Raw genomic sequence first — 144,179 nt, forward strand, 5'->3', positions numbered from 1 at the left:
AGGAGGATCAATGTTTGCTATAGGAGAGATAGGGTTTGCTACAGAGGGGGCAGAGTTTGCTACAAGAAGAACAAGGGTAGCTACAAGAGCACAAGAAATACTTACAAAAGGAAGCCACCACTTCAAAAGTTAGTTGGAAAATACCTACAAGAGCTCCAAGAGCATGGCCCACAACCTAACCTAGGGTCCTACCAAAAATTTATTGAATGAGGAAGGATTATCCCTGAAAACTTTGCAATCCCAATCCTCTATGAGCTGGAGATAGAAAGAGGAAGAACCCACAGGTGGATGAAAATTGCTAAATCTAAGAATGTAGAAGATGTGGGCCTCATGGAATAAGTCATTAAAATGGACAAAGAGTTAAGTTATTTGAGAATGAGGGAGTCTATGATGAAGGAGTAGCTACAGGCATAAAACACAAGGTTGAGAGAGAGGATAATGGAGAAAGAAACACAACTTTGCACCATGGTAAGTCTCTCGATTGAAGCCATACAATGAAGGAAACCATCGAAGTATTATGATCTCTTTCTCAAAGAATAGTAGATGAAATTCCAAATCAAAACTCTAGCACAATATGCATCTATGCCTTTTTAGGACTACAGGAAATTTATTGAGTTTTGCAACCAAAATAACATGGAAGACAGGGAAAAATTAACTAAATTTTATATGCAAAATATCACTTTGAAAAATATAAATTTTTGGGATCCCATTTCAAGATTGGGGGATATGAAGATGATGAATTTAGAATTCTGGATGAATCATCAGGAGACACAAGTTGAGAAGGTGAAGAAGGTAATGAAAAAGGAGGAGAAGGAACCATTGTATATCAGAGCAAAGCTAGTGAGCCCTAAGGATTTCATTAGTAATCATAACCTGATCTCCAATGATGCATCTTTAGCACCCAAATACATTGCTACCCAAGAGAAATCCATTCTACACTTTGAAGATGCATTTAGGATGTCAGGAATAGAAAGTCTGCAAGCTTTCCAGAGAATATGGCATGCCTTACCCCACAACCTACAAATCATAAAATATCAGTCTCCTAAAAGGCTAAGGAATGCCTTGGAGAGAACACCCTTGTATAAGAGGATCATGCAGAGGATAAAAATTAGGTGGATAGAACTCAAACTCAGTCCACCCTTACTACTAGGCTTACAAGAAGGAAGAGATGAACCAGAAGAGCAGAGGGAGTGGACATAGATAGAAAGGAATGCATGTTTTTACCCACAAGAGGGCACAACATTTGAAGAGCCTTGGTATGTCAGGGTTGCTACCGAGGCCATGAAAGAACTTCACATGGATGAATAAGTTTCTCAGAGGATGAGCAACAACTTCAATAGGGGGGTGATGATGAGTCCCATCAATATGTACATTTTGAAGATCATTATGTCATCCTCCAGCCTTAAAACTATCCTTCTCTCACATTAATTCACAATTTTTGTTATATTATGGTTAGTAAGAGGAGTAAAAGGTGTTTTTCATAGTATGTATCATAATGTGGTTTAATTGTAAGAAAAATAATCATTTTTGAGGCTATTACTATGTAGGGGCTTGATGGAGACAACTAGGAGAGAATCTAGGGGGTTTTTCCACCTCCTTAACTTGCTGAACTCGGTTTGGGATAAAAATATCCTCTCTCACTAGTTTGAATTCATTGGCAGCCGAGTAACTCCTAGTCCGAGAGAAGCTCAAGAGGGACACGATCCCCCATTTTCGAGATCAAGGAGGAAATCACTCCTACTTTCAAGGGAGCTGCTTTAGCTACCCTTTTGTATAAATAAACAAGAAGAAAATATCATTACAATTCAAAGTTTTTGTTGAGCTCGAAGCTTGACATTGTTACTTTAAAATTTTATGTGATGTATGAGACCTGTACCTTTTGATAATGAGAAGTTTGATTTTAAGTTGCATTTGATTTAGTTTCAGAGGGTTGAGAACCTTGGGTTTGAGCCCAAACCAAAGGATTTGGTCCCTCTTTTTGTAATTATGTTTCTTCTTGATTCCAAGCAGTTCTAGTTTCTTTCATTTTAGTATAGATTAATCTATAAAAAATTGTGGTTGCAACCTCCACATCACCTCTCTTATGGGAGAATGAGTGGAATGATTTGTTGGAAATACTGAGAGGGGGGGTGAATCAATATTTCTTTTTCAACTATTATTTTACCAGTTAAAACATTTACATTCAGAACACAATATGAACAACAAGAATAAATGCTTTTATTAATATCATATTTGCAGTAAAATAGATACATATATATATATATATATATATATATATATATATATATATATAGTTCCAATCTGTTGCCAAGCACCAACTTGGACTTTTGTGAGGCTCCAACCTCCAGAGCACCAACTCTGTTTTGTCAAGGCACCAACCTTGGACTTAGGAGCACCAATGCCCAGGACACGAATCCCAAGGACTTAAGAGCACCAACTCCCAAGGGCTTCGACCCAATCTTGTCAAGGCATGTTTGATAGTAATGTTCTTCTCTCAAAACTCTTCTTTACTGAGTTCTGTCTGTTTACAGCTTCACTGTAGTCTCCATGCTACAACATCAATGGCAACCAATATTCTTATGAAGGAGTCTTTACAACTCTTCATACTGTCCACACAGAGTCTGCAATAGCCTTCATGATCTCTGATAATGTCTCTACACAGATTTAGTGAGTCTACTATTAGCTGCACTAAGCTCTGCACAAGAACCAACTTTCTATTCAAGCATCTGTTCTAACTGTCATAGTAAATGCTTCAGCATGACTGCTTCTCTGCTGGCTACTTCTCCATTCAAACAATCAGATAAAACTTTATTTATTACATCACAGAATAGTTCTTCAGACTGCATTGTGTACCTCATTAATTCATCACAAGTCCGAGTCTTTCACAGGGTAACATGATCAATGGAGATGCTCGTCCTTCGAATGCCTCCTCTCGTGTTGGATCTTCGGCCCTATTTTGTTCTGCTGGACCTACGGTTGCCTCTATTTCTTCCAGTTTTTTCAACAACCTTAAACTTTCCTTGTTCTCTGTTTTTATATGCCTGATGCGCCTGACCTTTTGGCTTCCTCCTTGCTCGCTTGAGTTTCCGTTTCCTCAACGCTCGTTCGACCTTTTGGCTTCCCTCCTCGGTCGCTGTAGTTTCCTCTACACTCGCTTGCTTCTTCGACTTCCCGATCCTTTGGTCGCTTTAGCTTCCTCTGCCTATTCGAATTAACCAATGCTTCACAGGACACGTTCAAGAGGAAGAGGGGCCGAATTACAATAGAAATGATGCTTATTAAAAAATATCAGAGAGGTCCCTTTTTTCAATAATAATATGTATACACTAGACTTTATTATTTAGGGAGAGATTGTACCAACATGGAGGCCCCACATGCCATGTCACAATCGCAATCGCAATCGTTCAGACCCAATGAACTATCGGATTATGCATTTGGCCTTAAGAACCCCGACCAATACATTTATTGGAATACACAGGAATACATGGAAAAACTCGACCGAACGCTTAAGGCTGGACTTCAAATGCATTATGCCTGCATCTATCACTTCATCGGGTCCGCTCCTCCACAACATTATCGCAAGCGGCAAATTGTAGCGCCATCCCTTTAAGACTTGTGATTGCTACGGATGCGATATGATATTAAGCTGTAGTTGATAAACCCTTCAGGTTCGTGTGTAATCGCAATCGCAGTTTATAGCGCCATCCCTTTATAACTTGCAATGGATAACTTCCGACATGGTGGATGCGATATAGCATTAGGGTGTGTTACAATAGGCCCATTGGGTCCGCAACATATATCGCAATCGACGCTTTTGGGGGTGACAGCCCTTTATAACTTGCGATTACTGCGGATGCGATATATCAATAAGGAATTTTTTAATGTTGCAGCGGGTCCGCATATGTATCGCAATATATATATATATATATATATATATATATATATATATATATATATATATATATACATATGTCAATCGTATATTTTAATGTGGCAAGTCTTAGAGCCGGAATACAAGGATACATGTGAAATACACTGAAAATCTCGCTTCAAAACACTTAGCCGGACTTCAACTGTTTATACACTTGAACATATATATCATTGGGTCTGCACATGTATATCGCAGTCGGGGGTTTCTGGTAGTGGCACATAATAGAACCCGCCGATATGATGTCTCCGATATATATATATATATATATATATATATATATATATATATATATATATATATATATATATATATATATATAAATGCTCTGCCTCCAATAGTATATATTTCTCCGCTCCTTTAACTTTGTTTATATTATATACTGCTCTGCCTCTACCTCTATGTCATCCTCTCTTTGTACTCTTCTGCTCTTCCTCTATGCTCCTTTGATCGATCTTCCTTTGGATTCCGATAGTTCTTTTGGCATATATTACTCCTCATACTCCTGATATGGCTCCTCCAATGTTACTCCTCCTCAATCTTCCGCTCTGATAGCTCTGTTTATGCTCCTCCGATAGCTCTGTTCTACTTTGATATTTTGCAATACTCCTCTGATGCGTTAACTCCTCTTTTGATGAATTCATCCACCTCTGATAGTCTCTCTAACGGTTTGACTGTCATGGTTTTCCTCTGGTTTCTCCTCTGGTTTCTTTGCTCCTAGAATATTTCCATATTGACATACTCATGTTGCTTCATGGATTTGCTCTACTTGGCTTCATATCATCATTTACTTGTCCAGAATATTGCCATATTGACATCAATGAAAACTTAGGTTAACACTCTCCCCCTTTGTTATTGATGGCAATATTATTCTTCTCTCCCCCTTTGACATCAATGGCAAAGGAGTGCACAAGCACTCCCCCTGTCGAATTGTTACTCTTCTTCATGAATAGTAGATCTTCATGGGTCTATTACTCCCCTAGTCATAGTGCTCTTCTTTTTACTCAAGATAGAAGGATTGATGATTTATCATCAATTAGCACATTATCCCCTCTTCATGTCTCAGAACTACTTTATCATGGCTTCAACCATGCTTAAAGATGCTCTACTTCAATGCTTTCAAACAAATTGCAAATAGCCACACACCAAGTGTCCAAGTCTAGGTTTTTATGCTACAATCCATATTTTGTTGTCTCTACAGTCAGAATTGAGAGGCCTTCATAGTCCGAATCAAGAGAAAATGCCACTGAAATTGTCTTTCTTGTTATCTTTCTTCAGATCCGAGTTCCTTTGTGTCTCTGTGCTTCTCCTTAAGTCACTGCCATCCAGTATTCAACATCATTACATTTGGATGAAATGGTGAGAGGTTGTGCCTCATTGTTGCTATATTTTCTAAGTGACCAGTATCAACTTAAGTTATATTTGATTGCACAACATTCTCCTTTCTATAGTCTTTTTGACGAGCCATCTTTTCCTTGTGTTCTTGTAAATATTTTCGCAAGTTATCACCACTAGTTGATTTTTATATCCAATCTCTGATAGTCTTCCAAATTCTTTTTGTTGATTTGCATCTTTTTGCAATGCTTCAGTTTTGTTTAGATGCTGCCAACTGCTCTTGCTTCATGCTTGATTTCAGATGTATCTATTTGTTTGAAGGTTGCCTCTATTTGTGTCCATAATCTTCTTGTTCTCACATCAAATCCCTGAGTCGAGACATTTAACATCTATAATATCAACACCATAGTTTTTTTTTTTTTTTTTTTTTCTAAATCAGACTATTCTATTATATTACAAAAAAGTCAAAAATTACGGCATCAGTGTTACAACAGGGCCGTAGCCCTGTGATTCCTGTCGAGAGATTGACAGTTTGCCCAAGTTTAAACATGTCCAAAATTACACAGGTACAAAAATTGGAAGCGATGACAAACTAGCATAACGACACAGGACAATGCATAAGACCGACACCTAAAACATATGGATAGCCGACACTTAGATTTTGAGATCTGGACTGAGTCCGAACACATACAAGATGACAATGAGTGAAAACAGAGAAAACTTTCCCTTCCCAGCGACTAAGAGCGAACAACAGGTCGAGTTATTCATCGTCGGTGGTATGCGGTTCGTCCTCCTCCTTGCCCCTGGAGTGCTTGGGGATGTCCGGGTCGGAGAGATGGATCCTCTGCGCTGGTTCACTGGGGCCTGCCTGAGAGTCTGGGGAAGAGCTTTCCTTGATGGGGCATAACAGATAAATAGTAGGCACTTGCATATCGATTCTGGGAACAATCCCTGGAACCCGAGGAGGGTTTGCCTACGGTGCTTCCTCTTGACCTCTTGGATTTCCACAGTGCTCAACAGAAACCGAAACGATGAATGTGGAATTTGCCAGAGAGCAGGGAATTTGATACCTGACCATGGGATGCGCAGAGTGTCCGCAGTCCATGATTTCTCCATGCTCCGTTGCCATACCGCGGCCAGCTGCTCGTCCCCGGGAGCGATGGTGGTCTGAAGTAACTTCAATTGAGGAAGAGGGAGAAATTGCATGCCTCTGAGCCGAAGCACGACCCCTGGAGCTTCCGCGCCTGCTACTCATTCTCAAGCGCTCACGCTGCATCTCCAAGTTAGCCAGAGAGCAGGAATATCCCTGTGCAATCTTCCACAGAACCAGAGAATAATCCGACGCTACCACCGAGTGCTCATACCTTATGCAAGAGTGCTGGAAAGTGACAGAGGTGCCAGGCCTTTGTAGCGCCATTTTTCCACTTCTCAGGAGAACAATTTAGACAGAAATGACTGGTATTAATTCCCGCAGAGGAACAACCGCCGCCAGTCTTAAATAACCACCGGCCCTGTATTGCGTGGCTCGTCCGGGCTGACACATGCCCATGTGACGAGCCATTGGCCTGCTACGCGTTGGAGCCACCCGCATTCGGGAAATATCAACACCATAGTTATTTGCCCTATTTCTCTAGTATTAGATGACCTTCTCTGTTGCTCCAAATACTACTTAGTGATTAAGTGGAAAGCATCTTCAACAACAGTCCAAAGAATGGTTACAAGGTCATGTTCTTCAATGGAGTACTCCTGAGAAATGATCTTTATCAAAGAATGATTGTTAATATAGCTCAACAAGGATTTCATAAGGACCCTTTCACTAATAACTTTTGCAATAATGATCAAGAATCATAGGCTTCCCCTAACTGTATGCATCATCTCTTTTGGTAGAGTCTTCCCATCAAATGCTCAGATTGTCGAAGGTCAGGTCAACAACATGTGTTGTTGGCTAGAGAGTTCAAGGGACTTTCGAATTGTATTTGCTTCCTTCTCCATACTTGTGTAACTTTCTTCTTTTGCATGGTTCTAGATTGTGTAAGAGCCCAAGTTAAGTTACAATCACGTGCCATATGACTAATGTTATGACACTTGAAGCATTCTACATTATTTGAAAAATTGTTCCTTGGATATTGTTGGGGACCATAATATCTATATTTATGATATGCTTTACAATCTTTTGCCATGTGACCAAAGTTTGTACAAGAATAACAATAACCAAGAAATAAACTTTGGTACTTGGGAGATGGAGATTTCCTTGATGTACTTCTGAAGTCTTTCTGTCTTGAGTTCCTTTGATGATAACCATTGCTTCTAGCATCCTTGACATTATCTACATTTCTTCTTGGAGCAGGATTTCTTCCATTGTTGCCTTGATTTTTCTCCTTGCCTTTGCTGGAACTGGGAGCATCACCATTTCTTTCTGGCTTCTTCACATCCCTTTTGTTTGAAGCATTATCATTCTTCTTTGAGGATTCAACTGCATACCAAAGACTTGATTTATCAAATGGACATCTTTGATGGCTGAGCATGTTATCAAAGGCTTGAGAGCTCTTCAAGATTTTGTTCATCCCTTCAACCTTTTTTCTGAGGAAGACAATCTCTTCTTCCAATCTTTCACACTCATTATTCTTCTTAGAAAGTTGTTTCTCAGTTTCTTCCTTGATACGAGTAGCTTCATTTGCTTCTATTTTAAGGGAGATGATATCTAACCTCATTTTGAAGATTTCTTCATTTTCCTTTGCTAGTCTGCTCTCCATTTCTTCCTTGATCCTTGTAGCTTTACATGTTTTGGCCTTGAGAAGTTTGATGTTAGATTTTAATTTGAAGATTTCTTCATCCTTTGCTTTTCGCTGACAGATCATGGTGTTTCTTTCCTTTTCTGCTTCATCAACCTATCCTTCTATGATTTCCAATGCTTCCATTGTCTTCTCAGCTCCTTGTGCTTAATTCCTTGCTTCTTGTAGTTGAGATTTGAGAAAGGAGACCTCTACCTTGTACTGACCAATATCTTCTTCAAGTTTGTTCAAGCTCTTGTGCCTTTGTTCAAGTTGACTTGAAAAGGTATCTTCCTGTTTCTTTGCTTTATTCAATTGATTTGTCATGGATATGACTTCTTCATGATGCTTTCTTTTGCTTTGATGAAATTCCTTCTTAAGCTTGGCAAGCTCTTCATCCCTTTCTTGTACTTGAAGCTTGACAAGGTCAACTTTCTCCCTTGTTTGATCTTGGTCACCAGCTAGTGCTATCTTCTTAAGTTCCTCATTTTCCTTTTTCAAATTGTTAATCTCTTCCATGGCAGCCATAAGTTGAGTGAGGAGATATTCTACAAAATATTTTTCATTCTCTTCATCTTCTAGGTCTGCTTTAGCCTTGATGTCATCATTCTCATTTTTAGCTCCAATGATGGGTTTTGGATTTCCTTCTTGATTTCCATCATCTTCTTGACTGATGGTCATGGTCAATGCTCCTTTTGAGTGAAGGTCATGAAGTTTGTCCCATATACCCTTTGCTGATGAATATTTTCCTAGATTGTTCTTTATAGAATTAGGTAGCTCATTCAAGATTGCCTTCATTGCTTTTTCATTTTACTCCTTGGATTCTCCATCCATCCTGCTATCAACAATAACTGATTTCCAGATTTCAATGCCTTGAGTCTATAAGAAATTCCTCATTCTTGCTTCCCATATATTAAAGTTCCCATTGAACCATGGAGCCTCCTCAAATTGATTGTCTTCTATTTTAGTGGTAGAGGGAGACACATCTTTAGGAGGATTGGAGACTTTCTTCCTTTACTTCGCCATTTGTGTTCTAAAGATCAACCTTCAAGCTGTTAGGCTTTGAATGAAGATACTAGCTCTGATACCAATTGTTGGAAATACTGAGAGGGGGGGTGAAACAATATTTCTTTTTCAACTATTAATTTACCAGCTAAAACATTTACCTTCAGAACACAAGATGAACAACAATAATAAATGCTTTTATTAATATCATCTTTGCAGTAAAATAGATACAATATATATATAGTTCCAATCTGTTGCCAAGCACCAACTTGGACTTTTGTGAGGCTCCAACCTCCAGAGCACCAACTCTATTTTGTCAAGGCACCAACCTTGGACTTAGGAGCACCAACTCCCAGGACACCAATCCTTCCAGTTCCTAAGGCACCAATCCCAAGGACTTAGGAGCACCAACTCCCAAGGACTCCAATCCTTCCAACTTCTAAGGCACCAACCCCAAGGGCTCCGACCCAATCTTGTCAAGGCATGTTTGATAGTAATGTTCTGCTCTCAGAACTCTTCTTTACTGAGTTCTGTCTATTTACAGCTTCACTGTAGTCTCCATGCTACAACATCAGTGGCAACCAGTCTTCTTATGAAGGAGTCTTTACAACTCTTCATACTATTCACACAGAGTTTGCAATAGCCTTCATGATCTTTGATAATGTCTCCACATAGCTTTAGTAAGTCTACTATTAGCTGCACTAAGCTCTGCACAAGAACCAACTTTCTGTTCAAGCATCTGTTCTAACTATCACAGTAAATGCTTCAACATGACTGCTTCTCTTTTGGCTACTTCTCCCTTCAAACAATGTCAGATAAAACTTTGTTTATTACATCACAGAATAGTTCTTCATACTGCATTATGTACCTAATTAATTCATCACAGGTCTGAGTCTTTCACAGGGTAACATGATCAACAGAGATGCTCGTCCTTCGAATGCCTTCTGTCCCGTTGGACCTACGGCTGCCTCTGTTTATTCCAGTTTTTTCAACAACCTTAAACTTTCCTTGTTCTTTGTTTTTATATACCTGATGCACCTAACCTTTTGGCTTCCTCCTTGCTTGCTTGAGTTTCCGTTTCCTCAACGCTTGTTCGAACTTTTGGCTTCCCTCCTCGGTCGCCGTAGTTTCCTCTGCGCTCACTTGCTTCTTCGGCTTCTCGATCCTTTTGTCGCTTTAGCTTCCTCTTCCTATTCGAATTAACCAGTGCTTCACAGGAAACATTCAAGAGGAAGAGGGGTCAAATTACAATAGAAATGATGCTTATTAAAAAATATCATAGAGGTCCCTTTTTCAATAATAATATGTATACAATGGACTTTATTATTTACAGAGAGACTGTACCAATAGGAAGGCCCCACATGCCACGTCAAAATCACAATCTCAATCGCAATCGTTCAGGCCCACTGAACTATCAAAAGCGTTTATTTATGCATTTGGCCTTAAGAACCCTGGCCAATACATTTATTGGAATACATGGAAAAACCTGGCCGCACGCTTAAGGCTGGAATTCAAATGCATTACGCACGCATCTATAACTTCATCGGGTCCGCTCTTCCGCAACGTTATTGCAATCGACAGATTGTAGCACCATCCCTTTAAGGCTTGCGATTGCTGCTGATGCAATATGATATTAAGCTGTAGTTGATAAACCCTTCGGGTCCTTGTGTAATTGCAATCATAATTTATAGCGCCATCCATCTATAACTTGCAATGGATAACTTCTGACATAGCGGACACTATATATCATTAGAGTGTGTTACAATAGGACCATTGGGTCCGCAACATATATTGCAATCGACGCTTTTGGTGGTGACAACTCTTTATAACTTGCGATTACCGCGGATGCGGTATATCAATAGGGCATTTTATAATTTTGTAGGGCCTGCATACGTATCGCAATTAATATATATATATATACATATTGCAATCGTATATTTTAATGTGGAAAGGCTTAGATCCGGAATACAAGGATACATATGAAATGCACTGAAAATCCCGCTTCGAAACACTTAGCCGGACTTCAACTATTTATACACCCAGACATATATATCGTCGGGTCCGCACATGTATATCGTAATCGGGGGTTTCGAGTAGTGGCACATAATAGAACCCGCTGATATGATTTCTATATATATATATATATATATATATATACTCTACCTCTGATAGTATATATTGCTCCTCTCCTTTAACTCTGTTTATATTATATACTGCGCTGCGTCTGCCTCTATGTCCTCTGCTCTTTGTACTCTTCCGCTCTTCCCCTATGCTCCTCTGATCGGTCTTCCTTTGGATTTGGATAGTTCTTCTTTGGCATATATTACTCCCGATACTCCTGATATGGCTCCTCCAACGTTACTCCTCCTCAATCTTCTACTCCGATAGCTCTGTTTATGCTCCTCTGATAGCTCTATTCTACTTTGATATTTTGCAATACTCCTTTGATGCGTTAACTCCTCTTTTGATGAATTCCTCCGACTTCGATAGCCTCTCCAATGGCTTGACTGTCTTGGATTTCCTCTGGTTTATCCTCTGGTTTCTTTGCTCCTAGAATATTGACATACTCCTGTTGCTTCATGGATCTACTCTACTTGGCTTCATATCATCATTTACTTGTTCAGAATATTACCATATTGACATCAATGATAACCTAGGTTAACATGATTCACAACCACAGTCAAAAAATGTTGTGTTTATCATTTCTTGGAAATTGATTAGTGTTAGTTGTCATATTTTACATTTTATTTATGTAGCTTAGAAGTTAGTTTAGTGATTAGATCAATGTTATGGCATAAACTACATGTTATTTAAATTCAAAGCATATTTTCCATCATAAATTATCTCATTTTGTTAATGATAAATGGATGGATGCATGTGATTGATTGTAGGGATATGTTGATCTGAAGGGAAGGGCACATTTACCACTTCCATCTTGATCTCCTTCATCTTCGCTTTCCACCTTCAAATTCTCTCCCAAAACTCTGTTTCATAATTAATTTTGCATAGTATACCATGAGCACTCATCCTAGTGCAAGACAAACCTTTGAGAGGTCCTGATCTTGGCTAGGGGCTCAATCAAACCTTCCTTCATTTGATTCAACTTCCATCCACCTTTCCATACCATAAAGACATCATTTTCACCTTCAAAATCCACTCAGAAGCCCCCCTGTAGCATTACAGGCCCTCTTGTAACAATACAAGACCTCATGTAGCAACCACCTATAGCACCACTTTCCTTTATTAGTTTTTATCCCCACTACAACTTTGACTTGTTCTAGATGAATAATGACCCCCATATATGATTTGATAATCAGGGGAAGCTCCTAGACCACTCCAACCCTTCCTTTTCTTCACTCCAAAAACAAAGTAGAGTTAGTTTTTTTTACAAGTATGATGCAAGTAGGCTAATGATTTGCAAGCAAGTGTGAACTAGGTAGATTGTACATGCAATTCTGATTGGTAGTTGATGAATTATGCAAGATAAAATAGTTTCCTTTTTGCAAGTAGATTTGGTAGTTTGATGGATTTTGCAAGATAAAATAGGTTTCTTTCTATAAGTAGATTAGTCTTTGTCATTTCATGAATTGATTCGTTAGAATTTACAAGTTGAGTCAATGGAATTTCCACTTCCATAGCTATAAGTAATTTCCAATTGTACCTTCATCAACAAGATTTAATTTTAATTCAGTAGGAGGAATGGTCTCTGAGCACTTATGATCTAATATCATGACTGAGGGTGGCATGAGTGGAATCCCATCTAATATGAATATAGAAATGTTACCTCTAAGTTTGTGCGAACCCCAAGTTGATAATTTGAGTTTAGGATCCCTTGGGAGTTTCAACATTCTTGGTGGAATACTAGGGCTCACCAACAAACCCAATCCTACTCCTGTAGAAATGTATTGTAACACAACTTGATCTCATTGTTGTTGTTGCTACTGAAACAACTACAACTGAGAAGCATCCAAAATAATGAATCAACTGTCTTTCAACTATAATTGTCTCCTGAGTCTTTGACTGCTACTAGCCTACAATTGTCACTTAAGATCTGTTTGCATCAACTGACATTGATCCTTCTGCTACTGAATACTGTGGGCCCCTGTAGAAAGAGTAACAATACATGAGAAGAGTATACTGCAACTTCTACTGATCTCCTATGGACCTTGTCCAAATCTTTGCAACTCTGGGACTAAGGCTCTACATCACCCCACCTCAATCCCTGATGCATAGGTACATGCATGGAAAAATCTACCTCTAGATTGTAGATATTTTTAAATTGAACGCTAATTTATTTTACTTGTTTAGTAGCAACATTCTTTAAATAAGCTTTACCTTTATTGAACAACACATCATATCCACGGTCTTCAAGTACAACTACAGAAACTAGATTCTTCTTCAGACCATGCACACACATTACACCCTTTAGGTGAATATGGGAGCCTGAATCCTTCTTAAAGGTGATAGTGCCAATCCCTTTGGTACTATACCTTCCATCATCTCCAATATCTATATGTAATTATAAGTCCTTCTCCTTTAGGCTACTGAAGAACTCCTTACTTCCCGTCATATAATATGAGGCACCAAAATCTAGGTACCACTCACTCCCTCTTACTATGCTTGACATGCAAGAAATGAGGGTGAAATTCAAATCTAATTTTGATGCAAGAGCATCTGCTGCTGCTGCTCCTACAAGCTCCTTACTGAATTTCCTTTGCGGAAACTTGGTTGCATAGTGTCCATACTCATGGCAGTAAATGCATTTGATTTTACTGAGGTATTTCTTCTTGCCATGGTTCTGGCTAGATTTTGCCTTGCCTTGGGCGTTCTTTCCTTTTCCAACTAGAACACAATATTATTCCTTATCGATAATGGATGTGACACCATCTCTAGTATTTCTTTTGATCTTCTCCTGCACCAAATCAGACCAAAATCTGTCCTGATATGGTAGCTTGTCTCTTCCATTAACTAAATCCTGATATCCGTGCCAAAATTTTAGAAGGCTAAAGAGTGATAAACTCACAAGTTTATATGATGACACATTTTCGCCTACTCCTGAGTGAATGTGGATAGGTAATGAAAAATGGCTTCATTTTTCTGCATTCAAATGGTCCTAAGTTTATCTCTCAATGCCAATTTCTGGACATCACTGCTGCTCTGGAATAGATATGTGAGAGTTTTCCACATTGCAAAAGGATTTTCCTTTCCATGCAAATTCAAAACCACATGATCTTTGACACTCTACAAAATAATCCTCCTAGGTCTTGGTGTGTATTTCTTCCACTGAGCAAGTGCTTGTGCATATGATGTTGCTATTTTTGGAATGTCAATTTGTGTATATTCTCATACTCCATTGTCATCCAAGACAACTTCCATCCTGTCTTTCCAAGCACAAAAATTTGATGTGCCATCCAATGCATACTCAAGACTCAATCCATTGAAAGACATTTTTCCTACACTGAAGAGAATCTGCATTGAAAACTATGCAAATCTAAATTTCTCTAAGAGAAGATATGGAACACGGTTTTTATGTAGTCTTCGGTAGCTCTGATACCATGTAGAAATTGCAAGAAATTTTCTATTGCTAATGAATTCAAACTGAAAACAAGAGACACACATTTCTTCTACTATTCTGCAAAAAGGAAAACACAATAGAAACACATTCAATAACATGCAACCGTTGAAACACAAGGCACACAAAGATTTTACAGGGGAACCCCGCTAGTAAAAACTCCTCCTTTGTTTGTATTAAATTAGATTAAAAAAAGTTGATCAATTACAATGACTGCTTCACACATGAAGCACACCCTGCACTGCAATTCTAATCTCCTCCTCTTGAGACTGCTATGCAAAAGACTTAGCCAAATCTTGGCCTTCTACTCCTACTATTTCCTTGCACAATTACTGAGGAAATTGGCTCCTAAAGAATAAGAGAAGCACCTATTTTCTTGCACAATTCCCAAGAGAAGAGTCTGACCTGCTGCATGAAAACTGTATACACTCTCTATTATACAATAATAAATACATTGATGCCTTTTTCATCCACTTAACTAGGAAATTCGAATTCCATGCATGACTGGGTCTATCTTTAGTAAATTGGTCAATTAACTAAGACATCCATGAGTTAACAATTGTTATAACTACTCAACTGAACTCTTACCAACTCTAACTGAGTTTAACTAACAATATCTCCACTAGATTGCTAAATTTTAGTAATCATTGCATCCAAAAATCTACTTCTAGCCTACAACTCGAATTTACCGATTTAACTAGGAGATAAAGCCATGCCACTAGAACTAACTGCAATACAAGTCATCCTACTGATGTGGAAAATTGAATTTCTCCATTTCAGTAAGGCATAAGTCAAATGAAGCCATTTCTTGCTACAATTATAACATAGAGAAACTAAAAAAATAACATTCTCAAATGTATTATATTCATTATAAGTTCAACATGTCATTTACAACAATTCCTCCCAACCACTCGAGATAATCCCATTTAACACAATAAAACTAGTTTTTACCGACATTACTCATCCAAACTCCAATTCTTAGAAATATAAGAAACACATATGCCTGCATACAAATATCGATGCAAGAAACAATGCATCTGCCTTCATACAAATATAAAAAGCCATACAACCATATGATGCATGTATCCTACTTACATACAAACAAAAAAAACATATGTGTTGCTACTGGCTGCATAGAGATAAAAAAACCATAAAAAAAGACACTGTGGTGCTGGCTACATAAAAATATAAAAAATCCATAAAACCATATGATGCACGCATGCCTGCATATAAATATAAAAAATCACGAGTACTGGTACGAGTTAGATGGTACAACAATAGTAAGAAATAAAAATTAATGTAAGGAGTGGGGATGGTGATATGGCTTTGAAAAAAAAAATTATTTTGGCTTGATGATACCTTCCATTATATCCACCAAAGGTAACAAAAATACCTTCACCATTGTTTTCAAATAAACCACTAGACTGCATATAGGATACAAATGTGTTAGCAAATCCAATGATATACAACTATATAAATCCATACAATTGTAGAAAACTAGTGTCAAAGAGCATGGTTCCAACTAATTGGTTGCTTAAAATAAATACCTAGTACAATTCAAATGGAATGGAACTCAACATGTCGAAATTCCTTGACCTTAAAGCTATGCTTCTTAGAATATGATTTTTTATTATTAAACTTGGAAATAATCAAAATAGGTCAATGACACTTTGTTGGTATGGCTAGAACCAGAAAGAGATTGTTACAATTGGGATATCTATTCACTCTCCAATAACATGTTGAAACCTCTCTCTTTTCTTATTTTCAGAATGTGTTTAACTAAGTGTACTATGAAATGTTCTCTGATTTCTATTCTACAATAGGCCTGACTTGGCTATGTTTCAGTTCTACTTACAAAACCTCATTTGTTGGCTTTGCAAGGCCAACACAAATTCACTTCAAGAAGCAAGCCTAATGCCTCTATATGGGGCCAACCAAGTAACCACTATGCAATCAAATTTCCATGCCTGCATACAACATGGGAGCATTCTTCCCCTTCAAAATTCCATATTATTAGATGTCTACAACTTAAATTAGCCACAAGTTCTGCCTCTTCATAGATGGTATAATATTCGCTCATTCATTAAACAAGAATCAAGCAAATTGAAAATCTAACCACAATTGATGGAATATATAAAGATATTTGGTCAATCAAACTACTTAGACATACTCATGCATGGATATAGGTTCCCAAAGGAGTCTTTCCACCAAGTCACCACACTAGTACAAATGGGGCGAAAATTCGACATACATTCGTTAGATATTCAACTCATTATCATCAGTTATCTGACGCACTCGAGTCGTAATTTTCGTCGGATATCCAACACTGTACTACTCATTGTATGTTCTATGGGATTAACATCGAACATCCAATGCCCGTATGGCCAATCGCCGAGCATTTTCTTATGACTTGCGGTCGAATATTTGACGTCAACCTCGTCGGTTTACATCATATATACGACAAGATGTTGCATATAATCATAGAGAATTTTCTGATGACATGCGGTCATATATCTGACATCAACGTCAGATATCTGACGCAAATTTGCGTCAGATATTCAACATCATAATATCTGGTGCGATTAGGATGTCATGACTCTGATAGTTTGTTTCATCAATCGGGAGTCATATATCTGATGATAGCTTATTATTCATGTTTATTTGATGTTCGATTTTGACTAATGAAAGTCGAATATTAGACGGTTCTATGAGCATTAAAAAAAAAATTCAATCCCCATTCTCGTGGCCAATGAAGCAACCCATAATTAGAATGGTCAAGATGATGAAATCATAAATCTATAAATTATGGTTATTTTGATTAGAAATCAATCTCATTGACAATACAAACCCTAGATTTGAAGTGAAAAGATATACCTAAAATAAATATTTACCCATACAAGAGTAGATAATAAGAGACAAAAGGAGAGGGAAATGTCTTGAAGCACAATTTCTTGATTTATTAGGAGGGATAAAGAGAATTTATATAGTTTTACATATGGGACCACTTTAAAATGCACTTATTCCATGTTTAACAAGAGCCACGTGGTGGTAATTTCACTGTGTTTGTTGTTTTTCACATTGCCACCCCATGGATCTTGGTAACTTTAAAGATTTATGGCTTACATAATTATAATTTCAATACACCACAACTCAAAATTATAAATAGAACTACTGTCCATATGAGCCTACTTGTCGATATCTTCTAACCTGTGGTTTTGCATAACCATAGTTTCCACTTTTCAGAGCTACACTTGTGCGGCCTTGTTGTCCATAGTAATGATAACCTCCACTTTGCTGAGGTTGTTGAGCCAATGCAGGCGATCTTTGATCCCACCTAGTAACATAACCACATGAGCCTTATTGAGTATATCCACCATATGGCTGTGACATACAATGCTGAGGTGGAGTTGGGTAAGGTCCAGGTTGTTGATACCCATAACCTGCTTGCTGCATTGGAGGTGGACCAGGAGGGCCCCACTATGGTGGAGGTCAAGGTGCTCGATAGCCTTGCTGGCCATAAAATTTTCAATGAATGTTCAAACCACTTGTGTAAGAAACTTTAGGATTATGGCAAACATCATGTCATCATCAACTTTTTGTATATGTTATTAACAAAGCATTTGCTCAACATAGAAGATATTAAAATCTAAAGGAAACTCTATCATGTACTTAAAAGACACAACAATACTACTACATTTAGAAACAAGTTCAAGTTGCATATGATGCTTAGTTTATCCAGTTCACGATAAACCAAAAGATTAAAGTTGTGGCTACACTCACCTCATTGGCGAAACTGTGAGATTTCAAATTACTAGCATATCAACCAAGCCCCATCCTTCCTCAAATATGATTTGATTTGTTTTGAGGATGATCTCTCAGAAATAGGAAAAATGATACAAAATAGAAAAATTCCAAGAAGGGAATTTTAAGAACTGGACAAACATTCACCACACAAAAACAATTTTCCAAGAGTACAACCTATCAGGCCAGGAGTAACAACGAATGGAATTGTTGTTGCATTAAGATAGAACATGGATATATACAAGGAGAGGGAGACTATTGAATCTCCCAATGTATCTTTGTCTTCTAACTTCCTTTATTTCTTCTATTTAAATTATTTACATAATTTTTCCTAATCCAAAAGTTTAGGTGTCAACATTCCCCCCCTTAATCTGAAGGGATGTTGGTGAGTCCAAGCATCATTTTGAATCTTTCAAAAGTTTCCCTTCCAAGTACTTTGGTGAATATGTCTGTAATCTGCTCATTTGTGGGAGGTGGATTATTTTGGCCTCAACATGATGTCGAATTAGATGGTATTTTGTATTTATGTGCTTTGCTCGATCATGGACCTTTAATTTCTTGGCCAACTTTCTTGTAGAAGTGTTGCCAATAAAAATAGGAGTTGAATGTACTTGTTTGTCCTGTAAATCTTCTAGAATTTTCTTGAGCCACACTGTTTCTTTTGCTGCTGCCACATATTTTGACTCAGTTGTGGAGTCTGTTGGAACTGATTGTTTGCATGATCTCCAGGATACAACTCCTAATCCAAGACTCATAACATAACCTAAGTAGATACCCTTGTTTCTTTATCTCCATTGAAATCTGAATCGGAGTGTCCAATCAAGTTGAAGTCACCCACCTGTGTATACTTGAGTCCAAAATAATAAGTTCCCTTCAAGTACATTAGAACTCTTTTTGTAGCAGACCAAGGACCCTCACAAGGATTTTGCATAAACCTAGAGAGGATTCCAACAACAAATGAAATTTCTGGTCTGATAGTAGTGAGGTGGCTGAGACTTCCTACGAGTTGTCTATACTTTTTTACATCCTCAAATTCTTTTCCTTCAGTGGAAGTGAGCTTTAAATTCTGTTCCATTGGAGTAGTCAAAGGATTGTACTCAGCCATGCCAAACCTATTCAAAAAATATCCAATGTACTTCTTCTAAGAGAGGAATATAAACTTCGGATGTTGGGTTACTTCAATACCAAGATAGTAGCGAACATGGCCCAAATCTTCCATTTCAAAACCTTTCCTCAGTTCCTTCTTTATGGATGCAATGTAGTTCTCATTGTTCCCTGTCATTAGAAGATCATCTACATACACAAAAATATATATAATTTTTTTTCTAACTTTATTGACAAACAAAGTTGCATCATCAAGATCATAATGTTTGAAATTGAGTTTCAAAAGATGCTCAATCAATTTCTCGTACCAAACTCGCGGTGCTTGCTTGAGGCCATACATGGATTTTAAAAGCTTGCATACTTTATGTTCCTGACCCTTCACCACAAATCCTTCTAGTTGGGACACAAAAACTTTCTCTTTCAGATCTCCATTCAAAAAATCAATTTTTACATCCATTTGATGGACCTTCTAATTGTTTTGAGCTGCCAAGGAAAAGAGTGTTAAGATGGTAGCCCATTTTGCTATGGGGGAAAAAGTCTCCTCATAATCGACCCCTTCCTTATGTGAAAAACCTTTTGCAACAATCTTGACTTTATGCTGTAAGCCATCTGCTTTATACTGGTTCTTGAAGACCCACTTGTAGCCTATATGTTTGGTTCCTAATGGAGGATCAACCAACTTCTAGGTTCCATTCTTTATCAAAGATTCATATTCTTTCTACATCACTTCATAACATTCATCATGAGAAGAAACTTCTTTGAAGGAAGTTGGTTCAAAATTTGTAGACAAATTCAGTTCAAAATCATAAGAAACATCCATATCAATAGGTGAATTAGGATCATCTATATCACCTCCATTTTGTCTGGTTGAGCTTCTTGTTCCTGTCTTTCCAACCTCATCAAGAAAAACACTTCAAGTGTCTTTGTCAGCCATTTTGGAGGACCTTCCTAAGATAGCCCAGGTTGCTCAGTTGACTGATATGGGGATGAATCAATATTTAGACTCCCAATTATGTTAATCACATAACTCAACGTGTCATCTTGATCAGTGAGTGGAGCTTCATGCGAAGGAGAGAGTGATTCAGAAGGAGATTCCATAGATTGATCCAATATAGGGATCCTCCCTTCAATATGTGGAATCTCATTACCAAACTCTTGAAAATACTTTGCATGTTCAAATATATCGAGGCAATCAAGCTACCGCTCAACAACATTGCTAGTCTTGGAAGATTCAAGAAAAATCACATCTCTAGATATTATAAAATTCTTATTCGCTTCATCATAGAGACAATATGCTTTGGAGGTATCTAGGTATCCCAAGAAGATACATTTGTGACTCCTTGCACCGAGTTTGTTTCTATGTTCCTTAGGGATCAAGGCATAATAGGTGGAACCAAAAACCATGAGATGGCTCACCGAAGGAATGTGGCCATACCACATTTCATAGGGAGTCTTGTTTTTTATAGCATGAGATGGACACCTATTATTTATATACACAACACATAGAACAGCATAAAACCAAGACATCAACTTAACATTCTTGATAAACGTCATTGAACGTACCATATTTAAGATTGTCCTGTTCTTTATTTTAGCTACTCTGTTTTGTTGGGGATTATAGGGCACAATTATTTGATTTTTGATCCCATGTTGGAAAAATTAGTTTTCAAATTCATTAGAAGTGTATTATTTTCCATTATCAATACAAATAGATCCAATATGAGATTGTGCATCATTTTCAATCCATGCATGAAATTTCTTGAAAGTTTCAAAAGCTTCAGATTTGTTCTTCAATAAATAAACCCAACACACTGTTGGTGTAGTCATCAATAAATGTCATCATATATTTATTACCATTTGTAGAAGGAACATGCATTGGGCCACATAAATCATAATGAATGATTTCATGTTTTCTATGTGCTCTAGAATGAGAATCATGAAAAGACTATTTGCTATGACTTCCTAAGATACAAGCATAAAATTGCTTAAGTTTCCTAGGAATTGTAAGAAAACCAATAACACCATTTTTGTTCAACAAACAAAGGCTGTCATAGTTCAAGTGTCCAAATATAGCATGCCATAAAAGACTTGATGGAAGTGTACTTTCATCAGAGGAAGAGCTGTATGAAAAGTTATGTGCACGAGAAAAGGTTCCTTGCAGCTTTAGAAGTCTTTCTTCTTCTACCCTAGTCATGACAAGTGAGTGATCTGATGCTTTTCTAACCTCAACCTTGCATCAAATATGTGAATGGAGTGTCCTCACTGGCGGATGTGGACCAAAGACAACAAGTTTCTCCTCAACTCTGGGATGTATAAAACATCATGTAGAAGAATGTCTAGAAGACAAGGTAGTTTGAGAAACTAGCCTAGATGATGCAGTGTCAGGCAGAAACTTTGGGGAATGAAAGATGCATGCTTAGGGCTTTGTGCAAGATGATGAAAAGTGGAATATGATGTTGATTGATCCCATTAGGAGGCTTATTGATCGAATGTGACAAAATGGTCTATAACACACTTGGTAAAGGGAAAGGAAAAACACCTGAGTCTGCTCATTATGTTGTGGCACATGGAAATATTGGAGTAACTAAAGACTTATTTAATGCTTCACTTGCTTCATGGAAATATTCTTGGTTTCTTGATTTAGGAGAAACTTGCCACATGATTTTCAGAAGATGTTTTTTGAAGAATTCACTGACAATGTTGATGGAGAAGTATACTTTGTAGATAAGTCAAAACTCAAGCCATCTGGGCTTGGCCTCTTGTTGGAGAACGTTCATCTACAGGTTGCTCCACTGTGGCTTGCATTGATCACCTATAGGTTGCTCCCCTTTGCACCTGTATTGGTTCTAAAAATTCAAGAAAAAGAGATAAAATACAAAAACCTCCTCTTCCAGAAGATTCCAAAATTTGTTACAACCATTTACCTAAGATAAAACATCCAGACCCTATCCTACCCTACTTTGGAGTTTCCATCCCTTATCTTTTGATCCCATCCTCCCATCAAAGGTGGATCTAAAACTTTAGATTGGTAATGGGATAAGAACTCCCAACTTACCCCACTCCTCTATATATTTACAACCTTCCATATGCAAGAGATTTGACTTTGGAGAGTGATTTTACCCTTATGGCGCTGTGGTGAGAGGTTCCTTTTCATGCATTTAGGGTGATTGGAGGTGCACATTGTGATAAGGAAAGAACAAGTCATCCTTGGAGGAGCCGGGGGGTTGGGCGGGGGGGGGGGCACAGCCCCCCCTTCGTTGTGCCTATTGCGTAGTGAGGGGAGTTACATGGGGTTTGAGGGGTACAGGTAACCCCACTCAATGGGGTCCGGGGCAGCGCCTCAGAAAATTTTGGTTTTGGACCCTATGTTAGGTTGGGCGGACCTACCCATGGTTTTGTGCATGTTTTTCGCACATGGTTTTGGATGCAATGGTTTTCGGTCCATGGTTTTAGACGTGATGGTTTTCGGTCCATGGTATTGGATGCTTCGGCATGTATAAATATGTATTGTAACATTGAAAGGAACATAATGAAAAATCAAGCTGGTAGTCCCGGTTTTGGGATCCAGGGGAAAATCTCTGTGTATATGTGTTTTATGTGTTATTCTCTCGCATTGTTTATTTTCTGTGTTTTAGAATTCATATGCAGGTAATTTCTATACGAGGTTAACACCTACATTTGGTATCGGAGTTGTTTTGGCTTCAAGGGGACGCCTTTGTTGCTAAGGGGTGTCGCTCGGGCCTATGGTAGACCCTGTTCAGTGGGAGATCTATGAGATCGATTCTGGTAGTGAAAGAACATGGCGAGCAGTGGAAAGATAGAGATCGAGAAATTTAATGGTCAGAGTTTTGAGTTGTGGAAACTCAAGATGGAGGATTTGTTGGTGGATAAAGATCAATGGATCGCGGTAGATCTAGGTACTAAACCAATGGGAGTGTTCGATGAAGAATGGAAGAAGTTGGATTAGAAGGCAAAGAGCATAATACGATTGTGTGTCTCAGATTCAGTATTGCTGAATGTACCAAGGGAAGCTACGACAAAGGCTTTGTGGGACAAGTTAGGGACTTTGTACCAATCTAAGTCTCGGGTGAATAAATTGTTCCTGTAGAAAAAGTTGTATAACTTGAGGATGAAAGATTGAGACTCGGTGACAAAGAATCTGAACGCATTTAATACTATGGTAAGTTAGTTAGCATCTGCTGATATTAAAATTTCAGATGAAGATAAGTGCATCAGTTTGTTGTGTTCTCTACCAGATTCATGGGATAGTCTGGTTATTGAAATAGGTAGCAATGCAACTGCCTTGCAGTTTGATGAAATAGTCTCATCCTTGATGACAGAGGAGATGAGACGGAAAAATATGGAGAGCCAGAATGGTGATGCCTTGTCTATACGAGGACAGTCCCAGAACAGAAAGAATAAGTCATCGAGTGGGAGATCTAAATCTAGAGGGAGATCTAAATCTCCAGGAAAACCTGTAAAGGTGGTGTGCTGGAAATGCGGAAAGGAAGGGAACTACAAAAGGGACTGTAAATCTAAATCTCCTGATAAAGGAAAGGGATCTAATGATGCTCCTTCTGCAGAGGTGAAAACCACCTCAGATGAAGGTGGGGATGTGTAATTGGCTTCTTCAAGTACACATGTAGATCATGAGGCATGGTTGATTGACTCAGGTGAATCCTTTCACTTCACTCCCGATAGAGAGTGGTTCTGCGAGTATGAGAAATATGATGGCAGTGATGTCTTCTTGGGGGATCACGGGAAGGCTAGAATCATTGGTCATGGAAAAGTGAAGTTGAAGTTGCAAGGTGGAAGGGTTAGAACACTTCTGGGTGTTCTGCATATTCCTGCATTAGCCAGAAATCTGATTTCTGTAAGCAAGCTGGATGATGCAGATGTAAAAGCAGTGTTCGATAAGGATACCTGCAAGATGGTTCGAGGGGCACTGGTATTGATGCGGGGAGTTCGAATTGGAAATCTGTACAAGTTGCAAGGTAGTATTGTTGTTGATGCGTGCAACAGTTCCGTGGTTCCTAAAAGTGGAGCAGAAAATCTAGTGGTCTCTGGAGAGAAGACCATGCTGTGGCATCAAAGGCTTGGACATATTGGAGAGAAGGGCCTTCGAATACTTCATGGTAAAGGTATGGTAGAAGGTATGAGTAATAGCTCTCTGGATGATTTCTGTGAAAATTGTGTATATGGGAATAATCGGGTGAGTTTCCCCTCTAGTGGTAAGTGGGCGAAACAGATATTAGAACTTGTGCACAGTGATGTGTTTGGACCTGTGAAGGTTCCATCACCAGGTAAGTCTATGTAATATGTATCATTTATAGATGACTTCTCAAAGAATACATGGATATATTTCCTGAAGAAGAAATCTGAAGTCTTTGATAGGTTTAAATAATTTAAGGCTCTAGTGGAAAACGAGACAGAGAAGAAGATAAAGGTGTTGAGGACAGATAACGGTGGAGATTTTTGCAATAAGGAATTTGAAGAATTTTATAAGAAGTCTGGTATAGCACGGCAGGAGACTACTCCATATACACCTCAACAAAATGGAGTTGCGGAAAGAATGAACAAGAAGTTGATGGAAAGGGCAAGAAGCATGCTCAGTGGTGTCGGGTTAGGATAGGAATTCTAGGCAGAGGCAGTGGAGACAACATGTTACCTAGTCAATAGATCACCTTCATCAACATTGGAGGATAAGACTCCACAAGAGATATGGACTGGTAAGAAACCCTCTCTTTCACATCTGAGAGTATTTGGATGTGATGCATATGTACATGTTCCAAAGGAGAAAAGAACCAAGTTGGATAGTAAATCTGAAAAGTGCATCTTTATTGGGTATAAGGGTGGTTTAAAGAGTTATAAGCTTTGGAACCCAGTAACAAGGAAGGTTGTGTATAGCCGAGATGTGGTGTTTAGAGAGGTGAAATATGTTATTAAACATGAAGTCCAACCAAAGGAACCTGAGAAGATAGAGTTTGAGCTAAAGGAGGAAGAATCAGACTCTACAACAGAGGAGGAATTAGAAGATGAAGAGCCACAAACTCCGGGTGTGAGAAGATCAGTTCGAGAAACAAGGTAGCCAAAAAGGTATAGCCCATCTGCTTTCTGTTCAAATTTTTCTTTATCTATTACTGATGATGATCCTAGAACTGTGAAGGAAGCAATAGATGCAGAGGATGGAAAACTCTGGAAAGAGGCCATGGTTGATGAAATGGCATCTTTGCACAAAAGTGAGGCTTGGGATCTAGTGGAGTTTCCGGCTGGAAGGAAACCCATTGGCAGCAAATGGGTGTTCAAGAAGAAGACAAATGCAAAAGGAAAGGTGGAGAAATACAAAGCTCGGTTGGTAGCAAAAGGTTATTCCCAAGTGTCGGGAATTTATTTTGGTGATATTTTTTCTCCTGTTGCCAAGGTAACTTCTATTAGATTACTTTTATCTATTGCTACTGCTTTTGATTTTGAGGTAGAACAGATGGATGTGAAGACAAAATTTCTTCACAAGGATATGGAAGAGGAGATCTACATGAAGTAACCTGAAGGCTTTGTGGTGAAGGGTAAGAAATAACTGGTATGCAAGTTAAAGAAGTCTCTATATGGGTTAAAACAGTCACCAAGGATGTGGTATCAGAAATTTGATACATTTATACGGGGACTTGACTTCACCAGAAGTAAAGCAGATCATTGTGTGTATTTTAAATCAATTGGTGACCGTGTTATTTATCTGGTCTTGTATTTGGATGATATGTTGCTAGTTGGAAATGACAAAGAAAGTATCCAGGATTTGAAGACCCATTTGTCCTCAAAATTCGACATGAAAGATCTTGGTGCCGCAAACTATATTTTGGGCATGGAAATGAAAAGAGATCGGACAAAGAGGAAGATCTGGTTAAACCAGAGGAAGTATGTCGAGACAATATTGCAGAGGTTTAATATGCATGATAGTAAACTGGTGAAGGTTCCTATTCCTGTAGGTTTAAATTTATCTACTGAATATTGCCCCAAGACACAAGAAGAGGAAGAGGACATGTCCTGTGTTCCATATGCAAGTGCAGTCGGTAGCCTGATGTATGCGATGGTCTGTACTAGACTAGACATTGCACATGCCCTTGGAGTATTGAGCAGGTTTATGTCAACACCAGGGAAGGAGCACTGGACAATAATGAAGCATGTTTTCAAGTATTCGTGTGGCACTAGTGATTATGGTTTGTGCTACCAAGGAAGACCAGGATTGGACAGAGTATTGGATATTCGTGGATTTGTTGATGCAGACTGGGTTGGAGATCTGGATCAGAGAAGATCTACAAGTGGGTATGTGTTTAACCTATTTGGAGGTGCAGTCAATTGGATGAGTAAGAAATAATCTGTAGTGGCATTATCAACTACAGAGGTAGAATACATGGCAGCCACTCATGTAAGCAAGGAAGCAGTTTGGTTGCAGAGATTGTGTTCAAGTATGGGGTTAGTACAGGGAGCTATAAGGATAGATTGTGAGAGCCAAAATGCAATTTTCTTGGCAAAGAACCTTGCATATCATTCAAAGACAAAGCACATTGATGTTCAGTATTACTTTGTGAGGGATATGATAGAAGACAAAAAGGTGTTGCTAGTAAAGGTGGACACTTTGAAGAATACCGCAGATGCATTGACAAAATTTGTGAGCTCTGAGAAGTTCTCTTGGTGTAGAGAAACAATGGGCATTGCAAGGATGGATAAATGACTAAGCGCTCTTGTGGCCCCCTATGGAAAGAAAACAACAAGTGGGAGAATGTTGGGTTGTGTTATATTCTTTCCACGACTAGCCCACGTAGTTAACCGGGGGGTTAGAGGGGGGGCAGAGCCCCCTTTTTTGTGCTGATTACGTAGCGAGGGGAGTTACAGGGGGTTTGAGGGGTATATGTAACCCCACTCTATGGGGTCCGGGGCAGTGCCCTGGAAAATTTTGGTTTTGGACCCTATGTTAGGTTGGGTGGACCTACCCATGGTTTTGTGCATTTTTTTCGCACATGGTTTTGGATGCAATGGTTTTTGGTCCATGGTTTTGGACGCGATGGTTTTCACTCCATGGTATTGGATGCTTCGGCATGTATAAATATGTATTTTAACATTGAAAGGAACATAATGAAAAATCAAGATGGTAGTCCCAGTTTTGGGATCCAGGGGAAAATCTCTGTGTATATGTGTTATGCTCTCACATTGTTTATTTTTTTTGTTTTAGAATTCGTATGCAGGTAATTTCTGTACGGAGTTAAAACCTACACAGGTTGCTTCCCTTTGCACCTGCATTGGTTCTAGAAATTCAGAAAAAAGAGATAAAATCAAAAAGCCTCCTCTTCCAGAAGATTCAAGAATTTGTTACAACCATTTACCTAAGATAAAAAATCCAGACCCTATCCTACCCTACTTTGGAGTTTCCATCCCTTATCTTTTGATCCCATCCTCCCATCAAAGGTGGATCTAAAACTTTAGATTGTTAATGGGATAAAAACTCCCAACTTACCCCACTCCTCTATATATTTACAACCTTCCATATGCAAGAGATTTGATTTTGGAGAGTGATTTTATCCTTATGTTGTTGTGGTGAGAGGTTCCATTTCATGCATTTAGGGTGATTGGAGGTGCACATTGTGATAAGGAAAGGACAAGTCATCCTTGGAGGAGCTCTTCTACAAGATCAACACCTAATTATGGTTGTAAACTTCTTCCATTTATATTAATGCAAAGAATTCTATGTTTTCCTATATGTGATGTTTTTATTTCATGTATTTCAATACCATGTTGATCTATTAAATAAATTATTTAGATGATAATGCAGAGATCTCATAGTTTCTTGGATTGTGTTATCTGACTGTGTAGGTTCTAATTTTTGCAATCAGAGCTAGAATTGGAGCATTCAAACTAAAGAAGGAGTGAATCCTGCGACAGATTCCAGGTAGGATTCATACCGTCATATATTTACTTTAAAGAAAGCATCGGGTTCCTTATCTCTCTGTTGTTCTAGGTTAGCGAACAAACCTAGGGGAGATAATTATGTCTGCAATCATAAATTCCATATAGGAGGAGCGTCTTTTACATTTTACTTGTTTGGATGAAACTCAACGTGATGTTTATTTAGCCAATAAAGCTCATAAAAGATGTGTCATGGTCAATATGATAAAAATGTCGATCCTCGTGTCTTCTCATAAGGAAACCTCGTTCTCTTATATGACCAGGAGGCTGATAAGCTAGGTCTAGGAAAATTCCAACCCATGTGGATGGGTCCATACATTGCCAAGCGAGTACTTGAAAAAGGGGTCTATGAGTTAGTAGACTTTGATGGAGTTCCATTGTTGTAGCCTTGGAATGGGATACCTCAAAAAATAATATGCTTGATATCATGCGTAGTACACTGTGTACATAATGTCTATAGGAGTGTTGAGTGCATTTGCAGGGTGTCTTTTCAGAGTTTCCTTCAGTTTCTATTGATCCATTTTATGTTTGGTTTGCAGATGTCGACCTCTATCGAACCGTATGTTGGTTATGCCGATGGTGCTAGTCATAGTACTCAGAACCTATCCTCTCACAGCATGGGCTATCTTTGCTCCAAATGGCGAGCTAGTAAGTATGCAAGGGATTTTCATTGGTCACTCTACTAACAAGATCGTTGAGTATAGAATAGTGGTTGAGCTACTATCTGATGCTATTTTACATGGTATGCACCCTTTAGTCATTAGGATTGACTCATAGCTCATAGTACTACAACTTGCTAATGTTTATTTGGTGAGAAATCCCACCATCCTTCGCATGGTTTTGAGAGTACATCTTCTGGAAAGATATTTCGATTTCATATGATATGAACATATTTCTAGAAATATAAACACATTAGTAGATGCCCTATATAATTACATTTTAGATAGACATTTACAACGAATGTAAATAAGTTTCAATTCACATCACATCATATTGAAAGCACGATAGAAACTAGGAAACACTGAAAATATGTATATATATATATATATATATATATATATATATATATATATATATATATATATATATATATATATATATATATATATATATAAAGTTTTGTTTTGAAAAAATTTGTGTCCCAAAACACATATGGCTACATTTACCATTAGGAAAAATTAATGCAAAAATATAAGTAGACAAATAAATGGTGCTCATGATAAAATGACACCGTGTGAGTTATCTTGCGTAGTAATTGACCAATACGACTAGGCACACTGATAGTGTGTTGCTGAAGTTGCATCGCAATATGGTCGACCCCAGTCTCATCGATCCCATGTGTCAGCCCATCCATGTGGCACTCCACCTTTGATAGAATCTCGACTACCTCAAGATCCCGTAGCACATCCTGTCCTACCACAAAAGCATGTACTAGTTCCAATGCCTCCTCATGTGGTTGTATCTCTGCATGATGGATATATGAAGCACCCACTTGTCGAACTGATCCAATATATTCATGAAAAAATTAATAGTTTAGTCTTAGAAAACATTAAAAAAAACACACAAAAAATCGTAAAACTTTTAAAAAACTAAATTGGTCGAAATATTTTACCTGAAGCATCCCATTGCTCAACCTTAGGCAGCACAAGCTCGAGATCATCACGAAAATACATCCCCACATAAGGATAATCATTAATCATGATGAAATCTCTACACAACCACACAAAGAAGGTTGGTGAGAAGATGATCACTGATGGACCTGCATGTTAGCCCATATGATCTATCCACCTGCTCATATGTGGTGCCCTCAGATTAATAGGCTCCAGTATAATCTTCTAAGCCTAAAGTAGTGGCACCCGTACTAGAGAAAAAGAGCCTAAGATCAAACCATATCCGAATTTATTTAACTTCCCCTCTCTTGCTTGAGTCAGTTGTTCCTTCAATTAACCAGAAATCCCTCACTCCATTTGAAGATTGTTGGCTCTAGGCACTCCACCCCGTACTACATGTATGATTTACTTGCTACATGTAGCGTTGAGCTAACTACCAATCTCACGATAATGAACATGATAATTCTCAAAGGTAACCGAGTTACATCTTTTATGCTAATCTTTTCATCCTTGGATGGGATCAAGGTTTACAATAGGCGGTGATATAATCTTTCGTTGTCTCCCCACCATTCTCCCACCTAGGAGTGATATGGGGGCACCTCTTTTGGATAAACATGTTAGAAAGTAGATATATTCTACCTTTATCTCGAGTAGATGTTCTCCAAACTTGAATTATTGTGCCTAAACATCCCATGAATGAACAAGATATTTCAACAATTCCATCTGTTGCCTCATACCAGGAAGCCAAAAGAATTTTAGCAATCCACAGTTTTTTAGTGCCTGGATGGTAGCAGGATCATTTGCTACATTTAAATCTTGTTCCTCATGTTCTATTTCTCTCCAAATGAATGCCATTTTGTGCTAATGAACACCTGAAATATCAACAAGATATTCATTAGGCTCCTTTTCATGCAAAAAACTTGACAAAAATTAAGGGAAAACTAATGAACAAGTTAGCATTTTAAGCCCAATGCACCCTGATAGTGCATGACAGAGCATTTCACCTCTCTTAGCAGTGATAGTAAGCCTAGGTGCAATGCAGATTTTGATACTGGGGGGTACATTGGTCCTAGGGCATGTTCTTAGAACCCCAGGGCCCTCAAAACCTCAAAATTTTTGCATGAAATCACAAAAATGGACCATGAAAAGAAAGAGAAGGGTTTTAGCTCCTACCTGGAAGCGACGATACTCAGAATGGTCCACCGGATTGACCACAATCATATGTAGAATATTGAGGGAAATAGCTCAGAACTCTCATTGATGAAGGTAAATGTGAAATTCTTAAAATGGATAGTCATTTTGAGTATTTATGGTCATTTCTCACATTATTTTATTCATATTTAATGTTTTGACCTAAATATGCTTCATTTTTACTATGAAACATGTATGTTTAATCCTTTTTGTGATGTTTTGAGTAGGTCGACAACTGTTAAGAAGTTTTTTATCATGCTTTAAACATGTTATTTTGACTAAGGAGTATACTTTTATCTCTTTTTAGGGTTCTGTAAACCTATGAAAAAACAACCCCTTGGTGTCCTCTTTCAGCTCTTTTTAGAGTCACAAAATATGAAAAGATTGTCGAGCACTTGCCTTTTCGAACTCGTTAAAGTAAATGAAAATACATTTGCTCAGTATAAGTTTAACCCTTTTTCGGACTGAGATAGTCTATCTACGAAAAAGGAATACCTTAGTCGAACGTGGTTAAGAGGCTCTCTTGTGTATTGTTTTCTACCTTTTCAGATTTGAGAGACTATTTACGAAAAGGGACATCTTGAGTTTTCTTTTTCACCTCATTTTCAAACTCTCTAAACATGAAAAAGATGTCGATTTTTACCTTTGTTGGACTCGTTAACATGTAAAACAATGATGGAATTTTCAAACATGACAAGACTAAACCACTCCTTCTATGGTTTCGTTAAATATACATAAAGGGATTCATCCAAAGGATGAACTTACATATCAAGCATATGTTATCCTCCTCAAGCTTGTTAAAAACTAAATAGTTTTGGCTTGAGGGCCTTGACCTAGGTTCAATGTTAGCTGCACTAACCAATAAAACCATATTGTTGGCCGTTTCGGAAACAACCTGCGTAGTGCAGAGTACAGTCTCACTTGAAGCAGTATTGGGGGATGACAAAACTAGGTTTCTGCATCCAGAGGTCTGTGTGATGGGTTCTTGTGGCTTCTAGGGCTTAGCACTATCTTCGCGAACCCTAACCCTTCCGACACAACTACTTACAGTAGTGTTGATGCTTCGAAAATCGCTGCAGCAACAATGGGGGATAACCACCCGGTCCGGACCTTAAAGCAGCTCCTTTTCCGTTTGGTGTGGTGGCTCTGACTGGTTTAACTAGGTCCAGTTACCTTCTCCCTATAGTTATTGGTTTATGATATATCTTTCACTACCAATAGTTAGGGATATCAGATCACTTTGTCTTGCTGATTAGGCAAGAGAATGACCCTTAAGCTGATTTGAGTTCAGCCAAGCCACAACTAAAGTTTTGCCTCCTTGAGGAGAGGACTTAAAAGAATGTAGAATTTACTCTAAATGCAAGCTTATTCTATAATGCAAGCAAAAGAAACTAATCTAAATCCTATCTTAATTAGGAAGATAAAGATCTAACCCAACTAAGAGCAAGATAATTAAACTATTGGGATTTAAATATGTCTTGTTTATAATGAATATCAAGTTAATGAAGTAGTTCAATTACCTGATATTATGGTTACCAAAACACATCCTATTAAGACCTTATAACTTGAAATAATAAACCAACAACATTCCAGGAAGTAGTTCACAAAAATGATATTGATTATCAAATCAATAAATCTAATAATTGAATAATGATATGTGGAAATAGTTCACAACACATTACCATTCAACAAATCAGTTTTATAAGACATATTTCTGAGTAAATAGTTACTCAAAAATCAGATTTTAATTCATAAAAACAGAGATACCTAATAACAATATTGAGACAAATTACCCATGTTGACAATAGTGCACGAACATGAATAAAATGAAACATTCATGTTACCATAAAAATGAAACAGTAGTATTAAAAATGCCAATTTATTGCATCCATTTCTCTGATCTTGGTCTTCAACATTCCTTTACATTGCTTGAACTTCTGTCTTCAAAACTAGAGCCACAATAGTGCAAACTCTGCCCCTCATACATAATTCAAGATACAAAGGAAAAATCCTCAATAATCCCCAGATCTGAGATTTTCTCTCCTCTCTCCTACAACTCTAAATTCCTATTACAGTAGTGCTTTTAGAAGTCTAGAATTGCACAGGAGAGCAGCCCTTATTACATTTTGCAATCTATTACTTATACTATTTGTGAAGGAATTCTTGAGAGGAAAGTTTGGTGAAGAGAAATCTGCCAAATCCAATTTTATTTGCTCAAAAATCCTGATCTTCAATTGCTGGAGCATTCTCATTGATTGAGATCCTTTTCTCCATATTTCTTCCACTGTTTTCCTGCAAAAAGAAATCAAAATAAATTAAGATGCAATTAAAATATCATTTCGGGCAATTAAATCAAATCCAATCAAATTCAATTAAATAAATAATTGAAAATAAAATGTAAGCTTTCTATTGATGCATGTGATGTTTTGATTGGTCAAGGATATCATTGACGAGTGAATCTGCAATTTAGAAGAGGCTTAGACAAATAAAAATAAAACTCAGAAAATTGATTTTGTTTTCAAAATTCGGAGCTTGATTTTTTGCCTGATTTTTTATCCAATAAATGACCAAATCTATTAGTGAAACCTCCTTAGAAATATTCTCCTTGATTTTATCTTTCCAACGAGCCGTCCTGGGCCTAAGTTGGCAAAGTATAACTCAATCTATAAACCTCCAAAGTTGATGGATCAAATCTGCCATGAATCTGGAAATTCTGTTGCTGGGCTAAAAATATTGTAATTAAAAACTAATGCTAAATTAGTCTCTAATTAATTCTAATTATAAACTAATTGTTAATTAATATTAATCTATTTATTAATTGATATCTAATTAACTAAAATATTAACTATTTATAAACTAATTAACAAATTAATCCAATTAATAATTAATAATAATGAAATTTTTATTTAATTAAATTAATTAAATTTTATATATTAATTAATTTAAAATTTATTATTTTAAATATTAAATATTTGTTTTAATATTAATTAACTAATCCTACCACTCCCTCACTTTACTTACCTTTTTTCACCTTACTTATACATATGATCAAAACTTGAAATAAATACCAAGCGTTTAATAAAACTTGAATTAATGCATCATGCCCATATGCCTTTCGGGCTTTTTAAAATTTCGGTGATCGGGGATATTCCCTTCTGGCTTTTAAAATTTCGGCGATCGGGGATATGCCCTCGTATCATGCAAATCGGATCGGGAGATGGTATCGGGGTTTTTTAAAGTTGGGCAGAATGTAATACAAAATCCCCGATCCAATATCGCATCGGGGGTATGATGCGTATCGGGACTTTTTTAAAATGTGTTGCGAATAAAACTTCCGATCCGATTAAAATTTATCTTATTTATTAATTTTTTTATATATTAAATTTTAATTTAATTAAATTAATTATATATTAATTAAATTTAATTAAGATTTAATATTATTTTTTGTTTTGATTTTATTTTAATCAAATTTAGTTAAGTTGTGAAATTATTTAAACTACAACCACTTGAATGTTCGGGTTTTCGAGATTAAGATTTGATTTGGAAATTGGAGTGAATTTCTTAAAAATCCCGATAAATAATGATTTGACCGCATAACTAAAAATGGAAAAATGTTAGTAAAAACTCGCTATAGGTTAATATTTAAAATAAATGCATTGTTGAACTAATTTATTTACAAAATGCAATATTGTAGATTTTATGCATTTTTAACCCAGGCTACATAAATAATCAGACTTTCAAAGGAGTGTCATTTTCAAACCGGTTGACCAAACGAGCCGAAACAAGTGTCAATGGGAAGCTTATAAAAAATCGATTCTAATAAAGTAATCAAAACAAGAATCCAAAGAAAACGAAAAATTAACAAAAGCGTAGGGCAATCAACTAAATAAAAATCCAAAAAAAAGGTGTTTAGCCAAAATTTTTATAGAAAGGGTCCCCATTATTTGAGTTGAACAAGTCAAAAATGGGGGGTTGTGTTTTTACCACAACAATGGCGACACACGGGAGAATAACCAGTTATCTCTCTTTGATATGAATGAGATTTTCCTAAAATTAAAGTAAAAATAATTAAAGAAGAGAATTATTTTTGGAATACTTGACCAAGTTCATTAATCTGAATAAAAACAAGAATCATCTAACTGTAATTATTCTTAAAACTTCTCATAAATTAAAATATTTCAAAACTCTATATCAGTTCTTAATTAGTTGTAGAGATAAAGCAGGGGTCACTTTACAGCTTAGCTTTCAAAATATACTTGTTTGTCACAGGTAGAGCCACTGCTGCCAGCAAACATCTATAGTCTCAACAGGGTTACCTTCTAATCATCAATGATTCAAAATCCCATCTCTTTAAGAATTATTGACCTAGAGATAAATCCATTTATATATGTATTACTTTTTATTTTTTATTTTTTAGTTCTTAAAAGTCATTGTCCTGGTTTGGTAGCCAAATAGTTGACAATGCCATTCACTGGTTATAATTGGACTGAACAAGCTGGCTCGTGATGAGACCCCTTGTCTTATAATTGTTTGCAATCATAATCCATTACCCTGGTTTGTTTAGCAGCGTTGGTAATGTCAGCCTATTTTTCCCTATGATCATAGTAAGCAGGCTCACGATGAGACCTCTTATCTTTTAAGTTTAAATATATTTCTCGATTATACTCTAGAAAAATAAGACTTTCTGGTACAGGGAGAATCGTTGACTCCTTAAGAGTTAAGAATGACAATTTCAGAGTTAAAGGTGCTTTGCTGTAAAGTGTCTTTACTTGGTTAAAAATAACTTTTCTTGACTGATAATAAAACCTTGAAAGATCCTAATGAAATTTTGAAATCTCAAAATGATTACAATTTGATGAGAAAGAAATTTCCAGATTCTATAATACTTTGCCAACTTCTCTTGATTGATAATCTCTTCCTTAAATATGTGTACTTTTATAATAAGAAAATAAAACTTTACTAAGAGATTTAAGAAAATGCTAATAAGTAACTATTAACAATTTTTCTCCATGAATGCTGACCATAGTTAGGTAACAAGAAGGCCTTTCATATAAATCATGGCAAAGTCACCAAAATCAAAACTGAAAACCAAAAGAAAAGAATTCTTATGCTAAAGTGAGAAAAGAAATCAGGAAACAAAATTAAAATGAAGAAATATGAAAAATGAAAAAAAATCCAAGTTTCAAAAGATAAACACAAACAAGAATGATTATACCAATGTCTCAACAATATGAAGAAAAAGAAAATAATCGTGTAATCAATCTTTCTTATGTTGAGATTTATGAAAATCATACCTTGCAGGGTTGTAAGTATTTTAGGCTTTTTGGATAGCAGTGACGTTAAAATTCAGCCACAATGAAAACTTCTTATCTGGTATCAATCTTCTTGTATCAAAGCGTCATTTTAATCATTTTCTAACAAAAACAAGATGCCTAAATAAACAAACTAAAGGTTGAGAAACTTCCTGATGTAGCTGTTTCGACGAAGATTATCGCTGCTTCTTGAAATTAAGCCAGAAGAAGAGTATGGACTTCAAAAATATGATCCGGCAGAAGATTGAAAGTTTTTATGAAGAGCTGCAAAACAAATTTGTATATCAGAAAAACAAAACTGAGAGTAAATTGCCGAAATGGAAATTAATGAAAGTGGGTAAATGAATCTTACCATTGGATAATTGCTTTTGATCTTACCTGAAAGGTATCAATTTCTCCAAACTAGCTGACTTCTTATTTTAATTATCATTAAAAACATGAAGAAGTCCCACTAACCAAAATCCTATAACCCAAAATCATTATTTATTTTATTTAAACTAAAGCAAGCAGTAAAATGTAAAAATAGAATGCTTAGTGCTTAGGGGAATTGAAATTAAAAGAAATGCATCAGAAATAAGAATGAGAATGTGCAGTAATGACTGTTTCTCAAAATATTATTAGTTTTATATAAACTCCATGATTTTATAAAATCCAAAATCAAGACCAAATCGAAGATAATAGAATTCAAATATGAAGATAGAGAGGTCTTGAATTCCATTTTTAATTATGGAATTATATATTTAAAACTAAAATGTATGAGAAATTGAAATGTTTTTTGTATGCTGCAATTTTGTCAACAATTGCTTTTTTCCCATAGTGGTTTCCCAAGCTTGCTTTTAAAATAACATATCGCCGTATCGGATGATTCACATAACATGTTTCTTCACCATGTTTCAATTTTAATTTGCAAGACTTCACTTTTATTGCTATGCCATATATCGATCAAATGTTAATGGCTCAAAGGCATGCATTGGAAGTTATCGCATTGGAGATTGCAATGGCAAATTTCCGATAAGAACATGTGCAATGAAATGAAGCGATCACATCATTAAAGAAATATTATATCGGGGATCAGAGAATATTTACATTGCACTTCCCGTATCGCAAAACGCACATCGTAGATTCAGAGAAATGACGTGAGCATAAAAAAAATGTGATGAAATGATTGCACTATCGGCGATGCGATGGATGACGTAGCTAATCGGCAATCGGCAAACTTTGGGTACCTGATGTAACACAATGTATTTTTTGCGATGCCGATATGCGATGAAGAGCGGACCCGATAACTTTTTATGATGGGATTTCAATAACATATCGGATCCGAGACATCGGCCCTTTTAAAATTATGCCCTTACTTTTATTGCGATTGAACGGACGCGATATTTTTTTATGATTTTGATTTGAATTTCATATCGAGTCCGGGATTATGTGTTCATCGCAATATCGGTAAAGCCGATTATTGGTGATTCACAATAATGGAAGTATACTTTGACTGCAAAGCTCTGACATGCGAAATGTGATATGGCATATGAGTAAGATAATACATCGGAGGTATTTTATGAACAATTTGTTATCAAAAGAAATGCTAAGAATTACCTCCGATGAAATCTTATGATGCGAATGGTCTTATAATATTCCTTGAAATTTCAATTGTGTCTTCTAAGTAAATAAAAGCAAAGTTAAAGAATGTTCAAATTCTAATGAATCAAAAATAAAATTTTCCTGAACCTGTTGCAATTTGAAATGGGTTTGCTGCTTACTTCAAGTTTCGAAAACGAATGAAAACTTGTAAATAAAACAGAACACAAATAAAAAATAAACTAAGGAAAAGAGAAACTAATAAGAGATGAGAACGAACTTGCAAATGCATACCTGGAAGGAAATTGTCTGCAAATTTTACCTTATGAATCTTCAAATTCTTCCTTTGATTAAAATCATCTCATTATTTATTCTAAATCTAAGTGTGCAATCAACCTGAATGAAATCAATTATTCATGTTCATAAAACAGAAAATTTACCAGAAATAAATATAAAAATAAACTTCCCTTTCAAATTGAAACAACAATTTATTACCTCTGCTTATTTTGAATAACTTGAGAAGAATGTGTATTGTTATAGCGACTGTTCAATAATGTCTTTAGTGAATGAATATGATGCATATTGCAGCATCAAATAATCAACTAAAGATTAGAATGAGATTAAGCCACTAATTGTGGAAAAATATCAAAACAGATTTGAATGTGTGCACTTGGCAAAATGGACATCCTTAAGGTCAGCTTTTAGCAAATTCCGAGGAAGATAATATAAACTTCATATGATTACCGTGAAAGGTTGGACTGACTAATAATGATGGAATTAGAATTAAGCTTATCATAGACAGTCATACATTTCATGGATAATGGGGTCATGAAGCTTTTTTATCCTCAAATCCTTACCATATAAATTTCAAAAGAAAATCTTAGAAAGAAATCTCGAAATAAAGAAAAGTGGCTTTGAGGCGATTGATGCCAAGTGCAATCTTAATTGAATTTAATCAAGACATTATCCAAAATAGGCAGAGTAGAGGTATTTCTGTAAGAAATTTAAAAAGGCAAGCAAGAATTAAAAGTTTCTGATAGGGAAAAATGTTTCCACTGAACATGTATGAGAAGGTTGATTGCTTTGTTTTATTTTTTAATCTACAGAACTATTGCAAATAAATTAACTACATAAAACAAGCTAACTAAATTAATTCTACTCATATTCTAACCATATACATGAAAATGACTAAGTATAGTCATATTTCCAGTGTAGCCATTTTCTCATTTTTATTCCTGTGTTTATGTACAGTTCAAATGTTAGTAATAAAAATACAAATCTAATTAAACTAAGAAAATTAAATATGAAATCAAAATGTACAGTTATTGTTAGTAACTGATTTAAAATCTCTTTCTCATGAAATTTCCTTTCCAATTCAATACCAATTGGATCACAAAAATCTAGATGAATTTCCATTAATGATTGGGAAACGTTCAAAAGAGGAGATAACAGGCTGAATTGTGGATATGAGTTTTCAAATTCAAAGGCCTGGAAAAAATTGTTAGCGTTATGTACAAATGTTAAGCTATTAACAATCTCCTTTGAGAGAAAAATTTCCAAATATTTTTCAAACGAATTAATGAAAAATGGATGGAAATCTTTCAAATGAGATGGAAAATTATTAATTGAATTGAATTGCTGGCCAGATTGCAAAAATACATTTTCTTGTTGACATTGCCTTTGAAAAAATAGAAGCTTTTGATAAGAAATGAGCATCAATTGATATTGACATGTTAACAGCTTTTGATGTTCATGGTTATAGCATGAAACTTCAATTTCCCAATAAAGCAATTCATCAATTGAGTGTTTGATAGTAAGGTGTTCAATATGCCAGCGAAAAGTGTGAAAATTTTGCAAAATAAAATCAAAAAATAAATCTAAGTTTAAACAAAATAACTGTGAAAGAAAAACTAGAATGAAATCACTATTTGTACAACTAATGTTACAGCACAATTGGGATTGTTTTGAAATAATTTCTCTTTCACAAGGATTGGCTAGAATTATGAAATTTGGGTAATTTCGAATTCCAACTTGTGAAATAGAAAACGAACTATGATTATAAATAGGAATGGGAGTTTTATCCTCATATGAATCATAAATTGGAATGTTTTCTTGAATGGTGAAATCATGAAGATAATTTGCTGCTCTAAAATGAGGATTAGTTGAGATAATTCCTAAATTGAAGCGTTCCTCATCCTCAGATGTTATTTGAATTTTATCATGAGGATTCTCTTGAGAAGAATAGAAATCAACATCCTCAATGTCAGAGTAATCATCATAAATGACCTCACAAGATTGTCTAGAATTCCCTTTGATTTCATCCAATATACCAAAACAAGGAGGAACAAAAATCTCAAGTTCATTAGTGGCAAAAGAATGATCAATTATTGTTTCTTTATCTTGATAAAAATTTAATGGTAATTCATTTAAATCATCCTCTTTAATTTCTGAAATATCATTAATACCAAGAGGAAAAATATTACCATCATTAAAAATATCAGGATAAAGGGAAAAATGTGAACCTGAAACAATGCATTTAAAACTGTCTCTGTTTGAGAACTCTTGTGCATTATGCTCATTGTAAATTTCAGATTGCAGATCATTCCTTTGCGTGTGTATGCTTTCTTGAAGAACACTGCTTTGCTGCTTTGATTTTGGCATTTGCTCATCATGGAGAAATTCAAAAATTTGTACAGCAGTTTGCATTTTGATTGCTGGTTGTACTTGCTGATTTGCGATTTGATTTTCCGAATTTACTTCAAAGTAGCTTTCAGATTTCAATGCGGATTTTTCTCCAAAATTGTAGTTGTTGTCTTCTTGCATTTGAATGGAAATATTTTCCAAGCTTTGTGAAACCACTTCATCACCATTTATTTGCACATCCAAATTGGGACTCTCATTTATATTGGAAGGGGATGGAACAAAGCTTGAATTAATTTCATATGGATTGGGAATGGGTGGAAGAGAACAAATATATTCAAACCAATCTAATGATTCTTCTTCCGTAGGTTTATCTTCATCTTTAAATCTTAAACAATTCAAGTGAAATCGAATATTAAAATCATTAACAGACTCATTTTCAAACCTACGTAGATATTCAATTTCTTCACATACCTGTTCATAATCATAGCTGTCGAATTTACAAATGAAAATTGTAACAAATTGATCCCAGCTATGGATTGAAGCAACTGGAAGAGTTCTACACCAGCTTCTGGCTTTTGCCGCAAATGTAAGAGTAAAAATTCTGCATAAGATGCCTTCATCAATTCCTTGAAAATTATAATTTGAAATGTTTTGAATAAATTGAAAGACATGGTTAAAAGTAGAAGAATTTCTCTTACCATTGAACTTTACCTGAGACAAGAGTCTTACCACTTCGGGTGGAGTATTGGAAGATGCACGTCCATGGATACAACTCCAAATTGGAAGTTTAAGAGGAGCCATAAACAAAATGTTAAAATTGAAAAGACTCCAATAGACAAATTTCTCAGGCCCTCCTTCTAACGCCAAATATGTTGATGCCTCGAAAATCGCTGCAGCAAAAATGGGGGATAACCACCCGGTCCGGACCTTAAAGCAGCTCCTTTTCCGTTTGGTGTGGTGGCTCCGACTCGTTTAACTAGGTCCAGTTACCTTCTCCCTATAGCTATTGGTTTATGATATATCTTTCACTACCAATAGTTAGGGATTTCAGATCACTTTGTCTTGTTGATCAGGCAAGAGAATGACCCTTAAGCTGATTTGGGTTCAGCCAAGCCACAACTAAAGTTTTGCCTCCTTGAGGAGAGGACTTAAAAGAATGTAGAATTTACTCTAAATGCTAGCAAAAGAAACTAATCTAAATCCTATCTTAATTAGGCAGATAAAGATCTAACCCAACTAAGAGCAATATAATTAAAGTATTGGGATTTAAATATGTCTTGTTTATAATGAATATCAAGTTAATGAAGTAGTTCAATTCACTGATATTATGGTTACCAAAACACATCCTATTAAGACCTTATAACTTGAATAATAAACCAACAACATTCCAGGAAGTAGTTCACAAAAATGATATTGATTATCAGATCAATAAATCTAATAATTGAATAATGATATGTGGAAATAGTTCACAACACATTACCATTCAAAAAATCAGTTTTATAAGACATATTTCTGAGTAAATAGTTACTCAAAAATCAGATTTTAATTAATAAGAACAGAGATACCTAATAACAATATTGAGACAAATTACCCATGTTGACAATAGTGCACAAACATGAATAAAATGAGACATTCATGTTACCATAAAAATGAAACTAATATTTGAAACAGTGGTATTAAAAATACCAATTTATTGCATCCATTTCTCTGATCTTGGTCTTCAACAGTCCTTTACATTGCTTGAACTTCTGTCTTCAAAACTAGAGCCACAATAGTGCAAACTCTGCCCCTCATACATAATTCAAGATACAAAGGAAAAATCCTCAATAATCCCCAGATCTGAGATTTTCTCTCCTCTCTCCTACAACTCTAAATTCTTATTACAGTTATGCTTTTAGAAGTCTAGAATTGCAGAGGAGAGCAGCCCCTTATTATATTCTGCAATCTATTACTTATACTATTTGTGAAGGAATTCTTGAGAGGAAAGTTTGGTGAAGAGAAATCTACCAAATCCAATTTTATATGCTCAAAAATCATGATCTTCAATTGCTGGAGCATTCTCATTGATTGAGATCCTTTTTTCCATATTTCTTCCACTGTTTTCCCGCAAAAAGAAATCAAAATGAATTAAGATGCAATTAAAATATCATTTCGGGCAATTAAATCAAATCCAATCAAATTCAATTAAATAAATAATTGAAAATAAAATGTAAGCTTTATATTGATGCATGTGATGTTTTGATTGGCCAAGGATATAATTGACAAGTGAATCTGCGATTTAGAAGAGGCTTGGACAAATAAAAATAAAACTCAGAAAATTGATTTTGTTTTCAAAATTCGGAGCTTGATTTTCTGCCTGATTTTTGATCCAATAAATGACCAAATCTATTAGTGAAACCTCCTCAAAAATATTCTCCTTGATTTTATCTTTCCAACGAGTCGTCCTGGGCCTCATTTGGCCAAGTATTACTCAATCTATAAGCCTCCAAAGTTGATGGATCAAATCTGTCATGAATCTGGAAATTCTGTTGCTAGACTAAAAATATTGTAATTAAAAACTAATGCTAAATTAGTTTCTAATTTGATTGCTAATTATAAATTAATTGTTAATTAATATTAATCTATTTATTAATTGATATCTAATTAACTAAAATATTAACTATTTATAAACTAATTAACAAATTAATCCAATTAATAATTAATAATAATGAAATTTTAATTTAATTAAATTAATTAAATTCTATATATTAATTAATTTAAAATTTATTATTTTAAATATTAAATATTTGTTTTAATATTAATTAACTAATCCTACCACTCTTTCACTTTACTTACCTTTTTTCACTTTACTCATACGTATGATCAAAACTTGAAATAAATACCAAGCTTTTAATAAAACTTGAATTAATGCATCATGCCCATATGCCTTTCGGGCTTTTTAAAATTTCGGTGATCGGGGATATGCCCTTCGGGCTTTTAAAATTTCGGCGATCAGGGATATGCCCTTTGGGCTTTTAAAATTTCGGCGATTGGGGATATGGTATCGGGGTTTTTTAAAGTTGGGCACAATGTAATACAAAATCCCCGATCCGATATCGCATTGGGGGTATGATGCGTATCGGGACTTTTTTAAAATGTGTTGCGAATAAAACTTCCGATCCGATTAAAATTTATTTTATTTATTACTTTTTTATATATATTAAATTTTAATTTAATTAAATTAATTATATATTAATTAAATTTAATCAAGATTTAATATTATTTTTTGTTTTGATTTTATTTTAATCAAATTTAGTTAAGTTGTGAAATTATTTAAACTACAGCCACTTGAATGTTTGGGTTTTCGAGATTAAGATTTGATTTGGAAATTGGAGTGAATTTCTTAAAAATCCCGATAACTAATGATTTGGCCGCATAACTAAAAATGGAAAAATGTTAGTAAAAACTCGCTATGGGTTAATATTTAAAATGAATGCATTATTGAACTAATTTATTTACAAAATGCAATATTGTAGATTTTATGCATTTTTAACCCAGGCTACATAAATAATCAGACTTTCAAAGGAGTGTCATTTTCAAACCGGTTGACCAAACGAGCCGAAACAAGCGTCAATGGGAAGCTTATAAAAAATCGATTCTAATAAAGCAATCAAAACAAGAATCCAAAGAAAACGAAAAATTAACAAAAGCGTAGGGAAATCAACTAAATAAAAATCCAAAAAGGTGTTTAGCCAAAATTTTTATAGAAAGGGTCCCCATTATTTGAGTTGAGCAAGTCAAAAATGGGGGGTTGTGTTTTTACCACAACAAGTAGTTCACCTAAACAACATCTATATCTGCGCGAAGGTCTTTAAACATTCATAACACCAACAATTCTTATTGTTCTACCACTTTTGCGCATAATATTAGCATTCATTCATATAAATTGCAATAGAGCAAAAATACAGAAAACTACAGAAGTAAATATAGATACATAGATGCACAATTAATGGATCAAAATTGTCTTTATTAGATGTATTCTTTCAAGTATAGACTCTTCTTCCCTGTGCACTCAGCTGCAGGGGCCCACGCACTCAGCCAACGGACTTACCAAGGTCTCCATAGACTGAGCTGTAGGAGCCTTCCCCTTCGCCTAAGTACAGGAAACAAACTTTCCTGCCTTAGCTTAATTTCCTAAAACAATGATCTTCTAGTTATGACTTATCTCTTAGACTTGCTATGACCCTTCTATATATATTCTTTGCTTTTACAATACCATGGTCTGTGGACCATGGGCGAGTCTCAAAACTTCTTATCTCCTAACAACCTAAGGGACTAAATCCCCTTTGACTCTTATTATCTTCATGCTCTGCTTCCTCAAATTGCGGAGACTTTACATTTGTACAAAAATTAAGTACCAAAACTTGACCCTAGGGGACCGTATCCCATCAAAGAGGTACTGACCATTATGGTTGGGGAAATTGGGAAAATATGGTATTCCATTTACTGATGGCAGCGAGTCGCTCTTGAACATGACATTCTTCCACTTCATCTCCTTGGATGTTGGGTTGGGTAATCTACTTGACTTTTGGTTATCATACCATTTTCAGAGCCTCCATTTCGGTTTTGGGTCAATGCTACCAACTCCATTCAGTATCATCGGTGTGTTTAAGAGAAGTCATTTAGTTAATATATGTTATAATACTCTTAACCCTTCATTCCATGTTTTCCTTTCTAGATCCAGTTTCGTATCAGCATCATTTTGTCTCAATCATGATACCCGTTTCGTGTAGTTGATGGGGAATACATCAAGGCCCTCTTGCGACAGGTCACTTCCTGTCGACATCAACACATCATCCAAGATGTTGAATTAGAAACATTCCATGGTACCTTGGTGCTTGCATACATCAATGGCAAGTTTCCTCGCTCGCTCTAGTTTCATCCATCCAAGCTGCGATTTCAGGTGTTATACAAAGATCACAATGTATCATGGCCATGATCATACATGCAATCATCTAATTATGGGTCGACCAATTGTCATCTGTGGACGCGTATTTTGATCCTTGTACATGTTATGTTAGCTTATGTGCTGAGTATGGGTATGCCTCCCTAAAAGAAAAGATATCATGATGAAAATGTATTGTAACAGATGGAGCTCACCAGTTGTTCTCAATCTTGACTTGTCACAAGGTAAAGAACTTCAGTCATTAGTCATCATTTCTGACTTTGTGCTTTAGGGGGCAATCCGTTATAGGCCATTTTGTCACATACGGTCAATAGGCCTCCTAATGGGATCAATCAATATCTTATTCTCCCTTGTCATCATCTTGAACAAATCCTTAAGCATGTATATTTCATTCCCTAGAGTTTTTGCCTGAAACTGCATCATCTGAGCCATTTTTAGGACCAACACTCCCTGGCCTCTTGTTGGACAATGTTCACCTACTTGTTTCTCCAATGTGGCCTGCGTTGATCACCTACAAGTTTCTCCCCTTTGCACTTGTGTTGGTTCTATAAATTCAAGAAAAAGAGAGAAATTATGGAAGCCTCCTCTTCCAGAACCTTCCAGAATTTGTTACAACCATTTACCTCAGATAAAACATTCAGATCCTATCCTACCTTACTTTTGAGTTTCCACCCCTGATCCTTTGATCCCATCCTTCCATCAAAGGTGGATCTAAAACCTTAGATTGGTAATTGGATAAGAATTCTCAACTTACTCCACTCCTATATACATTTACAACCTTCCATATGAAAGAGGCTGGATTTTGGAGAGTGATTCTACCCTTACGCTATTGTGGTGATAGGTTTCATTTCATTCATTTAGGGCGATTTGAGGTGCACATTGTGACAAGTAAAGGACAAGTCAGCCTTGGAGGATATATTCTACAAGATCAACACCTATTTATGGTTGTAATCTCCTTCCATTTATATTAATGCAAATAATTATCTGTTTTCCTATATGTGATGTTGTTATTTCATGTATTTCAATACCATGTTGATCTATTGAATATAGTTTTTAGATGATATTTGTTTGCTTAAGGGGTCCTGACCCAAGTTCAAAGTTATTCACACCTACCAACAAAACCCTAACTGTTGGCCCTTTCGGAAACAACCTGCGTAGCATAGGCTACAGTCTCACCCGAAGCAGTATTGGGGGATGCTAGAACCAGGTTTCTGCATCCATAAGCCTGTGTGATTGTTTCCTAAGGTTCTTCTAGCTTAGATCTTCCTTCGCGCAGAATTATTCCTTTCGAATGTTAGTTACTAAAACTCTACCGAAATGACCTTCATACCTTCGTGAAGGTACTTGATTATACTTAACAGGCATAAAAGACACAGATTCACCACTTTTGCGCAATAAACTGTATGTTTTGAAGATTTTACGACCTAGATCTGACTTCATCCAGATCTATCCTTTCCTAGAAGTTAACTACAAAAAAATTATTTAACAACTTCTCGAGCTCCGCAAAGATGGTTAATTATCATTACTATGCATAAATATTATAGATCTATCCATTTTGCGCAGAAATAAAGCATTACTTCACATGAAACAAATCACAGATCAAAAATACATAACTTAAACAGAAGTAAATAAACAAGGCATATATGCATAAATTTAGCTTCAAAAAAGTATTTATTAAGTTGTAAACATTCAGATAAAGACTTCTTCTCTCTACGCACCCAGCTGTAGGGTCCCACGCACTTAGTTGCGGACTTACCAAGGTCTCCACGCACTCAGCTGTAGGAACCTTCTTCTTTAACCCAAGTATAGGAAACAAACTTTTCTGCCTTAGCACCTTACCCTTACAATGATTCTATATCAAAAAGTTGTCTCTTAGACTCATTATGACTCAACTATATATATCCTTTTCATTACAATACCATGGCCCGCAGACCATGGGTGAGTCTCAAAACCGACCTATCACCTACCCATACAAGGGACTAATGCCCCTTTGACTCTTACTTAGCTTCGCACTCCGCTTCCATATTTCATGGAGACTTTACATTCTTTCACAAAAATTATTACAAAACTTGACTTTACTAACAAAATTTGACCCTAGGGATCCCATCCCAACAGGCCCCCAACACAAATATGGTGACTCGCCCTTGAGTCACTCAACTGGCTTCTCCACTTTGTGGCAAAGTTCACTGAACTCCATCTTCAAGACTTCAAGGTCCGCTGTGCTCTGTACAACAACCTGCTACACTTCTTTGACCAACTTCTCTGTAGTTGGCCCCTCCGTCGCGAAGCGCATGGACCTCTATGTCTGCTTGAAATTCTTCAGCTTCTCTTGGATAGCCAGAGTAATCTGGTTCGCTTCCTCTGTCCATGGTTGAATTCGAGCCTTCAGAAAGTGTTCTTTGTGCTACAACTCCTCAACCTGTGCCTACAACACTTTCATTACTTGTAAACGCATGAAGTGCTAGAGTTGTGCTAAAGTGCGCGCAGTCGCCCTGATCTCATCAAATTTCAGTTGTGCCTCTCTAATCTCTGTACCCAATCTTTGTAGGTTTGAGTCCTCCTACAAAGTGGTCCATAGCTCCATTGCACGTTCAAAGAGATAATTGCAGTCTATTACTCCATTATCTAAGGTAGACATGTGTTCTCTGATGGCTGTGCCACACTGCTCCCTAACCTCTGGCAAAGTAGTCGACTGCAGTTTCAATTATAGTTCTGAGATCTTCACTTGAAAATCAAAAGTAACTCGGCCTACCTCCTCCTTAGACCATCATACTACAACGGCCAATTTCCGAACCTTTGCTGAAGCGGCTACATCCTCTGGATTGTGTAGCTCCAGTACTAAATTACACGCCTATGTAATTGCTGCTTCTAGACTCTGGCTTCACACTGCTAGCTCTTCTTTTTCTTTTAGAGCCTGAACATTTTTGGCGAAGATATTCTCATTGTTTGTTTTGAATTCGGTAATTATCAAAAGTGCACACTTCTCTCTGATCCAAATCTCATTTGAGACCCCCTAATGAAGCACATGGAGGGTCTGAAGTGGCAACACGGCTAGATCCACACCCATGCCCTTGATCTTTCCAAGATGAGTGTTATCTTCCTCTGACTCTGCGCAATGTCCCTTCTAGCAACGGAATGACTCTGAGGTCTAGAGTTCGTTATGTTTCCATTATGCTCTCATTTTCATGTTGTAGGCTCGCGTGAACCTCGCTTGCTTGTCCTATGCTCGCCTGAATTCTGCCTACTTGATTTTACAACTCACGCAGATCCTTCTGGATGCTCCCCAATGTCTGCATGTACTACTTCTCAAACTTTTGCCACAATTCCATTGTTGTATCTTGGACCTTGTCCCTGATCTCATCCCAGCCCCCTTCAGTAAGGACCATTGGATCTGTGTGTGCCTGTTTGTCTGATTTTTGCTTTTTCCTCGATCTGGTAGTTGTCTCCTTTTGTCGCTTTGACAGCCTGAAGGGGGTGCTCTGCTCGTCACCCTCGCCTCCTTCCTGCCCGGACTGTTCCTGTTCTTCAATATGTTGGGAAACTGATGCTTTGACTTCTATGGTGCCTTCTTTTGCAACGCGTTCTTTATCGGCAGCTGCCTTAGCAGCAGCTGCTTTAGCAACGAATTCTTTTTTATTTTGCTCGGCCAACTCTTGTGTTGTTGCTTTTGCTACTTCTTTTTGCTTCTGCATGATTTTCGTATGCGTGGAAGAGTTTTCTTTGCATTTTCTGGTACCTGCGCCAAGATCTGTGGGTTGTCTCCACTCCGCTAGCCAACTCCCCACAATCTCCTATACATTGGCCTTCATAACTAGGTATGACAACTTGTGCCATATCTTCCTAGGGTCTCTTCTTGTGCGGATGGATACATTATGACAATCGGCCTTAAATTCCGCGAAGGCCCAAAGCTGCTCAAACAAGAATGGAGACGACCTTGGCCTTTGAATTATCACTATGCGGAGGTCCATCTCAACAAAAATCCAGAAGATTTGACTACATGATCCTCTCTGGATCCTTCGTTGCCCATAGCGAAGCGAACTTCGTTGCCTCTAGTAAGTCCTTATCCTGTGGAGGGAGTTGACTATCCTCCAGTGGTCACCATGCAACTAATATAATTAACAACAGGAGCCAAGCATGGTGAATTGCCTTGCTTTCCTCCTATGCTTCACGATAATTAGCTAAAAATTCCTTGCAAAGGTACTACACCCAGTTGTATTGCACACCCTTTTTGCACTGTGCAGCCACAAAATTACTAGCGCCAGAACCTCGTCCGTGTGACATTTTCTCATGACCTTCCCAGCCAAAATTTGAGTGGAAAACTAGACCACTAGGTCTGCAATAGAGAGGATAGAGTATCCACGCAATTTCTTGAACAATCCATATTCAATTTTCATTTTATCTGCAAGTTCCTTCTCCTTGATTTTTCCTCCAAATTCCTTAACCGTATCCACCCCTTTATAGGGAAACTTCATAATTCTATGGATCAGCATGTCTGTTATCGGGATGGGCTTGCCTAACCAAAAGCACCCATCATGCACCAACGCAAGCAATTGGCGCACACAGACAGTATTGATAATTGATCTTTGAAAGTGTGGCACACACAACATATGTAGCAATTCGGCCTGCTCGACGTGTTTTACCCATTTCATTGGTTCCAGCCTTGTGACCCCAGTCTCTTCATAGTAAATCTTTGTCATGTATTTATTGGTGGTCAAGTGAGAAAATTTCTCATGGTCGGCGAGATCCCAATATTCCAGCTTTAACATAGGGATTTGTGCTAAGAGCACACCTTCAAATACCACTTCTTCCAGCAGTAACAACGCAGAGATCGTGAACTCGCCCAAATCCGGGTCCTTGGTTACCTTTTCTTTCCCTTTTCGTGGAGGGATATACTCAAGGAGCCTAGTGATAGACTTGCCCTGATCAGTATCCAATTCCTCAACTCCATCATGGAGTTCTTCTGCATCCAAATCCATGGTTTCCTCTGGCTGATTTTCCTTTTCCTTTCTCTCTTTCTGTCCAACCTCCGCGAGGTTCTTCCGCGGTGACTGCCCCACCGGTATAAGTTGTGGTTTCTTCTGCTTCTCCTTAGCAGACAATTTCTACAACCTAGGTGATCTCGGCGTCGTAGGCATAGATGGTGTAGCTTCCATTGACATAACTCCAGGGGCCTATGCTTGAGAGATAGTGGCTTCATAACTTATAGGCTCATCCATTTGTTCAAGGATAATCTTTTGGCTATCCTCAAGTAGTTTCGCGAATGCAAGGCTTGCAATGAACTCCTCCCAGGTCTGTCGATTCATATTGCAAAAACAAGAGGGATTATACGCAACTTTCAGAAAGCAAAGTGTCCTTCGGAAGACCAACATGCCAGATTTATAGGCAATTTCGAATTCAAATCCGACCATTCCCTCCATTTTCTGATCATGAATGCATCTTTGGTGACAGATCTCCAAATATTTTCACCATAAATGTCTCCTACCCACTCCTAATGAGATTTTCGCTATCCAATCATGAACAATGACTCCAACGGCTACTTTTGGACCCGACACGTGGCACCAACCCCCATGGTGAACCTCGACCATCGCTACTTCATCTATCGCAACTTCTTCTATCACAAATTCTTTTTTTGTACCCCTTTCATCCATCACGCAACCTCCTTACCATGTTCTCCTCTTGTTCATGTAGTGTAGTTTATAGTCCCGCTCTCCCTTGCAACTGCTTGGAGTGTTAAGACTATCCTGCTACCATATAGTCATTACGGAGGGGCAGGGTCCCCTGTATAAAATTTCAACCGACTGCCATTCACCCTACTCGGGAATAATTCGCCATTCATCTTCGCGACCCTAACTGCGCCACCGTTCGTGGTTTCCTTAACAACATACATGCCTAACTAGTGCATTTGGAATTTTCCCGAAATTTTGTGAACTTGCTATCATACAGTAGCACGAGATCATTTATCTTGAAGGTGTGCAACTTAATATGCCTATCATGCCATGCCTTCTCACGTTCCTTTTGTGCTTACTGGTGAAATCCTGTAAGAAACCGGTCCTCTTCCTACTCTATCAACTGCAGGAGCCATTCGTCCAGGGTCTCCCGATCCGTCATCTCTGTCAAAGCCGCAATGTGCAAGCTTGGCAAAATATATTCCATGGGCATCACCGCCTCAATCCCATGGACCAACCTAAATGGAGTTTGGCCTGTCAAATTTTTGCACGCCATCCTGTATGCCCATAGGACCACTGGGATGCATACATCCCAATCATTTCTCTTAGTTTTACAAACCTTGGTCAATGCATTCTCCAGAATCTTATTTAATGCTTCCACTATACCATTGGATTAGGGGTGATAGGGCGTACTCTTTTGATGGTATACCTGGAATTCCTCGAGCATCGCACTGATTGTTTCATTCAAGAAATGCGTACCCCTATCACTCATTAATACCTTAGGGAACCCAAACGTCGTTAAGACGTATTCAAACATGAACTTCACAGCAGTAGCAACAATACAATCTTTCACTGGATGTGCTTCTGCCCATCTGTTTAAGTACTATGTTGTGGTAATAATATACCACGCACCTGTCTTCCTTCCTGGTGTTTGGATCGGACCTACAAAGTTAATTGCCCATTTTTCAAATACCTATAACGAAACGTGAGGGTTTAATGGAAGCTCATCTCTTCGCAAAGGCTTTCTCGTCCTTTGACAAGCATCACATGCTTTACAAAATGTCTTAGAGTCTTTATGCATTGTCGGCCACCATAACCCTGCATGCAGAATCTTCTGCATGGTCTCTCTACCTGCATAGTGTCCTCCCGCCACTCCTCCATGTGCTTCAGTGAGGATACTAGTGCACTCAAACTCTGGAACATATCAGCGCAATATTTCATCTGTTCCCATCTTATACAAATGTCCCACTATAACAGAAAAATCAGTTGCGTGGACCACCAATTCCTTCTTCTGTTGAGTAGAATACCCTTCCAGAGTTGTTCCAGTATTCAGAAACTAAATTATATCTACAAAATGGTCATCTGCGACGTGCACAACAAAGATATGTGCATCCAGAAATCCCTCTTCCAAATTGGTTGGTTCCTCGCCTGTTTTAATCTGGCTTAGGTGATCTAGTCTTGCATTCAACCACCCAGGCTTCACTATTACTTCAAAGTCATACTCTTGGAACAACAACAACCACCTACAGAATCCCCCCCCCCCAACACAGGCCCCCCCCAACACAGGCTTGTTGACTAGGTCCCTGAGAGCAGAGTGATCTGTGTGCTTTTTGAAGTGTGCACCCAATGAATAATGTCAAAAATTTTGCAGTGCATAGACCATCGCCAACCCTTCGTGCTCTGTAGTGGAATAATTCTTTTTGACTTTTGACAGTTTCCTACTGGAAAATTATATTGGATGATCAATATCACCTTTGCCAGGCTAGGTTAATACCGCACCCAGCGCAATACATGAGGCATCTACATGCACATGGAAATTTTTATTCCAATACGGAAATACTAAGATGGGCATATTCACCATCTTGTCCTTTAACACATCCAGACTCTGTTGGCACTCTTCATCCCGACAAAAAGTCACATCATTCTTTAATAGTTTCTCCATCGGTGTAGTTATCTGGGCATAAGACTTGATAAACTTCCTATAGTATCCTGTGTGGCCCAGCGTTGCACGTAGCTGCTTAATATTCTTGGGCGCTTCTAAATTCACAATTACTGCTATCTTCGCAGGGTCCACCATCAATCCTTGCTTTCATACTACATGGCCCAGCAAAATTCCAAAAGGCACATAGAATATAAATTTCTTCAAGTTCAGCGCGATCTAGTATCTGCGACATGTATCCAGCATAAGGCGTAGACTTGCAACATGGCGCTTTACCAATCTGAACACAGTCTAGTCATCAAAATATACCTCCAAGAATTTATGAATAAACTCCTTAAATGTCGTGATTACTACTCTGGAGAAGATTGCGGGTGCATTCTTCATCCCGAACATAGTTACTGTATACTGAAAGCAACCCCATTCCATCGTGAAGGTCATCTTGCTGTGGTCCTCTGACGCAATTTTTATTTGATGGTATCCTGAGAACCCATCAATGAACGAATATGTCTCTTGTCCTCCAACATTTTCTAAAACTTCTTCTGTGAATGGTGTCAGAAACGGATCATGCACACTTGCATCGTTCAACTTCCTTAGATCTATGCATATCCTAATTTCACCCTGTTGTTTCTTTTCCTAAACCACCATGGGGCTAACCCAATCAGATTCTTCAATCGGTTCAATAATTTTGGCCTCCAGCATCTTATCAAGCTCTTTGTGCACCTTTTCTTTATACTTCGGATTGAGCCGATAAGGTCTCTACTTGACGGGCTTCGCATCAGGTTTCAAAGTAATTTTCATAACACCCAAGTCTCCTACAATACCTTTCAGGTCCGAGAAATTTGTTGGGAATAGATCCTGGTATTCGTGCAACAATTCGGCCACCTTATCGACTATATCTTCATCCCAATAGTCTCCTATCTTTGTGAACTTAGGCTCTGCATCAGATCCAATATTTACTTGCTGGTTTTTCAGTGGCTTTGTTACATCAGGGTTCTCTGTTAGAGGTCCTTGAACCTCGCGCTAACCTTTAGTTTCTGGAATGTTGACTTTTCTAGGATCATCCTCCTCTCCTTCAGCAGTCATATGTAGTATTCTAGTGCGTGGCGCAACTGTGTACTCCACTCTGGTTGTACCCATTCCACCGGCTCTTCAGGTGTTCTAAAAATAGCGGCCTTAATTGCTTATAGCGCTTCATCAATGCATTTGAACCCATCCTCAAAACTGAAGGTTAATAAGAAGCTTTCTCATAGAATGTCCCATTCAGTCGTTTCGTGGCATAGTTTTGTTTCTAGATACCAATTCATAGGTATAGTGCCTGAGGTATTCCAGAAAACATGAACCCACTCCAGTTGAGGTTCTTCACCCCAATATTTAGTCCACTGTACCAGATGTTCACGCGAGTCGTCCTTCCCACTATACTTCTCAGTCATCCATGTGTTGGCATATCCAAACCGTAGCTTCATCATCCGCTTGTATTCATTCTAGTTAGCAAAACTCTCCTTGTGCGTTCCCCTCCATCGGGCAGGTGCAGCATGCAGCGCCAATTCAAGGGCCTCAAATCGATGCTCCTCGAGCACCTCCTTTTCAAATTCATCCAAAAAGAGATTAACATCATTCAAACCACCACAATGCAGAAGATTCCTTACCTCTGTAGATACGCATCGTAGTGATTTGTTCATCATATTGCAGCGCAGTTTAGATACTTCGTGCAATCAATTCTACCAGTGCTCGAGTTCTTCATTTGATTCTAAGGTGCAGGAACTATCCATATCCCATGTAATTCTTCCATTGGTCGTAGGATTGATCCAATATTCGTCTCGCAATGTGATCTTGTATATCTGGTCTAGATCATCATCATCCTCCACAAAGTCGCAAATAGGTTCATTATAGTGAGCTCCTTCAGCAGGGTCCAGTAGAACAATAACCCTGAGCGCATTCCTCTCAAATGTCACCTTTCGCTTCTTTAGGTTAATCACCACATCCATGTCAAAGGCCCAATCAATTCTTAGTAGCGGAGGGTATGAATTGTTGTCATCTACTATTTCTATTACTTCAAAATCCGCCAGTGCACTTGTTCCTTCAATATCGACTGTTACCCCATACAGGTGCCCCATAGGGATAATATTCTGATTGGTCATGCATAACTGTATAGGAGACCATTGCAGTGTAGGTCTCCCCATCCTTTCCCAAGTCTATTTAGGCAGCACATTTGCATTAGACCCTAGATCCAATATTACTTGGTCCATTTCATACTCTCCTATCTGTGCGATTAGCCTAATCTCACGCCCTATCCGCTTCTTATGCTTACCTAGATTCCTTATAGCCCGTTGTTCCGAAGGAAGCTTAATCTTTCCCGCATAATTTTCTATAAGCTCTTGGAATCCTTCTACCACCTTCTTATCATGCAATAACTTCATACAAGTTTTTAGGAAAGTAGCTAACAACAAAGGATCCACATCTTGCACTTCACTCTTCCCAGCTAATTTATCTTGACTTCCAGATGTAGAAGCTTCAATGAAGTTATTTTTAGATGCCATAAACGTTTCTTTAGCCCAGTTGAGGTCAAACCCGACTTCCTTTTTATCGGCCTTGCGCACCCATCCTTCGGTCTCTAGCTATTTTCCCTTATCTTCACCCATGGCCATACCACTGCACGTTACTATATTAACACTGTGATCTTCTTCGCGTGGTTCCAGCCTCATCATCTGGATATTTTGTGTAGGCTACTGGGTACGCATCTTCTTTTCTTGCGTCTTTGTTATAAGGATTGGGAAATCTTCTATCACATGATCAAACTGTCTGCAATATTGACAAGATGGATGCGTTGGGTTCTAACAGTCACGCACAAAATGTACAGTTTCACCATAGTTATAGAAAATAACTTGTCCATGGCCTGTGCCAGCCCCTCCTCCTCTTCCGCTTCCACGACCTTGGAATCCTCTGCGCGCTGCACCTGTGCCCTAATCCGGAGGCCGAGTTTTTGCCTACATTTGGTGGGTGGGGGTCATATCCATCATTAATTCATAACTTGGGTAATGGCTCTCATCATGACTACAAATTTGTTGAAATTACAAATTGAATTGTTGAAATTACAAATTGAATTGTTGAGGAGTTTGTACAAAATTTTGTAGTAGATGACAATTGTTTGTCACATGCTATCATGTAACCTGAAAAATAATGCACCATGGCACTACTCCTATGCTCTGCCCAACAATAATTTCTAGCTTCAGGGGGATAGGCCCCCACCCAATAAGGTAGTTCTGATAAACCAGGCAATGGTCCTTATCATGCCCATGGTCCTTGCATTTCAAGCATCAAACTTCAGCGCACACCTCAAACTGGCTTCCTTCCCCTTCTTCAGGCTCTGCAACTCCAGGTGTAGACTTTCCAGCTACGAGTGAATCTGTTGTACTCCTATGTTCGTATCTTGTATTAGCGAGGCTTTTAATCTCATCTCTATCTCCCCAGCTTCTACTTGTGTTGTTATCTTATGTTGTGATAATGGTAATCTTAAGTGGGGCAACAACAAAGCAATGTACCAATCTTTGTGTTACTCGTCCATGATGTTCATATTAGCCTGCTGGATCAGGAATTTGAACCTGTGATCGAAATCCCATGAGGATTCATTCACCACTTTCCTTATCTCCTTAAACTCTGTAATAAATTGCGCCTGAGATTTAGGCATCTTAAACTCACGGTTCAACTCTTGTTGAGTTTCTGCCAATGTTGCATTAGGGTGATCTTGACAATACTTGATATACTAGGTCAATACTCTATCTTGCAGCGCTGTGACCAGCTACACTTTCTTTATATTTTCGTCAGTGATATGATACGTTGTCCACACGACATCTGTAATGAACTAGAATTGTTTGGGGTATTCGCTTCCTGCCCGTTTAAAGATCAACATCTTCATCGTGTTTTCCATTTTGAAAGGTTGAGGTGGAGGCGGAGGTGAAGGTGTCGGTGTATGCGGTGGAGGCAGAGGTGAAGGTGTAGGTGTATGCGGTGGAGGTGGAGGTGGAGGCAGAGTGGATGGATGAGGTATCCGCGGGATACCCTGACTTACCAACTGCAGCGCACTTCATGGTGTATTCAAAATCGTTCCTTCGTTGTCGCTTGAAGAGGATCCCAATAGCGGACTATATTCAGAGCCTGATTCTCCATTCCTTCTAAAAGGTTTTCCACTTTGCGTAGTCCCAAACATCAAGGTAATGGCATAACCCGTTTTTCACACAACAAAATCTTAATCCAAGTTTTCAGAGATCGTAAGTACTTACCTCACAGTCCCTTGAAGAGTCTATGCTATGCTTCACTGTAATTGACAGTTATATCGATCGTGAACTTAGTCACAAGTTCTCCGAGTGTTCGATCAATCCAGTGATCAACGGCCTGCGCGATGTCATTTTTTGAAGATTCTAAGTGCCTCACCAGTTTTGGAGTCCACACAATAGGTCCATCAAGTCTCCACGTACCTTGACTATCGGCTAATCTAGACATCCACTCGTGTAATTTGCTAAGGAAGAAACATAAAAAGTTCTCAGTTTTGTCTGAGTATAGGTATCTACTCAACCACTGTTCCTTAGACAACCGCGGGTTTCTATTCTCCTGAGCCACGAACACACTTTCCTTTTGATCAAGCCACTTCTCAATTTCTTTCTTGGTAGGGAACCACTTATTTGACATCGCACATTCCTCAGATTGTTCCCGGTCCTGACAACAGAACCATTTGTTGGCTTAAGGGGGCCTGAGCCAAGTTCATAGTTATTCACACCAACCAAAAAAACCCTAACTTCTGGCCCTTTTGGCAACAACCTGTGTAGCGTAGGCTGCAGTCTCACCTGAAGTAGTATTGGGGGATGCTAGAACTAGGTTTCTACATCCAGAGGCCTGTGTGATGGTTTCCTAAGGTTCTTCTAGCTCAGATCTGCCTTCGCGCATACTTATTCCTTCCAACTGTTAGTTACTGCAACTCTACTGAATAACCTTCATACTTTCGTGAAGGTACTTGATTGTACTTAACAGGTATAAAAGACAGATCCACCACTTTCGCGCAATAAATGGTATGTTCTGAAGCTTTTACGACCTAGATTTGCCTTCGCATAGATCTATCCTTTCCGAGCAGTTAACTACATCATATTTATAACAACTGCCAACCTCCACGAAGATGGTTAATTATCCTTACTATGTATAAATATTACAGATCTATCGGTTTCGTGCAGAAATAAAGCATTACTTCACATAAAACAGATCACAGAGAGAAAATACATAACTTAAACAAAAGTAAATAAACAAGGCACATATGCACAAATTCGGCTTCAAAACAGTCTTTATTAAGATGTAAATGTTCAGATACAGACTTCTTCTCCTCGTGCACCCAGTTGCAGGGGCCTGCACACTCAGCTGCGGACTTACTAAGGTCTCTGCGCACTCAGTTGGAGGAGCCTTCCCCTTTCACCCAAGTACAAGAAACAGACTTTTCCTGCCTTAGCACCTTTCCCTTACAATGATTCTATATCAAAAATTTATCTCTTAGACTCGTTATGACTCAACTATATATAGCCTTTTCATTACAATACCATGGCCTGCATACCATGGGTGAGACTCAAAACCGACTTATCACTTACCCATATAAGGGACTAATGCCCCTTTGACTCTTACTTAGCTTCACGCTCCGTGTCCATATTTCTCAAAGAATTTACATTCTTTCACAAAAATGATTAAAAAACTTAACTTTAATGAAAAAATTTGACCTTAGGGATCACATCCCAACAATATTGCATAGATCCCGTAGTTTCTTGTCTTGTGTTATATGACTATGCAGGTTCTAATTTTGGAAATCGGGGCTGGAATTGGAGCATAAAATCTAAAGAAGGAGAAAATCCCACGATAGATTCTAGGTAGGCTTCATACTGTCATCTATTTACTTTAAGGAAAGCATTGGGTTCCTTGTCTCTATGTTGTTCTAGGTTAGCCACCAAACCTAGGGGAGATACTTTTGTCTGTAATCGTAAATACCGTATAACAAAGTGTTTTAACATTTTCTTCGTTTCTTTCTTGCTCGATTATGCTCCAATGCAACTTACATGTGGAAGCATCATGTCCATCTCTATTGCATTGTATGCAATAGAGATCGGACCTTTCTCCTTGGAAATGTCTGCCCCCCCACCTCTAAAATTCTTCCTTCGTATTCCTCTTCGGTCACCTCTTCCTCTAGAAGAATCTTGTGTGTTATTATTCTTTTTCTGTTCAAGGAACATAACTTTTTTAGAAGACCGAGGATTTTTATTCTTCCCAAAAGTCTTCTCTCTTTCAACAAACTTCTTCTCAATGGAGTCAAAGGAAATCTCCTTAAGTTTTCCACTTTCTTGCAATGACTCAAGACAATATGAATAGGTTGGATATAGTGCCTTCAATAGGCTGTGAGAGGAACATCTATTTCAACACTGGTGGCATTTATGTCATGCATAATGGATCTTATTTATGATGCTAAGGAAAAAGGGTCATCATTTTTAAAATCAAGATTGAACAACTAAATCATCAATTGAACAACTTCAAGTTTAGAGTGTGAGTCATATAATTCCTTTAACTTATTTAGGGCTTCAAAAGCATTTGAAAATGGCTAAATATGATGACTCACCTCTTCATTCACTAATGTTGCAATCAAGGCATAGGCCGTGCTATTATTGTTTTCCCAAATGACAAGCTCCTTATCTGAAATATGATTTTTAAGTGCATTGTCTCCTCCTTCACAAACCCCTTTCCACAACTCATTAAAATTTAAAGTGTGTTTTATCTTCTCGAACCACTCATGATAGTTCTATTTTATAAAGAGAACTACTCCCACAATGGAGATTAGTAAATAGATCATAAAAATAGATTATAATTTCAGTCTTACTTTCTGCCTTTTTACAAAAATTGATTTAAGAAAATTCTCTACCAACTTCACTCTTCACTATCCATATAAAGTTCCACTCATCAAATATAAGTACATCAAATTGTATATCATATGACCCTTTTATTTTGTTTTTTTAAAACTCAACATTGCATATATGAATGATTTATGAACCATTTCAACATATATGAACCAACTTACCATCTCTTCATCTCAACATATGAATCAGCTATGATACCAATGTGTGAGTCAACATATATAAGGTTCAACGTATCATATGAAATCCACACTCTACGTCCTTCAAAAGGAACTGAACATATATAAAGAGCATAGATATATATACGTGGACCTTCGCATGTGAACATACGAGGGTATTCCAATCCAATCATGTGTGACCAACGCACCATAATTTTCATAGTGACTCAAATTAATGCATCACGAGCTCTACAGGGAACAAAAACACCAACACTTGGGAACAAGATTCTTACATGTTCATGCTTCTGTTGATGGATGGTGTTGAGAGAAGAGTCCAAGTTGGACTAACGTTCACCACGACAGGGTTGACTAGTATTCAGAAATCAGAAAATTGAATGCAGTATTCACGTCGGCATGCCCATGAAAACCACGATCACACTCTTCTCAATTTAAAATCCTCATTATCATGTATTTCCTGGCAAGAGGATGGCTTCTGCATTTGACTCAGCCAAGGGTCTTGAATTTTACAGCAATAAAAACCATATTTTCTCACAAGATTTGTAAATCACAGCGTAGCGTTACTCTGGTGATGTACAACCTTTCTAAATTAGAAAGGATAGGTTTGAGTGGCAGAGGAGTTGGAAGAATCAAATATGACCAAGAGTGTTAGGAGTTATAGCAGGAATTTAAGAGCGGGCTCTAATACCATGTGAGGCGAAGAATAACTACGAATGGAATTGTTATTGCATTAAGATAGAACATGGATATATACTAGGGGAGGGAGACTATTGGGTTTCATCTCCCAATGTATCTTAATATTATAACTTTCTTTATTTTTTCTATTTACAATATTTACATAAGTTTTCCTAATCCCAAAGATTAGGTGTCAACACAATTCAACGAATAAATTTCTGAAATCCCTAACATGTTTCGAGTAAGATAATAACATATAAAACCAATCCATATAGCATAACCCTATGCTCCAACATAATGACTTGGTTGGTCCTAACAATTTCTCAAGAGTAAAGCCTACCAAATAAACTTCTGATGTACCCAAACATGTTTCAAGTGTGATAATAATAGGTAAACAATCCAAAATATCATAGCCCTGAGCTCCAACATAATGACTTGGTTGGTAGTAATTTACTCATCAAAATGATCTGATGTAAGAAACCAATAGATTTTTGACATTGCATAATATAGAACCCCAATATCCACTCCTATCTGATTAGAAACTGTGTATTGTAAATCAACTAACAAATATCCATTCACTTCCCTAGAATATGCCACATACTTGAATAACCTTTTACAATTAAGATATGAAATTACACCCCCTTTCTATTGTAATGATGATGAGGCATCTTCAAGAGCATAATATATTTCCACAAGGTGCAGAATTTTCTTCCATCGAATATGCCAAAAAATTCAATAAACTTTAAAAATATGAAATTATACACCTTCTTATGTTGTAATGCTGACAATGCATTTCAGAGCATACCATTTTTCCACGAGGCACAAGACACCTGCGCCTACTTTTAGCTTTTAGCTGTAGATGATAGGAATGAATGAATAACATGGCCATTGCATTGCAAACATTATAAGATGATTATCTTGCATGTTGGCCAAGTTGGTTGCAGAGTAACAAGTAATAAAAGGCACATAACCTATCAAGGGCATGCTATAAGAACATATCTCTAAATACTAGCTGATTTGATTGCTTCTATAGTTGTCCAATTAAAAGAGTATTCTTATATTCATAGTATGAATTATTAGATAATAAATCAATTATGGATGTATAACATCAAGTTAATAACATGCTACATAACAAGTTCCCCTGTCCATATGTAATTTGGTTGAAACAATTTTACTTTTATTCATCAGAAACATCTTTAGGATACAACAAATATATACCCCTCTCTCTCTATATATATAGGGTTAAATCCAACAGGTAAACATAAAAAATCAAGCTTATTTTTGTAGAAATGAAAACATACCATTTAACCACAAGACATAAGACACCTTCGCTTATTATAGCTGTCAATGATTAGCAATCAATGAAGATATAACATTTCTATAGGGAATATCAATCAACAACATATACTAAAATTTTGATGATGCTACAAGATGGGAAAACAAATGCAATAAAAGAAAAAAAAAATGATGCTTCAAGTGGTAGGCTACAGAGAAAAGAACATGCATTTTCTCAGTCCTACGTGTTCAGGTATACTTCTTGCACACAATTCAAAGGTACAGTTCATTTAAAATTATAAACATGTTCAAATAAGCCTAAAAAGAGTCATTCAAAAAACTATCAAGGCCAACAAGAGATCGAATGATTCAAAGATCATACTCCAGAGTTTCCAATGGAAGTCAAGCTTTGAGAATGGCAGTTATGCTTAAGGACTGTAGTATGGGATATGGTTTAATGCTATTGACATGACATGAACCTGAATTCAGACCCACGAGACAACATAATTCAGAGGCAATAATGATAAATCATAAATCACAGATGTAAGACTACAAAACTATTGTAGATAAGCTCCAATACAATAAACAAAACAAATCAATTGGCCTTAATAAATGAAGATATGATAATTTGAACCATTGTTCTTTGAAAACCTACTGAGGCATATCCAGAAGGCTACAAGAAACTTCATAACTATTACTTACCAAAGAGAACTCGAGGTAAATAACACCTTGTTGGTGCATGCTAGTACCAATAGATCATAAGTCTGACTACCTTGCAGGTCGGAAAACGAGTGCATTATGACAACTAATAAAAGGTGTAAAACCTCCCCAACCATATAGTAAGTGATACAACATGTTCAACCATGTAATTATTCATATATAATATCTCAAGGAGATGACTGCAATCCCTATAACACATATCTCCATGTACATATTCAAATGAAAAGTTTTCAATGTATCTAACAATAGATGATCAAACAAGAAATTTCCATATACAAGGACTCTCATTCCATATGGTTATAGAAGCATTGAAAAGAGTCAATGAGTGATACAAAATTATTTATAGTCTCACCCCTTCTACCGATGATCAACCCAACTTGCTATAGATAAAGATGATGATTAATGTAAGAATTAATTATTATAAATATCCAACAAATAAAAAGGCATCACATTACATATCCACTAACAGCTTATAAACATGACAAAACAACCTTATTGTTTGGTGTTGAGAAATGGCAACAAGAAATTCAAGTTTAATTTGTCCTTGAATTAAACTGTGAATTAAAATAGAATTCTTTTCTCATAGCAATTTGAAAATAATTAATTAAGTTTAATTAACTTAATTAATTTAGGAAATTCGAATTGGAAGTTTTTTAGAAGACATGTATATGTTCTCCCTAACTTATAGGAGTTAAAGATGAGTTATGAATGAGTTGTAATTAGTTAACTCATTTTATTGGGTTAAGTCCAGTTAAATTAGTTCCAATCAATTTCAGGAACTAATAGTGAGTAAACAGTCAGTTGGGACACTAGTGACCTAATTAGTGCTACTTTAGTTAACTGAAGATTCCACCATCAGAAACTCATGCATGTCGGTTCTGAGAAAGACCCAGTTGAGACTGGAGCGCAGGGACAATGTACTAATTGTTTTAGATTTTTTTGAGTTGCATTGATAGCACATGCATTCAGGAACTGATCCTTGAGGGATTGTGCTATTTTTAGAGGTTTTATTCCCCTTTAAATACAAGCTATCCTTCATAGGAATTACACATTGGAATAGAAACTTGGAGAACTTGTGAATTGGCTAAGCTTTGGCCTTGAGCTTCCTTATGAGTTGGAGATTGAATTTGCTAAGTGCTAGGATTGTTCTAGAGAGAACAAGCATTGTAATTTCATCTAGATTAATACAAAATATATAGTGGGGTTTGGAGTTGTGTCTTTCCCAGATATTTATTGTGTTATGTGCCTTTGATTCTCTTCCTCTATTGATTATTGTTTGCTCGATGTTTATGGGCTTCCACTGTAAATAGCAGAAGTAGATTCTTGTCTCTTGCTTTAGCAAATTGCATTAGTTTGTGAATCTACAGGTTTTTCTACACGGTATTGGAGAAAGATTATTTTTTGGGCCAAGAGTTTGCAGAGAAGTTCTGATAATTTATGTGAAAATTTTCAGAAACAAATTGCAAATTTGGATTCCTTGGGAAAATATACCGAAATTAAAAAAAAATCAGCCTAATCGGAGTTCGGATGAGAGAGATATCGTTGATTTAAAATCAGCTCTCTAGAGGAAATTTCGAAGTTTTGAGTCTCTGGGTTACATGTGAAAGTCAAATTTGCATACATACTTCAAGATTGGAAAATGGTGTTCCATGGGTTGAGGCTTGAGTCTGCCTTGGAAGGCAACTCAAATTTTATAGCCTGGAGGGACAGGATGGAGGTTGTGCCAGAAGATAATGGCTTGAAGGAATTCATTGATCAAGAAGTCCCCAAGCCAACAGCTATGGATGCATAGAACTTGGCTGAATGGAAGAAGTGTGTGGCGAAGGCAAGGCAAATAATCCTTGAGGGAGTTCGAGACCACATTGTCTCGAGTCTCCATGGCAAGGAAACTCCACATGCTATGTTGGAGATTTGGAATTTTAGTTTTAATTAAGATGGAGAACCCAAGGAATTTATTTATTCTTTTACCAAAGACCCTCGTGGCTTATTGCTTTAAATTTTAATCTTTGAAACCTTTCACAAATAGTTCATTTACACTATTTGTCATAAAGTATATTATTTTAATATTAGGTGAGGAACCTTATATTATGATATTTGTGTATGTGTTTTGAATGATGGATTTGGGAAGGGTTCCTCGAAGGTGACCATTGGAGGATTTTTATTATTATTTAAATATTTAGATTTTAATTCCTTAGGAGCCAAGCATTAGCCCTTGTAGATAATATTGACATTTGACAAAGGTCAAATGTCTTTGTAATTTTAAGATATTACTTGAGGTCATTTTAACCACATATAGAATGGAAAAACCCTTCTTCCTTGAGTTCAATATGTGCTAGCCTATGGTAGGATGTCATGTTACCATGCATAGTATTTTAGCCCATGAACTGGAGTCATTAATTTCAAATGAAAATATCTCTCAATCCTTGAAGAACTGTGTGGCGTGCCACATACCACCGAAAACACATTAATGAGGAGAATCCAATGACAAGGATTTCCATGGAAAACTTAGTTATTTCCTAGTTCAAAAACCTCTGACATTTTCAGGTTATGTCCTTAGTCTAGTGAACAAAAACCCTAGAACTAGGGTTTCCAACCATCCAATAGTGGATTTCCAACTTTATGTAATACAGAAAAATATAGGAGCGTTCATTAACTGTTTTTTTATCAATGACAAGTGTTTATTCAAAGTCAAACCCTAGGGTTAACATCAATGACACCACCATTCAATAGTATCAAAGGCCTACAAGGTCTACATTCTAGTATAGAGGAGAGTCATCATTAGTTGAGATCTCAAATTCAAGGAGGGCAGGACCCTTAGGAGGTCTCCTGATATGGATTCAACATAGGTGGAGGATCTGGAGCAAGTGATTCCTAAGCTTGAGCAGGGATCAATGAAACTAGCAGTGAGGACATAGCCTATAGATCTAAAGGAGGAATGAGATGTTCTTTCAAGCTCTACCAAGAGGAGGCCAAGATGGGTTGAATATACCTTGAGAGATGTGGAGGATCATGTCGAAGCACCTAGCAACACCTTTAGGCAAAGTAGACCTCCATCGATATTTTCCAATTATTTGGCCTTGACAAGTAGCATTAATGATTCCAAGCCTCCCACTTTGGAGGAGGTTGCACATGAGCAGGTATGGATGGGTGTCATGGGGATGAGTATATCCATAATTAAGAATGATGTGTGGGACATAGTGCCAAGGCCAAAGGGAAATTATGTGGTCACTTCTCAATAGATTTGTAAGATCAAGCACACAATTGATGGTAGAGTCAAGAGGTAAAATGATGGGTTCGAGGAAACAAGATTTTCCCAGAAGGAGGGAGCAAACTACGAGGATACATTTTCCCCTATTTCCATATATGCATCTATTAGGGTTAGTGATGTCTATTACTTCAAATACGGAGTCGAGAATACATCAAATGGATGTGAAGATTGCCTTCCTCAATAAGGTGATTGAGGAAGAGGTGTATATTCAGTAGCCTCAAGGATTTGAGGTGCATGGGAGAGTTTCATGTATGCAGGTTGAAGAAGACCCATTACGGGCTGAAGTAGGCTCCACGTGCATGGTATGCCAAGATTAATGGATATCTTCTTGGTCTAGGCTTCACCAAGAGTGAAGCAGACTAAAACTTGTACTATGTACTTGTTGAGGGTGAAACACATATCTTTTTCCTCTATGTTGATGATTTCTTCCTGACGAGATTGGAGAAGATCATAAGGATGTGTAAGGAGAACCTTGATTTAGAGTTTGAGATGAAGGATATTCGCTTGATGCATTAATTTTTGGGATTATGGGTGTGGCAGCAGCTAGGAGAGATTTTGTAATGTCCCCAATTTTTGGATTACCTAGTGATGTAGTTAAGGGATATTTCCAGAGCTTATGTCAACCAGGTCATAGGAGCAGGATTACACCACTACTGGGCCCAAAGGGTTTTGGAAGATTTTTATGGGGTCCAACTAGAATCACTTTCCATATTTGACTGTCAAGATCAGTTCCATATTGTTCGATCTTGGTTATGTTGCATTTAGACGATTCCCATAAACAGGGGTCATTATCAAAGATATTTTAATTATTTATGCTTAAGGTGCTATTTGAGATCGATTATTTGGAGGAACAACTTAGTGTAATTGCTCATTGGAATTGGGACAAAAAGATCTACAAGGAAGGATGATGAAAAAGGGATTTGGAGTGGCCAGTGTGATCACTGGGGAGAATTAAGCATATTTCAAGGTTATTAGTTAATAAAAATTCACTTTATTAAATTAAAGAGGGGAAAAGTGCTTTAAATATTTAATTGGAGAAAAAGGCAAAAAAGGGGCAAATGTCACAAAATCACTTAGTGACCTTGTTAATAAAAATAATAATAAAGGTGCTTCTAAAAGGATGGAGAAAGATCTAACAAACCTTTAAAATGAGAGAGAGGCTCACTTCTCAAGAATTTTGTTTTGTCTATTATTTCTAGAGAATTCATTTGGCTCAAGCAAGTATGGTGCAAGGGTTTCAAACAGAACCCTTCAGCTAATTTTCGTGGACTAAGAGTGCCACCCTAGTTGACTCTTCAACTAATTTTGGTGGACCTAGAGTGCCACCCTAGTTGGATCATGGGGAGATCACTAAAATATTCCATTTTTGTTTAAAGATTGCATGTGTTCGAAGCAGATTTCTAGAGGAGAAACCCTTAACTAAAGGGTTAATTTTTGAGGTTGGTTGTTGTAATTGCATAACCATCTTCCAAGGGCTGAGATCTTTATCTACTAGGTTTGAATTTACCCACTGGGGACGAATTTATCTATTGGGGTTGAATTTACTGGATCTAAATTTGCTAGGGACAAGTTTAATTACTAAGGACAATTCATCATTCATGGAGACCAAATTTACTTTGGCAAGTAGAATTTCTTGTGAAGGTAAAATTTCATCTTTGTGTTGGGCCAAATTCTGGTGAAGAACAAGATTTTGGGAGATCAAATTGCAGGAAGGTTTGCTATAGGAAGGTTGAATTACAAGAAGGAATCCTATAGAAGGTTGAGTTGCAGTAAGACTAAGTTACATGAAAGTTGACTCTATAAGAAGGTCTGCTACAGGAAGGACTACTATAGGAAGGTCAAAATACAAGAAGGTTGAGGTACAGGAAGGCCAAATTACAAAAAGGTATGTTATCAGAAGGCCAAGTTACAGGAAGGATGAGTTACAGGGAGGTCATGTTATATGAAGGTCGATCTAGTTTCTTCAGGAGGGTTAAATGGCTATTTATAGTTTGTCATGTGAAGGTCAATTTTCCTGTTTTAGAGGTCGAATTAGGAGGGTTTAAAGAGGAGGATTTTTCAATGGTCCATAAATAAAGTTTTATCTCAAAGATTTATGTAAATTTCCCCCAAGAATTTTATTAATAAAACAGTGTCAGAATTGCAGCAATTCATATATTTTTTGGGTTCCATTTTTTTATTAAATTTGTTGGTGCTTTTTGTTGAATGAAATTGTTTGAATTTTATGGTATTTGTTTAAATAAAAATTCATGCCATAAATTGTTAAAGCAAATCCTTGATATTTTAGTAAAATCATAATAAGGAATATTATAGTGGTATCAGAGCTGGTTTTCCTACCATCCGAAAGGGTTTATTTGAAAATGCTTCGGAGTTAGTTTCAACAAGAACAATTGTTCATAGAATTTTTTCAAAAATTGGAAGATTATAACAAAACCTTTATAAAGATGATAGAGAAAATGGGAGCATGGGCATTATCAAAGGTGGAAAACGGAAAAAAGAAGTAACAGATCTGAATATGGGAAAACATTTAAAGGTTGGGAAGAAAATATTGAAGTGAGCCCTAAGACAACCTTTAATAAACAAAGTTATCATATGAAGCTAATAACACCCATGGGTGTGAGGGGCACCTATATCTCCTTGTGATATTTATGAATCATCTATGTTGGAGATCCAATTGAAGGCTCATCTTGGGGAGGTGGTTTTGAGATTTGAGCAGCCATCTTTGGGGCCAACCATTCATGAAGTGAAAGTGGATGTAGAGGCATCCAACAGGGCCACTGGGCTTTTTGATAAGTGCCACTAGAGAAATTTTGAGCATTTGAAGGAATATCTTATAGCGATGAAGAAGACCTAAACACTTCAAGGAACCATCTTATAGTCGATTGGTGAACTTAAGGACCTTAGAGTCATATATGTCAAGTCATCAGCCAAGTTGTCTAGCATTGAGGAATAGTTAAAGTCCCTAATGAGGTAGCAAGGGGATCATATGTTGGAGTTTCAGCACAACCCTCTTCAGGAGTGCATTGGTAGGGCTTACAACACTATTGGCCCACCTCTGTGGATTAGAAAGAGAGGCAAAGTTTCCTAGATGGATCTTATGGGATGAACTAGTCAGAGAGACAAACAAACATGAGCTAAGCATGGCACGTCATCAGAATGGAGGGTTTTTCTATGTATAGGTGTTTGTGCATTCGATCCCTCTCTCAGGATTGGATGGTGAGAGATCTTGAGTTGGTACCTAGTGGAGGGGCTAGACTTATGGAGATAGTCATAGTATGGGGTATATCTTAGTAGGATATTTCAAGCATTGGGGATATTGAAGGTTGAGGTTAGAATTGGGATCCAGGTGGGGCTTTCCATCATATACTGGAGGTGTAGGATGACTATGGCATTGATGGGGTGGTTTACCGAGTGACCGAGCGCACACATTCCTTCACGATTCCATCAAATTTCTATTCAATGCTAGTGGCAAGTTGGTTTGACAAGGGAATGCATAGACTCCAAGAGATGTCCTGGAACATCATCTATGTATGGGGTTGCAAGGTGGCTAGCATGCCTTGGAAAGAGTCATTCAGATGGGATGGAATTGGTATGCCACCAAGTAGGGCATTGTATGGAGATGATGTTCTTCCATTGATGTACTTGGCACAGGGGCCACAGAGGATTATCAAAGCAGTGACACCCCCACTGGCATGTGAGGAGCTATGCAGCTTAGATTTATCAGGGCATATTAGGAGGGTTGATTCACATCACAAGGGATTCACTAATGGAGTGATAAATACATTGGAACATGCAGATACCATACAATAAAGGTTGATACAGCAACAAGTGATGGTATCCAGTGGTGTACATATATATTACACGGTGTACAGCGGTATAAAGAGAAGTTCAGGGATACATGGTTGTATGTAGTAGTGTATGATGTTGCATAGCTATATCTTGGAGTTTTTCCTCCAAGAAGACCTTCTAATAGAGAATCCATTGGGATTGGATTACCTAGGATCAGTGAGGGGACAGATGAGCATCTAGGAGCATTGTATTCATTGAAGAGTGGTCTTCGATTGAGGTATTAGGAGATTAGAGACATAGAGAGGGACATTCATGGGACTACCCTTGGGTATCCATATGGAATTTTGATCATACCCTTGGGGACCCACACAACTATCGCTATCCAATATTTTTTACAGTCACGGAGGGTTTGGTTATTGCCCCTTGATGCTCTTAACATGAGCAGTGGGACCCGAGAGGCTCACTTGAGGTAATTGGATGAGACATAGTGCATCATTGACATGAGAGAGACTTCTCACTTAAGGCATATGGTTAATACATGAGTTAACAAATACATGAATAGGGATGGCATGATCTACTGCAGAGGTAGTATATGTTCCATCATTAGGTTTATACTTAGGGGAATGATCATGGGAGAGTTGCTGAAACACCTTCGGTAGGACATTCTAGGGAATTATATGAGTAGGAGGTATAGTGAATGGTAGACCTATTTTACAGGAGGGTGTTTAGGCTCCAAGCAATATCTGAGTAAATCATCAAGAGATGAGATATTAAATTTTGTTGTGTGATTTTGGTAGGAGCATAGCAATTTCGCATGCATCGGGTTGATTCTTGATGTCTGGTGTCCATCTATTATTTGCATACATGGATTAGAGATGAGGCACGGATGGGTTCCAATAGCTATCAGTACTATACAATAGTATTTAGTAGGTTTGGGAGTTGTGAACCTCTGATTTGGCTATTGAATCTACTGATCTAGTTGATTGATGGATCACTCCACTTCTTAATGAGCAAGGTTATGAAAAAAAGTGATCTATTTCATTCTTGGGTTGACGTGTGAAATGTCTTCACCATATGGCAGAGTAGGTTTCTCATATTGTTTCTCAGGATCAAGACGAGCCATGGATTGGTAGGAGATGACGTTGCTGAGTTGCCTTGGAAGGATGGGATCCCTAGGTCTGGCTTCATTCCTTGTCGGTATTGTGGCTATGAGTTACAAGAGAGTTTGATTTAGTTTGGGCACAGTAGACAGACAAATGATTAGAGTAACACAATGTTTGCATGACGATTTCCCTTGGAGACTTGTGTGGGACCTTGGGATTACAGGGATTGAAATTTTCGCTATCGTTATGGAAGAGTTGCCCTTTACAAGGGAAAATCACTTAGATATTCCAATGGACCTCATTTTTAAGGAGATCATTTCCCTTCTTCATGATTTAATGATGTTATGCAGCGCCTCGCTAGTATGAAAATATGGTCAGCAGGACAAGGGTTGTTTACTACATGGGTTGGATTGTACCTTCGGGAGTTTGATATTGAGGTAAATACGATTGGTTCCCCATTATGGAAGCTTCTAGAGGAGTTGATCAGGGATTTTCATTATTGAGATTCTCTACATATTAGAAGTATGTGGAGGCCCTATGGTGCTTATACCTTATTGGACAATGAGTGGAGCGAGGAATGCTTCACGTTGATCAGGGTAGTTTGGGACCCCGATATCGAGGGATTCATTCATGTTGGGGTAGTATAGGGGCATGGAGTGGATTAGTGGCACCATTGGAACCCTGTTATTAGTTTTAGTTTGGAGTGGCAACTTGTGATGGCATTGCTTGAGGACAAGCAATTTTTGGGAGGGAGGATTGTAATGTCCCCAATTTTTGGATTACCTTGTGATGTGGTTAGGGGATATTTCCAGAGCTTATGTCAGCCACGTCATAGGAGCATGATTAAACCATTGGTGGGCCTGAAGGATTTTGGAGGATTTTTATGGGGTTTGACTAGGATCACTTGCCACATTTCATCATCAGGATCAGTTCCACACAGTTTGATGATTCTCGTAAAACAGGGTCATTATTAGGTATATTTCAATTATTTACACTTAAGGTGTTATTTGGGGCCAGATATTTGGAGGAACACCTTAGTGTAATGGCTCGTTGAAATCAATATGAAAAGAACTACAAGGCATGATGATGAAAAGGGCTTTGGGGTGGTCAATAAGATCATGGGAGCTAATTAAGCATTTTTCGAGGTTAAAAATGACTTTAATTAGTTAATAAAAGGTCACTTTATCAAATAGAAGAGGGGGAATGTGATTTAATTATTTAATTGGAGAAAAAATCCAAAAAGGGGCAAAGGTTACTTGGAGAAAATAAGAAAAACTCACGTTGTGACCTTCTCGATAAAAAATAATAATAAAGGTGCTTCTAGAAGGATGGAGACAGATCCAACAAATATTTAGAAAGGGAGAGAAGCTCACTTCTAAGGCATTCTATTTTGTCTATTACTTCTGGAGAATTGATTTGCTTGAAGTATGTCTGGTGCAATGATTTCATGTGGAACCCTTCAGCTAATTGCAGTGAACTTAGAGTGCCACCCTAGTTAGATATTTAGTTGATTTTAGTGGAGCTAAAGTGGCACATTAGTTGGATCGTGGGGAGATCACTCAAATATTTCATTTGTGTTTAAAGTTTGTAGTTGCTTGGAGAAGATTTCTAGGGGAGAAACCCTTAACTAAAGGGTTAATTTTATGAGCTTGGTTGTTGTAATTGCAAAATCATCTTCAGAGGGATGATATATTTATCTACTAGGGCTTAATTTATCCATTGAGGCCTAGTTGATTTATTGGGGTTAAATTTACTCAAGCTGAGTTTACTTTCTAGGGACGAGTTTAATTAATGATAGATAATTCATCATTCATGGAGGCTGACTTTACTTTGGAAAGAACAATTTCTTGTGGAAGTCAAATGTCATCTATGTGTTGGGCCAAATTATGGTGAAGAACATAATCAAATTCTTAATAATTTTGGGAGCTTGAATTACAAGAATTTCTACTACAATATGGTTGAATTACAGGAAGGACTACTACAGGAAGGTCAAGTTACAAGAAGATTGAATTACAGGAAGGTCGAATTACAAGAATGTCTATTATAGGAAGGCCGAATTGCAAGAAGGTCTGCTACAGGAAGGTCGAATTACAGAAAGGAATACTAAAGGAAGTTTGATTTAAAGGAAGGTTGAGTTACAAGAAGGTTGAGTTATAGGAAGGCTGAATTATAGGAAGGTATCCTACTAAAAGGTCGAGTTATAGGAAGGTTGAGTGACAGGAGGACAAGTTACAGGAAGGTGAGTTACAAGAAGGCTGAGCTAGTTGCTTCAGGAGGGTTGAATGGATGTTTACCAGTTGTTATGAGAAGATTGATTTTCTCTTTTTAGAGGTCGAATTATCAGAGTTTTAGGAGGAAGTTTTTTCAAGGGTCCATCATTCAAGTTTTATCTCATATATTTATGTAAATTTCTCCCAAGAATTACATTAATAAAATATTGTTGAAATTGTAGCAATTCATATATTTTATGGGTTGCATGCTTTTATTAAATTTTCCAGGGCTTTTTGTTGAATTAAATTGTGTGAATTTTATGTTGTTTTTTCAAATAAAAAAGTTATGCCATAAACTATTAAATCAAATCCTTGATATTTTAGTAAAATCATAATAAAGAATATTACAGATTTTCCTATGACAAGGAAAGTATGAGGTTGAGACCCTGAAGAGATTTGAGATGTATGATTGTAGGATAATGTTTACACTGATGAAAACCAACTTGAAGAAATAGAGTTATTATGAGGGCGAGTTAGTGGATCCCACATTATATGGGAGATTGATCTGGTCCTTGATGTATCTAGTCAACACTAGGTCAAACATCTATTTGTTGTGAACACACTCAGCAAGTTCATGGTGGAGCTAAGATAGGTTCATTGGATAGTATCAAGGAATTTGTTTAGATAATTTCAAGGTATAATGGACTTTGAACTAAGATATGTTGGATTTGGAGTAGAGTCGTACAGGTACATAGATTTTGATTAGGCAACGAGTGATGTGGATAGAAAATCCACCATGGGATATTGTTTCAGTGTGGGATTATCCATGATCTCATGGCATATAAGGAAGCAACATTTAGTGGTAGTTGGCTCAAGAGGGGTAGAATACATGGTAGTGATTCCAGTGAGTTGTGAGTCCATATGGCATCGAAAAATGCTCGCAAGGTTATTTGGTCTTGATCTGGAGCCCACAGTGATTCACTGTGATCATCAAAGTTGCATTAAGCTCTATGAAAATATTATGTTTCATAATAGCTTCAAACATATAGAAGACATTTTTCACTTCATAAAATATAAGGACGAAATAGGTTTTGGGAGATTGCAATACATTTCCACAGAGACGGGTGCATATATTTTCACCAAGACTCCAGTGAAAGGGAATTTTGTGTTTTGTAGGGACAAGTTGTGGGTGGTGAAGAATCCCTTCCTTGCTAGGAGGGATTCTTGAAGTTCTTGGTGGCTTCAAAAGGTCTTATATATTATCTTGGTGTATTAGCATGTAAAAGATGGTTGATTGCCTCTTTAGGTGCCCGCTTGGTGGAGTAGTTGATTTATGAATTCTATCCTAAGTTTAACTTAGGAAAAGTATAATAATTAAATTCAACTAATTATTGTGAACTATTAATCCAAAATACTAAGGACAAATAATAAAAGTATTTAAGTGACTTAGATATGATCTCAAGTGAGGTAGGACCTAATCTTGACCGTAAATCACTTGGGAGATTAGGGTTGGGAATTTGGCTTAATGAAGTTATAAAAGAAGCCTAATGGAGAGGTTGTTTGAAATATTGAGAGGGGGGATGAATCAGTATTTTATTATTTTTAACTATTTTATATTTTAAAACATCTTATGCACATAAATCATGAAACACGTATTTTTACATAAGAAACACTCATACAAATTTTATTTGTAAATATTTTTTAAACTTCCATGGACAGAGTAAGAAACAACTTATAACTTCCGTAGGCACCAACATACAAGAGACTTTATTTCCCTAGCTAATTACCAACTTAGCAAATGCAGGAACCAATGTACAGGAGACACCAATTCCCCCTTAGTTGAGCACCAACACAAAAAAATATAGGCACCAACCTGCATATTCAAGTTTTTCCTTAGACTTGCCATCAATAACGTTGGTCCTCAAAAAATTCTTTAGTGAGTTTTCATCTAACCATGCAACCCTCAGGTTCATGCCTTCAAGATTGATCATAGCCACTTGACTTGTACACTTTAACCTTTTTCTCTTCAACTAGGATTCTTGATTTGGCTCCTTAGAATTGATCTCACACATGTTAGCTCTTTGTATTTGATAAAAATAGTTTTTCCCATCTGGCATGTCAACTACCTCAACTCTTAATGTCTCCATAGAGGCCTATTGAACAATAGGTTGTTGGATCATGAATTTTTTTACTTTATCTGAACTTTCTTCCTCATTGATGAAACCCTCTTTTTGGGTCTCCAAAGCCCCATTCTCATGGACTTCATGTTTACCATAATTTGTAACCATTAAAAGTTCACCTTCAAAGGAGAATGCTTGATGCACACTGCTATTATGTTTTCCCTCTAACTGATCCTCATTTCCATCTGGCTCAATTGGTTCTTCAAAATCATGAATCAAAGGGTCTTCTTCATACAAATCCTCAAATTCTTCCTCTTTATTCCATCCAAGAAAAAATCAATCTAGGTACTCTCAAAGGTTGTAAAGAATGGAAAACATTTGGAAATGTAGTGAGTACTTGAAAATTGTTGGCATCAAGAACAGGATCAAGGGAGCTAAAATCCATGAGTCAATTCACAAATAGTTAGAAATAAGGTCTGGGATGGAATGGAATTTTTTTGTATTTTGTATTCCTTTTAATGACATGCACAGTTATTGCAAGAACCTTGTTTAGAAGATTGAATTTACTCATTCCTAATTCCACTGCACAATACTTAACCAACAAAACCACAAGTTTCTGATACATATCAATTAATATAAATGAAAAACCTTGTGTCATTTTTGGGATGGTAGTGGATGAGAAACTGGCACTGAGATTTCATAGGCTAAATAGTGTTCGACGGGCAATTATGTCAAGACACGAATGAAATAGTTAGAAATATCACCTCCCTTTAACATCCTATATTTTTGTGCTATGATATGTAAACAACATATGCTTTATCATTCACTCTGGGAGGATCATAAACACAATCCCAATCTTCAACAAGACTTCAAACCTATTCACATAAACCAACAATATCAACTAACCACCATCTTTTCTAGTTAGATTTTTTTCATCCCTATTTGCCCCAAGTCGACTAGGAATAGCCTTATTATCTCTATATTGTCTAGCTTTCTCCTCTTTCCCAACTAAAGATGCATTTTGTCCAGCTGCATTTGATGAAACATTTCTTACATCTTCAATTAATTGTTGCAAGGACTCGAAATACCCTGGCCTTTGTGCCACATTTCCTAGATATTCAATAATATTGTAGGTCTCATATGCACTAATCCCTGGTTCTTGAATAACACAAGTTTGAATAAGAAGGATAGAAAATTTAGTTGCCACATCATTACGTCCTCCATCCACAACTTTACCAAGATGCATGGTATATTTTGTAAGGTTAATTTGTTCATAATGAATAAGTGCAATATTTATATCCTTGTTGAATTTGTGTTCCTCATTGTTGATGGAATTATATGTACTCTAATTCCAACATTTGATTATCGAATCTGGGATCGTAAGACTTAGATATGGAAGCACAAGAAATGCAGGATTAGAGCCTATTCTAGGTTATGCTAAAAACTAAAATTATAAAGAATTTATCACTAAGGATTATCACTTGTGCGACTCTAATTCTTATCGGGTTCTAAACTACAATCTTTCATTACCAATAGATAATGTTCAAGTAGTTTTATTTATGTAGCTTATTAGGTTTTGAGACTTCAATGGTTATTATCCTCTAGTGATGAAAATCCATTAAACATGTTGCAGAAAAGTAAATTGCATAAAATTAAATGTCGACAACTATAAGCAAAGGTGTGTGAGGCAAGTAAAAAAGAAAAGGCAATAAGCTACAAAAAATGCATTAATAAAATATCAAAAATAAATGCTAAGCAAGCTTAGAGTCATAATGATATATTGTAGGTTCTTATTCATTGTAGGAAACTTTTACCAAATAGTTGCAAAGCTCCAATCAATTAAATAATCCTAAACTACAAATTACATTTTTTTCAATACCCTGATCTAGTACAGAGCCTAGAATTGAATTAAGTACAGAAAGTCTGGAAATTGAAATTTTGAATATTAGTACCGAATTAAGTATATAAATTTTGTAAATTAAAATTATGGGTACCAAAACATATTTAGAAATCAATTCAAGTTTGCTTAACTCTTAAGCCTGAGAAAAATAATTATATTGTGATCATAATACCTTTTACCTAATAAGTCTGAAGTTAGAACAATAGATCTCAGACTGTGTGAAATACAAATCTACAGGAGGAAAACAAAAACAAAACAAAAAAACAAATACAAAAAACAAAAACAAATACAAATACAAAACAAAAAAACAAAAAACAAAAAACAAAAACCATTAAATATAATCTGTAATCATATATATATATATATATATATATATATATATATATATATATATATATATATATATATATATAATATTAAAATAAATAAATAAATAAATAATACTAAAATAAAATAAAAAATAATAATAAAATAAAAATAAAATATGATGCTTAAATTTCAATAATTAAATTTTCATTACCAAAAACTTATCTTTTGCTTATAAGTGAAGGTTGAAATTTATTACAATAACCAACTTAAGAATAAAGTCTCTTTGTGTCCTCTCCAACCTAATCTCACGTTAAACGATGGCCAAAAGACAACATCGACTCCCAAAAAAACTCTCACTCCATACTATGATTAAAATAACAAATATCATTTATAAAACAATTTTGTTATGATTCAAGATCATGTTAAATCATTTGTTGGAGATGGAAATGATGCCATTTGGTATTAGTTTGAATTTTTTCCAAGTTTGGACGTAACTACAAATCTAGATGTAACTGCCTGTAGTTGTTGGTGCAGAGGTGCATAATCAAGTACCAAACTACTGATTTGGTATCGAACTTCCAGACTAGAATTGGTACCAAACTAAGTACCAAACTACTAAACTGGTATCAAATTGCCAAAACTAATACAAAGATAGAAATATTCCTAGTTGAACATGCTCCTTGGCCACATAATCACATTAGTAACCCATCAATGATAAAACCATGTCAAAAACACATTTAACCACCAAAAATATAAAACAATCCATCATAATTAACCACAGAGTAGAAGAGGTTCATTGAACGGAAGTTGATGGTATAATGGCTATGGAAAGTGTCATAAATGTTGGAATATGGCCTATGAATAAAGGCTTTATATATTGAATAGTATGACATATTTAGAACCCGACATTCCCTCATGCCTAATATCTTTCATGCCCTCATGCAAACAAAATATGGACTAGGAAGGGATTGTGGGATGATATAAGGTGATGATGAAGAAAATGGCTAAATAAATAAGGACTTGGAAACTTGTAAGATGATTACTCATTTTGTGGTTCTTTTCTCAGATAAGAAACAATGACTTCATCCTCTTATTGAGAGCATTCAAATGATAATTTTGCGAATGATTTATGGTGTATAAGTGGAAGACACTATAGATATTCATGTACCACAATCATTCTTATGGCCTTACTATAATATGCATTAATCAATTTGGAAATGGGGGTTTAATGGTGGTTTAAGAAATGTGAAGATTTATGGAATAGGAAGTGGTTAATCATCAAGATTCCTTAAATGTTAATGAGTTAAAGATTCTTAACATGTTTTACCTCAACTATACCTTTTGAATTTTGATTTATACCATAGGGTGCAATGAAAGTTGTATGAAGTTGAAGATGAGGCAGAGTAAGGGGGAGAGTCTGGAATGATCTAGAAGAGTTGGAGTTGATGAGTGCCAAATTGATATGTTGAAGGAAGTTGAAGAGAATGCATTGAAGATGTTGAAAAGGTCCCAACAACCACTCCCCCATGCCTGAGATTTTACATGTCCTCATGCAAACAAATTGAGGTCCTAAAGAAGTAAGATGGGTTGTTGAGATGGATCTAGTGCACAAAAGGACCTTAAAAACAAAAAAATGGAACTAATGAGATGAATACTAAACAAAAATAAGTCATCTCAAATTTATTAAAATGATGTTAAACTAACACCAAGCATTAAATAAATTCCAAATAACTCATTACACCCCTTCTTTGTAGGTAGGAGGTTTTTTTATTATCACAAAAATTGATGAACCAGTGAAAAAATAGTTATTACTAACTAAATACCAAATTCTTATATTTATCCAAGTATTACAGATAAGCTTTGCAGTTGAGTTTTATTAATTATATTTGATCATAGGTCCCACTTCTAAGACAATTAAATATTATATATAGTATGAAAAAACCAATCATAGAGGACTCAAGATTACCTTAAAGCCATTCTTTAACAGCAAAATTATGGAGTTCATTTTTCCCTTAACTTCATCCACACATGTTTCCTTTTAATTGTAACACTATAGAGTAACCATCATACATGTAGACAAAATATTTGGTTTCATTGACACTTCTTTAGGCAGAATGACCCATTGTCTGCTAGTGTCCATAGCCTTGACGGGTTTTCCTAGTTGTATCACAAGTTGTTACCCTCTGCCAGCAAACATCCATAGCCTCGACGAGTTAGCCGTTTAAACCTATTTTACATTAAATTATCTAGTCCCATGTTTCCTACCATTTTAGGTTTATATTACAGACATTTCTTTTGCAATTGGAAGATGAGGAAGCGACTTCAGAAAGCCCCTTAAAGGCATAGGATGATACCTTTCAAAGTGACTTTGATTACCTACATAATGTCTTAGATACATAAGGTACTTATAGGTACTCAAAGGACATAGCATGAATGAGCCATTTTAATGTGAGATGGATGAGGCTAACCAAAGAATAACCAAAAGACACCTAAAGTCATATCAATCATAGTTTTCATGTATGCTTTCACTTTTAAAGTAGTGTTCCACTATGATTGGAAACTTCAATAACTCTTTTCAAGTCTTAACAAATATGCTCGAAGAACATGCTTTGGTGTTATAGTTATAGAATTCAAGTTGATTTTTTTTCATTAATATCATTTTATGGACCTTTTAACTTTGTCTTAATCCCCTTAATATGCTTTGGTAAATATATTTTGAGCAAGTATTTCATATTGATAATCATAAATCTATATGCATAAGAAAAATGAAATTCCAGAATAGAAAAGGCATATCAGCTATGAATAGTTTGGAATTATCTTTCAATTCAACTTATATGAAAAGGATTGTTGATTTAATTATCTTTGTGAAATAGCGGTCTTAAAACATATAAGTAATGATAAAGCATGAATGCATCATTTTTAACAACTTAAGGTAAAAGGAAATATTTCATCAAACTCTACCCTAAGTGCTCTATTTTGTTGACGAAGATGTATTTTCCAATTTTGAAAATATTCTTCCGGTATTTAAGTATCCCAAATGAACAATATCCTTGAATCTTGCTTTATCTTGCAAAATAGTGAATTGGTACCACAATTATGGGTATTAATTAGCTGAAACAATGTACCAGAAAATTGGTATGCAATACCAGATCATGTTGCAATGCAATCATTTCCAACTTCACATAAGATTCCAAACATAATTGTCATAGCTTACTTTATTGAAAAGAAAAACTAGAAATAAATCTATCATAAAGAAATAATAAGTGGGAAAGCAAAGTAATAGTTGAACCATGTTGCAGATGTAAATAAGACTGAGAGGCAATCTTCATTAAAACAATATGGAGCTGAAAGAGACCCAATAGAAATATGCAATAAGAACGTAGATCTCCTATTTTCAACTAATTACTTTTTAGTTGTTAACATCCCCACTTATAGAAATCAAATGAGAAATATGTTGCACTATATTTTTAGAACTAAAATAACTATTATATGCAGCATTTATTTATTTATTTATTATCCTACTCAACTTGAGAAAAATAAATTTCTCTCCTTGAGTATAGGAGTATTTCCAATGTAACCATGTGTGTAACATGTATAAAAATGTATCCATACTCAAGTTTAGAATATAATCTTCAATGCATACATGAGTATGAAGTACCAGTTGTTTTAATGTAGATGTCAAGAAGTAAGGAAGAATGAAGAAGTGGTATGGCCTTATAGTTTCTTGAAACCAATTTTCAACCAAATCAAAATGCTCTTGGTTTACCTCATTATTTGGCTCACTTAGCATATCCTCCTTACTGTGCCATGCAGATATTCTAGCATTAGATGATTATCCTCGTGTGTGCTTAGAGGATCCGTAGATAGGCATTTCAAAAATTCTTCAATCTCAGGTTCTAATGGTTTCTCTCCATTGGATATGCTCCATGATTCTTCAATTTCCTCAACAAGTTTGCAAGGGTGAAGATCTTCGTGTGGATGTGATTCATGCAGTTGTTGTTATTATATCAATTCTGGGAAGGCAAATAATTTCTTAGTTGTTGTCAAGATTTGTTCTTCCTGAGAGGTAGAGATCCCATTTGTTGCTAGGATATGAGAGTGTTCTTCCAAACTCTTGATCATCCTTGAATAAATGATTTGTTGGTTGCTAATCCTTGTCCTGCACATGGATTAGTGCATGGAGTTATTAAAAATCCTAAAGAAATAAAAAGGAAACACGCTTGAAACAAGTACATGCAAATCAATCATGTACTCAAAGCGCCACCATGCTACTAAGACCCTGTTGTCACCAAGTTATATGTTCACACAATTTAGGCTTCTATTATTTTCATGAGTTAATCTAAAGGAAAACACACTTGAAAAGAAAAAGAAGAAAACAACAAGGCTTTGGAGCAACTCCACCAAACTAGACGCACATGTTGTAAGATCTCATCTTAGAGTTTTATCTTCACCCCCAAGTTGTCCCTATAACTAAAATCATGCAAAAAATACTTGTGAAAGAAACCATGCTCTAATCCCTTTAACACCTCCCCGACAATGGTGCCAAAAATGTTGGTGGAATTATCGAATCTAGGATCGTAAGACTTAGAGATGCAACCACATGAAATGCAGGATTAGAGACTATTCTAGGTTATGCTAACAATTAACACTAGAAAGAAATAATCACTAATGATTATCACTTGTGGAACTCTAATGCTTATCAGATTCTAAACCACAATCTTTCATTACCAATAGAAAATGTTATGATGTGGTTTTATTTATGTGGCCTATTAGGTCTTTATACTTCAGCGGCTATAATCCTATAGTGATGAAAACCAATTAAACATGCTGCAAAAAAGTAAATGTTGGCACCTATAAGCAAAAACGTGTGAGGCAAGTAAAAAAGACAAGGCAATAAGTTGCAAGAAATGAATTAATAAAATATCAAAAATAAATGTTAAGCAGACTTAGAGTCATAATGATATATTGTAGGTTCTTGTTCACTGTAGGAATCTTTTACCAAGTAGTTACAAAGCTCCAATCAATTAAATAAACCTAAATTGCAAATTACATATATTATTTTTTCATATCTTGGTCTAGTACGGAACCTGGTACCAAATTAAGCACAGAAAGTCTAGAAATTGAAATTCTAAATATTAGTACCGATTTAAGTACAAAAATTATGTAGATTAAAATTTTGGGTACCAAAACATATTAAGAAACCAATTCAAGTTTGCTTAACTCTTAAGCCTGAGAAAATTAATTCTAATCTGATCATAATGCCTTTTACTTAACAGATATAAAGGTAGAACAATAGATCTAAGACTGTGTGAAATACAAATCTACTAAAAATAAAATAAATAATAATAAAATAAATAAAAAATACCATCAATATAATTTGTAATCAAACAAAATAAAAAAATTGAATATTAACCTACTCTACAAATGAAAACCAGAGCATTACCTGATTCGAGGGGGCCCTTCCCAACTTGGCAACGTTCCCGACAACTAATTCAAACCAGTATGATGCTCAAATTTCAATAATTTAATCTTCATTACCAAAAAAAATAGCTTATGTTTACAGGTGAAGATTCAAATTTATTACAATTACCAACTTTAGAATAAAGTGTCTCTGCATCCTCTCCAATCTAATCTCACGTTGTTGCACAAATCTGGTTTTATATCATCATAAGGCAGAGGAAGCAATGGTCAAAAGACAAAATTGACTCCCAAAAAACTCGGTCCATACTATGATTAGTTTGACCTTTTTCCAAGTTTGGACATAACTATAAATCTAGACATAACTGGTCGTAGTTGTTGGTGCGCAGGTGCAAAATCAAGTACCAAACTGCTGAACTGGTACCAAACTAAGTATCGAACTACTAGACTGGACTGAACTAGTACCAAACTAAGTATCGAACTGCTGAACTGGACTAAACTGGTACCAAACTTCCAAAACTAATACAAAGATAGAAATCTTCGTAGTTGAACATTCTCCTTGGCCACATAACCACATTAGTAACCCATCATTGATAAAACCATGTCAAAAACACATTTAACCATTAAAAAGGTAACAAATCCATCATAATTAACCATAGGGTAGACGAGGTTCATTTAGCAGAAGTTGATGGTATAATGGCAACGAAAAGTGTCATAAATGTGGGAATATGGCCTATGAATAAAGACTTATATATTGAATAGTATGACATATTCAGAAACAAACACTCCTCTAAATAAACAACCCAGCTTCTCGGTTCCTGCAAATAATGTTTTAAAACATCACAAATGGTCACCAAGATCGTAATATAGGTTGAAACATGTAAGTTTCTTGATGGATTCTCATACAATATCTTCAAAACTTGTGTGTTATTGCCAGAGCTACTTCATCTCTACTAATACATTACAAAATAATCTCTGGAATCTCTCAGACAAGTCCCTGAATTTCATTATTTCTAACATCCTTTGAGATTGCAGCCTCCAACTTTTGAGACACAACCTGATACTTTTCCAATGCTTCCCCTATGTTTATAGAGGGATCCAATCATGGCAAGTCTCCATTGACACTCCTCTTTTCTAGCTATATGTTTCCTCTCTTCTTCACCTTTTTGAGCAAGCTCCTAGACTCTTTCCTGCTCTTCAATCATCCTTTGCATATAGTAATTTTCTACTCCTTTGGTCCATTGATGAGGTGGAACCTAATTCTTTCAGGGAAGTAGAAGCTATCTCTTATGTGTTGCATTGATCCAGTGCATCATCTATAAGTTCACATCCATAGGGACATCTATCTTGAGCATATAGATCCATCTTTGGCTCTTCTTATTGTCTTCTCCACATCTTGGTGTATTTTTCTTTATGCCTGGTAGAGAAATATTCTTTGATTTGTTTAGGAGACCATTTCATGTTCTTCTGCAGTCACATGTTATATGTCCATAATTGTGGCATTTGTAGCATTCTATATTATACTTGAATAAAGGGGTGAATGAATTATGACTTATGTTGTTGCGACCATTTGACCCTATGATTTGACTATCTACAATTTTGCTTCTAGAGGTCTGATAAGGGCCTCTATAATCATCCTTGTCATAGGCTCTACAATTCCTTGCGTTATGTCCAAATTTTGTGTATGGAAAACAATGACCAAAAAATATAGTTTGATACCTAGATGAGAAGGATTGCCTTGATGAAATAGATCTTCTGAAGTTTTTCTCCTTTGGAGAAGATTCAATTATTTGTTGATCTTTGTCTCTTATTTCATTGTTAATTGTATAACTTCTAGGTGTAGCTTATCTTCCAAACTCATCCTAATTTATTCCCTTGCTTCCACTGTGGTTGGGACTTTGAAGAATATTATCATGACTTTTAAGCTTTTCCTCAATATTATTTTCTAGTGACCTAAGGCTTGCATCTTCTTTGTATGAAATATCAACCATGTAAGCAAGACCTATTTTTTCATATGGTGGTCTTTTACTGCTAAGAATATCATCCAACATTTGAGAACTTTTCAAGTTATTGTTGTGCTTTTCTACTTCATTCCTTAATGCTATATGGATTAATGCATGAGTGTTTGGTGATGTAGAAAACCCTCAAGGATCTTCCCGGGATCCTCGGCAGATAGTCAAATTAGCTACCGATGTCACAAAGATACATGCATATCTATGTTTAACAAATGAATATCAAAGAGAGAAGGAATTATTACCTCGAGTCTTAGTGTGGTGTTGCTGGAGAGCGCAATGCAGCTAGGAGGAAGACCCCTGAGCAGCCTCCAGCTCAAAACTTGCACATAGCAAAGACAAGCATAATATCACAACATAAAACCTTGATAAACAATGCATGAACATATAAAGATATCTAGTTGCATATAACTAAGCCACTCATGCTAATGATATTGAATAAACATACAAACAAGTCATACTATCAACATCTCGGAGTGGACAACACAACTGCAGTTCTATATTGATGTAGAAAGAGTGATTACAACCATCAGTTGCATCAGCCTTCCCTTAACCATCCAGCTCCTCTCTCTCTCCCTTCTTAACCTCTTTTGATGCCTTAGTCTGAGACTCTGCTCGACAATCAAATACGCAATCCTTTCATATGGTTCAACCCCTTTCACAATGGCCCTAACCTTGCATATATAGCATGTGAGGTTAGGGTTTCCAAGTCCTTCATGAGTTCCATTAGGAAAAAGCAATGATGTTTCCATGCCTTTGTGCTCTTTCCCATTTGTATACTCCATTAGGAATTAGTAATTCCTCCAAACAGGTCGAGTTCTGATGTTTCCCTGCTTTTATGAGCTAACATAGGAGAGAATCTAGGGATATTTTCTCAGTCAATTCGCTCCTTTGACCCATAGAAACTGATGTAGGGTCACTAACGTTGTTCCCGAGGTAACAAGTAGAGTTACCCTAGGCACTAATGCACCCTTAGGCTTGCTGAGAAGCTTTATAAAGTAGGTTGATAATGTCTAGACAGCGTTAGCTTGACAATTGGGCCTGTGAACTTGGTCAGTCCTTTAATCCTCGTGTCTTTATCCTCTGGGCTGATGAGGAGGTCATTTCCCTATATAACAGATGCCCCCTAAAGTGTGAGATCAGAGGCTGCGACGATGGCCAAAATACTTTATATTTAGATGTCCTTTTCTTTGGAAAAAAGAGAGAGAGGATCGGAGCTTTGAGTGGTACGAGAAACCCAATACAACACATATATATATATATATAACAACTAAAATCATGTCCTAAGTCGGGCATTCCCATGCTCAGTAGCTATGTCAAAGTGATTTTCTCAAAAAAGAGATATGATGATGCTGGCCGCCGATAAGCACAATGCGGAACCTGTGTTATAATAGGATCATTCTCATGATTTGTCTCCAAAAAACAATAAATGCAACTTGGGGGAGGAAACAAGGTTGAGTGATGCAAGCCTCTACCCAAGGTCTTGATTTCCGCTTCAGCGAATGGCATAGATCGATACATGTGAATATAGGTCTTGATGTCGAGCAGCATGAAATCATCTTATTACCAGTCAATAATGGAGATCGTTAATAAACGCGAAGATGGCCACCGATAATGGTGATGGTCTCCAAGATGCACAGTACAATCTAATGAGTGCGAAAAAAAAAATTTGTCGTCGAACACTTGTAGAATCATTTAACCAGGAGCCAATAATGAAAACCCCTTACCAAACACAAGGTGACCTACCACTGATGTCTGCAAGTACCAAGGCATTGAAGTGCTTATGGGTATTCTTCCTAGATAGAGTGTTGAAGTCGATAGGAAGAGACTTGTCGAAGGGTAGGCAATAAGGTGTCCTACATCAGTCGACACGAAACGAGACAAGAATGATTGTTTTTTGAGGAATCTTTTGAGCATTGGGTCAAAGCGACAATGGGGCATGATGGTAAGATATGCTTGATGGTTTGATGGAGGAAACATATGATAAAGTTTTTCCCTTGAACAATAGAAGGCACGACAACGGTTTTAACCATGTAGCACTAGACTCATGAACACCAAAGAGTGGTAGGATACATAGATGCAAGAACATCGGGGTATATAGGCTAAACTCATAGGATGGTAAGATTCATATTGAGAGGTAGTTACAAGGAAGGTTTATCTGAGGGAGTGCCATGTTCAAGGGAGTGATTGCTGCCAAAAAACTCTTTCAAAATACGGAACATAACGCAATTTTATTGTCCACTTTCCTCATCTTATTAGTTTAGTGAGTCCAGACGGATAAACTCATCGATCTTTTCATGTTTTAAGAGTTTGAAAGGACCATAAAAGGAGTGACTCTCTACCCTATATGATTAGTTTAATTAGTCCAGACAGGAAAACTCGTCGATCTTTTCATGTTTTAAGAGTCTGAAAAGGACCGTAAAAAGAGCAACTCTATACCTCATCTGTGTAATTTAATGAGTCCAGATGAGACAACTTAGTGGTCTTTTCATATTTCGAGAATCTGAAAATATCGTAAAGAATGACTCCAAGGTGGTCCCTTTGTCATATTTGTTAACAGAGTGCGACAAAAGTTTAATAGTATACCCAGAACGGTTCCTTTTTCTTAAGTTAATCTACTGAGTTCGGATAAAGAGAAACCTATGCTCAATAGATGTTTGCCTCATTTTGTTATGAGTACGAGGAGATGGAGTAAACTCGATATTCACTGTGAAATTTTAATGAGTCACATGACAACAAACTCAATACCTTCATCGAATTTTAACAAGTCAAAAGAAGAAAAATCAAGGTATCTTTTTCAGTTTAGTGAGTCAGGAAAAAGAGGTAAAATAACTACTCATTTCTTCTTCGTAGATTTAACGAGCTCGAAGAAGGGAAAAAATCAGGGATTTTTCGATTAAGAGCAAGAAATTTTCCCAAAAAATAAAGTGCTCATATCGTCGTCGTAAATGTTTAACGAACCCAATGACGAAAAATTGGGGTTTTTTCGATTTAACAAGTGAGAAAAGTTCCTAAAAAGCATGCTCAGAGCAACTTCATAAGTTTTTAACAAGCCCGAAGAAGGAACTCGGGGTTTTTTCAATTTTATGAGCGAGAAAAAAGTCCCGAAAAAGAATTCTTAATCGATCTTTTTCAGCGTAGTGAGCTAGAAAAAGAGGGAAAAAGAATTGCTCGGACCATTTTCGTAAGTGTTTAATGAGCCCGACAATGAAAAACTCTGGGTTCTTTCAATTCAAGAGAAATAAGGAGTCCCAAAAAAAGAACATGCTCATATCTTCTTTGTAGTATTTTAACGAGCACAAAGAAGGAGACTCGAGGTTTTTTGGATTAACGAGCAAGAAAAATACCATAAAAAGAATGCTCGATCTTCTTCATGGTAGTTTAACGAGCACGAAGAAGGAAACTCGAGGTTTTTTTGGATTAACAAGCAAGAAAAATACCATAAAAATAATACTCGATATTTCTTGATCTCATGCTTGACAATATAAGAGTCTATGCCATGCATTTCCTCATAAGACCAAGGGAAAACATCGTGGAAATCCTTAAAAGGGTAGGTGAAGCTCTAAATTTCTTCAGGATTGCAATCGGCTCCAACCTGGATGTTTTCCACGATGCCTGTCTTGACAGAAATATCGATGAGCAATGTTTTCGAAAGATTTCCCGTGTTCCCTTCCAAATCCAAAGTTTGGATAGTCGTATAAGGTTAGGGAACGATTTCAGGTGCATCAAATGACAGAATTTTAATAAGCATCATGTCAGAATCATATATCGAAACACGATGGTGAGAGTCCTCCCAAGGTCGCTCTTCTAAACACATGATCTCTCTAATAGCTTCGTCCGAAGGTAGGACTTGATTGAGGAGATCGAAAGAAGGAGCAGTTATGGGAGGGGAGGTGGTACCATTGGCCATGACCAAAGTGACCGGAGATTCGGATGCAGATTGAATGGCCTGGTAGGCTAATTCAGCTAGTGACAACGGCATTTGTTCTCCGTAAGTGTCAATGTCTGAAGGGGCCAATAGGATCCAAGGATCGGTCGGTTTGTGAGGAATGGATGAAACCATATTGACCGTCTGTGGAACCACAGGCGGTAGAAGAGGGAAACAACCCATCAGGGAAGAGCCCTTCAATAGACTAGTACCGATACTGACGTAAGAGTCAGGTACACCACCCACTAAGGGTACAAAGCCGCTGGGTAATAGGGAATAATCAGGGGTGCAAAAGGATAGTTGGTCCACTGTGACTATCTTTCCATCCAATGGAAATAGGATGATGTGAAAGACAGTAGACACAATGGAATTCATGGCGTAAGTCCAACTGCAACCCAACAATAGATTATAGTTGAGCTTTCTATCTACGACTTTGATGTCCACCGTTACCGTTTTCCCATTCAAGGTGATGGGGTAGCTAGCTAGGTAACCTTTTGGGATGAAAGTGTGGCTGTCGAAAGCTTTAAGGGAATTCGACGGTGGGGATAGGGTTGGAGAACCCAAAGCAAGCCAACATGAAGGCGACATTACATAGCTTGAAGCACCTTCGTCAATGATAGTTCTATGTATTCCTTTTCCTGTCGAAAATATTTACACCTGAAATGCAAGCTGGTGTGAAAGGGGAGGTTTACATTTTTGCATGTCGAAAATTGCAAGCATGGAATCCTGGGGGTCGATACCACCAATAGCCGAAAGCAGATCTTTCCTTTGTGCTAGATAGGTTTGTAATACTTCGAGCGCCGACATAGTCGATGGCGCTTGTGCCAAATCTTCTACAATACTGTAGTTTTGGGCAGCACGTGCAGATGTATTGTGCGTTGTGCGACGAAGTGCCCCTTTAGGGGGGCGAATCACAAGATCAGCAACCGGCCTTTCGATATGAAGATCATTAGGCGGCAATGGGTTTTGACTTGAGGAGGGTTCCTCTGCATGAGTGACTAGAGCTCCATAAGATTTGGCTTTGGTTTGTAGATCTATCGTTTCAAAGGTGTAAACGGTAGATGGTCCTTCACCAGCTGAAGGATGTTGCGAACCACCATTTCCCCCTTGCAGGGTTGGGGTTGGTTTGCAATAAGGTGTTGTTACTGCTGAGCAGGGAAAGGATTATTCAAGACAGCAGGGGTCCTGCCAGTGTCCTTTTTAGCAATGAAATTTGTGCATTCCTAAAGACGCGGACAGCAATAGGTCATGCGGTCTTCGGCACAGATTTTGTAAGGGAATATGGCGGGTTTATCCTTTCCATCGTCAGAGGGTGCAAAAGCCTTTTGGGTTATACTGCTTTGTGGACTGCTCTTCAGAAGGAGTGGTATTTTTCTTATTCTTCTTGTTCTTACCATCGGGTTTTTGTGTAGACTCCACAGATTTTATCGCAGTGGTAGGAAGAGTAGTCAATTTGGTAGAGGGGTCAACTAACATCTAGGCAATGTGACCGTTGATTTTTTTTACAGCAGCCCCAGAGGTTCCATCGATAAACCCATCGGTGTGCGCTCCGGGTTGCTGAGTAGCGGGAGCATTGGAGTTGCAAGGGGCATTGGGAATGATGTCCCATAAAGTGCCAGACTGCGAATATGTCAAATCTAAGTGGTGGGCATGACGAATGGATTGGTCTTTTGTGACCACACCACTTAAGGGGACATATTTAGAGATTTGGGGGAGTAGAGACTTGCAGAACCAATCCGCTAATAGATAGTCTAGGAGGGAAGCTTTAACAAACCTCTGCCTATGTCTCCATTCATGTATATGATCAGAGATGTGGGTGGTGGTGTCCCGACATAATGAAGTGAAGAGTTCCATCCCAGTTTCATAGCGGATGGTTAGCTAGAAGTGTTTTAACAATTCCATCGCTAAAGCACCAAAGGTATTGACGTGGTAACTCGATGTACCACTTAGTTGCATTGCCATTAAGGATGCGGGGAAAGAGACGTAGTCGGATACTATCATCAACCATGGAGTTAGAAACACACCATAGATGATAGGTGGTGATGTGTGTACCCGGTTCCTCCCCTTGTTTCCCTTCGAACTTCGAGATGTTTGTCGGTATTTTATGCGGGATTGGCAGCCAAAGTAAGTTGTGATAGATGAGGTCATTTGTAAGTTTGCATAAGTCAGGGATATCAAGTGTTTCCAAGAAAGGCAAGGTGTTTGATGCCCCTGAATCAGACCAAGGTGATGACATATGATTTGAGGATCCTTGTGGTCCTCCCATCGTGTTGTTTCTAATATTATACATAGGTTGTGTGGTATATTAAGTGCCTTGGGGTATGGTATTGTACTGTGGGTTTCCATAGGGGTTGTTAGGCTGGGGGATAAAAGTGCCCCCAGGATAAGGAGTACCACCTTGACTCATTTGAGGTTGTGAGTAGGGTGCCCCTATAGATTTATTGGGACCTTGTTGAGGGTTCCCGCTCGCCACATAACTAACCATAGGTCCTTGACTGACATAAGGAGGGTTCATGTCAATCAATGACTGACCATGCATACCTAAAAATGGAGGGGGAACTATTACGCTCCCGGCCGGTATATGCATATTGGGAACTATGCCCCCAGATACCTGAATCTGGGGGTTAGAACTATACAATGGATGCCAACCATATTGTTGGTTGAAGGGACCCGTGCTAACCGTGCTATATTGAGCGTTATAAGGAGCACTATATGTAGCACTTGTCGAAGGTCCAGGGGCTGACACAAAAGGGGTGGAACCCGGAATGTACTGGGTTCCACTCGTGGTGGGTGTCACGATAGGGTTTGAACCTGGGACAGATGGGATAGTGAGGTTCACCATCAGAGGTGTTGTACTGACTGTCAACTGGGGAGGTGGTGGTGGACCAAAAGTGTCCACAAAAGCCCATGACCCGTTAGTCATTGATGGGATGGGTGGAAATTTTCCAACGGAAGAAAAAGGAGGTACAAATGCAACGGGAACCAAGAGTGGTCCCAACAGATTCATCATTAGAGGATTATATGGAGGAACAAATCCTTCAGTAAATAAATCCTCCGATAAGCTTGAATTGTGGGATGTCCAAACTGATTATGTGTTAGATCTCGAAGACTGATTTCCCAAAGACGGGGAATCCGGTTCACTGGAGCTCAGCGGATCCTCCACAATGAGTGGGGAAAGTCCTTACAACTGTATAGATTGATGACGAGGATCGGATGTAGCCACGGTGGCTGATAATTTTTATGAGTAAATTTTACAGTGATGTTTATTTAAGTCTCGGAGATAACACTCTGGCACTTAAAAAATAAAAAATACACTAAGGAAATCAATCAACAAGTAGAGGGAAATGACCCTGTCTGAGAAGCACCTATCACTAGAGATGAAACCCAGTATCATAGTGAATAACAAAGAGAGTTGGCCAAATGTACAGTTACAATTTCTCTTGAGCTTCCCCTGAACCTCAAATTAAGGGGCCAAGTACTCTCGTGAAGACGAGCACCCTCCCAAAAACTGAAGACATAGTAGGTTAGTCTGAGTTAGGTACCAGGGCATCCCACCCCAATCACCTTGTGTTCTCCCCTAAAAGTATGGCCACTAAGGATACCTCAAATCACAGACACTACTAGGGGGACATAATCGCAAACAGTACGCTGTGTGGGCAGGATACCTGAGTCCCCGACTCAGCTCCGATATCCCCGAAGGGATCCCCGATACATAGAATACCCAAAGGAGATGTAAGCAAAGGCAGGCTACCTTCACTTACAGTCCGATGTTGTCTCATATTTAGCTCTGCTTTTACTGGAGTGGTCCCAGATAGTATGAGTGCAGAAGGATTTCTCTCTTTAATGACACTAGTTTCGGTGTATGATCTTGGGCAGTTAACTCACACTGCCTATCCCAAGGTACTAGCCTAAACTAATGTGTTTTTACTATAAAAAGAGTTGTTGATTGATTTTATTAAGTAGATTTTAAATGTACTTCATTAGAGTCTTCAGTAGGGGTGTTGACGTATGAAATTATATGGCACTCTGACTCAAATCATGCAAAAACACTGCTGGTAAATTTTCACTTTCGATGAATAAGCTGCTTCTACAAAGGGAGAGTCATTCATACATCAATATTTATACCATGCATCCTATTTAGTAAAACACTAGCATAACCAATAGAACTTCAATGCTCACTAACAACTATTGAAACCAAATAATGTAGATCTAACCAGCTAAGCAGAAAACAGTAAAAAAATTGTATTTTTTCTTTAATGAAAACAAAAACTTTAAGAAGTAAAGCTATTTTCTTAATAAATAAAAATGTTCAAGACACAGATCAGTCAAACAAGTGCATCTGCAGATCCCTGATCAGTCTACAAGCAGATTTCCCAACCCATGAGGTCACAGAGCAAGTTATTTATCAAGAAATGGCTGACTAACACTCTGTACTAGAGGCTACAGAGAGTTAGTTTCAGCACTAACGCTCTGTTTGTGAGGGCACAGTGCTTTATAAAGCACTGTTTTCACTAGTAACCTACGTTAGTGAGGAAAAATACTCAAAATATGGGCTATGGGGATCAGATCTAGGGCTGAGCACTGAGATAAGGTTGTTGTATGGTCCTCAGTGGTCGGAAAGGGAATGAATAAGTATAGGAAGACTTGGAAGAAAGAGAGATCTAGGAAATTTCTGGGAAAAACCGGGAACTAAGTGTAGTCCCCAGCAGAGTCGCAAATTCTTCTATAGGGATTAATGCACGGGTGTTTGGTGATGTATAAAACCCTCAAGGATCTTCCCGGGATCCTCGGCAGACAGTCAAATTAGTTGCAACTATCACAAAGATACATGCATATCTATGTTTAACAAACAAATATCAAAGCGAGAAGGAATTATTACCTCGAGTCTTAGTGTGGTGTTGCTGGAGAGCGCAATGCAGCTAGGCGGAAGACCCTTGAGTTGGCTCCAGATCAAAACCTGCACATAGCAAAGACAAGCATAATATCACAACATAAAACCTTGATAAACAATGCATGAACATATAAAGATATCTAGTTGCATATAACTAAGCCACTCATGCTAATGATATTGAATAAACATACAAACAAGTCATACTATCAACATCTCGGAGTGGACAACACAACTGCAGTTCTATATTGATGTAGAAAGAGTGATTACAACCATCAGTTGCATCAACCTTCCCTTACCCCTCCAGATCCTCTCTCTCTCTCCCTTCTTAACCTCTTCTGATGCCTTAGTCTGAGACTCTGCTTGATAGTCAAATAAATGGCCCTTTCAAATGGTTCGACCCCTTTCACAATGGCCCTAGCCTTGCATATATAGCATGTGAGGTTAGGGTTGCCAAGTCCTTCATGAGTTCCATTAGGAATAAGCAGTGATGTTTCCATGCCTTTGTGCTCTTACCCATTTTCATACTCCATTAGGAATTAGTAATTCCTCCAAACAAGTCAAGTTCTGATGTTTCCCTACTTTTATGAGCTAACATAGGAGAGAATCTAAGGATATTTTCTCAGTCAATTCGCTCCTTTGACCCATAGAAACTGATGTAGGGTCACTAATATTGTTCCTGAGGTAACAAGTAGAGTTATGCTAGCCACTAACGCACCCTCAGGCTTGCTGAGAAGCTTTATAAAGTAGGTTGATAGTGTCTAGACATCGTTAGCTTGAAAAGTGGGTCTGTGAACTTGGTCATTCCTTCAATCATCATGTCTTTATCCTCTAAGCTGATGAGGAGGTCAATTTCCTGTATAACACTTAATAACACAATTTATGCTTCAATCTTCTCATAATTTTCTTCTTTTTCCTTCAAATGGATTTTCATCACTTCCATTGTTCTATTAGATTCTTTTAGATAAATTTTAAAGAAGAGGACTTCTTCAAATTTTTGCATTGTCTCTTTAATTTTTTTTATCAACTTATGCTTCTAGCTTCTCATAATCCTCAACCTTTTCCTTTAGCTGACTTGATAACATTTCTTCTCTCTTTTTTGCTTCCTTTTCTTGACATCTCAGGAGGACAACTTTTGTTTCATCAATGTTATGACTCTTCTCTTCAAGGATTTGCAACCACTCTTTAAGCCTTATATTTTCTTTTCTGAGCCTAACTATTTGTTCTTGAGCAACCACAAATTTTGCTTCAAAATCAACAGTGTAAACCGATTTTAGATCTGACTAAATCTTCTTATTGTCTTCATCCTATTGAAAAAAAAATGTATTCATGGTTATGGAGGAGACTTCTTTCGAGGGTTTGGAGTCACACCTTCTTGACTTTGTCATATGTGTTTCTAAGGTATACCTTCCAACTGTTAGGCTATGTCTGAAGGTATTGGCTCTTACACAAATTGTTGGAAATACTGAGAGGGGGGCTAGATCAGTATTTCATTAATTTTAACCATGTTTATCTTTTAAAAAAATGATGCACATAAATCATGAAACACATATATTTACATAAGAAACACTTACACAATTTTTCATTGTAAATATTTTGTAAACTTCCTTGTGCAAAGTAAGCACTAACTCACAAATTTTGTAGGCACCAACATATAGGAGATTTCATTCCCATAGTTAAGCACAAACTCATCAAATGTAGGCACCATCCTATAGGAGAGGCCAATCCCCCCTAGTTGAAAACCAACACAACAAACTATAGGCACCAACTTAGATCTTCAAGTTTTTCCTTGGATCTGTTCAATAAATTTTGGTCCTCAACAATTCTTCAATGAGTTGTCGTCTAACTATGCAACCGCCAATTTTGCACCTTCAAGCTTGATCATAAACACTTGACCTATGCACCTTAACTTTTTTCTCTTCAAATAGGGTTCTTGAATTGGATCATTAGACTTGATCTCCTACATGTTAGTTCTTTGAATTTGATCAAAAAGAGATCTTCCCATCTAGCACTTCAATAGTTGAGCACCAAAATAGAAAATTGTGGGCACCAACATATGTCTTCATGTTGTTCCTTGGATCTTTCATTGATAATTTATGGTCCTCAAAAAATTCTTCAATGATATGTCATCTAACTATGTAACCCTCAACTTCACACCTTCAAGCTTGATCATAGTGACTTGAATGTATGCCTTAACTTTCTTCTCTTTAATTAGGGTTCTTGACTTACATCATTAAACGTTATCTCATGCATGTCAACTCTCTATATTTTATCAAAAATAGGTCTACCCATTTAGCAATTCAACTTCCTCAACTCTTGTTGTTCATTGTTCAACTATCACTATGTAGTCTTATTATATGTTCAAAGAGAAGGTATGCCCACCTAGCATCTTGTACTCAAGATTTTAGATTTCTTTCTACTACTTAGGGATTTTCAACACACTTTGAACCAAACAAGCCTTTAAAAACTTGAAGGTATACTTCCTATAGTCTATCAACATTTTCACTAAACACCCACCTTTTGTATCCCAGATGCCTATCACAAAAAAATTTCACGATAGCCTTGTTCTTACTACACCTATGTCCACAATAAGGATCGCCCCTATCATCACCTTAATGTCACAGCTACTTCAACTAATATCTCCCTTAACACTTCCCTATCCAACCAATCTTGGCCTCCAAAGATCCCTGCAACAATTCTCCAACAGAACTAGTCCACCTCAAAGATCAAACCGAAACTTGGTCTATAATAGGATTGTAACTTCAACCATAAACCAAACTTGAACTTGTCCTTTGACATGCCAAAAGATAGCTTTCAAACTAGACTTGAACTTGGCCTTCAATACACCAGAACTTGGCCCTCAAACCAAACCTCAATTCAGCCTTCAAAACTCCAAGTGTTGGCCTTCAAACTAGGCTTAAAACATAGTTTAAAAACAAGAACCAGTGACCAGACTAGTCCACCTAATAAACTGGGTTTCAAACTAGAATCGGTCAAACCGAGACTGGTTAGATCTCAATGAACCGATCTTTAAAAAAATACATGAAATAATTAGTTTTTAATAATAAAAAACTATTTTTAATATTTAAAACCATGATTCCAAACCAAAAGAAACAAAATATTCAAGGTTTGCTCATCTATATACCATGTAAAGGTGAATATATCAAAATGGCACCGAGTGCAATAAAAATCAGCAAGAAAATACATAATCAATGAGGCTTTAAATGGCCTCTAGAGTCTAAAAACAATGCTCTAAGTTATGGGGCCGCTGACCTACTACAAGTCTAAATATCAATTATCAACAACATGATCAGTGCTCATCATGAACAAACTCATCAACACTACTAGACAAGGGATCATCAACATGAGCTACATAAATAATATGGTTTAGAGTTTGAGGACTCCTAAAACTCCTCTACAACTTTAGTAGTAGTAGTATGATCCGGATTTAAACAGGAACACAACAAAATACAGAGATAACCATATACACAAAGATGCAGCAGAAATAATACTTCATTTCATTAATGTAAATACTGAAATATGCTTACAAACAGAAATGGAAATAAACCAGCTAGGGCGATGGTAGCTTATCTCTGAGAAGAGATGTGGCGGCTACATGCCTCTAAATTGTGTTACAATGAGGCTCGAAGGCCTATTTATTGTTGAGAAATAATGGAAAACCCTTAACATCCCAAAATCTAACCCTAGAAGATGAAACGCCAAATTGTGGGCCCCATTTGGGTAAATTGGTACATCAATTTCCCGGGGTCGTAACTTTGGCACCCGATCTCCGTTTGACGTGTACAATAGCTCGTTAGAAAGATATATCTTAGAACTATAACTTTGGGAAGAGCAACATTGATCCATGGCCCCATGTTTCTCCCAGTTTTCCCAAAAAACGTCGTTTAGGGCCTCAAAACAGCTCCGGAAGTTCAGGACCCGAAAAACTGCTAAAAATAGTAAACTATGCTACAATTAAGGAAACTGAAAAACTAAAAGAGACAATTGTGGGGGTCCAAATGGGATAGGTGGGTGGCCACCAACATCCACTTGGATCATTCCTCCCCCCTTAGGAAGCAATGGTCCCCACTGCGTTGAGTTCCTCCTTGAGATGAGGAAGCTTTTACTGAGCTGGGTTTCTGGTGAGTTGTTCTGCAATCTCTGACGTGTCCAGTAATGGTGGGAAGCATGGTCGATGACAGTCCACATTGAACACTCGGTGCAAGCGAAGGAATGTAGGAATGTTGTTCTCCAAAGCATTGTTTCCCATAGCCTTGGTAATGCTGTAAGGACCATGTCGGAGTGGTCGGAGCTTCTGATGGGCTCTTGTAAGGTGTTCTTTCTGCAGAAGCAACCAGACTTTGTTGCCCACCTAAAACTTGTGTGGTGCCCCTGTGGGTGAGGCGAAGTTGTTACTGTGTTCTATCATGACTATATCCCTTTGTTGTTTCTGCTATGTGGAGGAACCCTTCGCGGGGGTCATGGATGTGGTGACAATCTTCCCCTTACTTTGGGAGCGAACTAGACAGAAAATGAATTTCCTAGTCTGGGAAATGAGCTTGCTGCCTTTCTTGGCAGTGATCAAAGAGATGGCGGTAGGTGGGGCTACCTCCAGTATCCTATATAATCAATTACACAAAGAAATAATGACAGCACGAGGCCTTGTCTCATACACAGCATGTCGCCTCCACAAGTATGGTTGGCCTAATAATACATCACAAACATCCAGAGGTGTAACATCACAAAATACCTCGTTTGTGAAGGGCTTGATGCTGTAGGGAAGGCGGAACTTCTGGCAAACTTTGAGATCTCGTCCTTCGTGAAGCCACCCGATACTGTACGGCTGCAAATGTGGTGTAGTCGGTAAGCCCAACCACTTCACGACTTCTGCTAAAATGAGGTTCTTTTGGCTACCACTGTCGACAATGAATTGCAGCGGCGAACCCTTCACCCACATCTATGAGTGGAAAAGACACTCCCCCTCCTCTGGGTCTTCGGGCTCATTCTTTTGGATCTTGGCAGTGGCAACAGTGATGCTGGGCTCCGCATTAATGATCTGCTTCCCTTTGTCATTCCCCTTGTTGGGTTCTGACTCAGGGTCGGAACATGCATCTGATTTTGAAGCCTTCAACTCGGCCACCAGCGACTGCTTGGTCTGACACTCACTTGTGTTATGAGTGGGACTCTTGTGGAACTCACACCACTTTCCTATGTCCTTCTTCGACTTCGTGGTGTTGTTCTTTTCTTTCGGCTTCGACGGGTTGTCTTGGGTCACCACACCTTGGCTTTGTCCTTTGGTCTTCGGATTTACAGATCCAAAGTCTCGCTTCTTCTATTTGAACTTTTGTTCGATTTTGACAGCATATCGGTATGCCGTGCCGAGCGAGGAGATGTTCAGGAACTCCATCTCTTCCTGGATGTATTTATGTAGGCAGCCATGGTATTTGAGTACCAAATGCAGGTCAGAGTCCTTGATACCCAACTGTGTGTGAAGGGTATGAAAAATGTTTGTGAACTCTGGCACATCTTGGTCCCTTCCCTACCGCAGTGTGGTCCATTTGATGTATTTGTCCTCATAGCTTTTGACAGGGTAGTACTACTCCTTGACGGCATCCTGGAATGAATCCCAAGTGGGTGCGACTGAAAATAGTGAGCCCTTACTTTCATTCCACTACTCGCAGTAAGTTTCCCACCAATCCTTGACGTGGGGGGTTGCTTTGAGAAGAGCGAAAACAATATTTTCTCAACTCGAAAATTCATGAACAGAAATACCCATCTAGTAGATTTAACCATTTATCTATAGCATCTGCATCTATTTGACCCTCAAAGATGGGGATTTCAAGATTAACTTGTACCTTAAACGGTGTGGCATTTCCAGAGTAGTTGTTGGAAGTCGATGTGTCGCCTCTGGGTAGCTGCTGAAGGATCTGTGCAAAGCTATCCATCATCGCGTTCCTTTGCCGCTTGAGGGCTTCTTCGAGCAAGATTTTGATAGGATCTCCAACCCCCTCGTCTTTCTTCTCATCCACCATGGGAGACCATTGAGTTTGCGAGGCTGGTCTTGCAAAGGTTCAACCACTTCAAGCCCTAACTCCTTATATCCCAACCTCGTTGGGGACATGCAAAGAAAAACAGAGAAAAAGAATACCGCTTTGATACCACTGATATGGATTTAAACAGGAACACAACAAAATACAGAGTTAACCATATACACAAAGATGCAGCAGAAATAATACTTCATTTCATTAATGTAAAATACTGAAATATGCTTACAAACAGAAATGGAAATAAACCAGCTAGGACGATGGTAGCTTATCTCTGAGAAGAGATGTGGCAGCTACATGCCTCTGAACTGTGTTACAATGAGGCTCAAAGACCTATTTATTGTTGAGAAACAATGGAAAACCCTTAACATCCCAAAACCTAACCCTAGAAGATGAAACTCCAAATTGTGGGCCCCATTTGGGTAAATTGGTGCATCAATTTCCCGAGGTCGTAACTTTGGCACCCGATCTCTGTTTGACGTGTACAATAGCTCGTTAGAAAGATCTATCCGAGAACTATAACTTTGGGAAGAGCAACATCGGTCCATGGACCCATGTTGCTCCCATTTTTCCCAAAAAAATGTCGTTTAGGGCCTCAAAATGGCTCCAGAAGTTTAGGACCCGAAAAACTACTAAAAATAGTAAACTATGCTACAATTAAGGAAACTGAAAAACTGAAAGAGACAGTTGTGGGGGTCTAAATGGGATAGGTGGGTGGCCACCAACATCCACCTGGATCATAGTAGTAGTAGTAATAGAAAAAATGGACATCAAAACTACAAATCACTGATCGACATGGTCACTCATGAAACTCATCATTGATTGAGCGCTAGTAGAAAGGGATCATCAAAAAGAGATATATAAACATCATATAGCTCAAAGTCTTCAAACTTGGATTTCTCAACCTTATAACATGATAGAAATTGAAAAAGTTTAACATGCCTAACCAATGATTTTGGTTTGAGTGAAGGGTTCATCTCCTCAACCTTATAATGTGGTAGAAAAATATTATCATGCCTAAACAATTGTTTTCCTTTGAGTGAAGGGTACATTCTTGTTAATTCCATGGTAGGGGAGTTCAACAATCAATACCACCAACATCAACAAAGTTCAACAATCAATGCCACCAAAATCAAGGTTCTTAAAAAGCTTCATGCTCTTGATCAAATGCTAATATCACACCCTCACGCATGATAGAATCAGATGGAAACATTGCAAACTGAAAAAACCATGATTTTTTGGTGAAGTCGGCCTTTAAACTGGGTTGTTTTCCCAGTTCTACCCGGTTGCCTAATGAAACGACTGGTTTGACCGATTTTCAGTTCATGTCAATTGCCTTTTAAAACTATGGCCTAAACTTGATCTTCAAACACAAATTCAACCCCCATAAAAGAATTGAAACTCGACCTCTACAAAACTAAATTTTGGCCTTCAATAGGGATAAAACTTTCCATCAAAAAGGTTGAAACTAGGCCTCTAGAACACCTATGTAACTCACCTTCCAACCAAGACCAAAAACCTTTCCAAAGAGTGGCAAACACCCTTCCCACATAAAACCTCTCCAACTCATCTTCACTTCACTTGGTTCATGAGATATGAACCTTATAACTTCTCCTTCACTTACTTAGACAAAGTCAAATTGGCTTGAGCAATTGAGCCCTAGGTTCCTTCACATAATGCCTATATATAGTGTGTTTGACCCCCAAAAGCAGGGCAGACTTTCCCATTGGCTAGGCCAACTTATGCATTGGTTGGGTTTACTCGGTATACTATATAATTAATTTTCAAAAAATCATTTATCCTAAACCATGAGTTAGAGGGGTGAATAATAATAATAATAATAAAGTTACAATTTATGGATCTTATGGATGGACCTCTGGAAACCCTCATGGCGGCTAGGTTTCTCCCTAGTTGACCATTTTGTGCTTATTTTACATGAATATTTTAAATATCTCTTATGTAATGGTGAATTCTAGTGATTTAGCGAAAAAGACGGTTTCTTTTGCAGGTATGGTTTGTTAGGCTAGGAGATAACTCCTCAAAATGAATTGTGTTTCTGCATTAAGGTTGATCATAGATATATACATGGAGGGAGAGACTCTTGGGCTTCATCTCCCAGTGTCTCTTCATATTCCAATTCTCCTTATTTTCTATTTACACTATTTTACATGGATTTACCTAATCCCAAAGGTTAGGTGTTAACATTCCCCCCCTTAATCTAAAGGGATGTTGGTGAGTCCAAGCATCGTTCTAAACCTTTTGAACTTTTCTCTTCCAAGCGCTTTGATGAATATGTCAGCGATTTTCTCATTTTTGGAACAATGGCGTAGGTGAATTGTCTTGGCCTCAACATGATGTCGAATCAGATGGTATTTTTTATTGATATGATTTGTTTGATCATGGAACTTTGGGTTCTTGGCCAAATTTATTCCGTAAGTGTTGTCAATCATGAGAGGAGTTGAATGCACTTGTTTCTCTTGTATTGTGTAAAAAATGTACTCTTCTAGCATTATACTGTAAAAGAAATTACACTTCTGGTGGTAAATTGTGTAAAAAAAAATGCACTTATGGTGTATATATATGGCAAAGTTGTTATATCAGGGAGGGTTATATGGGGAAGATAGTATATGGGGGAGGGTGTAAATGGGAAGGTGTTAATTGAAATGGAAGAGGGGCAGAGGTATATTATAACGTGGGTATGTGAGGAGTTTTCGTATGGTAGTTTGGGGAGGACTGATGGTATAGAAAAAACCAGTGTGCGGGAAGACTAGTGTATGGGAGAAACTGGTGTGTGGAGGATCAAAAGTGATGTCGCAACATAGTAATATCACAGCACAATAATACCATAGTATGAAAGCCATGATCGGTGGTATCATATATAACTGGGAGGAAGATACGAACCGGAGGGAGTATTATAACCAGGAGTATTATATACGATAATTGGGAGGTATATAACTGTGTGAGGAGTAATACAACCAAGTGGTGCCAAGGCTGGTATAACCAGTGTGGTATAGTGAGGGTAGGCGGTGTGATGCCGCAAAAGGGAGGAGAGAATTATAACCAGTATGGATGGTATAATATCAAACACAATCACACTGTATCAAACACAGTTAGTGTGATGTCGTGACAAAAGCGGTGTGATCAAAACTCTGGAACCCATGTCACCATTCGATGCAAGTTATACCACCAACGTAATACCATAACATAGTCACAGTAACGCCAACACAGATTCTAATCCATATATAGTCTTCAAATGCATACATACCATTCACCGCACCACAGCACCTCCAGGAAACACACCTCAGGCCACAGCACCATGTTTCCCACTCTGTCCTTTGTCCTCTTCTCAATGCAGAGAATGGATCAAACACCGAGATTTTTTCTTCAATAAATAAATGTCGAGAATGAACCATGAATCACTAGAGAATTGTACAGAGTCAGCAATTCAATGTTGCACAGAGAATTGCGGGAATTCATCCAATGCACTATTGTATGCATTCAACGCAATGTTTGAATGCACTACATTGATATAACTCACAATCATAAGCAGAAAAGAGCACAAACCAATGTCGCTTCAACAAACTTGAAGGAGAAAACACACAAAACTCTAAATGGGAGCAGAAAACTAGTAGAATACAAGAGTTACAAGTCTAAAATGGGACCTGTGCTATGATACCATGTCAAGCCAGGAGGTAAATCCTCAAAATGAATTGTGTTTTTTCATTAAGGTTGATCATAGATATATACATGGAGGGAGAGACTCTTGGGCTTCATCTCCCAGTGTCTCTTCATATTCCATTTCTCCTTATTTTCTATTTACACTATTTTACATGGATTTACCTAATCCCAAAGATTAGGTGTCAACATGGTTGCTAGTCTAGCAAGCTCTTCTTTGATTTCATATAGTTCCATGTTGAAATTTGGTTATGTTCTTCTAGTGGTTCAAGAAATTCCTTCCCTTAATGTTCCTGTGGATAAGGAAGCTATCAGTTGTGAAAAAAAAAATGGAGCAAGGTTTGGTTTGCAGGCTTAATGGGTTTTGGTCGCAGCTAGCTGATTTGCAAAAATGGATTTTGAATCATGGAAGCCCCTTTTAACGGATGAATTAAATATTTACCCTTTGGATCGAGGTTATTTTTTTGTGTTTTTTTATCATATAGAGGAAAAGAAGGACATTTGCAAATTTGGGTTGTGATTTTGGGGTAATGTTGGACTCTCCATGAAGACTTGGACATCCACTTTTGATCCAGTAACAACATCAATCTCTATGGCTCCATCTTGGGTAAGGCTTTCGAACCTTCCCTTGAAATTTTGGAATCTTCCATCGCTTTCCTCTATTGGGAATAAGTTGGGATAGTTTCATCATCATTGTATTGAAACTGTAAAAAAATTCAAGACTACTTATGCCTAAATATGTGTAGAGATGGACTTTAACAAGGTTTTCCTGCGGAGATTAATTTGATGGCTCCAAACTATGTTTGGGTCCAAAATTTCGACTATGATAATATTAATTTCCACTGTAGATCATGCTATTAAATGGGGCACATAATTAAAAATTTCCCCAAGCATTTATAGAATAGCAAAGATTGGAAAAAAAACTTGAATGCCCAAATGGTGGGAAGGAGCTCAAGGGATTCATTACACGATATTTAAAGAGAAAGTTCGTTAGGATAAGAAAGAACTAGAAGATAAGATGGAAGCAGATACCACCAAATAAATTGCATCAACGAAAACAGAATCCAAGTAGGAAACAATGAATGCTAATAAGGATCCTTCAAACTCAGCAAAAGTAGAAAAGCAACAAACCCTTGTGGAAAACAGATCCCCTCCTAAATCCACAAGGATCCTTTGTTGGAAAAGTATCTATTTGGGCAGATCAGCAAGATGAGGAAGAATCCAAATTTCACTTGCTAAAGAATGATATGTCGGAAATAGAAGAAAACATGGGCTAGAGTCAATTTGGGAAGAAAGGAAAAGGCATTTCTCCAAGGAAAACAAGAAGTTAGACTAAGCCAAAACAAAAGTAGTGAATAATGGAATTCCTACTCGCTTCTTCGGATTAAAAACAAACAAAAAAACAAAAAAAAACCATGAGCTAGAGGGAGAGCCATATATAGTTGAAAAGATATCAGAATAAGCTTTCCAAACATACATATTATGCCCCCATTTGAGCTAGATAATTAGAGTAAAAATACATTCAAATATAGGGTATCTAAATGTGGCATCAAAAATCCAAAAACAATATTCCCAGAAGGTGTACCATACATCGTTAGAAAGGTCTCGAAATATGTTATTTGACTATATAAGTTTCTCTTTAATTTGGACAACCTTTGACATCAGTAACAACCATTTTCAATAGAGGTGAAGACACAACACATGTATATAGAATTGAGAGAGTGATTTTCTCAAGGAAAGTGATTTTCTCTAGAGTAAGAGGCTTAGCTCAACTTAAGAGAAGGGAGGAAGAGTGCAAGGAAATTTCGGAGTAATTCTGGGATGATGAGTTTAGGAAATTGAGAGGCGGAGTAGCTAGAGCGCAGAGGAGGCCCATTTTTGGAGAGGTTAATTTATCCAGTCAGTCAATTTCCTTGAGTGTGCAAGGGTCATAGGAGGATGAAAAGAGAGGGTCAATTTATTGGTGCCAAAGGATGAATTTTTAAAAGGTTGAATTATTCATGAGATCGATTTTCTAGTGGGCCAATTTTCCCAATGGTGTCAAGTTACAGGTTCCAACGGTGCATTTTTCTGTGTATTTTGCCAATGGGTCTAGGCCCAGATTTTTCCAAGAATTTAATAAAGGAAAAATGTTATGGATGTATACTTATTGTTGTGATGTAATTGATCTCTCTAATTTTATTTTTCCACTGCAAATTATTTTTTGGAAGTTAGATACCACTGATTTTATTTTCCAACAATTCAAAATTTTATTTAATAATTTTCTAGGAATAAAAAATTTTGAGGTATAAATAAATCTGGGTTGGTATTGGAAAATTAACAAGGAAGATAACATTGCATTTAACATTCCCCTTTTATTGATAACTTCAAAAATCCTTAATAGGTTGCAAGTATAAGTGACATTGTTTCCATCAAGGATAAGCTATTTTGTGGAACGTTGTAGAAAACCATCCATCATATACAATCAAATTCTTAATAATTTGCAAGGAAAAGACACCTACAGTGATTAAGAATCAATGCAAAAGTGATCAATAATTACAACATCAATATACTCATGATGAAGTGTTAAAAATGTCAAGATATAGTATTAATTTGGAATGCCGATATGTTTCCAAACTCTTCACACAATCAATTTCAAAAAAGATGAAGAAAATGGAGAGCTAACTATCAACAAGAATATCCAAGAGTAGTGGTAAGAATCATCATGGAAAATCAACAATGTTCAAAGAAAAATATCCTTAATAAGACATAAAATATGGCAGAATATGAATTTGAATGTAGTCTAATAGGTTGAAAGTGTTGATAATCAATTGGAGTGCTTCAATCAAGAACCTAAGCATGATCTCCTACTAATCATCAAGTTTAACTACTCAAATGGGCACCACATGCAATAAGATGTTATGCCCATGAATGCATTATGTCAAACAAATAACAAAGGAATTTATATAAACAAAAAACATAAATTGATATCACCATTACTGAGTACAAAATTTTAGTCACTTCAAAAAATGCACTCAAAGTGGTATTTGTATTAGAAAGTTATAACCATTATAAATTCCAAAAATGAGTAATGATGCTAAGTTTTGGGAAAGAAATGGAAATCACTAGCACCAAACTAAATAATTGACTAAATCCAAATATGAACAAGCTCTCACAAGCTCCATAGTGAAAAAAGGCATTGGGAAATTCCCAAAATCTTGTGGATGGAAATAATTTTCCATATTTTTGACACTAAAAGAGTCGAAGATGAAATCACTTTCTCTTAGATTGTTCGTATACATACATTAGATCACAATTTCAAAAATATTTGTTTCAATACTGACCTTTTTAAGTTTTTAATTCATCAAAACTATTGTGATTTAGGAATGCTTATCTTCAATTTTCTTGATCATAGAAATAAAATCCTAAAGCAAACCAAGTAATCCATTCCCATTTTGTAAGGCCCAATAGACCAAAATTCTTAGTGGATTTTGTTGAAATTTGAGAGCAATAGAGAATTTCTCATCATGGTAATAACTTGTGATTGTTTATGTGTATAATTTTTATTTAATTCTTACTCCATTCATTATATCATCAAACAATTACACAAATATAGTACAAAAGACAGAAGACACCAAAAATTAGGCTCAAATCCAGGGAAAAAAGCCCACAAGGGGGAAAACCCAAATAGACCCTTATAGAATCAGATCAAAGTAAGAAATCCAATACCCAAAACTGATAAAAGAATCCAACCTCCAAGATGCTAAGTCAAGCCCTCGAAGTTCTGCATCATCATGATAGAATCCATCAATCTCAATCACAGAAGATAGCACCAATCTCAGTCATAGTAATGTGCATCAATCATAACCTCTACGCCACAGGGAACCTGCTTTTATCTCAGGTCTTCTGCCATAAGTAACTCACATTCATCTCAAATTATCTTCCACAAAGAACTCGCACTTCTTTCATACATATATACCATTAAACAATTTGCACTTATTTATTATCTGCCTCAGGAACTCGCAAGTCTTCACATGAGAATATCCTCTGAACTTTGCATACTTTCCTCAGAACTCATCACAGAAAAACACCACAATTGCTTTACATTTTGTGGAGGAATTGTGCCAATATATAGTTGTTTTGATATGCGAAAAGACACTTCTTTTGAGTGAGTCGATTTGCCATCTTGGAGGGTCAGCTTGGCTTCTTGAGGTGAATTGACCCAAATTACATTTTTGAAAATTATTTTTCTTTTTTCTTTACAAGAAGTCCAAATAGGACTTTGACTCAACAAATGCTAGAAGCATGAAGAACAAGTTTAACTAATTAAACAACACCAATAAAAAAATTGTTTTCTTCTTTTTGTTTTTTACATAAAATACATAAGTACGATGATAATTATGAAGGTCGAACCTAGTTACACTTTTCAAAAAAAATTAATGACCACCATCATCAACATGCCATTGTGTAAATAACTCAAAAATATATAGTCTACGATAGAAGCATCAAAAAGAAGACTTCAAATTGGCTTCAAAGACAAATTGCAATCCTACAAGCCGATTTGAAAAACTCATATCTAAAGGAAATCAACACCAATTTTGATGAAATAGTATGCAATCTTGGTTACTTAGACCACTCTGGACAAATCGTACCATTGAAATTTGTAGGAAATGACTCCAAATTTTCAAATCTAGAGATCTACAATTAGTGCGTCCAAAAAAATTAACACAATGAAAAGATAATGGAGCCATTATCTTTGCCTAAGAAAAAACCAAATTTTAGTGTTATATCTCAATATCTATAATTACTTTGTCTAAAAAAATGATCAAATTGAAATTTTTAGATTTAGTGTATAAGATAGCCAAATTACGTGAAACAAAAGTTAACCTAGACTAAATAAACCTCTCTGGATGAAGCCATTAGTTTTTCCTACAAGTATTTATATTTTACAAAAATAGAATACGAATTTTGGAACTATAGTCATAGATCTACCCAAAAAAAAAAAAAAAAAAAAATCTAAATATATAAATTAGCAAATCTATTGAAGATGAAAGGTTGAATTTTCATCGGCTAGAAGTGCCCTGAAACCTTTCTTGCGGCCAAATCAAGGTAAGGAAGCAATAGAAAGAGGGGTAGAATAATCTTGGAATATGTAGAAAATGATGCTAAAATCATTTTCAAAAAGATTTAACATTGCGTTTTATAATAAATGGAAACTCTATAGACCAAAAAAAACAAAAACAAATAAACAAAATATCCACAATAAGATAACAAAGAGAACAACGAAAATTAGATCAAGGAGTTAGAGTATTAGATATAATACCATGATAGAGAATTAGATAAACAAATGAATTGCAATAACAAAGGTTGAGCACGAACATTAAACATCTAACAAAGCAGAACTCCCATGGATAACATTAGCATTATAAGAAAAATAAAAATAATGAAATGATATACATGACAAAAAGATGTATAATGATAAAACCTCAAGGTGGAAAACATCCAATCTAAACAAATCCTCCATTCATTACATAAAACCTCATTAAAGCGTCCTCAAAGAGACCTCTTAAGTATGGAGTTCAAATGGATTCATATACTCAAACTACATCAATAATCAAGTCTAAGGAACCATAGGGTCCAATCCAACATCAAGATCATAAGCCATAATCCACCTTAAGATTCAACTTAGGGAAGCCTAAATTTATAGTAACCAAGAGAAATTGAACCATTGATCATAAGACGCAACTAATGGTGGAGATCGACCAATCCATAAAGGTGGATGATGAGGTAAGTGTTGATCTCATCAAGATATAAGGGAGAAGCAGTGGATAATAATAACCCATAAATATATGTCACCATTCCCTAAAAGACTGGTCACCGCCAAATAACTCCAAAACTATATCCATGTGTGATTTTACAAAAGACCAATGAGGCCATATTATATGTTTAAGTTTCCCATAAATGATATTATAATGATAATTATTATGATACTAACTATAAAACAAAATCAATCCACTAGACAATATTAAAACACATTATAAATTCCCCCTCAACGTTCACTAAAGGAAGGAGCACCCCAGTAGAGGAAGCAACTAAGGAAGATGTTGTTGCATTAGCATTATTTCTTAATGACAACTTCAAAAGGCATTAATAATTTGCAAAGATATTTGAACATTGCTTTCATCAAGAATAAGCTAATGAGTGGAACAATGTAGACAACCATCCATAAGATGCAAGAAAATCTTATAAGAATATGCTTGTTACTATAAAGAGTCAATGTAGAATGACCAATAATGAAAACAATATATTCACGTTGTCATGCTAATCAACTCAAAATAGAGTAATAACCTATATGAAAAATATGTCTGCAAACTCTTCATATATAGTACTTCAAAACAGGTGAAGAAAAAAGAGAGCTAATTGCAAGCAAGAATGTCCAAGGGAAAAGGCTTGAATCATCATGGAAAGTCCACACTGTGTCATTGAAAAATACTAACAACAAGACATGAAGGCCGGTAGAAGATGTTGTTGAATCTCTTGCATTTCATCTTTCTTTCCTTACGTATATGAATGTCATCATTGCAAAAAAATAGATTGCATAACTTAGAATTGTATATTTTGAGTTAATGATGTTCTCAAGGAAAAGCTCAAGAGAACCACATAAAGCAAATGTAGGAATTGTTACAAACCCACCGAATGGCGTGACCTTAATGAAGTAAAGGAATTTTGTGTTTTAAAAAACTTGTACTTTAAAGAAAACAAGGGATCTAGTGTAGATACAATGCAACATGGATGGTCACTTAGATAGTTACAAAGTTGTGGATCTTGGGAGTTATATTTCATTAGGGTAAATGTAGACATTGTTGTAGATCCGCCAAATGTTGATAGTGTTGACAACCTTAATGAAGTAAAGGCATTTTATGCATTTTAAAAACATGTACTTTAAAGACAAGAAGTGATCTAGTGTACATACAATGCAACGTGGATGGTTGCTTAGATAGGTACAAAGTTTGTGGTGTTTTCTTTCTAGTTTGAATTACAAAAAACATTCGCAAAAATTTGATACTTATAAGGACTAGATTATTTTGCAATTATTTCAATTTCATCTGTATATTATTTTAACAAATTTATGGTTGTTTATAGATTATGTGATAATGTAATGTACAATGATTAGTTTTTTATATTTGACTATTTTCACTCCATGATTTATGATAAGTTATTTTAAAGCATTCAAATGATGGGTGTTTCATTGTGATGTTAATTAATCACAGCTAAGAACTAGAAAGTTGTCAAGGATCATTAAAGTTAGGAATGTTTGTTTACAAATATATCTTATTAATGTAATTGATAGAGGGAGGGAGATTTGTTGTAAGAACATTTTAACAATAATAAACATTTTGATTCCATATTCACTTGCATGTGTTACATCACATTTCCTTTGTGGGTAATTTATGTATTGTGTATTTCTAGTGTTTATTTTGATTCCCTGGGACTCAGTACACACCAACTCTATGAATCATCATTTAAATTTTGGCATCTACTAAATGGTTTTATTCAAATATCATTCTTGCTATAAATTTATCCCAAATGCAGTTAAATTTGTATTGGGTTTAGATGTTATAATTGCATTTTCATCTAATTAGATGGTTTTTAAAGTTCAAATTGAATTTAATTTAAAATAACCTCATTATTTATCGTAAGAGTGTTAGTTCGATATCTTCTCACGATTACCTTTTCTTTCATATCAAATTGTTAGAATACGCGTCCTTGTTTTTTGTGTTTTACTTGAAATTTGCCACTACTTGTGGAAGCTACATATGAAATCCATCTCTCTTTTATAAATCTATTGTATATATTGCTTTAATATTAGTGAAAGCAAGATTTTATATCAAAAACAATTATAGTGCTGATTTTTATAGGGTCTTTTATTCTGATAATTGCTTATAATGAATTTAATTATTTTACACATTTTTATCCATGATCCCATCGCTAAGAAATTACACAAAATACATCAACAGTAAAAAAAATGCTAGAGGACCATAAAGAGATAGCCACATAAGAACACAAGAGGTTACCTTGGGAAAACCCACATGGGGAAAAACCTAGCAACCTTTTCAATAGAGAAATTCTTCAATTCAACAGAGATACATTTTAGTCAACAACTAGGTCAAACCTAGTCCATCCTCCTAATCAAGTTATCTTCCCATAGAATAGGTTAGGCATTATTCCTTCCCTAGAATTTGGTCTCCTACCAAATAGCTCAAACCTGTTACTCTTCCTCACCACATAACTTCAACTTTCCATTTCATCCATGCGAGAGCCTGGAGGGAGATCAAGTCCACAAGAGCGATGGCTTATTTTCTTTTTCCATCTCAGAAAGAAAGGGATCATAGATATGATTCCATCAAAAGAATTCATCCAACAAAGTAGTTTTCCGTAGAAAATAGGAGTTGCTTCATAAGTGCAAGGGATAGAGAGAGACTTTGTTATTCTTCCTTCCTCGTCTCCTTCACTTGATCATAGAAAAACACTTGCTTAGATGATATGAATTACTCTTGAACAGAAGAAGTGTGAATTGCATGATTGAGCCGACTTGAATACTTGCAGGGGCCATCTTGACTAAGAGGAGGTCAACTTCATATTTTGGAGCCTAAAAATTCATCTTTTACAAATTCAATTTTTTTCTCTTTTTCAACCGACATGAAGAACATGTCTTTTAAATTTTTTATTTTTGATCCAAGCATGAAGATCATGCTTAAAAAATACATTAAAGGCTAAAATATACATTATGAAGACCGACCATAGTTACAAAATTCAGCACTCCCTCTTAACTAGGGAAGTATTCATAATAACTATCTAGATGTTCTCATGTTGATAGAATTTATCTAAGAAAAGGTTATAATAATTCATTATCAGCATCAGCATCATCATCATTTATAACATAGTCAGTAACTTTGACATATAGAATTACCATTCAATTACCATAATCTAGTCAGTAACTTTGACATATGGTAAAACATCAGCATCAACAAGTTGTCACAACTAGTCGATACTCTTGACCCATCATGATTGGTACTCCTAAAATATAGCATAGCATTTGGTATAAACTAGTCATCATAACTCTAGTCGATACCACTAACCCATAATCTTGGTTCGTACCCTTGACCTGGACTAGTCTTGGTTCACCATCCTGGTCAATCTCTTTGACTCGTGGTGAAACTTTGAAGGCCACACTCTACCTAAGAAACTAGGCTCGGTGCTAAATGATCTCCTCGTCCAAAATGGAGAGACTAAGCCTAATGTTGAAAGCCATGCACTCAAATGAGTTATCCTGGGCTTCTATGACTATTCTCCCTAATTAGTCAACATCTTTAACACAGTGAGAAAAAGTGTCCTCCGTTGGACCATTCTCCCCAACCAGTCACCATCTTTGACACAAAGATAATGATTTTCCATAATGCCATCATATCAACACTCTCTCCCACTAAGATATATAGGACCATTCTTCATAAGAATGATTTTCCTTTGATGTTGATTTCTCATAACTCTCTATTGTTGAGAGGCATGCTCAATCACCCCAAACTTGTCCTAGGAAAATCTGCTTAGTGATATTAGAGCCATACTTCTCTCTTCATGTACCATGTCTTGGTACTCGACCTTAAGGTGCCTCAACCTGTCATCATGTTGTCATATGCTCCTGATCAAACTATCCTGCAAGTTGGAGCCATGTTGCTTCACAACTCACCATTCAAGTTGCAACATACTCGGCCTCTAAGTGCAACAGATGTCTATGTTGAAAATAGCAATGAGAAATGTTAAAATTAGCATCAAGAAAATCCTAATTTAATTTATCCTTGAATTAAATTGGGAAATAAATTGTAATTATATTCTCATAGCAACTTGTAACTGTTAGGATTCCAAGAAACTCTCCTAGGTTGTAGCTCGGAGATGCCTGGTAACATATAAATTCAACTTGTTGTTGCAAATGGATGAATGGAAGGAATGATGCTTGTCCAAGCCAGATAACCACTTCTATTCTGTTTCACTCCAGACATGCGTGAACACCCCCAGACTACAAGGCTTTAGACCACCAACTACTCACAGTTTAAAGATTGGGTGATGTTGTGGTCACCAACAACCCCCCTTCTTCACTTGACATTAGCAATAACGTCAAGCAAAGAGGGGACCCTGAACAAAAAATCCCAAAAAATATTTTTTCTAAAGTTTTTATATTTCTCTCCCCAAGGCTTAAATCGCATCGCAAAGAAAGGCCGAAGCATTACTCGAGCGCGAAAAGCAAGACCGCGAATGAGCGATGCGAAGTTCATCGCGTCGCATACATCACACGCGCCCCTTTAAAAGAAGACCTTCGAAAAACGCCGACCGCCGATATGCGAAATCGCAAATCGCAAGCATCGCGCTATACGGCATAACCATTAAACAAAATTTGCGATATCTGCGATTTGCGATCTGCGATCTGAAAAGACTTATCACACGACAAGCCCAGGATTAAGTGCGCGCCTTGAAGGAATTTAATGACCTCATGCTTGAGTATCAAGGAATGATTGCATCGCATTTATCGAAGAGTCAAGTCATGATGCATGTCAGGATTACGCATTCATTAGAGTTTAATGCTTTCATGTCAATCTTTTCATTTCCCTTCTTCTTTACGTAGACTGCAAGACACGCAACTGATATAAATCTATATGCAGGAAACATCTGAGAGAAAGGGGAAAGCGCCAATCAAACAGCAGAGAGAAGATGCCTCCGCAAACGGATGCCGCATGCAGCAGGACCGCGGATTCCAGACTATCAGACAACCGGCACTGATGAAATTAGACTATCCAGGACTCAGAGTCAAAGGCGCACAAAAGCAGCGTGTTCACAAAAGATCCTGAAGCTCAGACTTGGTAAAGCAGAGAAAGAAGCGCATGAGAAGGAAGACGCTTCAGGAAAACCTGGAACAAAGAACGGAAACAATTCTTAAAACAGGGGGATGTCCATACAGTGCGACTCCTAACCCACTCAGTCATTCGCACAACCGGAAACCAAAACAGCAACAGCAAAATCAGTTCGAGAAGAACCTGGGTTGTGCTAAGTATACACAAGGCGAATACACCCAGCTAGAGAAAGGTCCTCGAAAATATCTTCTGGTCTGTCAGAAGAAAGTGTCAGCTCTTGTTATTTCCACTTTTATCTCCCGAGCAAAAGAAGAAGGCAGTCAGCCGACTCTTCCCAGGAAAACGTTGCGCTGTTGACAGCACTAAAGAGAATATACAGAAACGGTCAGAAATTAGATTTAAAGTTTTAGAAATAAATTTGCTTTTAGTAAAGGGCAGTCATTTGAAGCCGATTCCCTAGATTCGTGTAATTAATATCAATTAGCTAGTAGTATTTAACCCTTCTCATGGTTTTTGGAGAAGGGTCCGGAAATCTGTCAAAAAACTTATCCTCAGAACATGCACTTTTGCACCCTCAGAGGAGGTTTTTGATGAATAGATGGATCAAGATTTATTTATGTTTGCATTTTAATATCTGTTACTGATGTTGCACTTCTGTACTCTTAGCAGATGTTAGAACAAGTAGAAATAAATCATTATTACTTGAATTTTATTGGTGAAGTTAGTCATAAATGGTACTTTTATCTCTTGACTAGATTCTGCTAGTATCCCTAAAGTGATATGTAGCTGAGTTCTTTATATGTTATTGTATGAATGTCTGCATTACCATTTGGCACTTCTGTACGGCGGGATCATTTAATCATGCTTAACATATAGAAAACTGATTATGCGATATGCTTTTCACAACTACTCTGCCTAACTTCTTATGCAGAACGGTTTATCTTTATTGGTTTATATTCTGATATCAGTTGAATGATCTTTATTACCAGCTGTTGTTAGAAATCTTTCTAGATCGCATAAACAAAAGAAAAACACCCCGGGTTAGCATAGATCAGATGTATTTCTCTTCATTAGATTACATTAGCATAGAGTTAGTTTAGCAGTTAAAATCAAGACTAGTTTAGAAAAACCTCTAGATTAATATCATCAGACTCTACGCACACACACACACCCATCACATTGGGAAACTGGTCCCATTACCCCCAGTCGGACCCGCCACTCCAAACGGACAAGGAGCCGCCAACTAGGTTCCGGACCGGGTGGGTATCCCCCTTGTTGTTGACCCGACTTCGGGGCCCTCAACATTTCTGGCGCTAGAAGGAGGGCCGAGCTATGAATGGCGCATAACTCAAAATCCAAATACCATTCTAAGAGCAAGTCACCCTCACCAACTTCCCCGACTTCCCCGGTACGACTAAACTCGGAACTGGAAGTCGCTCGGACATCCACCGCTGCTATACATCCCAATATATCAGAACAACTTATTGTCGATCCCCCTGAAGTTCAAACCTTGATCCGTAAACTCCAGGGATTCTCTATTTTTAACCAGAAATCTGATAAATCTAAAGGCAGCTTGACTTCGCAATACAACCCTGCTCATCCTCTGACCCGATTGAAGAGTGAAAAGTTCGGCATTCAGCCAACTGAAATCCCTCTCCCCACTAGGAAAAGAGCAAGGAAAGCACTTCAAGAGTCTGACAGAGAGACTCTTTCATCCACCTCGTCCATTTCAACTCCCTCTCCGCGAAGTCAACCACCCACATCTCCACCTCAAATCACTCATCCATCTTCCGCAACCCTTCCTCCACAATCGTCAAAGATCGTAACATCTCTATCTTCTCAACCTCGAAGATCATCTTCTACACTTTTATTAACCAGCAACTCAGCGATGGCACAATCTCCATGGAACAACCCTGGGGCGGTTTTAATGCCTCCACCCCTGAGTCCAATACCTGCCCATCCTGAGAAGTGGTTACCAAAGTTCAATCCAGAAACTAGAATGCTAGCTGAAGAACATATCAATAATTTCATGCTTTCTGTTAATCTCAACGGGATCACCAACGAAGATGCCGTGGTCCGACTCTTCCCCTATACGATGCAAGGGACAGCCGGGTCATGGTACTTTTCGCTACCCTCCGGATCTATCACCAGCTGGGATATTTTTCAAAATCAATTTCTCACCAAATTCGGCGATGATAGATCGACAGCGACACTGATCAACGATCTGTCCAATATTAAAGCTGAGGCTAGGGAACCCATTAAAGATTTTAACTTACGGTTCAACAAGATCCTCAATAAAATCCCCGCTGCTTCCCAGCCCAGCGAGGAAGTAAGATGCGAATGGTACATCACGGCCTTACCTTCAAACTTGGCCATCTTCGTAGATAGGGCAAGCAAGACAACCTTAGTCGAAAACTTGGTTGAGGCATTGGCAGTCGAAAGACGCGTAGTAGCCCTAGAAAAGAGATCTACAATCGAAGAGCGTAAATCTAAGAAAATCTCTTTCAAAGAAGAAACCAAGAAGAAGCAAACGAAGGATCCTTTCGACATGGAAGGATTACAAAAAGTCTTGAAAGCCATGTCTAATGAGATGATTGACATAAGAAAGCAAGTAGCAGAATCATCCCCAAGAAAGCCTTTTAGGAATTTCAAAAGAAATCCCCCTATGGAGACGAAGCCACCCAACGTGGTCTCGAATGTGGAATCTGAAGAAGAAGAAGAAGAGAGCACCATCGAAACGCAGACCGACGACGAAGAAGTGGTGGAACTGCAAGGAATATGGGATTTCATCCTCCCACAAGAGGAAGATCAAGAAGCACTTCCGGTTAGCACACGAAGCAGAAATCAACTTGATCCTCCCCAGACTACCTCAAAACAGAAGGGCGCAAGCCCTCCAGCGAAAGAAAAGGTCGCAACAAAGAAGACAACCCCTAAAGCGACCTCATTTAGTCCAGTCCAATCAGAGCAATCGCCTCCATCAAAGACACTAATAGTGTCAGATGAAATGGAGTATAACATCATCGACGACATGAAGAAGACTAGGGCTAATATCACCTTGTACGAGTTGAGCAAATTGAAACACCAACAGAAGATCATGATGAAAGAGTTACACGCCGTACCTACTGCACCTCTACCTACAGTTATAGCTTCCCATAATATAGGAAGACCCCCAATCAACGCGATCAATAAAATTGATCCAAATGACATCGCTTTGATTGGAGGAAGGTTTAGATCTCACACTCCTCCTTTCCTTCTCACTTATGAGATCTTTAACAGAAACGTGCATAACTGCTTGGTTGATTCTGGTGCTTCAACCAATATTTTACCCAAGTCAATATGTGCCAAACTTAATGTTCAACCGCAAAAATCCGCAGTGCGCATAGTTCAACTTGATCGATCACAAGTCGAAGTGATAGGCGAACTTAATCAAGTGAACATAAGACTGTCGTCCAACCCCAAGGTATGCCAGGTCATCGATATTCTAGTTGCTGACATCCCTGAATTTTATGGTCTAATTCTTAGCAGGGATTGGTCCGAGAAGCTCCACGGATATTTTTCGACTGACTGGTCACACATGTGGTTACCCTTCAACGGGAAGCCAAATCAAATAAAGGTTGAACGAGAACTGCACCAAAAGTACATAGTGACGGATTTGGAGGGAGAGAACGAAGCCATAGCATACAACAGCAGCATCATAGGCAACTACTCGGTAGACTCTTTCCTTGGAAATTTCAATGCTCACATATCACCATATTTAGAAAATTCAGTCGTGTCCCAAGTAGAAAACTTTTCCCAGACTGATGATTCAAAATGTGTTAGTTTCTTAGATAACCCTGTAAATACTTCTTTATTTTGGAAATTATATTTTGATGGCTCTAAGTCCAATGAGGGAGCGGGAGCAGGATGCGTCTTGATTAGCCCCGACGGAAATAAGACCATGCTCACATGCAGGCTGGAGTTCGATTGCACGAACAACACAGCGGAATACGAAGCCTTGGTGCAAGGCCTATACAAAGCAATCGGCTGCAACGTCAAATATCTTCAAGTCTTTGGAGATTCCGAGATCGTCGTCAAACAGGTACGTAACACCATACACTGCCTGTCTAGTCATTTAAAGCACTATCAGTCTTTAGTGCAAGATCTCACTGCACATTTTACAGCATTCAATATTTCATCAATCCCAAGACTTCACAATGCAAGCGCAGACCTGCTAGCAAACGTAGCCTCCATACTCATCCCCTCCGAAGACTTTAGTCTAGATAGGTTTTCCATAGAGTTAATTTTTAAGCTGTCTATCCCTGACAATATCACCAATTGGAGAGTATTCAACGACGACCCAGACATCGTAAGTTTCCTTACCTCTGAAGGATCCTACTCAAACCAGATAATCGACGAGGACTGTCATGACCACCAAATACAACAAAATGGCACGGATAATGCTATACCCAAATCAGTGGTCAAATTAGAAGATTTGTATGACTTAAAAAGTCGGTTCAAAAGATCAGCTAACGCCAAACTTTACAGTTCAACTCTGAACTACGAATCAGTGAACTTAGGAACCGAAGAGAAACCCCAAAACATTAATCTAGGCCAAGGCCTAGCTCCTGAAGAAAAGTCAGCATACATCCGTTTTCTACGACAGTACAAAAACGTCTTTGCCTGGAACTACGATGAGCTGAAAACTTATAACACTTCTATCATTCAGCACACTATCCCTATGATTGACAACGAGAAACCCGTCCAACAGAAGCTCAGGAAAATCCACCCCAACCTGGAAAATCAGATAAAAACTGAGCTGAATAAGTTGTTGAGAGCCAGAATAATTTTCCCTGTCAGACATTCCAAATGGGTATCCAATATGGTACCTGTTAGGAAGAAAAATGGAGATATTAGAATCTGCATCGACTTCCGGAATCTCAACAAAGCCTGTCAGAAAGACAATTTTCCCCTCCCACCTATGGAGCAAATACTACAGGCTGTAACAGGCTCAGAATTGATGTCTTTCCTGGATGGATTTTCAGGATATAATCAAGTGCTGGTACACCCAGACGATCAGCTTAAAACCACCTTCCGAACTAAATGGGGTACCTACGCGTATCGGAAGATGCCGTTCGGTCTGATCAACACCGGCGCTACTTTTCAAAGGGCTATGGACATTGCGTTCAAAGGGTTAGTCAATAAATCAGTAGTGATTTACCTGGATGATATAACTGTGTACTCCAAGAACCGAAGCGACCATCTCAAAGATTTGAAGCAAATCTTTCAAAGATGTTTAAGGTATGGAATCTCGCTTAACCCGAAGAAATATTTTTTCGCTTTGAGTGAAAGAAAATTGCTAGGGTTCATAGTGTCCAAATCGGGCATCCACATTGAACCTGACAGAATCAGAGAAATTTCCGAGATATCCATGCCCCATAACAAAAAGACCATGCAATCTTTCCTAGGACAGATCAATTTTGTGAAAATATTTGTCCCAGATTTTTCACGCATTATTTCTCCTTTACAAAAAATGATAAAAAAGAATTCAAACTTTAAATGGGGTCTAGACGAGCACGAAGCGTTTAACTTGATCAAACAAGCCATCATCAACGCTCCATCCCTAGCAACCCCAAATTTTTCAGAACCATTCATCTTATACACGTTTGCCTCAGAAAATTCTTACGCTGCGATCTTGACCCAGGCAAACCAAGAAAAGGCAGAAGCCCCAATCGCATTCTTTAGCTCAAACTTACAAGGTGCTGAGCTGAAATATTCGGACGTAGAGAAACAGGCGTATGCCGTTTTCAAAGCGGTCAAATATTTCAGACCCTTCTTGCTAAAGGCCCATACCAAGGTCATAGTACCATTCCCAGCGGTAAGAAACCTCCTGATTCAGAAAGACGTGGGCGAGAAGAGAGCGAATTGGATCACCGCCTTGCAAGAATACGACCTGGAAATCAAGCCGGCACACATCGTAAGAGGCCAAGGCTTCTGCAAGATGTTAGCTGGAGCATCGTAAATCCCCGAAGAATCGCCTGAAGAGGTACACACGTATGAGGTAAGCCTAAACGACGCAGAATCATTTTATGCTGACATCATTTATTTCCTGAAAAACGGATATGCTCCATTTCACCTGGATCACATCAAAAAGAGAGCCCTGAGGTTAAAAGCCAAACAATATCAGCTCGTAGATGATGTCTTATTTAAAAGAAACTATGATTCTGTGCTTCTTAGATGTCTTGAGAAAACTAAAGCCGAAAAGGTTTTGCAGGAACTCCACGATGGACCAGCAGGTGGACACTATGCTAGAGAAGCCACCGCACACAAAATCTTACGTGCAGGATACTACTGGCCCACGCTGTTCAAAGACTTGTACAATTATGTAAGAAAATGCCAAGTCTGCCAAACGGCTGCAGGGAAACAAAAGAAGTCATCCATGCCACTACAGCCGGTTAACATCGAACAGCCGTTCAGCCAATGGGGTCTGGACATAATAGGTGAGATCGTTCCTCACTCCTCTAAACAGCATAGGTATATCCTCACTGCAACTGACTATTTTACTAAATGGGTAGAGGCAGTTCCTCTCAAGACAGCCAATTCTGAAAATATTATTGAATTCATAGATCAGTTTATCATTACTAGGTTTGGATTGCCAACGGCCTTAATATTCGATAACGCTTCATATTTTTCTGGAAATACCATGACTGAGTTCGCACTCAAAAGAGGGTTCAAACTAAAGTATTCTGCCAACTACTATCCGCAAGGTAATGGGTTGGCTGAATCAACGAACAAGAACCTAATTAGGATTATCAAAAAGACAGTCGACCAAAGCCAAAAGAATTGGCATAAAGCGCTAGTAAACGCCCTATGGGCAGACAGAATTACAAAGAAAGCCTCTATCGGCACTTCTCCCTTTAATTTAGTTTACGGGAGAGAAGTAGTTCTTCCTACTCACTTAGTCATTCCCTCCTTGTCCTTAGTACAATACATTGATGAAGTATCCACTTCTCCCTTACAACTAAGGCAAACGGAAATAATCAAGCTAGAAGAACAACGAGAACAGGCCAAGAAAACCCACGCTCACCACCAAGCGCTGATAAAATCCTCTTTTGATTCGAACCTAATGACCAGAAAAAACTTTCAGATGGGAGATCTAGTTTTGAAGTGGGATAAGGCTCACAAAGAGAAGGGCAAACATACGAAATTCCAGAAGCTATGGCTTGGTCCTTTTCAAATCGTAGAAGTCATAGGCCCATCGACTTTTGTGTTGCAGGACTTGACAGGCAGGAGAGATTCTCTACCTGTAAACGGACAAATCCTCAAAATGTATTTTCCATAGAAGGTTATCCTTCTAATTTTTGTAGGATAATTTTAGTTTTATTTTTTAAATATAAATAAGGTTGGTTGTGAGTGATCATAAATTGTATTTATGAAGTATATACCATTTCTCTATCAGATTTTGATTTCACTTGTATAAATAGTAAAACTTTTCGAAAAATCTGACTTTTATTATTGACAGGTAGAGTTAACTTTAGCCTGAATGTGATGTTAGTTTCAACTTTACAAAGAAATCTGGGATGAAGGTAACTTTTGGCAAAAAAATTGTTCTATGCCAACGCAATGAAAAGTATCATCAATAGCAAAATAAGTATTCTCTGCAAAACTGCTGTTCTTAAACTCTATTATTGTCGTCCAGAGCTTTCTTAAGGAAAAACAATGACTTCCTCCCTGTTAAGGAAAATCGCAGCATCCAGAGAAACAATCCAAGAAAACACTATATCTCAAAGAATAAGAGGTCTCATCACGAGCCGGCTTATCATGATCACAGATATTATAACTTGCTGACTTTGCCACTACTGTCTATCAAAACAGGGCAACGACTCAAGATTGTTGCAATCAAAAGACAAGGGGTCTCATCGCGAGCCAGCTTGTTCAGCAAAAGTGTAAATCAAGTGAATGACTGTGTCATAATTTTGCCACCAAACCAAGACATTGTTCTTTAGAGAAATAAAAAATTAAAAAGGAAAGAAAAAGTGCCAAAAGGGTTTTTCTCTGGAATGTTGTAAATAACCTCAAGCAGGAAAAAGGATCATTGCTGGATAATATGGTAACCCTGTCGAGGCTATGGACGCTTGCGGGCAGCAGAGGCTCTACCTACGACAAATGAGCATACTTTACAAAGCCAGTACGCAGAGAAGACCTTATTTTGTCTTTGAAAAGACTGAGTAATGTCTAGGTGTAAATACAAGAAATAACCCAGAGGAAGCAAACAATCGGAATGAAATAAAAAGTTGTGACGAAACATCATTGACAGGATAAGGGGTAATACTCTATCTGTCCATAACAAAATTTAGGCGTAAGAAAACTTTTCTGTTTTGGAAGTGAAAATGCAATAGAACAAGCAGAGATAACTGGTTCTTCACAGTGAATCGCCATTGTTGTGGTCACCAACAACCCCCCTTCTTCACTTGACATTAGCAATAACGTCAAGCAAAGAGGGGAACCTGAACAAAAAATCCCAAAAAATATTTTTTCTAAAGTTTTTATATTTCTCTCCCCAAGGCTTAAATCGCATCGCAAAGAAAGGCCGAAGCATTACTCGAGCGCGAAAAGAAAGACCGCGAATGAGCGATGCGAAGTTCATCGCGTCGCATACATCACACGCGCCCCTTTAAAAGAAGACCTTCGAAAAACGCCGACCGCCGATATGCGAAATCGCAAGCATCGCGCTATACGGCATAACCATTAAACAAAATTTGCAATATCTGCGATTTGTGATCTGCGATGGCAGCGATTTGCGATCTGCGATCTGAAAAGACTTATCACACGACAAGCCCAGGATTAAGTGCGCGCCTTGAAGGAATTTAATGACCTCATGCTTGAGTATCAAGGAATGATTGCATCGCATTTATCGAAGAGTCAAGTCATGATGCATGTCAGGATTACGCATTCATTAGAGTTTAATGCTTTCATGTCAATCTTTTCATTTCCCTTCTTCTTTACGTAGACTGCAAGACACGCAACTGATATAAATCTATATGCAGGAAACATCTGAGAGAAAGGGGAAAGCGCCAATCAAAAAGCAGAGAGAAGATGCCTCCACAAACGGATGCCGCATGCAGCAGGACCGCGGATTCCAGACTATCAGACAACCGGCACTGATGAAATTAGACTATCCAGGACTCAGAGTCAAAGGCGCACAAAAGCAGCGTGTTCACAAAAGATCCTGAAGCTCAGACTTGGTAAAGCAGAGAAAGAAGCGCATGAGAAGGAAGACGCTTCAGGAAAACCTGGAACAAAGAACGGAAACAATTCTTAAAACAGGGGGATGTCCATACAGCGCGACTCCTAACCCACTCAGTCATTCGCACAACCGGAAACCAAAACAGCAACAGCAAAATCAGTTCGAGAAGAACCTGGGTTGTGCTAAGTATACACGCGGCGAATACACCCAGCTAGAGAAAGGTCCTCGAAAATATCTTCTGGTCTGTCAGAAGAAAGTGTCAGCTCTTGTTATTTCCACTTTTATCTCCCGAGCAAAAGAAGAAGGCAGTCAGCCGACTCTTCCCAGGAAAACGTTGCGCTGTTGACAGCACTAAAGAGAATATACAGAAACGGTCAGAAATTAGATTTAAAGTTTTAGAAATAAATTTGCTTTTAGTAAAGGGCGGTCATTTGAAGCCGATTCCCTAGATTCGTGTAATTAATATCAATTAGCTAGTAGTATTTAACCCTTCTCATGGTTTTTGGAGAAGGGTCCGGAAATCTGTCAAAAAACTTATCCTCAGAACATGCACTTCTGCACCCTCAGAGGAGGTTTTTGATGAATAGATGGATCAAGATTTATTTATGTTTGCATTTTAATATCTGTTACTGATGTTGCACTTCTGTACTCTTAGCAGATGTTAGAACAAGTAGAAATAAATCATTATTACTTGAAGTTTATTGGTGAAGTTAGTCATAAATGGTACTTTTATCTCTTGACTAGATTCTGCTAGTATCCCTAAAGTGATATGTAGCTGAGTTCTTTATATGTTATTGTATGAATGTCTGCATTACCATTTGGCACTTCTGTATGGTGGGATCATTTAATCATGCTTAACATATAGAAAACTGATTATGCGATATGCTTTTCACAACTACTCTGCCTAACTTCTTATGCAGAACGGTTTATCTTTATTGGTTTATATTCTGATATCAGTTGAATGATCTTTGTTACCAGCTGCTGTTAGAAATCTTTCTAGATCGCATAAACAAAAGAAAAACACCCCGGGTTAGCATAGATCAGATGTATTTCTCTTCATTAGATTACATTAGCATAGAGTTAGTTTAGCAGTTAAAATCAAGACTAGTTTAGAAAAACCTCTAGATTAATATCATCAGACTCTACGCACACACACACACCCATCACATTGGGAAACTGGTCCCATTACCCCCAGTCGGACCCGCTACTCCAAACGGACAAGGAGCCGCCAACCAGGTTCCGGACCGGGTGGGTATCCCCCTTGTTGTTGACCCGACTTCGGGGCCCTCAACAGGTGATTATGGAGAATACTGACCACACCAACAGATGCACAAGACCATGTGATGGCCGGTTGTAACCAGTAAAGAAGTCTGCAAATCTAATCTCCTAATACACAGACAGGATGACAGCGCTCTGGCACTAGATGAATAGAAACCTGAATAACTTATTTGATGATACATGCAAGTCTTTAACATAGAGATAGGATGACAACTACTCTAATGCCAAAAATTAAGAGTTCAAGCATACAGCATATCAAGCACAGCTTAGAACAAAGGAGAAATGGAAAGTGAGCAATTAATAGCAAAAGAAGCTTGTATTAGCTGAAAAATGAAGACAAGACGCTACAAGTGTCAAAATAGTTACAGTCTCCATAAGTTGAACCTTACATCAAAACATCAACCATCAACCCCGATTACATTTATTTCTTGGGTATATATAGAGTTTCATTACAAAGGCACTTGGCCAATTTAGATATGGAGGGGTCTTAATTAACCACCAATTGCATTTAACTGCCTAATGCAGTCCCCAAGTGCGTTTTCTTGCTTCAGTAGATGAATATGTTCTTTTCAGGTGCTCTGCTGTCCTCTGAGGCAGCTGGAGTGTTCGTATCAACGAAGTTCCTTAACTACTAAATGTAGTTACATGCTCATTCTCTGTCCTTTTTCTCTTCGGCCATACTGTCTGCTAAATGTGTTTGATGAGGAGCAATAGCAAATGGTACTGGAAGGCCGGTCACCTTCGTCCTTTGGGCACACGGAACGGTCAAGGGGCATGGACTGCATAGCGAGTGGACGAGTTGGATGAAGGAGCAAGATTGGTCGTTGGATCGGGAGGATAGACGGCGGAGATGACCTGGCGGAGGATATCGGAAGAAGCGGGAGTGGGATGAACGTGGGCCGTTGGATCTTAGATGGACAGATCCAATGGTGATCGGGTGGCAAAGGCGCGCAACGGTTATCGGGCGGGGATGGAGGATTAAGCGGTAAGCATTATCGATAGCACCACCTTTGGGCGTTAGGCAGTAAAAGGATGAGGGCGTGCGATTCCATTCAGTGTGTGACACATAGCGGCAGAGGAGAGAGAAAAACCGCTCTCCATCGCATGCTAACATCCCATCGCTTTGTGGGTGCGAAATGTGCGAAGGCCGTCCGATCTAGGTGGAGCTGATCGAGCAAGGCGCTTCATCAGCCGTGATGGGAGTCGTCGGATCGGGTTTTTTTGGTAGTTTTTTGCCTTTACGTATAGCGATATGCGGTTGCGATCAGATCACATCGCAATATCGCATCGGCGGAAACCAAAGGGGCACAGCCTTTACACACATATGGATGCGACTTGCGATAGCGATTAAACCCGGACCCGATAAAGGAATTAATCATTTTTAGGACTGATGAAGGGAGAATGAGCGGGGCAAAGGAAAAGGAGAAAGTGACCGTTATGAGCTTCTTTTGAGCATGACCAAGGACCGAGCTCACTTCCGACCTTTAGAAAATCACCATCATATAGCAGAGCTAACACTGGCTCCTTCTGGGGATGAAATCCTCCCTGTGAGGTCTCAAGAACTGTAGACCAATGCCTTTCCTGTGAAAACCAGATTAGCAAAATTTCCTAGTGTTCCATTGGGCATGGAGTCTAATTGTGCCTGCACCTAAAACTTGTAAAAGAAACACATTTACAATGTTGGGGCCTAAAGGCCTTAAACAACAGAAATCTTCAAAACTGCCCATTTACTGGGCCACCAAAATTGTTTCCCCTTCTCTTGGTCAATATGCATGTTATCCGATTCATCAAAGATTTGCAAAATCAGGTTGATTTGATCATATACCTCAAAAAGTTTAGAGCATTTGACTTTATCAGGTAGAGATGGTTTATATTTCAGCCCCTCTCTGTATGCTCTCATCCTTGGATGTTCTTCGTGGAAGCTTTTGTACACCTGTTGAATAACAAGGGTTGTTGTGTAATCGACTGTGTCATTTGTGGCCTGCACAATTAATATAAATGGTGGACCAATGTATTCTTGTGTGCGGGACACAAAAACTTCACCTGCTTCCGTAGATTGCTTAGAACCAGTCCCATCCAAGGAGTTGTCCCAAAACTGTGCACCTTCTTCCTATGTGATTTGGCAAACTGCCCTTCCAAGCTGTGTGGAGGCCACCTGGGCAGGCTTCGAAATATCAAGACTGAGATCATTAGTATCAGCCTTGGGCATTGAGTTATGGCTGGCCTCGGTGCCTAGGGGGCAACTATGAGGGATTGTCTCTTGAACAGACAGAGGAACATAAGATGATGGGGAACTGACTTCACCCTTTTTTATCACTGGGCTGAGGATAACAGTAGGTTGGTCAATTTGCAGATTTGCATAGTCATTGGAAGTTGGGCTGGCTTTAGGTTCAGGGTCTTCGAGGATGGATTTCTTGAAGGACTCATTCTTCACTGGTTCAATCAGAGGCATGGGTATTCTTGGCTTCTGAATTTCTGACTGAAAACTGAAAGAAGAAGGGGAACCTTCAAGGCCTCTTACCTTTATGGCTGGAACTTTGAGGATGATGGGATCTGCTGCTGGTTGCTTCTGCTTATAAGCTTGTTGTTCTGCAGGTACAACAAAATTATGAGCAGGGCCTTTGAATAATGACTTCTCATAGGCAGCTTTGGTTAAGAAAGGGGCACTACCCTTGTCTTCCATACCATGGACCTCATCCTCTTCTTCAAATTGCTCTTCTTCCATGACTATATTCTAAAAAAGGGGCTTCACCCTTTGGTCTTTGTTTGCATTTTTGTTTTCTTGCAAAATCTGCAACTGCTCCTTTGCTCCTCTATATGGATTTGGATTTGGAAGAGCGAAGGTATTAGGAGCTCCTGCTTTCCCAAAATGCTACTCAATCCTTAATTTGGAAACTTCAAAGGCTAATGACTCTATCATCCTGGCCATTTTAAGGGCAAGCTTGGTGTGAAGGGAACGTATACGTTCCTGGGGAATAAAAAAGAACTGAGAAGGAGAGCCGAATGAATCGGATCTTGGGATCTGAGGATGATGAGGGCTCACTCCTCTGTCTTCTTCTATCATCATTACCTTCGAGCCTTTCTGCAGCCATGATGTTTGATTCTACCTCTAGGGTTGCGTCTTGCATATCAGCCAAAGAAGCACATCTTCTTTCCCTCAGTAGTAAACAGAAATGAGAATCGAAGGCATTGGCATAAGTAAGCTTAGCAGAAGTAGGGGTAGGTTTAACTTCAGCTGGTATCCTACTGTACAAGTGGTTAAATCTCTTATTGAAATCAGACAGCAACTCACCATTTTCCCTCTGTAAGTTCCCAAACTCAGTATGATAGTAGAGCAGATCTTTCTTATCCCCCCAATGCTTTAGGAACATATCATCTAAGGCCTCAATGTCTGCTATTGACCTAGGGGTCAACTCTCTGAATCACTTCCTAGCCTCTCCATCAAGGCTCTGGAAAAACACTCTCATCCATACATCATCTTCACTGATATCAAGGTTATCAGCATAACTATAAAAAGATTCAAGGTGTTCTTCAGCTGTTACTCCCTCTGTACCAGTGAATTTATGCATGTATTTCTGATATTCTCCTGCAGGCATGGCATTCAAAGGAACAGGCAGGACTAGGGGTCCATACCTAGTAGCTATGATTCTTTCCATTTTGGTAGGTGCTTGTTGGCCTGCCATGACTGGGGTAGATGGAAGAGTACTGGCAATTTGAAAGGTAGGGGGCTGTGAAAAGAATGACAAGGACGAAGGAATATGATGCACTGTGTGGGAGGTTTTCTTTGGACTGATATCCAAAGGGGAACTTAATGAACAAGGAGCTTTATGAATCTTTGAGGGTATTTCTTTGCTAACAATGTTAGGCTCTATATCCTCAAAATGTGTATGTTCAGTTACAAGCCTCTCTTGCAGAGATGCATAAAATTGTTTAGGCTTACCTGATCCTGATGCTCCTTTCTGTGATGTTTTTCTTTGCTTAACAATCTTCTCAGGGTCAGGCACTGGGTCAGCAGGTGATTTCTGAGGATTTCTCCGGGTATGCCTCACGAACTGAGCCAGAACTGTAATGTGGAGTCACCAAAGGTTGGTTCTCTAGTAGAGTCGCCAGATAGATGATTACAACCAGAAATGTGTCCAAGCTTTGTCTATCATCAAAGCTAGAACTATGTCGTTCTCCCAGGGAAGCTGAGCTTCAATCTCCTCTCCCCGGCAACGGTGCCAATTATGTTAGGATTCCAAGAAACTCTCCTAGGTTGTAGCTCAGAGATGCCTGGTAACATATAAATTCAACTTGTTGTTGCAAATGGATGAATGGAAGGAATGATGCTTGTCCAAGCCAGATAACCACTTCTATTCTGTTTCACTCCAGACATGCATGAACACCCCCAGACTACAAGGCTTTAGACCACCAACTACTCACAGTTTAAGGATTGGGTGATTATGGAGAATACTGACCACACCAGCAGATGCACAAGACCATGTGATGGCCGGCTGCAACCAGTAAAGAAGTCTGCAAATCTAATCTCCTAATACACAGACAGGATGACAGCTCTCTAGCACTAGATGAATAGAAACCTGAATAACTTATGCGATGATACATGCAAGTCTTTAACATAGAGATAGGATGACAGCTACTCTAATGCTAAAAATCAAGAGTTCAAGCATACAGCATATCAAGCACAACTTAGAACAGAGGAGAAATGGAAAGTGAGAAATTAACAGCAAAAGAAGCTTGTATTAGATGAAAATGAAGACGAGATGTTGCAAGTGTCAAAATAGTTGCAGTCTCCAAAAGTTGAACCTTACATCAAAACATCAACCATCAACCCCGATTACATCTGTTTCTTGGGTATATATAGAGTTTCATTACAAAGGCACTTGGCCAATTTAGATATGGTGGGGTCTTAATTGACCACCAACTGCATTTAACTGCCTGATGGAGTCCCCAAGTGCATTTGCTTGCTTCAGTAGATGAATCTGATCTTTTCAGGTGCTCTGTTGTCCTCTGAGGCAGCTGGAGTGTTCGTATCAACGAATTTCCTTAACTGCTAAATGCAGTTACATGCTCATGCTCTGATCTGAATATGAAACTACTTGAAATTTGTTTGCAAGGTATTCAATTCAGAAATAAACATATTTAAAAGCTTCCCATGTCTTGCAGAAATGAAACACATGAATTTTTCAGCTGATTACAACCCATTTAAGCATAGCAGAATTATTTCTTTTTACTGTTTAACACATAAAAACGAATTTGTTCTGCAAAATAAACCAACCACATATGCACAAGAAGTTGATAAAGCAGTTCACCCCTCCAGGGCTACGTCTGCTGGGTCCAAAGCCTCCAAATGGGCTTGTCCTTGTTTTTATTAAATGCTCAAATGGAAAATACAGCTGAATAGAAGCATCTACAGGAGAAATAGATGGTAGAAATGGATTCAGAACACATGAATCCTTCAGGATTGACTATTGGATCACCTCCAATGGATACCTGCAACCCTGTACAGTCTTCCCAATACTGGCCCCTGGTGGCTCCTAGAACTTTCACGGCTCCAAAACGTATGCAAATGACCTCTGATGGCTGTAAGACCTGCACCAATGGCTTCAGAAGGTCGAAATTATCCAAAATCAAAAAAAAATTCGTCCAAAACCGACTTTCTGGGCCAAAGTTATGGCCATTTACTCCTGACTGCCAGTTTGGCCTAAAAGAACTCCAGCTAACTGTAGTGGAGGCCAGTTAAGTCCGCCAAATGTGGAGCGGCCGCCAAATTTGGCGCCACCGCCAACTGATCCGCCAAAACTGCAGTCACATTAATTGTTTGCCTCGGATTTCGTGCTGATCGTTTGAGGCTGGCGGTTGGGCTTAAGCCCCTGGTTCCCGGGCTGAGGTCACATGGAGGGCGGGGCTGGCCCTTAGGGGCTGGCCCCCTTCTTTTTCCCGCTCATCAAATTTTAAACTTTAAAAAGCTATTTCTCCGCCCCTTGAACAAGTCCGCCCTTGGTGGCGCATTGGTAAAAGCTTGTAGTTGCATGGAAGAGGTCGTGGGTTCAAACCCTGCCCATGCCGAATAATTTTTAACATGCGCCCAACACATTTTCGCTGACGTCATCATGGGGCCACGTGGCGCCCTCCGGGCCTGCCACGTGGCGGCCTGTGATTGGCTGCTGCAAAAGGAATATTCCCTGGAATATTCCAACGAATATTCCTCGGAATATTCTTTTTTTAATTTTTTTAAAAAATTCCAATTTTCTAATGTTTTGGGCAGAATATTGTTTTGGCTATATCTCCCTCATACGGCGACCGTTTTCCGAACCGTTTGCGGCGCCGGAATCGGGAGGACGAGCACTTTCCAGTCGTTCAGCTATGAACTAGTTCTGAGCACTTTGAATTTTGAGCATTTTTACAACACCAAGGACTTGAGCACCTGATCATGCTCTGTCCTTTTTCTCTTCGACCATACTGTCTGTTAAATGTGGTTGTTGAGGAGCAACAACAAATGGTACTGGAAGGCCGGTCACCTTCGTCCTTTGGGCACATGGAACGGTCAAGGGGCGTGGACTGCATAGCGAGTGGACGAGTTGGATGAAGGAGCAAGATTGGCCGTCAAATCAGGAGGATAGATAGCGAAGATGACCTGACGGAAGATATCGGAAGAAGCAGGAGCGGGATGAACATGGGTCGTTGGATCTTAGATGGACAGATCCAACGGTGATCGGGTGGCAAAGGCGCGCGATGGTTATCGGGCGGGGACGGAGGATTAAGTGGTAAGCGGTATCGATCGCACCGCCTTTGGGCATTAGGCGGTAAAAGGATGAGGGCATGTGATTCCATTCAGCGCGTGACACGTAGCAGCAGAGGAGAGAGAAAAACCGCTCTCCATCGCGCGCTAACGTCCCATCGCTTTGTGGGTGCAAAATGTGCGAAGGCCGTCCGATCTTGGCGGAGCTGATCGGATGGTGGAGAAGTGATCGGGCAAGGCGCTTCATCGGGCGCGACGGGAGTCGTCGGATCGGGTTTTTTTGTAATTTTGGGCCTTTACGTATAGCAATATGCGATTGCGATCAGATCGCATCGCAATATCGCATCGGCGGAAGCCAAAGGGGCACAGCCTTTACACACACATGGATGCGACTTGCGATAGCGATTAAACCCGGACCTGATAAAGGAATTAATCATTTTTAGGACTGATGAAGGGAGAATGAGCGGGGCAAAGGAAAAGGAGAAAGTGACCATTATGAGCTTCTTTTGAGCATGACCAAGGACCGAGCTCACTTCCGACCTTTAGAAAATCACCATCATATAGCAGAGCTAACAGTAACAATTAACTAAGTTAGGTTGACTTATTTGGATCAATAAATTCGAGTTGGAAGTCTATCTAGAGTCATGTAGAGTGATCCCTAAATTTTAGGGGCCCAAGTTGAGTTCTTATTGAGTTGCAATTATTTAATTCAGTTAAACTAGTTCTAATTGTTGGAGGAACTAGTGAGTGGTCAAGTGAATTAAATTAGATTTAATTCACATGCAGTGATCAATCAGAAAACTGATATTTCACTCAAAAATAACTCATTCATTTCAGTTCAAAGGAAGAACCAAATGAGATTAGAGTTCAGGGACAATGTACTATCAGTTGTATAATTTTCTGAGTTATACAAATGGTGCATGCAATCAGTAGAAGGCCTATGATGGATTGTGCAGTTGTGGTGAGGGATTTTCCCAATTAAATATGGGCTAATTCTCTCAGGAATTGCACAAGGAAGTAGGGGCTTGGTAGGAAACAGAATTGGCTAAGTGTTGGCTTGAGTTGGTTTGTGAAGTAGAGAGATAGATTGTACTTGTGCAGGAATTGTTCGGGTTGAACAAGCATTGTATTTTCTTCTCAGATCTTTTGGTTAATGCAATATAGATAGTCGGGGTTTTGAGAAATTGCTTTCCCCAGAAAAATATTGTGTTATGTGCAATTGAAATTATTCCTTTTCTGCTTAGTGTTTTCATCGATCAATTTTTGTTTCCGTTGATGAGTAGAGTAGATTATTATCTTATGTTTTAGCATATCACATAAGTTTTTGAATCTATAAGTAAAAATATACATGGTATCGGAGCTGAAGATATTATAGAAGAGGAGAATTTGATTTTGTTGTGCAAGTGAAATCGAATTTGCAGGTTCATACTTCAGAGTCAGCAGTATGTCATTCTACAGTTTGAGACATGAGTATTCCATGGAGGGTAGCTCAAATTACATATCTTGGAAGGACGGGATGGAGGCAGTGTTAGAAGACAACGGGATGAAGGAATTCATAGATCATGATATTCTGAAGCCTCCAACATTTGATGCTAAAGATCTGGTTGAATGGAGAAAGTGTGGCAAAAGCGAGAAGGATTATCCTAGGAGTTCGAGATCATATTGTCTCCAATCTCCACGGTAAGGAAACTCCATTTGCAATGTAGAAGGAATTGACGGACATGTTTCAAAATAGTAGTGACCATAGGAAGCTAGCACTGAAGGAAAAACTCAGAAAGATTAAGATGGAGAAGGGCGGTTGTATTCCGAAGTACTTGACCAAATTCACTCAATGTCGAGATGAGCTTGGAAGTGTCAAGATTATTGTTGTCGAAGATGATCTGGTGAGTCTATCACTTTTAAGACTTCCCAAGAGCTACCACAATTACCATGACTCAATTAATGGGAGGGATAAGCTACCGAAGTGGGAGCAGTTATGGTCGACTTGATACAAGAAGAGTTTCGGCGGAACACCAGAGATGGCACCTCATCCAAAGAAGTTGAAGAATACTTTGCATTAGTCAGCAAAGAAAATAAGTCCAAGGGAAATAAGTCCCAAGGCATGGAGGATAGCAAGAAGAAGTACTTGTCGAACATCAAGTGTTTTCATTATCACGAGTACGGGCACTATGCCACAAATTTCCCACAGAAGAAAGAAAGCAAGAAGTAGCCTGTAGTAGCAGCAGCAGGTGACGCCCTAGCTTCACAATTCAAACTTTATTTCACTCTCATTGCATGCATGGCCAGCGCTATAATGGGAAGCATGTGGTATCTTGACAGTGATTCCTCGTTCCATATGAGGGGGAATAGATATCTCTTCAATGACTTGGAGGAGAAAGACCTCAAGCAGAACATAGAGTTTGGAGATGATGGGAGGTATAGAGCAACTGGCATCAGTACAATTGCCTTTCAGAGGGAGTCTAGCTCCCCTCTCATAATCAAAGATGTGATGTATGTTCCAGGACTAAAGAAGAATCTTGTTTCCATCACGGTATTATAAGATCGTGGCTACGATGTGATTTTTAGCAAAGGAAAGGTTTTCCTTAAACACATCTCCATGGGGCAAGTGAAACAGATTGGTGTGCAAGTCAAGAACCTGTATGCATTTGAGGTACAAGATGCATGCAAAGCCTTGAGGAGCAAGGCAAAGGCTAGAGACTTGGTGGTTGAAAGGGAGTGTAAATTACATCTCAACATGCCGCCCTAGAAGCAGCCTCAGTAAGTTGTGGAGCAGCCACAATTGGAGAAGCAGAGAGGAGACCGAGTGGAGGCATTCACTGGGTCTTTAGGCCAACTTGGCAGCTAGATGTAGGTCGACTTATTTTTACAGCTTCTTCAACGTTTATAGGCTGACTTGAAGAGGTTAGGTGAATACCTTACATAGACAAGATGACCTTTTACAAAGTGTAACATGACTTCATTTACATGACATGACCCTTATATTTTATGACTAGATGACAAATAAAACCTAAAGGCTCTCAATGGGATTCTTGACTCAGAAACAAAATCCCTTACTCATGAAACCCATGAAGTAAGTCGATATAAAAAAATTCATATTTATTATTTACATCTCTTTACATAAAATCATAATTACATGTCATTATGAAGACCAAACCTAGTTACACCTTTCAACAAGTCATTGGACATGTTAACGGTTAAATCACTAAACCTCAAATGGAAGAAGCTCAAGCTCTAGCCAAGTATATGAAAGGGGAGATAAGGGCTCAAAGGATCCTTATAGAATCCATCAAGGATCCCCTCATACCTTGTGTCGCAAAGTTGGAGACATCAAAAGAAATCTACGAGAAGTTAGTAGAGTTGTTCCCCGTAAGCACTGCTGAAGAAGTCATATCTTTAAGAACCGAGTTATACAATATGAATATATCAAAGGAATAAGGAATAGCCTCATATTTCATGAGGGTATCAGAAATATGAGACCAATTGCAAGAGTTGAGGAAAATAATGTTTGATAAATATATAACCACATTTGTGCTCAATGCACTATCGGAGGAATGGTGCAACTTTGTATCAAGCATCTAAGGAAAGAAGGAAGCCACCCCATTCAGTGAACTTTGGTCATTGTGTAAGATTGTAGAAACTTGGTTGAAGGAAAAAAGTGATGTGGGATCAAATGAACAACTTCAAGCATTTGTTGCCATGGCTAAAAGAAAAGGGAAATTTGGGAAATTTGGTCCTTAGAAAAAAGAAGGATATGTCGAAGATTTGATGTTATGGTTGTCAAGAATATGGGAATTACAAGAGAGATTGTCTATAATTCAAGAAGGAAAACAAGAGGAAAGAAATAAATGAATCTAATATCATCGAAGAAGTGGAGTAACCTGATGAGAAGAATTCCAAAGGGATAGATCTTCACTATTATGGTTTCTCCAATGCATAACAAGGAGAAGTAGAAGGTGAAGAGACCTCCACCATGGCAGTCAAGATGAAAATCATTATGACTAGATACATCTTAGTAAAACATGGCATCATGTTAGAAGCATATCATTGAAGCGATAGCTCATGACATCTTTAGAAAATTTTAAAAGCATAGTTGAAGTAGAAGTCTAAATGGATGTAGCATGGATGGAGCAATCATCATATAAAGGGAGGAGCTCTTGGTAACCTCATTGAAAGCATATATAGTGCATATGGTTGAAAGAAAGTCATCTAGCATGATAGAAGGAATTCATCATACATCATCATCATGAGAAAGGTGTTTCTATCGGATGAGGATAATCTAGATCCTCAGTTGGAATCTTCATTAGAAGGTTCACCTCTACATGGAAGAAGTAACTGTCTCATTGATCATTCCACCTTGTGTGGGATACATTGTTTAGAAGGATAATGGTATGGTGGCAGGAAAGTGTAGTAGGTCAAGATAATTGAAGTGCTTTCAATCAAGGAAAGGTAGTTTTCGAAGAAATTCTAAATGACCAAAATAAGAAAAGAGGTATGTATGCATGTATTTGATATATTAAGTCATGTCATCATATAGTTGCCAAAAGCATGATTGAATATGAGCATGATGGAAAAATAAGAGTATCTTCTTGATACATAAATATATACACCTTGAACTAGTTCACATATTGATAAGATGAAGTCAACATAATATGTCTTCATATGGAATATGAGGTGTGGTTGACAAGATGAAGGAACTATGTTCCTAGGTACAATATGTGAGGAAAAGAAGGACTTTTGGAAAAGTTGCAACTATGGTCACATAAGATAAGAAATCAACATTTGATGACTATAAGAATCTGGTATGGCATCTCCATGAGGAAGGTATGAAGAACTCGATAAAGTTTGAAAAAGAAGAAGACCCTTGACATTGGAGACCTTGGAGATATGTTTTTGAAAGTGTAGGATGTTGATGTTGCACGAAGCAGATGTCATGATGAAAGGCCATCATAAAAGGTAACTTTGATTTGATGTTCATTTTTTATTTTTGAACAACATCTGGATGGGTTGATACAGGGCTACCGAAAGAGAGTTGTAGATGTCACCTACAACTAGCACTCATGTGGTTGGATGGAAGATCCTGAAGGAAACATGAATTGGAAGAGGTAGTTGTATGAAGAAAATCCAGATGTGGACTGGAAGATCACTTTTTGATGAAGAGAAGGATGACATGACTGATATGGTTCGTAAAGGAAAGTGATGGATGGTCGATGCCCTACGAAAGATGAAGGCTCCATAATGAAGAAGATGAAATTCATGACATCGAAAGAAGGATCCCCACAAGCAGCTGATAGTACCATGATCCCCACCAAAGAGCAGAAAGTTGTTGGAAGAAAGTCCCTAAATTAGGAGGGAGCTTGGACAAGTCCTGGTATAAGATGGAGCTTGGGAACATTCCTTTTATAGGAATGGGTACATTCCTTATATAGGAATGGGTATATCTTCCCTATTTGAGAGGGAGAGATAAACATGTCATTCTTGTCTTCACTTCATAAAGAAAGAATGGAGAATTGGGTAAGCATTTGGCATCCGATACTCTTTGAGGGTGTGGTAGGGAATCCAAGATAAGAGTATTTGAAGAGGACCGATATTATTTTGAGGACTATGAATCCAAGATAAGAATAGCCTTAGAAGGACATATCATGTGAACACCCGAGTGGAATATGTGCCTTGAGAGACAATGATGATGCTATCTATCAGTCATTGGTCTCGCCAGCATTGTGCTCTAATCTTGTGGAGAGATAGAGTTGTTAGTCAAGGCCTTGCCATGTGACAATGTTGGTTGGAATGATGCAAAGAAATGTCTTACCAATCTGACTCTTCTTATGAGAATTCTTTAGATTGAGAATGTCCAAGTACCTTATATGGATTATGAATACCTCCCTAGTTAAGAGGGAGTGTTGAAATATGTAACTAGGTTCGGTCTTCATAATGACATATGTAATCATTATTTTATGTATTTGATGTAAAGATAAAATAAATTTATTATTATTATTCTTGAGGCATGGGTTTTATGCTCAAGGGAAATTTATTTTTAGGTCAAGCACCCATTGAATGTTTATAGGGCTTGTCATTTAGTCTACAAGTCAATTGAGTCATTGTCATGTATTGAAGACCCTTTTGGGCATGTTACATATTGTAAAGAAACATTATTTGAGCCAAAAATAGAGTCAAAGACCCTCCAAGTCCTTGTCAAACAAGTAGCAACAAGCCAACCTACATGAAGGGACAAGTCGGCCTAAATATAGGAATTTGTACCCCTCAAAATCCTATATATAAGGAGGAACTCGACCTCATTTGGATACACTCTCAAGCAAGTTCGATCTCCTCAAGATAGACGCTGGAAAAGGACAAAAAAAAGAGCAAGATCAAATTTTTGGGCCTCCCTCTCTCCCTCTTGTGTTAGGGTTTCTACGGTTACTGGGCAAGTCAAAGCGTTGGATAGTTGTTGAGGTCGAAGTTGCAGAAGAATCTGCTGGGTCGAAGTTTTAGAAGAAATTGTTGGGTCAAATTTGCAGAAGAATCTATTGGTTCAAAGTTCCAGAAGAATTTGCTTGGTCTAAGTTCTAGAAGAAACTTTTGGGTCGAAGTTCTCGAAGAAACTACTGGGTCGAAGTCCCAGAAGATATTGTTGGGTCGAAGTTGCAGAAGAAATTGTTGGGTTCGAATTTGTTGAAGAAGTTGTTGGGGTCGAAGTTACTCGAAGGAACACTCATCAAAGAGGAAGGTTTGACTTGGTCTTGGAGGAGCCTTGGTCAAGGGTCACAGGTCTTGGAATTCATCAATTGAAGTTCTATAAGAAGAGAAGAATTCTTGTGGGTTTTCCTCTCAGTTAAAGAGGTTTTGGCCATGGTTAATCGCCTATATCATGTGTCCTCGTCTTATTGTTCTTCATGGTTTGGTAGCTATTTGATGAAAATAACACTAGACATAATCAAGAAAAAGAAGAAGTTAATTAAGTTAAGAAAAATACATCACAAGCAATTATCAAAGTAAGAGAAATTGCCTAACTTACTACCTCTAGATTTATCAACATAACATTCACCCTTACCCTCTCTTTGTCACATATTTATAATCCTATTGCACTATTTTCTAATCATTCTGATTTACTTGGTCCCCAAGAATTGGTGGAGTGTCCACCCAAAATGTTGGGCATAATTGTAATATCCCTCCCCTTAATAATAAATAATAAATAATACAAAATAAATAATAATAATATAAATAATAAATAATAAATCACTTAATAATAAATAATAATAATAATAAATGTTAAATGTTAAATAATAAATGATATCTAAAAATATACAAGAAAATAAATAAAAATAAAAATAGTAATAACTATACTAAAGCTCTAAATAAGAATAAATAGAAATAAAACAAAGAAAACAATAAAAAAACAGTAAAGCTATCAAAAAGAAGAAAATAAAACAAAAAAGCTAAAAATCAAAAGAAAAGTAAAGAAATAAAACAAGAAAGCTAAAAATCAAAGTCGCATGTAGACACATGGAGTGTGTGCATGTGGTTCCCATCTAATGTTTTCTCTATTTATTAGATGGTGAGGAGGATGGGAGGCATTCCATCTTTCCGAGATTCTATCTTTCATTCTCTTGGGAGAATGGTGTTCTAAGACATAGGAGTCACTGGCAGTAGTACGTTGATTGAGGGCTCGGGGGTGGCCAGTTGTAGCAAATCCTTGCACAATTGAGCCTACAGTTGGGTGGAGAGTCGTCCCCAAAACCTTGTTGCGGTAAGCCCACTTCTACCATAGGTAGACAAAATTCATAGTTGAATTTAGTTTATTAATTACATGTTTATTTGGCTAGATAAGTGCCACTTGATTTAAATTTAATGTTAATTAGATATTTATTTTTGGACTGTTACATATGGTATCAGAGGAAGTTCAAACACTTAGGGCCTATGTGCATTTTAATGCAGAGAATTTTGATTATTTCTTGATATTTATTACTTTCATGAGAAAATATTCTCAAAAAAAAAATTATGGAGAAAAATCATATTATCATTTTCTTTTATTATTGTTTACAATAATTATCAATAATGTTATTTTATTGAAAAAATAAAATCAAAGATTCATAAAAATATTTTAATTAAAAAAAGCCAAATCCAAAGCAGAGCTTAAATCTCAGTTGAATCTATATACAACAAGATATATAATAAACCCTTGGTTTTGCATAAATAATTGATTTTTCTTTTTTTTTAAGGAGCTTCAAGCAAAAAAAAAAAAAAAGGATTTTTTTTTGGTGTCTGAATTTCTGGAACCCTTTTGCAAATCTTCTAAAGTAAAAATCGAATTTCTGAAACCGTTTTCAAATTTCTGGAAGCCCTCGTCAGATTTTATGCCTATATGATTCTTCCTTGGACGTCCAACAATTGAAGCGAGAACCCTTTTACAGAGATTGGATTTGTTTTGAAGGGATAAAAGCTCTTTTTTAGACTTATTTAACATAATCATTTCTCCCCTTGAAGAATATTGCATTCTCATCTTGCATTTGATCATAATAACTAGAATTGTAGGTTTACTTTGTAATTGCAATAGTTCTACTTTGTAAATCATAATTACTTGCAAGTCGTTTTTAAATTATTTATTGCTTTTGGTTATTTTTCGGCTTATTGCTGGAATCTTGTCCATGAACTTTGTTCCCATAGATTTTAATCCATTATTCAGCAAAAACTTTGTGGGAAGTTGCAGTTTCACATCATCATTGGAAACTTTTGTCCCATATATTTTGGTCCATTTAAAAAAAAAAAAAAAAAAAAAAAAAAAAAAAGAGACGACATCCATCATTAAAATGATGACACAGATTGTGGAATGATCATGAGATTTTAGGAAAAATGAACTTACAAAAAAAAAAATGGAACTTCCAATCAAATCTTCCCTCATGGCGTTTTGATCTCTTTTTCAAATGAGACACTTTATACTCAAATATGGACTTTTCAGCCCTGTGTTTTGAACCCTATTACAACAAAACTGTGGCACTAAAATATGCTGAAAGAAAAATATCAGATAACATTAGAAGATGAAATTTATACCAGTTGGACTTGTTAAGTCATTGAAAAGCTGTAATACTAAAATATTTTACAAAGACAGGTTCTCAACTAATTGAGCTTGGCTTTGACATGGATTAAGTCTTCTTCTTCAGCGTTGCAGTATGTTAATTCACCTTTTCAATAGGAAAACTCTCCGGTTCAGTCCAAATACTGTCGTACTAAATATTCTATGAAGTTTAAACCAAAATGCTATGACAGCATGATGAGTTTCTTGTATTTCCATAGATATCTGCTACCTGCTGTCCAACTTTCAATAATAAAAAAAGCATAGCCATCGTTTTTCGCTAAACTGTTGGATTCCTTTGTTCTTAAACCTGTTCCCTTTGTAATATTTTTTTCCTATGTTAGAAGCACTTATTGTTTGTCTGTTATCTTCGAATGACCCTCTAAACAGAGGTTTTGATGGAATATTTGACAAAATAGAATCCGAATCTTTAGCCATTCTACTATTTTTCTCAGCGTCATTCTTCACTTTCTTGGCTGTATCACCTTGAGAAATTTCACTGTGCATATATTTCCTTGGCTTTTGCGCTTGATTGTCATTCCTAAACTCAGAAGCACAGCTATTTAGTATAGGCTCTTCCTTCAGCTGTGTTTTCTCTGTCCTGCTTGTACTGTCATTTTTATATGGTTCATTCTTTTGCGCCGACAATTCCAAAATACTTTTCGGAAGAGGTGAAAGAACAGAATCACCGGCTATTTGATACGATGTCATAATCTGAATTATCGATAAAGGACTCAAATCAGGTAGGCTCTCTGCCTGACTTTTATTGGGGCTACTTTCAAGTGATGGAGAAGTAGAAGGCTGAAGCCCTAAGTCAGTGTAAATTGCAGTATTTTTGTGGTTGGAAGCATAGTCAGAATTCACTTTAAAACGCAATTTCCATTTCTTCTTTTCTTCACCAATCAAATTACTAAGTATTGGCCCTTGTTTCATGCAAAGTGCTTCATCAACCTTCACATCATTCGCAGTCAAACTTCTATTTGCAAAACCAACTTAAACGCTCAAACTTTATTCATTTCTACATTGTCCTTGCAGTGCTGTAACAATCTGTTCATCCTGCATACTGATTTTTAACTAAGTTGTTCTGATTTTTTCTTGATTTTCTGATTTGTTGACCCCAGCTGCAATATTTATGAGCCCCATTTATTTTCAAACATTGGTCTGGATTGGTGATTTTATAAAATAGTCCACTAGTTGAATCATTAATGTGGCTTTTGCAATAAACAACTTAAAGCAAGAACACATATAATCTAGCTGAAGGAATCTGGAAGCTTAGCGTTGTAACCTAATCTGCAGAGGGTTTTGCTATTATGGATTAAGTTGTGAAATCTGGTTAAATTTTGCAAATTTGCATATTATTTGTGCAATTTAGAAGTTGCTTTCTCTGGTTTTGGCTTATTTTAGGTCAATTAATGGTGAGGTTTTGCAAATTCTGCAAGTGATTATGTTTACATTTGTGTAGTTCATTTAATTTTGCTCAGTCGTTTTATTCCTGTATAAATTAACATAGGTGAATAGAGCTTCATTTTCAAAGTTGGTGTTAATTGTGGCTCTGTTTTGTGAATTGTTAAAGGAGGTTTGTCAAATATGTCTCATCAATAGTTATTTCTAATCGTTTATTGTTTTAACTTCTAAATATGCCTTCATCTTCTCATTTATTATCACGTCAGGTTCTCAAATAGGCTTTCAGTTATTCCTTCATTAGCCTTGTGCACAACCTCCCACCATTTGCCTAAAATAGTCTTACCATGTTAAGCGTCTGCCATGGTTCCCCAATGAGCTTGGCATTCCCTTTCAACTTGTCAAATTTAAAGACCAATGCTTTAAAAGGCAGCGCACGTATAATGCACCCAAAGAAGATCCCATAGTGAGTTCCGTGGTCTGGTCAATTTTAAAGACCAATGCCTTAAAAGGCAACGCGAGTCTCACTTATATTAAATGCATCATGTCATCCCATTCATACGATCAAACAATATATAGGTAAAATTCACCAAAGTTAGTTTGGGGATCTAGGCTCTGCATTTTTCATCATGCTTCATGTCATTAACGTGATTACTAATAGGCCTGAAAAAACATCTAAGACAATATTGCATTCGTAATCTCAAAAGAAAGAATTGAAGCAACAGATTGCTTACTCAATATCTTATCAAAACCAAAATAATATGGCTATTGCCAACATCAATGCATCATAAGATATTTACTGATTTTTGGATAAGGAATGATATTTTTCTATATATTTTAGTACTTTTACTTATGATTTAATAGCATCCGACAAAACTGAACCGGCACATCCCACAAAGACTAATTCTAGGAATGGGATCAGTCCTAAATGTGGAGTTTTTTAAGATAATAATAGACTTCCAATACTGGCCAGATGGATTTTAATTTTTGAAATTATAATAATTGTTGTGCATATGGAAACCTGGAGAACCAATTTTGAATTTTCTGGAATTAATCTTTTCATGGCACATTTTGATATTTAATTTGTGAAGTATGGTCATTGGCTATAATAGCTGGTAACCTACCTTGGTAGGCCGTTTCTCTTAAATTGTTAAATAACCTTGTATCTACTACTTATTTTTTTATTATTACTGAAAGATATTTTCAAGCCGAAAAAAAAAAGAAGAGAGAAGGAACTGGAATTAATAGAAAAATATGTTTTATGCTTCGACCATTCACCATATGATATTGGAAAGCAGATTATATAGTAATTACTATGACTTTTCAATGTATATAAAATTTATGATGTGTTATATGCTAAGTTTATATATTGTTTAATATCTCAACAAGTAAGTTTCGGACAATATTGGGTGGATCAGGTACAAATCACATATATTTATGTAGTTTTTATTTTACTTTTATAATCGATAAATTATTAGAATTATATTTTTCCAAGAATAGCATAATTACTATAAATCAAATCATCTTACTTATTCAAATCTTGTGAACTTTGGAAATTGGAAAAAGTTGGATTTTAATATTTTTATGAGGGTTACAACAAAGATATAACATAGAACAAAGGAAATAGATTGATAACGTTTCCATGAAATTAAGATTAAGTGATGAATTCATGGAAATACATCTTAAACTATGAAGGTATTTTTCACATTAGTAATACTTGAATTCAGAAAATGTGCAAGGATGAGAACCATACTTGATTACTTACATAACTATGAGAATAGAAGTACACTCCCCTAA

Source organism: Pinus tabuliformis, chromosome 8 (genome assembly GCF_031772625.1).
Source record: "Pinus tabuliformis cultivar Carrire ecotype Pingquan chromosome 8, CPIR1, whole genome shotgun sequence".
Classification (NCBI taxonomy): Eukaryota; Viridiplantae; Streptophyta; class Pinopsida; order Pinales; family Pinaceae; genus Pinus; species Pinus tabuliformis.